This window comes from Periplaneta americana, chromosome 3 (assembly GCF_040183065.1).
Source record: "Periplaneta americana isolate PAMFEO1 chromosome 3, P.americana_PAMFEO1_priV1, whole genome shotgun sequence".
Lineage (NCBI taxonomy): Eukaryota > Metazoa > Arthropoda > Insecta > Blattodea > Blattidae > Periplaneta > Periplaneta americana.
Window position 1 is genome coordinate 117,515,232 of NC_091119.1, and position 144,179 is coordinate 117,659,410.

The window sequence follows — 144,179 nt, forward strand, 5'->3', positions numbered from 1 at the left end:
TAATGTCATTCAAATGCGTGCCATCATTTTGAATACACAATCACTTCATCATTTGCAGTATTTCTGCGATTTCATTATGGATATTGTTTTTGAGTTCCTTGATTGTGGTCTGTTGTCAAATAGTTTCGCCTCCAAGTATTCCCAAAGGAATTAATTGCAAACTGACTTCTCAAGTGCACAAGAAGGCCATGCATGATCACAAAGCTGTGAGATGACACATCCAGGAAACATTTCACACAAGAATTCCATGGAAGCTTAAGTGGCATGGACAGTAGCACCATCTTCCTGGAACCATATTGTAAGTTGGTCAGTTCTATGTTCGTTGTTTTGAATCTAGAAAGTTTCGCAGCATGTGCACATAGCAAACAAAATTCGCTATTACAGCACTTCCATTTCCTAGGATACAGCTATGGACCCACCATAACAAATGTTGCCACACTGCACAAGTCACACACTGACAATGAAGAGATCGTTTGTGGAGCTATTGAAGATTTTCTTCCGATCAGTAGCATAGGCCCTATTTATTGACGCAGCCAGATAGGTGGAAGTGTGTCTCATCAATACTAGTCATAAGAATAATCACGCCATTATTAAAAAATCTCTAAGATGGACTTCCAAAATTCTGAGCAGTTTTCTCAGTCAAATTCATGTAAATCCTGTACCATCGTCATTTTATAGAAGTGAAAATGCAAATTCCAGTACAGAATTCTTTGTACACTACGATCAGAAATTCCTAATGCAATAGCATGCTTGGTGACAGAATGATGTGGATTTCTCATAGATGTCTGCTGGATGCTGAACATTCTAAATATTTTCTGGTGTGCCAACATTGCACACTGTAACCAACAGTTTATTTTTCAATGTCAAACTCGTCGCTCTAAAATTATTTACCCGCAACAATATCGTAATTCGACTACGAACTCTGCCATGGCGACCTGTATTTAAGAGTTGACGAAATATTGTTGAGTTTTGATTACACACTTGCACTTTTAAAAAATGTCTCGACGACGAATGCACGGATGTCCAGCCACTGCTCCATAGTTACTGAAATGGCATACAACTAGTTTGATCACTCTCAGCTCGTGCTGCCTCCATCAACAGTCGAACTACAAGAAGTATAAAATTACCAGATTTTCCTGCCGAACCCTGTATTTACAATCCTTGTATGTAGATATTTACCTGGTATATATTCATTAAATTTGTTGAGTGTAGAATTTTTCAAAATGAATGTACATATTGGTATCCTGTCAACTGTGAAATTTGATCAGTTATTCATTGGCCTATTCATAACCGCTACACAGGCATGCTCTCATGTGTCGTTCTTCATGACAATGCTCGCCCACACATTGTCAGGAAGACAAATGATTTTCTGCGTGATGAATTTCATTACTAAACTTATAAGCATCCACCCTACAGTCCGGACTTGGAACTATCGTATTTTTATGTTTCCGGGGAAGGAGCACCTTACTGAGAAAAGACTATCTTCTAGTCTCTCAGCCAGTGGACCAGTCAGTCGGTCAATTAATTGGTTGGTCAGACAGTAAATCATTCAGTCAATAGTCAGGCAATCGGCCAGTTGATCAGTCAGTTTGTCTGTAGTCTGTTCAATTGGTCTGTCAATCAATCATTCAGTCAATAGGTCAGTCGGTCAGTTGTTCCATCTGCTGACTAACTGAATGACTGACCAAAAGATTACGGGCAGACACAATTGACAGCCCAGCTGATATACCAACCATTTGGATGCTCAAATAACACACTGACCGAAAATTATTTAAAAGAAGCTGTCAAGGACTGGATGAATCAACAGGCAGCCACTTTTTGCAACGAAGAAATACTTAAACTGGTCTCGAGGTATAAGAAGTGCCTAAATGTCCAGTGTGACTCTGTAGAAGTAGGTTAAGGTGTGAGGAAAACATTGTATCGGTATATTTAGTTTCTTTAAGATTATAATAAATATTTTTATGATTTAACATCCTCCTCTTTGTGAACTGCCTTAGTAGCACAATAACACGCAGCCAAGAACATAAATGTTTCATGCAATTACAGGGATCCTATAAATCTGTCACTTTTTTTTTGTCTTTTTTTTTTTTTTTTTTTTGCATTGCAATTTGCTAACTCAATGTGATGAAATTTTACTTTGAAAAGGATGGTTACCAAGGCCAGATTGCAAAGGCCATTTAATTAACAAATAACACTGCATCATAAGTGTCCAATTTTTGTAAGGGGAATCTCAAGGAGATTACTGTGTTTTCTGTAACAACAGAGGAAATGGTTCGAGTCCGAAATGATCACAATGAACAGATTGAAAATGCAAAAAACCATCCCTGGGACGTACTGCATGCACCAATTTGTATCTCTGTCTACATATGGAATTGGAGCAAAATAATTAAGTTCTGATATGGATTACAATGTGATATTTGACATATTTAAACCTGTTGTGAATCCAGATTTCAAGGCAATTTCTTATGCTGGTTGTGTGTCTGAATCTTTGTGGTATGTGGGTTTTACTGAAAAAGTTAATTATGAAGAAAGTGATGCTGCAATAAAAACGTGTGTGTCCAGTGACTATCCACTTCACTTACCGGTACGTGATACGGGTTTCACATATTGCAGATAGATGGCAGGAGTGTGACTTATTTTTAAGCTGCACACCACTTTAGTATGCCACACTATGTATGATGTGTATCTGTGGAGAGTTATGTCGTGTATTAGGGTGAGTGTATGTGTAAGTGTAGTGCAGGGAATGGGTGAGGATGATGAGGAAGGGAGAAGGTGAAACCCAATGCTGGCACGTAGCCTACTCCTGTCAAATAGCACTAAGGGGGCCAGGCTTAAGGTCCCCATCCAATGAATGAGTCACTATCAACAGTGACATATGCCTTCTCTTCATATGCACTACAGAGAGATTTGGGATTTAACCCAGGCATATCAATGCACTAGTAAAAACATTAAATAAACAATAATTCATGTAGATTTGAGCTATTGTTGTGGACAAGTTTTAGTACACTATCTCCTTCGCAAGTAATTTTATTTAAATGTTTTATGAAAAAAAAATAAGCATATGAACCATACCTTATTCAGCAGTGCGTTTTTCTCAAGGACATGCTTCAGCTTACTTGTCACCATTTTTCCAATTTCATCTAATTCACTGTTCATATCTAGTTCTATTTTCTTCACAAGAGCCATCCCTTTTTTCTGAAGTTGCGCTATAGCTGGTGATACAGACCCAAAATGTGACTTGATGTATGCTTATTTACCCTTCAGTTCACTGTATGAATTCAATCCTTGAGCATTTTGAATAGACTTCGCATCCTTCAATTTAAGAGTATCGACAACTGTTTTAACAATACAGTTCTCTCTCTCATATGTGGGAAAGGAATGATGTAAAGTTATGCAGTGCGGCTGATTGCACTTCCTGCCTGTCATGTCAGAACTGTGTAGCTGACATGAACTCGTAAATTGGAATCATACGGACTTTTTGACTACACAAATATAATAATAACAATAATAATTATTATTATTCTTATAAAAGTAATAAAGGAGTGTATGTGAATATGATACAGTGTGCAAATGATATGTGGTATAAAGGGTAACCAAGATTTCATGCTATAAATTTGAAGTTATAAAGGAAAGATACAGTTTTTAACTCCATGGACTACCTTATATCAGCTAATAATATCTCGTGGAGAAGTGTCAGGCCTAAATAAATCTGAGTGTCACAATATGGTAAAGAGTACAGAAAACAGTAGGGTGTGTGGTTTATCTGAGCCAGGCATTTCAGATATCAGTATCAGTAATAATGACACGAATCAATTAGGACTATTTCATTTCATCCCGATGACTTAAATAGGGCGAAAGGTGATTGTGATCCTATTTCTAACAATCCTAGAAGGTAGATAAGTGGATTACGTTACTCAAAATATGGACAGTGATTTTAAAAATTCACGCAGGAATTATATACTGATTTTCCGAGGTATACTTAAGTAAAAGTTTGTTTTACAGAACTATGAGGAATGATGAGAAACAACAAAGACAGTGTCAGTTATCTCCATTAATATATTGCGGCCACTGATTTTTGTATATTTAAAACCTAAATCTTTACCACAGTGTGCAGAGAAGAAACACTGCCATGGAAGATTCCACATCTCGTAGTGAAATTCGCATCTTCTTTAACGTAGTCAGTAATATAAAAATACATGCTGACAGAATAACTATGAAAACAATGGCCATGACAGAACACCAATACTTTCTGTGACACAGTAAGGAAGATTAAACTCACTCGAACAAAACAGCTGGCTATCACATGCTCGCTGTGAAACAACCATGGACCCTGGTTGGCTGATTTGAGCAGTTACCATGGTGATGCCTTAAAGCAGCTGAACTGCCAATACCTCTCTAGTTTTGTATAGACTATAGAAGAAATCGCCAGAAAAGATGGGCAAAAATCCTGACCTATCTTGGCAAAACTCTTAAGAGCCCTAACCAAACTCTCACAAAGTCTTTCCTGCATCTGAGAGAAGCAGGGGCGTATTTTGCGGATTACCGGGGCTACCGGTGGTAGCCCAAGGAAATTACAAAAGAAAAAGTTTATAATATAACATAATGTAATAATTTTGTATTATTAGTTTTACCACAGTAATTAAAATTAAGGTAATCGTTAGATTAATTTGCGCTCTCTGCTCTCGAAAAGAAACAAGTTGTCAAGGCGGCATCGCTGGAGAAACCGCTGTTACGAGGGGTAGCCTGTGACCGTTCCGCTAACGCTGTTCTGTCGCACAACTGCCCATCCCCCTCTCCCTTCTGTTTCTATCGTGCACTGTAGGCCGGGTGAGTTGCCGCTCTCGTGATCGGTTTCTTCACAGGCACAAAGCAACAATATGCTTAGTACGCTAGCTCATCAATGTGATTGCGTTCTTGCAGTGCAGTATTTTAAATTTTTGATTTGTTCGAATGTCTAAGAGTTATATTAATTGTTAATTATTAAGTTTTTAATTTCCCAATTAAGTGATATTGTGAAAAATATGGCAGAACAAGTTTCTGGAGAGGTTTGTGTTGAAAATGACTGTGTAATAGAAGGTTTATTAAAAGTGCCTTTTAACCGTCGTACATACAATGAGAAAGTTGAAATTGTGAAAATGGAAAGACCAACTCCTGAGTTAAATTTGTTCATGGACGTAAAAGAAAAACAGCGTGAATACACACGCCATTTCACTTCAACATCATATGGTAAGTGGAATTGGTTGTGTGGTACTTCTAAACTGTCTAAACTATTTTGCTGGCCATGTTTGTTATTTAGCCCGCGAAACTAATGTGTGGTCAAAAGAGGGGTTTTCTAATATGAACTCCCTTCGAACGGCAGTCCTAAAACACGACAAATCAAAAGCTCATATTTGTAGTAGCATGAACTTTGCAAACTTTGGGAAGACAAGAATTGATTTACAGCTAGATAAGCAAAAAGCTCTACACATCAATCAACACAATGATCTTGTGAAAAAAAAATCGGGAGATTTTACTGCGTCATATTAACGCAGTCTGCTTTCTAGGAAAACAAGAATTGGCTTTTCGGGGTCATAATGAGAGTGTGGAATCAGACAATAGAGGAAATTATATTGAATATTTAAGTTCCTTAAGTGAATTTGACCATTTACTGGCCAATCATCTTGAGAGTTCAACAGTATTTCGTGGTACTTCTCCTGCAATTCAGAATGACTTAATATTTGCTATAAGTGCGGTTATGATAAAGAACATAAAATCTGAAATAGAAGAAACACCTTTTGTGGCCATTGTTGTTGATGAAACAAGTGACTGCTCTAATCAGAGTCAATTGTCCACTGTTTTAAGATAAGTCGATAGTACTGCCAATGTTCAAGAACGGTTTATAGGATTCACAAATGTCAGTTCGGACAAAATTGCTGCTGCTTTGTTTCAGCATGTGGAAGGTGTTATAGCAGAATACAATGTCGCCAATAACTTAATTGCACAGACATATGATGGTGCTTCAGTTATGGCGGGAAATATTAATGGCTTAAAAACAAAAGTTCAAGAAAAGTATCCTCAAGCACTATTTGTCCATTGTTCCAGCCATGTTCTCAATTTAGTTTTGCAACAAACTACTTCATCCATTCCAGAATGCCGCATTTTTTCAAAACACTGTCGGGTTTAGCTGCATTTTTCTCATCATCTCCTAAAAGATCAGAAAAACTCAGGAATTTATGAAACAGAAACTCCCAAAAGTAGCACCAACTAGATGGGATTTTACATCTCGGCTTGTAAATACAGTGAAGGAATACAGAGAACAACTGACTGCTTTTTTGAAAATATCATTTGTAATGACTCTGAAGAAAACTGGGATGATGATGTAATTGTGCAGGCTCAAGGATATTTGTATTTTTTCACACAGTTTCAGAATATATTTCTTCTTGAAATCTATGCTAGAGTGTTCGCACATACAGATGTGCTCTACAATATTCTTCAGACAAAAAGTCTAGACATAGCATACTGCTTGCAAGAGGTATCGAAGTTAAAAAATACTATATCCGAGTTCAGACGTAGTGGGTTTCCGTCCATATGTAGTAATATGGAAAATGAAAATTCTTCAGCCAATACAATGGAACCACCATTAAAGCGAAGAAAAGGAGATGATGAATTGAAATACAGGCAGCTGTACTACAGCATACTAGATCATATGCACATGGAAATTACTGACAGATTTTCTGATTATGGAAAGCTTCAGTTCACACATCTTCTAAATTCTCAAAAATTTTCTGCTTATAGAGAAAACTTCCTGAATGAGGCACTAAACAAATTATTTCAGTCCTATAACAGTCACTTTGATCAAGTGTGTTTGAAAAATGAATTAAGTGTAATATATTCAGCAGAAATCTTTGATTTTTCGAACAAACCTATCCATGAAATATTATCTGCCATATATGAAAACCAGCTGAACCAAGTTATTCCTGAAGTCCTTAAATTGGCAACATTAATTGTGACAATACCAGCTACGTCAGCAACGGTAGAAAGAACATTTTCTGCGTTGAAGAGAATAAAATCTTACTGTAGATCAACTCATACACAAGAACGTTTATCCGGCTTGGCACTGATGTCCATTGAAAAGTCATTTCTACAGAAACTTCGCAAGCGGCCCAACTGTAATTTCAGTGACGAAGTCATCAAAGTATTTTCGTCCCAATCAAGACGTCTGGAATTCATATATAAATAGGTAAGGAATTTTATTATAGGGATTTTAAAATATATTTTGCGTAATAATAGGGTCAGTGGTAGCCCAGACCCTTAAACCAGTATACGCCACTGGACAGAAGAACACTTAAGAGAACAGTGTGGTTAATTATTGGATATGAACACAGAGCTATAACTCATATGATGAAGGCTGATGTGCAAGAATGCAAAAATTCTCTAAAATCCCCCTTTTTACTACCACTACTACTCTATTTTCTCTTATCACTGGCAAATAGAGCTGCATTCGAAAACAAAAAATATACCAAACTCCACTACTGGTATTCAAACATCAATTTACAGGAATTAATAAAATTGGTATGGAGTAACAGACTAGAATATTTTCGGCATAAAAATAAATTTTGGGCTCCCCAACTTTTCTTTGTCCTATATGTACAAGAAATTTCTACTGTTAATAAGTTTTACAGACGCTAGAAGACATTTCAGAAAAAGCAAAATATTGATAATTCTAAGATAAATAAATGTTTAAAATAGTCAAGGCTCATGATACTTTTGTACGAAAAAGTGTAAATAAAAAATTAATTAATTAAAAATTATGAAATAAGTCTTCATGAAAAGAAGATCTTTACTGGGTAATTATATCTTTCAATTAATTAACATTTCTGTGCTGGCTGAATGGTTAATATATTGTAAAATATACAACTACAGACACAGAATACTGATAGCATAAATCAATGACACTGGTCCTTAACTCTGAACATTACACACTGATTATTATTTTGTATCACAACAAATGCTTCAGGACTAGATGGAATGTATTACAAATTGAACACTGGACATTTTACACTAGCTTTGTTTCTCTTTGGCTTCTGCTGACCTCTTTAATTTGGCTTTCAACCAACTAAGAAGATGGTTCTGTCCTTCATTATCTTTCAGTCGTAACCTGTAAAAAATAAATAATCTATATCACATTTTCTTTTACTAATGGGAAGTAATCGACATATCATAATCAAATATATTGCTACAAGTTTTCTCGTGTAATTAATAAACAACGAAATCTAATGTTAAGCTGGCACAAATCACTATGTACACATACGAACTGAAAGTTTTGTTTTCCAGTAAACCTGTAGAAGCAGATTCTGTATGACCCACATATATGCAACACAATAAAACAACAAATCTGCAGAGGCAGCTATTCATATTTTACTCTAACTATAAGTAAGTATCAATGCTCTGTGTTATAACCACCAAAGAGTATTCAATTCAAACATCATAGTATATACTGAACAATTAGAATTTTTCTGTGACTCTATATTATGTTCTGTGCTGTGTGTCGTGTTTCAGGGTGTCATGCCATTGGACTAGCATTAATGAATGAAAAAAGGTTAGGTTATGTTTTATTAAAGACACTCGCAACTGCCGAGGTTATATCAGCGCCACTGGTGTGCCGGAATTTTGTCCCGCAGGAGTTCTTTTACATGCCAGTAAATCTACCGACATGAGCCTGTCGCATTTAACCACATTTAAATGCCATCGACCTGGCCCGGGATCGAACCTGCAACCTCAGGCATAGAAAGCCAGCGCTATACCAACTGTGCCAACCAGGCCGACTTTAGTTTAGTGAATGAATGCTGGTTCAGATTTTCATGGGGGAAGAAATTTTATCATTAAATTTAGGTCAGTATATCAGACCAGTGCCCACATAGCATCGTGATGAATTTGAAAAGCTACAGTAGGTAGTATCTAGTTTCACAAGTCAGCTGGCTGCTAATACGGTAAATTATCCTTCATACCTAAACATGGATGAGAATTATTTTCATATTTAAAATCTATTTTAAAATTGGTAGAACAAAACCATAATGTAAATGCTGACATGTTTGGTCTATTTTATAGGCTTTCCTTTTTTTTCCAAGACTGTAATTTCAAGGCCCAAGTCATTATGACATATGAGAAGTGCTATATAATGTAGTATTTTTGACTTTGAATTACCAGTAGTAGAAGAACCAGGAGGGAAGTGTTTTTCTTACAGAGAGGGATGAAAGTCGGTGGTACTTGAGAAATAGAATAGTTGAAAGGGACTGACTTGGCCTCTTAAGGAACTAATTTTAGCGTATATATCATAATGCACTAGAAGAAGTGCTAAGAAAATGTAATATTTAATGTATCATCATTATTATTATTATTATTATTATTATACATTTATTGCTAATTATGAAATTCTACAATTTTTTCTTTAAATATTTTACAAATACAACATTTCATCACCACCACCACCATCATCATGTAGCTTCCAAGGAGTTAGGCCACAGACTGATCTTAGAGATCGAGTCTCTTCAGTGGTCTTCCAGAGTTTCTTGTATCTGCAGAGGTGTAATTTTTTAGTAATCTAGAATATTTGTTGCGGGGTACCCTGTTGACATGTTCTGTTCACTTTGGCTTATAATTTAAAATATGTTCATAGACTAATGTCACTCTCAATTCTTCCAAAATTTCTATATTTGTTTTGTAGCTAGGTTTGCCAACTGTTTTTGAAGAAAATATGGGAGACTCAGCGATCTGCAATATTTCACTTAGAAAATTGACAAATTATTCAATTCATTTAGGCTTAAATTACGAGTATTTTGAGACATTTTGCCTCGCATAATATTTTCAAATAAATTGTAACTTTCCCTGCATAAGTAGTGCAGTTTTGATTTGATTAGAGGTTTCGAACATCTATTCACTTACTGTTCATAAAAGAAAACACTCTCCGTATGAGCTTTGCTGCCTGGTATGCTTACAACAGAACTCACTAGTTTTTTTTTCTGAATTTCTAATACTAACACTGTTTGATTTTAAACTGTGAGCCCTAAAACTATTTCTGGTAAGTATTACCTCCTACAGAGATTGCACATTTCAGTGCATCTCTGGAATAACTGAATCCATAATATAAATCACATTCGATCATGAAAAAATTAAAAGTTGCAAATAGATTTTTGCATTATGTACAAATCAGGAAGAAAAATGCTCGAAGAGAAGAAAAATGCGGGAATTAGGAGACTGTTACAAGTTAGGGCTCAATACAGGAGATCCTGAAAAATAGGGAGGGTTGGCAACCCTATTTGTAGTCATTTCATTTATAACCTGCTGTTCTCCTCAAATATTTAGTTTCTGCTGCAGTTATCCTTCATTTATCTTTTGCCTTGGTTGTCCAGTTCTCACAACCATATTGTAGAGTTGGAAGAGCCAATATGTTATATAAACTTATCTAGATTTTAACTGAAGTTTGTTTCGATTTAAATACATTATTATCGACACCAGTAACCTTTATGAAATTAATTTATGATTAATATCAAATTCAGTTTCATATGAAACAATTTTACCTAAATATTTATTAAACTGATTTCCCTCTTCGATAATTTGGTTATTTATGACAATTTTGCTTCTTATTGGTGACTGACCTTTAAATGCCATACTTAGTTTTTTGTATAGATATTGTTAAATTATATTCTTGTATTTTTTTGTATGTGCAAAGGTTGTGTGAACTTAAAAAAAAAAAAAAAAAAAAAAAAAACACACGCACGCACGCACGCACGCACACACGCACACACACACACACACACACACACACACACACACACCCCCCGCGCGCCATTAATTTTAGGGGGTTATCCTTTGAGATATTTCAAACAAAAAAGTTACATACAATTTTGCTCGTTTTTGCTTCCTTTTCGAGATAAAAAATGTTTATAAGAAAAATTTCATAGTGTGTTTTAGGAAAGTCACTGATTTAATTCCCAATATTCTCAGTCAACATTATGTCTCAGGCCAGCAGTTGTATTACATCTAGGTTCACCTATGTAAATGATTTAATAATTCTATTACACAATTTTACAATTAAATTCTGGTTTTCCGTTAAGTCGGTTACAAGATTACAAAAATATATTCATTTCAATTTTCAATCATATGATTTATCATTCTTATTACAAATTAACATTTGTTAATACATGTTAATTATGAAGAAATGTATGAACGTTTTCACCTATATGGCATCATCAGATACATGTTTATTTCAATCGAATGAGTTATTCTTATTACAAATTAACATTTGTTAATACATGTTATAATTATGAAGAATTGTATGAACGTTTTTGCCTGTACTGCATCATGTATCTAAATACATGTTTGTTTCAATCATATGACTTATCATTCTTATTACAAATTAACATTTGTTGTTGTTTTCTAATGCCAGGCATTTGACAATAAAGTCATTTGACCTCTTGCACTCCAATATTTTTCAAAGATATTATGACCAGCCAATGAAGCACAGATTTTGAGGTGTTCCGAATTCATTTTTTGGTTTGAGTTGCACAATGGGCAGTTAGGGGACTGATATATTACAATTCTATGCAGGTGTATAGCCAAACAAGCATGGCCTGTTGCCAATCTAAATGCAGCTACAGACGATTTTCGTGGTAAATCGGGAATTAACTGTGGATTTTGATGCAGAGAGTTCCATTTTTTCCCTTGGGATTGTGTTATCAAATTTTGTTTGTTGAAGTCTAAGTATGTAGATTTAATAAATCTCTTCACAGAGTAATATGTAGATTTAGTAACAGGTCTGTAAGTAGCAGTGCTGCCCTTCTTTGCTAAAGCATCCGCATTCTCGTTTCCCAGGATTCCACAATGGGATGGTATCCATTGGAATACAATTCTTTTATTGAGTGATATTAATTGAGAGAGGATTTTAGTTATTTCTGCAGTTTGAGATGAAGGTGTGTGTGTTTAGAGACGATTGATAGAATAGCTGCTTTGGAGTCTGACAATATAACTGCATTCCTAAATTTATTGATGTGGCATAGAAGATTCCTGAGACATTCACTTATTGCAAAGATTTCACCATCAAAACTTGTTGTTCCATATCCAAGTGATCTATAAAGTGAGAAGAGACAGCAAGTAACACCTGCACCGCACCTTGTTCTCTGGAGATCAAGGATCCGTCGGTGTGTAAATGAAGCCAGTTTTGTGAAGGGTACCTAATATTAATTGTCTGTAAAGACAATTGTTTCAGTATTTCAGTGTTTACTTCTGATTTCAGTATTTCTTCTGTCAAATTTAGATTATATTCTATATTTAATAGAGTTAAAGGGTTTGGTTTAATTTGTAAGTTTTCTTTTAAATTCAGGATACTGATTTTTTGTTTTAATTCTTGAATAATGGATATGAAACTTTTTTGAGTTTTCAATCTACAGAGAGGACTGTATGAATGCCAATTGTTTCCTGGTAATCTGATAAGTTTTTCAAATTGAATCAGTGCTTTTTCTTCTATTGTCATTTTGATACTGTTAATATTAGTGAGGAACCTCATAGAATCTATTGGAGTTGTTTTGATTCCACCAGTAATGAGTCTGAGAGCTTGGTTTTGAACATATTCTATGTCGTTTATGAAAGGTGAAGTAATTAAAATTTCTCCGCAGTATGTCAGCACTGGCTGTATAAACATTTTGTATGTAGTGTTCAAAGTATTCCTAGAGCATTCCCATTTCTTTCCTGCTAGTCTTTTTAGAAGGGAGAATCTTTTACGAGCTTTTTCAGAAATGTATTTCAAATGGTTGCTCCGTGTTAACTTACTATCGAAAATAACTCCAAGATATTTGGATCCATAAGTCCTAGGAAGGTGTTGGCCATTGTATTGGATATTGAATTCTCTTTCTTTTTTACCGAGTGAAAATAACATGTAACATTTGTTAATATATGTTAATTATGAAGAAATGTATGAACGTTTTTGCCTATATGGCATCATCAGAGACATATGCTGTATAGGCGAAAACGTTCATACATTACTTCATAATTAACATGTATTAACAAATGCTAATTTGTAATAAGAATGATAAGTCATATGATTGAAAATTTAAATAAATATATTTTTGTAATCTATTATATAGGGCGTGACAGTGGGATATGACGGTTTTTGTAGCCCTGTTGTGGAATGCTCAGGACGAAGTGAAAGAAAACACATATACTGGAAGTAATCCAGTACAATGCAATTTATTAATGTCTGATTACTTTTTAGAAATTACATTTCACAAGTAGCCTCCACGGCAACGAATACATTCCTGCAATCTGCTATGAAAGTTATGCATAACTCGCCCCAATAAAACAGTTTTTTTCAGCTGGATGATGGTGCGAGGATTGTTGTGATACACCCTACTTTCGAGATAACCCCATAGAAAGTAATCAGCTGCAGTCAGGTCAGGAGATCTTGGTGGCCAGGCAATGTCTCCAAATCGTGAAATTATTCATCCTGGAAACATGTTTCGCAGACAGTTCATTGAACCATGAGCAGTGTGTGCTGATTACTTCCTACGGGGTTATCTCAAAAGTAGGATGTATCGCAACAAGCCTCGCACCATCATTCAGCTGAAATGAAACATAAGGAACAAAATTAATGCCACTGAACCTGTTTTGTTGGGGCAAGTTATGCAGAACTTTCATAGAGACTGCAGGAATGTATTCGTTGCAGTGGAAGCTACTTACGAAATGTAGTTTCTAAAAAGTAATCAGACATTAATAAATTGCATTGTACGAGAATACTTCCTATATACGTGTTTTCTTTTAATTCGTCCCGAGTGTCCCATAAGAGGGCTATAAAAACCGTCATATTCCACTGCCACACCCTATGCAACCTTGGATGAAAATTAGCATTATGTCTCAAGCCAGCAGTTGTATTACATTTGGGTTCAGTGATTTAATAACTCTATTATACAACCTTGGACCAAAATTAGCATGTCTCAGGCCAGCAGTTGTATTGCATTTAGGTTCAGCTATGCAAATGATTTAATAAATCTATTATACAACCTTGGATCAATATTAGCACTGTGTCTCAGGCCAGCAGTTGTATTATATTTGGGTTCAGCTAAGTTAATTCAATTGTTTCTCCTGGTGTGTGTTTTTTTTTTTTGGCAGGTACTTGACTGATAGTCATTCAGCCATATGAAGCAGTTGTGTAGACCAGAGTGCACCATAGGAGGCTGGTTTACTCTATATCTATAATGAGGTAAGATGATGGAGATTTGTTGGAATGCTACATGGGAACCAGAGCTCCCAGAGAAAACCTGAGGCTTGCCCAAACACAAATTATAAATGTAGGTTGTAATGGAAAATTAGGTTCACTCATTAGTTAGGTTATTTTAACTATTATTAATTATATTATTGTGTGTAATTAAGTTATCATTACCACTGTTTCCCTACATACAGTATGCGCCAAAATATACAGTACTGGATTTCATGCAGCCCGCATGCGCATGCCTGTGCGTCTGCGTGTTGTTGCATCACCATTATGTATTGCTAGTTGTGTAACGAACATTGTGCTGTGTGGTTGGAATTGATAATGGGTCTCGCGACGGAGGAAAAAGCATTCATAGTGGAGTATTATTTTCACTCGTACGGAAATGGTTATCAAGGCGGACCGAGTTTAAAGTTAGTGGCGCAACAATATCGTGAACACTTTAATCAGCCGTCACCAAGCAACACAGTTATGCTGTCTATCGTTACAAAATTTCGTCGTGTGGGTAGTGTATTGTGTCAACAGAAGGGAAGGTCTGTTAGGCCAGTAACTGTGTCCACAAATGACAATCATGGACGTGTCCTCAATCAGGTGTTGCAGTCACCAAAGCGAAGTCTTCGACGAACATCCCTGAAATTAAACATCAACAATACGTCACTTCGACGATTGTTTAAAGACTTAGGTAGATTTCCGTACTGAATACAGGTTGGACAATGATTGACGGAGCAAGATAGGCATGTCAGGATTGAATACTGTGCAAGATTTTTGGCCATGGTGTACGAGAATCCAGATTTCTTGCTCAACGTGTTGTTCTCCGACGAAAGTCACGTTCACTTGGACGGTTTCATCAATTGCCAACAACTCGCTTTCTTGGTTTAGAGAGGCCAGATGTTATCGTTCAGAAACCGCTACATAGTGTGCGTATGATGATTTGATGTGCAGTGTCAGGAAACGGTGTGCTAAGCCCGTATTTCATTGAGGATGATGATGGTATACCTCTTACTGTTACCCAGGAACGTTACAGAAACATGGTGGTCAGGCCATTTATTCAGGATCTAAGAAGGTTTTGTCGTGCCAGGAACATTCAAATGAATAGACAGTGGTTCAAACAAGACGGGGTGACCTGCCACAGCGCTCGACAGTCTCTGGCTATGCTGCAAGAAACCTTTCCAGGACGAATCATTTCCCGTGGGACTGAGTTCCCCTACCCATCACATTCTCCCGATCTTACACCACCTGATACTTACGTGTGGGGAATGTTAAAGGAGAACATTTTCAACTGTAATGATCCACCCACAACTGTGCCTGCATTACGTCATAAGATCGTCTCGTTTTTCAGACTCTGCAGCAACCTATGTTCCAGAATATGTTTCAAAATCTGCGTGATCATTATGAACACTGTCTACAGTGCAATGGAGCACATTTTGAACATTTACATTATCATCCCGATAACTAACAACAACAAATAACAGTAATATATTGTTCCAGTACTGTATATTTTGGCTCATACTGTAAATAAATAAATACATACATACATATCGGGGGTTTGCTGGGGATCAAAATTGGGTTCACAGGATTGTAAGTCTAGGGCTCAAACCATTACACCACTATGATGGCTCATCTACTCCTGGTATTATAATCATAAAATTAAATTTATTCCAATGTTTATGTACGTAAGTCAGTAAGGTATTATAATAAATTTGTTCAATTTTGAATTCTACAAAGAGAAGTTCTGATGGGTATTCAATAGGTTTTTAAAGCGAATTTTTAATTATATACTTTTGAAGTAAAAGTAAAGGAGTAAATGTAGTTTTAAAAATGCTTCCCAGGCAATTTATACCACAGTGAATCACTGATTCAATTAGAGTTAAATATACATATTGCAATACACTAGTTGGCAAATAAGAACAAGGGATTGCAAATTTGTGAATTGTTTTATGCAATCTGGCACACAGGTAAGTAGTGTGCTTATCCCAACTTGGTATTATAATTTTACTGACATGAATTGGAGCATGTACAATTAAAGAACTATATATCTTTATAGACATAATCTTAACCATTAAGTCTTATACATCTCGCACATGCAGTGTCCAATTCTGATTTTTATCACCTAGAAAAGTCATGCAAAAAAGGAGCATTATGTCAAGCCCGTTGATAGACAGGCAACACATAATCAGATATTATTGTATTTATCAAAGGAAGCTTTAAATATAAAAAGGAGCATCTTCTGCGGACCTCTGGAGAAAGAACTAAAGAAGAGACTAGTGAAGTGCTTTGTGTGGAGTGTAGCACTGTATGAGGCAGAAACATGGACATTACGACTAAGTGAAGAGAAGCAAAAAAGGGGTAGTATGTGGCCTCGAGGGTTCACAATTTGCTGATGGTTGTGAACTATTAAAACTCGAGAAACGCCATTTAATCCTACCAAGTCCTACATATCCATGTCCACGTCATGGTCCCTGGGTAACGCTAAGCCATGTGAGGGCGCAAAGCGAGTCCTTGACGCTATAATTGAGACTTATCAGCTAAGGGAGTAAACCCTGACAGAAAATCATCGTCCCCTCAGGATTGCTGGGAGGTTAGGCGTAGGGTTAGCGACTCTACCCTGTAAAAAAAACTATTGCTATGAAACCCAAAGAATTAGTAAACAGACGGATTAATCGTTGGGAACTTGGCTTGAAAAAGGTAAATGAGTTACTGATTGGTACTTGGAACGTCCTAACATTATACAAACCAGGAGCATTGAAAACGCTGATTGAACAATTGAAAATATGTACTGCGGACATAACAGCAATACAGAAAGTGAGATGGTTAGGTGAAGGAGTCATTGAGAAGAAAGAATGTACGGTCTTCTATAGTTGTAACAAGCATATACATCAATTTGGTACAGGATTTGTAGTCAAGCATATTATCATGGACTTTAAACCCTTAAGTGATAGAATATGCATCCTTAGAACTAGAGGTAAATTCTTCAATTGTAGCCTAATTAATGTCCACGCTCCGACAGAAGACAAGCGAGATAACGAAAAAGAAAGTTTTTATTATCAATTAGATAAAGCTTACGACTCCTGTCCCAAGAACGACATTAAAATTATACTAGGTGATCTGAACGCACAAGTTGGTAAAGAAAGTGTATACCAAACCACCATTGGGAAACATAGTCTCCACAATGTCAGTAATGACAATGGATGTAGGCTAATAAATTTTGCAGCCTCTAGAGGAATGGTCATAGAAAGTACAATATTTTGTCATAAGAAGATCCACAAAGGTACCTGGAAACACCCTGACGGAGTAACTGTGAACCAGATTGACCACATTCTAATAGATAAGAGACATATATCCAGCTTGATGGATGTTAGATCTTACAGAGGAGTTAATATGGACTCAGATCATTTTATGGTTATATCCAAATTTCGACAAAGAATATCAAATCATAAAAATGTAAATACACACCAAGTTAATAGCAGGAAAATCGTAAAATTCAACATTGAAGAGCTAAAAAATGAGAAAACTGAAACGTTATACAAGCAGCAAATGGAGGAGCAACTAAGAAATAGGAAGAATAACACGACAGCAAATAATGTGACAATAAATGAACAATGGAATGGAATAAAGAATATAATTACTAGAACAGCTGTAAGTGTATTAGGAGAAATTGATAAACCAGAAAGAAATCACTGGTTTGATGAGGAATGTGAATTGGTTACACAAGAGAAGAATTTAGCTTATACTGTAATGCTACAAAGAGGATGCACAAGACAATCTAAAGAAGAATATAGAATTAAAAGGAGAGAGGAGAAAAGAGTTCATAGGACAAAGAAGAGGATATATGAGAACCAGCATATGGAAAACTTAGAAGACTTCAGAAGGACAAACAATAGTAAGCACTTTTATAAAATTGTCAACTCCGATAGGAAAAACTTTAAACCTAGAATCACTATGTGTAAGGATAATGAAGGGATGATTTTAACAAAAAGGAATGAAATTCTAAAACGATGGACCGAACATTTTAAGGAACTTTTAAACAAGGAACATAATGATCTACAATGTATTATAAATAATAACGATTATAGGAATGATGATCATGATGATATTGATGAACCCACCGAAGAAGAGATAAGAGATGTAATAATTGGATTAAAGAAAAACAAAGCACCAGGAATGGATAGTATCCAATCAGAACTCCTTCAGAGTAGCAGTAATGAATTAATACAAGACATACAGAAATTGATTAAGGACATATGGACACAAGAAATGATTCCTGATGATTGGAGAATTGGAGTTATATGCCCATTACACAAGAAGGGTGGGCAGATGATTTGCTCTAATTATAGAGGAATAACGTTATTAAATACCACTTATAAGATATTCTCCAGAATCTTACACAACAGGCTATTACCATACACAGAAAGGGCCATAGGAAAATATCAAGCTGGCTTCAAAAGCAGAAAGTCGACAATTGATCAAATTTTTTACTTTAAGACAAATTATTGAGAAAACATATGAACAAAATATTGAAACTCATCACTTGTTTGTTGATTTTTCAACGGCATATGACAGCATCAATAGAGCTGAACTTTATAAGGCGATGGTAGAGCTGAACATTCCGAAGAAGCTGGTGAGACTAGTTAAAACATGCATGGATGACAGTCAGTGTCAAATAAAGATCCAATCTGAACTATCAGATTTATTTCAAACAACTAAGGGTCTAAGACAGGGTGACTCACTAGCGTGTCTTTTATTTAATATTGCCCTTGAAAAAGTGATAAGGGATGCAGATATACAAACTAGAAGTACAATACTCTACAAATCATCCCAAATACTGGCCTATGCTGATGATATAGATATCATTGGGATCTGTGGAGAATGTTAAGAGAACATTTACTGCTTTAGAAACAGCAGCCCAAAAAATGGGGCTGAAAATTAACGAACAGAAGACTAAGTACACGATTGTTGGATGTAAAAAACAAAAAAGGGACTTGACAACAACAACCCATTTAAAAATTAATCAATATAAATTTCAGAGGGTCTCTAGTTTTATATATCTGGGCTCCTTAATCAATGACACTAATGATATTAGTGAAGAAATTGATAGAAGAATTCAAAATGCCAATAAAGCATATTTTGGATTATTGAGGCACTTTAAGTCAAGACTTCTTACAAGGGAAACAAAATGCAATATTTATAATGTTTTGGTAAAACCTGTATTAACATATGGCAGTGAAACGTGGACCCTCTCAAAGACTCATATGTCAAGATTGAGATCCTTTGAAACCAAAATTCTAAGGAAGATATATGGCCCAATATGTGATAATGGAGAATAAGATACAACTTTGAACTTTACCAACTATATAAGTCCCCTGATGTGGTTACAGTCATTAAAATATCAAGATTAAGATGGGCAGGACATGTGCAAAGGATGGCAGATCATGAGATACCCAAGAAAGTTATGGGGAATAAATTTGAAGGAAAAAGGAGTTTAGGACGACCAAGACTGCGATGGATGGATGGAGTGTCAGACGATCTAAAGAAAGTGGGAATTAAAGGATGGTGGTTGGTTGCCAGGGACAGAGATGCATGGAAGAGAGTTCTAAGGGAGGCCGAGGCTCAAATTGGGCTGTAGCGTCGATGATGATGATAATGAAGAGAAGCAAATAGAAGCATTGAAATGTGGATATGGAGAAGGATGGAGCATATGAAATGGACAAAGTAAGAAACAAAGCTGTGTTGGAAAGAGTGGATGAAGAAAGAATGATGCTGAAACTGATCAGAAAGAGGAAAAGGAATTGGCTGGGTCACTGGTTGAGAAGAAACTGCCTTTTGAAGGATGCACTGGAAGGAATGGTGTATGGGAGAAGAGTTCGGGGCAGAAGAAGATATCAGATGATAGACAACATTAAGATATATGGATCATATGCGGACACAAAAAGGTAGAAAATAGGAAAGACTGGAGAATGCTGGGTTTGCAATGAACGACCTGCCCTTGGGAAAAACATTATAAATAAATGAAATGTATTTATGTGGACGTGATCATAAGGGAAAAAAAAACGGAAGTCAGTCCACTTCCATAAGAACAATGTGTGACTCCTGCAGGAGCTGCATGATTTCAACAAGACCCACAACTGACTCTGAAACAGCCTGTCTGATACTTCTGGCCTAGTTCATTCATTCATCCATAGTTTTCTCCCCAAAAGCACTGGAAACCCAGCATTCTCCAATCTTTCTGGCGGACAACCAAAATAAAATCCATAAGTAATTTTGAAATGTTTGGATATTTGTCTTCTTTGAGATTTTGGGGTAAATTCACCACATATAAAATATAATATACCTGGAGAGTTTTCATATCTATGATTTTGTTTCTTATTTCAAATGGGACAGCACAGATTATTACTAGATCTCTAAACCCAGGTCAGTATTTATGCATGGGCTGCATGAGATCGGGACCAGGGTAGGGGTGGCAAAATTTTGAGAAAAGAAAAAAATCAAGCTGATAATCAATTTTCGATACTTCCCTACTTGCTGATGCCTACTTTAGATGGTTAAATTGTTGTTACATGTTAGTTTTATTGCTGAATTGCGTAAGTTAGTTGGTGGGAGGCGTAACATTTTTTTGGGCATATGGGCATAGCACTACCTAAATACATGGCTGTTTATACCCCAATACAACAAAATATAGACTGTCTCCCTTTCACTAGTAGATATTGTAACTCTCTTTCTAAACATCAACAGACTATAAATAAGGTAAGATAAATGAAGGGAAAGTAGGTATAATGCATGAAAACCTGAGAGACACTGTACATATTTATGTATGAGATCACTCAAGCACTCAGAAACACGACGTGATGGACAAAATCTGATTGCATTTTCGTGTTTAGCATATCAGATTTGGTGAAAGTCAACATTCAGATTGTCTGTACAAAATTGTATGTTGACTATCATCATCATCATCATCATCATCATCATCATCATTTTGTAATAAACAAATATTACTATTATCATCGTCATCATCATCACCATCAACTCCACTTTTACATGTACAGCAGGGAGTTTACACTACTTACCTTTTCGTCGTGATATTGTGAAGTGGGCCAAATGCAAGAGCAACCACAGTACAAGCAAGGCAGATCACGTTGTAAGGCATGCTGAAGTCTGGTGTAGGCAGAGTAATTATCAACGTCTCTGTACGCAACTGCACCAAGTAACCATCTCTCGAGGCATTAAAACTGTGAGTCAAATGTCAAAATACAAAAATCATAACAGCAATCTATAGAGATGTTTGATTAATAAATGGCAATGAAAAGTTAGCTACTCTGAATTACAAGAATTGTACGGAAATTTGTAAACAACTTATTTGAATAATAAATAAAATATAAGGGTCTATGCTTATTTATACAGGAACAAAACAAAATAACTAAAAGTTATTGTACACATTTTAATTAAATATGAAGTTTTCGAGACACGATTGAGTCATCTTCAGATATACATGCCAAATGAATACATTAATGAAACTGTTGTAGTGTAAGTGTATATGTGTATAAGCAAATGCAATGTGAACCACTATAAAACAAGGTGCATGCATATGTCATCAGTTAATGTAAGTTTAAAACATATCGATAAAGTAATAATATTATATATGTATAGACTATTATACAAGTTAAAATGTTAAAATATACGAACTGTAATGTACTATGAGCAGGTTGAAACAGAGTGTGTAAGTCTGTAGGAAGGAACAAGCTAATCTCGTTGTAGATGTAGATGTTACGTAGCCACAATAGTACAAATATTACATGATTGCTGTACATCCACCACTTTGCACTACTGTGGCTTCCTAACATCTAGATCTACGCACTTTGACTTGTTGAGAAGACATTAACTACATGAGATTTGCTTGTTCCTGTGGCAACCATACATATTCTCACGCAATTTTGTGTTTACTTCCTTGCAGCTGTGCTTAACCTTCCTCTGAGTTGCCACATTGGGTGTCCTACGAACTTACACACTCTGTTTCAACCTGCTCATAGTACATTACAGTTTGTATATTTTAACATTTTAACTTGTATAATAGTCTACACATGTATAATATTGTAACTTTTGATTCAACAATAATGTTACTTTTATTTACAACAACAACCACACACCCGTCAACAATGGGTATTCCACTCAACACAGCAACACAGTAGTCATTATTGCACTCCACAGAACGACAATGACTATTTACGTTTACTATTGAGAAGAACAACAATGTACTCCTAATTTCAACTAATGTTCACAAAGCACTATTTACAAAACAAAACTGTCAGTTCTCAGTTCATTCGCCTTGGCTAGTTCTTTTAGCTCACTCACTCAAGTTCATGGTACGTCGAACCCAAGACTTCCAGATAACAGTCCACTCCACCTCGAACCCAAGACTTCCAGTCAGTTCACTGCATTTCGAACCCAAGACTTCCGGACGCGTTGCCCTCCCCTGAACACTGCCACAGTACTCACTTACGTTCACTGTATTTCGAACCCAAGACTTCCACTGGATACATCTAGCTTTGTCGCAGATGACTGTCTAACTAGACTGGCTCAACTGAAACTGACTTGACCGACTCGAAGGCTGCTCACTTTTATTTGTTAGATTACACTTTCTCGAATGTACTACTTCGCGTAGCTTCTACAGCAATCAGCTCGCGTGGCTCTGAGAAACTTCCAGATTACCCCCCCCCCCCCGCTTCGCGCCACACCGCACCTTCCCTTGCACTAGATGCTTGCGCAACTTCCTTTGCCATGCCCAGCGCCCACCCTCCTTCTGCCGGATGTGCGCTCAACTCCCGATGCGACCAGGTCTTCCAACATGGCGCCATATTATTGTTATTTTATTCATATGTTTTAAACTTATATTAACTCATGGCATATGCATGCACTTTGTTTTATAGTGGTTCACATTGCATTTGCTTATACACATGTACACCTACATTCCAACAGTTTCATTAATATACTCATTTGGCATGTATATCTGAAGATGACTCAATCGTGTCAAAAACATTCATATTTAATTAAAATGTGTACAAATAACTTTTAATTATTTTGTTCCTATACAGATAAGCATAGATGGACCCTTATATTTTATTTATTAAGATTATAGCTTATCGGACATCCACTATGGCTTTTAAATTAACTTATTGGAAGGTTGCCTGCTAATATCTGGAAATTGATTTTTCCATTAACCACGTGTTCTGGCAACCTAATAGTAAAAAATTCAATTTCTGGGCAAGGACACATAGGAAGAGTAATTCATTATACTTGACAAGATAATAAAGAGGAAAATAACCAATACAGATACATATATAACACAAACTACAATTACTGATTGCGTGGGTTATGTTTGTTTGGGTATGTGTGTGTGCTCCATGGGCTATATGAAAAATGGGACAAGTATTGTATGCTTCAGTTGTATGAAAAATGGAACGCTGCAATGAATTAATTTCATGCATGAGGAAGGATAATTATAAAATACTTCCTAACATGCATTTACATTATTTGGACTATGCTGTAGGTATCTTAGTCACGTCGAATGATTTGCAATCTTTCCTTGGAGAAATGTTGTTAAATGTTATGTTTTATTTAACGATGCTCGCAACTGCAGAGGTTATATCACCATCGCCGGTGTGCCAGAATTTTGTCCTGCACGAGTTCTTTTACAAGCCAGTAAATCTACTGATATGAGCCTGTCGCATTTAAGCACACTTAAATGCCATATACCCGGCCCGGGATCGAACCAGCAACCTCGAGCATAGAAGGCCAGCGCTATACCAACTCTGCCAACCAGGCCGACCCCTTGAAGATATCTGAAACAGAATGATTGAGTGCACTGCCTTGTACAACGATACTACTGGGTGGTAAGTTCGGTATTAGGCATTCTTTCAACCATGTTGTATGGTTCAAGCTGTTCATTTCACTGTAGTAGTCCTGGGACAGCAATGTGGAATCATAGAGGAGTTCTTCCAGCATATACAACAATTGTTCTTTGTCCAGAACTTTCATTTTTCTGCATACATGGTACTATGTATTTCTGCACACTTGGTACTGTATCATGCTGCCAGTACTGTAGTGTATGTGTGCACCCATTTTTCATCTGTGTAAACCACAAGTTTCTGTGCACCTTTTTATTCTTTATTAGAGCTCTGAGAAATGTTACATGACGTGCAACAATATCATTGAGATCTTCTGCTTTTAGATCTCTGAATCTCATGACTATTGCAATCCTCCAAAATATACTTATTTTTCCTGTAAAATGTACTATATTACCATTGCCATGTGTCCAACAGGGGTATAGGGCTTTTGAGGGGTCAAGTTGAATGCTCATGGATGGGCTTTATAGCCAAAGTCGGCATGTTACCTAGTATTAAGTTTGTATTGTAATACTTGTATATATATTACCTTGTGTAATTCATCCTTGATACTGCGCTTCACTTTCAATATATAATTAAATGAATTGTAGCTTTACATGCTACTTAGAATTAAGCTTGCATTGTATTGCATATTAAATTATGTAATTTTTCTTGTGTACTGAAGACACCATGAATGTTTGTAATACCTATGGCTAATAAAAATCGAATCAAATCAAACAGTGCTGTCTTCTTTCACAGCGTTGTACAGTTTCGAAGTATAAGAAATTTCCCTTTTACCTTAATAATATTCAAGAAATTTTCGGCACAGTACACAGTGATAAAATTCGTCCAAACTCTTTTTCTTGAGTGTTGCGAGTTCCTGACTACACTCTGCTGCTTTCTTACAGTCATTCACTATACTTTGTACTGTCCTTACACTTTTCTCTGTAGCTGTAGCCACTTTTTCAAGTCTCTCTCCAATGCTACTGCTAGACCCTTTTACTTTTCCCCCTTGCAGAATTGCACTATGTTCTATATTATCTCTTTTCCATCTAATCACACTCACAATGGAATGGTAGTTTGCATTAGTGTGTTCATATTGCAGCACTTCACTACTTCACTTCACTTCAGATAGAAGTTCTCGAAGATTCAGAGCAATAACAGTCGCTCATCTACGACCATGTCTACTGTTTAATTTCTTCATCAACAATTTTATTGTAGTTGGATAGATTTACCACAATGACACATTTCTAACAGAAAATAATATGATATAATGCTACTGAATAGCAAAATGCGAATGACAATTGTCTAATGACTTCACATTGGCAACAAACTACTATTTATGACTCAAGATATGCGATTTTATTTTCTTACCTGAAGCAGTCAATCTACAGATACGAGGATCACTCCAAAAGTAATACGCATTTTTTAATACAATCAATTTTTAATTCACAGCTTTGCTACTTACACAGTGTATAGGTACAGTTACCCTTAAAAGGAATGAGACGACTCTTGGTCGTCGGAAGTTTAAGTTCTACAGCGCGGTTCACTCGATATCGACATAACGATACGTAACATGTCAAATACAGCAAGAATTGTTACGAGGACCACAACAAGGACAAGGACCAAAATAAGAATCACAATGAAGACAGCCATTTAAGGCCACGATTTCACAACATAGCTCGGGTCACAAACTATCATTGCTTCTCTGTACCGAATAGCAAATGCCTGCTATGGGATCTACATTCTAGACTGCTGTCACTGTCTTGTCTCGGTAGCTCATATAGTAGCGTGTCGGTTCCACTGCTTAACCGAAACGTCTCGTGTTCGATCCCAGGTAAAACTTTTTTTTTTATTGAGGTGTAATTAATTTCTTCAGAGTTCCTAGACTGTCTAATTTGTCGAAAAATATGAATAATTTATGCCCAATTTCTGGGTCTTACAAGTGGGCTGAACCTCGTCAAAAAAATAAATCTTACTTGGAAGTTAAGAGTATTCTTCCTGAAACAAAAATCATAAGAAACAAAAAGAGATCTGTCAACTTAAAATCTTGTCCACATGCCATCAACTTCTATTACAGCTCTAAGTCGGTCCGGCATGGATGTCACGAGATTGTGGAATAAATCCTAATCCCCGGCGAGATCTTCCCAGGTTTTAACAACTTGATCCCACAATTCGTCTCGATTTCGAGGGCGTCGGTGGGCATAGGTGGCTATCCTTCTCTTTTTCAATTCCGCCCATAAATTTTCGATGACATTCAAATCAGGTGACTTTGGAGGTCAATTAATGATTTCGATCTCGGGTCTCCTTTGAAACCATCTTTGAATGCTTGCGGCATAGTGCACGGGATGGTTATCCTGTTGGAACAGCAATATTCCTTTGGGAAAACGTTCTAGGAGCGAAAGGAAGGAATATATTTTCCAGAATGTGCTCGTAAGTTCCCACATTAAACCGGTCATCGATGCGTTCTATAACGCCAGGTCCATCGTAAGACATCCACCCCAACACAATATCACAGTCTACTATATACAGTCACGAAGCTTGAGTTTTCAGGGTGCTAGAAACAATAGACTGTGATGGTACTATTTTGCATTGCCTGTAATGAGGCGATATTAGCGATCCTAATGGTGAGCAACTATCTAATGTTTGCATATTTACTACGTATTGAGCTTTGCGAGTGTATATACTAGACTGTGACGATATGCTAAAGCGCCCCGATCTTTCACGTCGGTGCACATAGCGTTGATCATGTCGGAGACCTTCCTCACGATACACACGGACAGGACTTTTGTAATCACTCGAGATGGTTGTTTCGTCGGAGAAAATTACATTTCTCCAATCGAAATCCATTCGATTGGTAGCGAAGGCAAGACGGTCGACAGCTTGTGCTTCCCCCAATATTTCCATTTGCGCAGCCCTGCGGCTCCTAATACCGCGGTTCCTCAACCGGGAAAGTTAGATGCTGCTCTTATTTCGTTAGCAGTCCGAAAGGTGTCCTGTCAAACTGCCTCGAATAAGAGAGCATCCTCTTCCAATGAAGAAATCCGGGGACGCCCAGGAATAGGGCGATTTTCGACCTCCCCTGAATTTTGGTAACGATGAACCCACCTCTCGGCTGTACTTCCAGGAATACCGACCAAACGGCCAGCAGATCTAGCCCCATATCCAGCCTCAACTAGAGCTATAACTCTCATGTCACGTCGCTTAACTATTAAGATGAGAAATGAGGGATGATGATAATACTTTAGTGTAGACAATGACTATTTAACGTGATAAAGAATTATTGAAATAAGGGTCATCTTGTACAATAAGAGTTAATAAATCAACTCTAACTTAAATATTTAAATAACAGGATATAACAGGAAGTCCAATTGTTGCGAAGCTAATCAAATTAAATCTAATTACATTAAGTAAACAAACCCAAAGTTATGACACCACATTGCTACAGCTAAATTGTAGGTTATTAACATAAACATTGAATAGGTCCGTGCTTATGCGTTGGACGACAAAACCAAACATCGAAAAGTTCGAATCTTGCCAAGGAATGTAACTTCTTGCTTTTTATAATGTAAATCAGACTTCTAACTACAATCATTCATATTTCTTAATATTTATTAATATTTATAGCCAACATTGAATTTGTAAAGAAAATACTTTATAAATCTCATATGGAATTTGTGATCTGTAGTGACATAAACATAGATTATCTCACGGAACTTTTCCGTAAAAGTAAATTAAATTCACTCCTTGAAACTGGAAACCTTAGTCGTAGACTCATTTTCCCACCAGCATACAAGCTGAAGTAGCACAGCCATTGATAAAGGTTTTGTACACTGAATTAGACTGAATTCCTATTCGACAGCACCTATAATCAATGGCTTGTATGAACATGATAAACAAATCCTAAGTGTTTCCAATGTCACTGAACAATTTCAAAATATTAATTTAAAAACTAAAAAAGGGTCGTAAATGCTGTATATAGTGATTATTTACATTTATGTCTACAAAATGAATCTTGGAAAAACGTATATGTTACTGGTACTGCTGATATTAAGAGTAAATGTATTGTATTTTTCACTTCATTTCAGAATCACTTCAGTGGATGTTCTCCACTCAATGTTGTGAAAAAATTCAAAAATAAAAACATGTAGATAATGCAGGGACTTAAAAATCTCATGTATTAAAAAGAAGAATCTACATGTAATGAGCTGGAATGTAACTATCCTCATATTCTTAAATACTACAAGAAGTACAGTGCAATTTATCAAAATTAATGAAAGAGGGAAATAGAACACATTTGAATAGAAAAGCACAAAATCCAGATAATGCAATTAAAGCTATTCGGAATATTATTGAAGTTAAACTTGTAGATATCCTAAGAAAGAAAATATTTTTTCATTAAAATTAGTGATTATAAAGTAGAGGATCCCAACTCTATTGCAAATTCTTTTAACGTCTTATAGTATATAGTACAGAAATATTATTGACAACTTAAACATTCAAGATTTTGCAAAAGATACTGCAATTAGTTACTTAACACATGCATTTAATAGTTAGTATTAATGTATGTAATTAATCAATAACTGCAACAGTGCTTATTCATTCAATCATAACATGAATAGAATTGAATGCACATTAAATTAAACACTATTGAAAACACATAGATAAATTAGTTAAAATCAACTGAAGGGGTGAGAATGAAATAATCCAAAGCCACACTTTTAACAAAAATTGTTTTGTGCGAGTGCATTTATTACACATATGAAGGGTACATGGGAAAAACGATCAAGGTCCATCAAAAATCGAAATTGAGTTAATAATGCTATCTTATAGTGGAAAGGAAGTAGGCCCTACTATCATGTGGTCTAGCTAGTAATAAGAAATCATCGTTCTTGACATTCCACTACGTCAATTTCTATTAAATACACACATAACAAAGTATTAAGAGCTTAAACTTTAAAATTCGTTTTTCTCGCAACTTTCTAAAATGGACCTTGATCGTTATTTCCGTGTACCCTTCATATGGGAAAGCTACTAATAAAATATTGTAATAATTACTCAACAAATGACATAGCCTAAGGACTCTAAACCTTTGTAAACGTTTGTCTGTGTGGCTTAGGAATATTTTTTTAATTTCATTTTAATTGTTAGTTTTTAATATACATAATATATGCATTTACATTGTGTGTGTGTGTGTGTGTGTGTGTATAAATGCATTCATTAGATTAACGTTTATAATATTATAACTTGTAATTTTATAATTTCTGTGATCATAACACTTAATCTGAGGACTTTGTAAAAGTCTATTTGAACGTTATTTAGAAAAGAAAATCGTTGATATAGACTAAGAATCGAACTCGCTCTCTTCTACACAACATGCAGAGATCTTAGCATCTGAGCTATTGCAACGATACAAAAGCTTTACTTTCTGTGCGGAGTGTCAATCTAGTCATGAAGGTCCAGTGTCGATTTAACTACACGATTTACGTATATATTTATCTTTTATTTACGTAATATTATCATATTTTTTGCAGTTTTTGAAGTGAATTCCGGAACGATGCTAGTAACAAACCAAATAGCTTGAATATAAGTAACTCAATATTCGTTATCTTGTGTATCAGTGCTCTGGTCTCTGATCATGCACAGTGTTTTACATCTGAGACTTAGGAATATTCAATTGTCTCATTCCTTTTCAGGGAAACTGTACATCTTTTAGGAAGAAACTGTTTTCTAAAATAGCTGTATGCCATCTCTGAATAAGAGCATGTATGCCTGCTCGGTAAAAGTCACCACCAGCACATTTCAGGAACTTTTTCACAATGACAAGCAAAACATCGTCCTCAAACTTTGTGCCTTGAATGGAGTTTTTCAGTTTTCCAAAGAAATGGTAATCTGAAGAAGCCAGATCAAGGCTGTACAGTGGATGGGATGGAACTTTACACCCAACTTTTGAAATTTCTTCCTTAGTGTGCTGACTGTGGGACCTAGTATTGTTGTGAAGCAGAAGGTCTTCCAGTCACTGATCTGGTCGAACACAGCACAATTGAGAACGAAGCTTCTTCAGTATGTTCACATACGACTTAGAATTTAAAGCAGCATCTTTTGGCATTATGTATACTAGTAAGAGTTCTTCAGAGTCCCAAAAATATTTACAATGACCCTCCCTGTTGAAGATGCAGATCTGAATTTTTTCTTCCTTCCTTCGAGACTCTCCACTCCACTGTCTGTCTCTTGTTCTCCAACAAAATGCTGAACTTACATTTCATTTCCTGTCACACTTTTTTAAAGAAATTTGTTGTCTTCATTCTTATACTGTAGAATGCAGTTTCACGCATATGGTTTTAAAACTTTCCTTTTGTGTCACTCAGATGCTTTGAAACCCACACCTTGCACAGAAATTGAAATATCTCAGTTCTTCTAACATGTGATATCCACTTGCTTCCCCAATACCCAGAATAAGAGACATTTCTTTTACAGTGATGCACCTTTCTACCAAGACCATGTTGTTAATGCATTCAACAACTGTCTCAGTTTGCAAGACTGTGGTCTTCTGTTGCAAGACAAGTCGTAAATATCAACATGTCTATTTTGTCCTGATATTCTCTGTATCCAACAACTAACTGCACTGTGATTGAAAGCATTTTCCCCATACACTTGCTATAATTTTTTGTGGATGTTCCCTGCAAACAAGAATTTCAATTACAGCACTTGCTTCTCAAAGACAGCAGCCATTTTGAACTAGTTCTGCAGTTGCACCCCTCGTGAAAATAGGATAAAGTAAATTGAAAAAGAAGTGGGAAGTATATTTCTATACATTGTATAAGTCACAAAGCTGTATATTAAAAATTATGTCAAAAAATGTGATGCATTACTTTTAGATCGGCCTTCGTAATAATCACTCTGAAAAATGTACTGCCCTGTTGTAGGTGTGAACCCATGAACCTCAGAATTAATAATAAGTATTGTAATCATTCAATTGCCAATGATGATGTAGCCACAAGAGATGACAATAAAACGAAGGTAAGAAATTATGTAGGACAGATTGTAAGAAAGAATTAGAAAAAAGCAGTAAAAAAATATTTGGTAATAGTATTAGAAAAAAAAGAGCAAGAAAATCGATAGTGATGTGACTACTATATTTTGGAATGGCATCCAAACATGAAAATAAAATTTAGTAACTAAAATATGTACAGGCAGAACTTAGTTATTGGTACTTAAATTGTGAACTGGGTTATAGTTTCTAAAAAATTCCATGAGTAAAAAATTGTACTATTTCTTCTCCATACATAAAGCTTCGAGGCAAGACACTGTGTATGGATGGACAGATGGAGATACATCAGGAAATGCATACTCCTGTCAAAGTATAAGAGATTCTTTTACCGTATACAATACTTTCGTCACATTTCAAATATTTATTAAGAAATAAATACTTTCAGCTTTTCCAACTATGTGACTACCTCATCAGACAAAGAATAAAACACAGAACAAAAAAAGTGAAATTAAATAAAAGAAAACAAGAAAGATCACAAAAGAGAAACCTAGTAAACAAACAAAAACTGAAATAAAGAACAGGAAAGAGAATAAAAAGACTAGAAAAAATTAAAAAAAAAAACAGATTGAATGTTCAAACAAATGTTGTTCTCATTATGACACAAAGTACAGATATTTTAAAATGGGAAATGATCTGAGAAACCCTACACCTAATTTCTACATTGCTGTTCACCGATTACAGCTGTGTCATCAGAGATGTAGAATAGCAGATCTAATATTTATACATATGTCATAATAATGTTTAACATCTTGAAAAATTTATAAAACAATTCTACTTCACTTTTCTATTTGCATCATCCACTTAAGATGCATAACAGTGATTCTATTCTGTAGCTATCTTTATGTGCATATTACTTTCTTTACTTCACACAGTAATGAATACAAGCAGTGGCCCTCACACAAGAATTTACTCAAAGATAAAATTAACTTCTCCCTGAATAATTATAATGAACTTTTCAAATATCCGTTATTCCCATACCTAGAAAATGTTTATTATTTGTAGTAACCAATATCATCTACGCAGTTCTAACATATTTAAATTAAAGTACTTGTAATATTTTACTGCATGCTTTTTTTTTTACGGAGGAGAGTCCAAAGGCTTGCACCATGGACCGAGGCTTACTGTGCTTATAACTAATTCCTGTTTCTGTGAAAGATTGTTTTTGCCAAATGGCCGTGTTCAAATAAAAGGGGGAAATAATACTGTAAGGGTATGTCTTGTAGCATTATTCATTAAGACGAAATGAGTGCTGACATAATTTTCTTTAATAGCATTCATTCATGTAAGCTCTTCAAGATCTGCTCAACAAAGCATCACAATGTACTACTCTAATAAACAAAACGTTCAAAAGCATAATAAAAACTGAATTCACAGTGGTTGAAGAAGATGTGCTATTTGACAACTTGATGGTATGATTACTCAGTACAGTAAAGGTGATTTATAATTATTTTAATTAGATATAAACATTACAGGTGCCCTGGGAGAGTGAGGTAATAGGTCAGTTAACTGTTCCACTCTCTCCACCTCTCAGGGCAAACAAATGTAGCAAAGATCACTCATTCTGTTGTCAGTGTTCAGCAGAATAAACTATATGTTACAAGCATCGACTAAAATGTACACAAATGACGAAAAGGTGGAAATGCTGCTCATCTATGAAGAATGTAAGTTGGCAGATAAGATTAATTAGTTTTTATTATTTTCAGTGTACTGTACTGTACTGTATTTTTAAATGACTTTGATTTTATTACATTTATTATTAGCTTCTTTGGCTGAAGGAAGAAATGAGAAGAAACAGAGTGGATGTGATGAGAATATCAGAAGTGAGGTGGGAAAATAGTGGTGAGTTGGTGAGTGATGAATTTAGGTTGTTTCATTCAAATGGTGAGTGCAAAGGAAGTCATGATGTTGGTGTATTACTGGGACCACGTGTGAAAGATAAAGTGTTATCAGTGTGTTATGTAGATGATCGGATGATAATGGCTAGGGAAGAAAATGGACTTAGTGCTAGTGCAAATTTACATGCCACAAAGTGGCAGTAATTTTCTTGTTTTTTCGAGAATGATTTAAGTTCTTTCTTGTTTAAAGCTCGTACTTCATTTTGGCGGTCTCCTTAATATATTTTGCATAATTTAGGCCAGTAAACATGTTCTACTTATTAAATATTTGAGTAATACAGTGAATTAAACATTCTTAATAAACTGATAGCAATATTGGATTTTATTTCAAATTTTTTAATATAAACTTGAAATATATAAATACGAAGTTATTTTACGTTATATCATGACTTGGCTTACCATAAGATTGTCAATGGATTGTTGATGTTGCCTTGCAATTGTCAGATTTCCAAAATCTGGCTAGTTGTAAATACTTTTAAGTCGCAAGTCTGGTTCAACATTAAGTTTACTTCCATATTTGTTCTTCAAGAATATTAGACCAGAAAAGGAAATGTACACTCATATTAACATGTTCATGCAAGTGACATTAAGTGTTTTACTGCAATTCAGGAAACATCAAGATTCATGATTGTTCATGCAACAAAAACTGCAACTGTAGGAAACACATTTTTGAGCTCGAATCAGAAGATAATTTTTACAGCTGCTCTTCTTCTTTGATGAGAAAAATATTTTTGTCACCAAGAAGGGCTTTTCATCCAACTGTTTTTTTATTCCATTACAGGAAAAAAAATATTTCCTTAAATTTTAATGCTAATGAATAAAATTGTTATTTCATATTTCCAACTATATTGGACAAGAGTTCATCATCATTTATTTGTAGAAAGTCACTGAGAATAGGAAATGAATCGAATTCTCCATCGTCAACTTGGCGACTAACTTCTTATTGTTGCTGCAATCTTATTCTGAATGACAAACACTTTTCAAATTCGATCCTGAAGACTGAAATTTAGAGAATTTAAAAAGCTAAGAAGGGTAGATAAGTAAGTAAAACACGCAAGCCAAGAGAAATCTCTCAGGCGACCTTATTCCTCTTAAACTAAAGGACCCAAGAGTCTCAGATAAAAAAAATTGTAACAAGCTCACAAATATCAGAAAACATGACAAAGTTAAGCTTAATTAAAAACCATTTGAAAACACATCTTGGTTCCATAAACCCCTTTCGAAACACTAGTAGACTCCCGACCACAGTTGGGAACTGCTGATCTAGAGGAGTATCAACACATTCCCAAGCTGCAACATACAGCACACATGCATTTTCTCTTTTGGCTAGGAACTCCTCTTTCCCACCACTCCATTCTACATGACAGTCACTGTATTGTCATAAATCGAAAGCACAGTTTACATGGATTTACACACAACCACTCTTCAACATTCTCATTGTCCACATTTTCAAATTCAATACGGAAAATCAACGTGATAATATCTTCTTCTACTTCTTAGTCACAATTGCTACAGTTTAGTTCATTCAGCCATATAACAAAATGTGCCACCTGGGCGTCCTACTAGTCTTCTAATAACAAGCTAACCTTCATACAGTTAATATTTTCCTTTCATGGGTCACAGGTCAAACATACTCATTATTGAAGGACAACACAGATTACTGTGACCAATTTCAACAGGTAATCAATCAATCAATCAATAATCGTTTTCTCTATTTCGTCTGGTCATCAGCTAAGAAATATACATAATTATAAGCCTTATAAACTATGTTACAATCAGATTTGTGTCAAGAAAGAAAATGGGGGGGGGGAAGGTAGCTTGTTACAGACAATTTTTATAGCAAGCTCATTTTGAGACACACACACACACACAAATTTCAAGCTCTGTTCACATGTATTCAAAATTTCATGACAAAAATTAAATAAACTTCGTAACCTACAAACCGGATAATCAAGAGTTTGCTTATTACCTGCTTTATTTTTCAACAAATTCATTTTATTTCATAAGTCACACTAAATTTCTCCCAGTAAATTCATTTCTCCTCTCCAAAACCACAAAACTCGAGCAAAATCAGTGATCACAACTTATAATAATACTGTGTAATGATAATTTCTTATAAAATGTATATTTAACATGATGCACTAAATACCTGAATGTAAACTATAAAAAATCGAATAAAATAAATGTACACGCAGATAATGTAACTATTCACAATGTACTCCATATGAAATTAATCTTATTTTATTACTGTGAAACATTACCTTGATGTTATAGTGCTTCCATCCTGTGGCAGTCCTGTATAGTTTCTTCCAACTGGCAACATAGCAGTAATTACAGCAGCACCAATATAGAAGCCATGGTTGGCATCTGGAGGATATTCCTGCCACTTGAGGAATACATAATCGAAATCAATGGAGATCTCTGTCATAGACCTGGGAGGTAGTCTCAGCACAACTTCCAAATAGTAAGGACGGGTTCGTGCCTTGCCTGGGATGTACCTCTTCAAAACTGTTTACATAAAGATAACGTAAATGACAAACGCAATAGTTTAGTGAAAAGATGGAATATATGGTTCAGTATTTACGTATTGTTGACAAAGGCCTTCTGGCAGTGTGAAGAATTCTACACCATGTCCCATTTGAAATTTTAATTTTGATGATCCATGCCAGGTAAGGCAGAGTGGAAATGGCATACATTAGAAAAGACACAGGTTGTTTGGTGGTATGCGAAAGTTGCCTTGATTGTGGCTGTGCAATAACATAGCCATCAGGAATACCTGATGGGAAGAAAGAACATTAGCGCATGAAAACAGACATTTCTGGAGATTTGTTCAGCAGTTAAAAAGCATGGACGTGACCAACCAAGAAGCCTCATGGGAACTGAATGTACGGAAATAAACTATCCACAAATTTGTGCATAAGTATCTTAAGTTGTACGTCTATGCACTAAAACCCGAAGAGAGCAGCTTTTTCAGAAGACATGTTGAAAAGCATCAATAATGGTCCCATGTTCACGTCGTGCATTACGTTTTATGTGTCAGGACACATCGATCTGGAGTCAAACCTCTTCGTGAGATAAAGCAGTTCAAGAAAGACAGCCTTAATTTAATATGTGGTATGGTCTCCTGCAAGAAACAGTCATAGAACCCCCTTCTTCTTTACTGAGGCTACTGTACGCGACATTGCATATCTCAACTTGCTGGAACATTTTGTGTTCCCACGAATTCAACATAGACATCCACATTTCATCTTCAGCAAGATGGGCAACCGCACTGGCTCAAAGAAGTGAGGAGTTCCCCAATTTCATGGCCAGCAAGGTTGTATGCCACACGAGTAACAAATATCCAGCAGCTGTGTGAGTGCATTCACAATGTAATCACAACTGTCACTCAGTGCACATGTGAAGAAATCAACTATCAGCTGGACATCTTTCGTATAACTAGTGGGGCACCTGTGGAGGTGTGTTCATTTTTACACAAACGTGATGAGTCAGACTTTAATTACTGTTTAATGTTAACTAACGGAGTTGAGTTTTAACATTCAGCAAAATGGCAAGTAAATTTTTCCTGGAGCCCTCTCACTCAGGAATAGATTCTTTTATGCAAAAATGTAAGATTTGGGTCTTCCAAGTTAAACTGGATTTTTAAAACTTCACTGTTCTTAACCAGCTTTGAGTTTGCTATCTATGTATCTCTGCAAACATGGTAACTATTCGAAAATGGGGATGATTATAGATACAACTGTGCACTTTTGGAAAGAAAAAAAAATTACCGTCATTGATATCTGAATAACCCATCAGGGCGTGCAGTTACAAAGTTGTTGTTTAGTGCCTTGCATTTGGCAATGAAGCCATTAGCAGTACAAAGTACATTTCACACATTTTTATATACTCTTACAACTTACTTCTCTGCGTTGAAACACATATATATGGTGTGTTCCAAGCAATACAGCGAAATATTTCGTAATGTGAGATTAGAAAACTGTCACTTTAAATAATACTTGAGGCGAGTAATATGACAGATTACTTTCTAAGTGAACACCGTCAAGCAGAACTATACCCAAGCCATTTAAATATGCACCTGATAGCTTTGCATAATGTTGGTAGCCAGAGATCCAATGTTGCCATGAAGACCACTACACAATAGCTGACAAGCTCTATGCACAAATTCTGACTCCTGACTAATGCTACACCTTTATGCAAAGGATTATTACTCCATGAGTTAAAATTTTCCAAACGAAGTCTTTTTTGCGACATTTCACAGCAGTGCTACAAAGTATTTAGAAAATTAACACAAAAATGACGCACGTGATAGTAATATCATGTAACAGAGCATGTAGCAAACTGACAAAATATCACAGGATGTACACTTTAATTTGCAAAAAAAAAAAAAAAAAAAAAAAAAAAAAAAAAAAAAAAAAAAAAAATCCCTGACTTCCCCGGACCAAAATGTTAGGTTTCCTTGACCAACTAATGACCAGAATGAAGAATGTTAAGCTCTCTACTCTGGATGATTTTTTTTTTCCGCAAAAAAAAGAAAGCAAGGAAATCCAACCTCCACCATCTACATAGCTGGCCAAGCTCTCTCCACTTCCTGGGTTTCATTTTTCGTTTCAATTTGTTTTTACATTTATTTTACAGATTTCGTGCAACTTACAAAACAATTTTTTAATTAAAAAGCAACACAGCGAAAGTTGAATAGTGCTAAGAATAACACTGTAAATAACTTTTTGCAGGAAAGTGTTAAAACATGATAGAAAACAAATGATACTTACTATGTCATCCCAAAAGTTTTGACTCCGATTTTAGGAGTAGTCATTACTAAAGAGATTAGAAATAAGATAATTCAGAGGTAAAAAGTGACTCAACACTAATCTCGGCAATTATTCGATCTAAAACAACCACCTTACTTAACAATTTCGTGTCTTATTACAGTTTAGGCCTAGTTTAGTCCAGTATAGTAAGTCTAGAAGTGTATGTCTAGTGTCGTGTGAATAACAGAAGATAAGCAAAGTGAAAACATGCATTATGTCAGATAAGTGTGATGCATGTCAAAGAGATATAAGTCAAGGTGTTGATTCTAAGTAGTGTAACATATGATTTCATTGGGACTGTGCGAATACTAATACTGAAAATTTAAATAGTCAATGGAGGTGTAAATACTGTAAACAATTAGATATTATAAAGGAACAAGCAGAAACCAATTACGCAAACAATTAGAGCTTGCTAATGAAGAAATTTCAGCCTTGAAATCTACAATGCTTAATGTTAGAAGTAAATCACCAGGATTTTAAGATGGTCTCTAATATGAAGCGTAAAGAAAAGAGTTCCAGTATCCCTAGTACTGCCACTGCTACCACTAACACTGAAGTGGAACTGAGCAACAGATTTTCTGTTCTGGATTCTCTACAACCTGAAACTGATGCTACTTTCAAGTCAGTATCGGAGTCCAAGCATAGCAGAAAGATATTTTTGTTAGGTAGCAGTCATGGCAGAGGAATAAGTCAACAGCTCCAGGCTTCATTGGGTGAGAAATATTCTGTTACCAGCTTTATCAAACCCAATGCTTCTCTGTATAATGTTGTAAGGCATCTTTCTGCACTTACTAAATATCTTGATAAAAAAGATAATGTAATTATGGGGGGGGGGGGGTTGCAGGCAACAGCCTGGACAGGAACTTCAATTATTCAATTGATGGAGATATACACAACACTGTACAGAGGAATGGCCATATCAATGGGAGAGAGAGAGAGTGTGTGTGCGTGCGTGTTGCGTACCTCATATTCACAAAAATAAATCAAGACAATATGTAATATTTTTTCCAGCCTCATTCACAAAACTTTGTTTCTTCATTTTAAAAAAGTGGGGGTTAACTGGTTTTTCTGGGCATGTTTTTATAATTATAAAGATAGTGTAATACAAAATTTCAGTACAGCTGCACCACATGGGCACCAGTGATTTTTTTCTTTCCACAAATGTACATATATTAAGTCTGCTTTTATTTATTTTAATATGACATTTTTTAAACTTACGTGGTTTAATTTCCATTCCATTGGAAACAATCTTGAGTGTATGGAGGTAGATTGGAATAAACCATGGAATATTTTCCAGATATATAATATCCAATGCCTTCCAATGTCCATTGTGAAGCTTTGTAACAATTCCTCCATGTTCCTGACCATAGCCTGTTAGTAACAAATTTCATGCATCAATGCGACCATTGCAGTGTAGTTTCTAAGCCTCCAAACAATTCTGCATGATTCTATTTACATTAATATAGTTGATTTGATGACACTTCAGATAAAAGATGTAGTTCAGGATAGATGAGTTTATGGAACAATGGAGAAATGAAATGGTAGGGAAAATAAAACTCAGCCATTCTGGTCAAGTACAAATATCACACAATTTGACACAGGTCGAACTTCAATCTATCAAGTGAGAAACTATCATGTGACAAAATGAGAGAGTGAGTGAGTTTGTAACAAAATTACAAGCCAAAACTCTAAGCACAATGGTTATTAAGTTCGAAAACAGTGAAGTTGTTAAATAAAATTTCTAACAGTCTCTATATCCATTTACCAGTTTCAATGCCCAAGAAATTAATGAGAATTTGTTATAACATGTTCGGGCAGTCTCTGTCAGGGCTGATTCTCTTCTCCGTCATCAGTCCATTATTTCTCCATAACTATCATGTACATTACTATTACAAATAGCATAATGCAGTGGTCAGCAGATTGTGCATTTGTGACGTCAGAGCAAGGTCAGACTGGACAAGCACCACAAGAGGAGCACAGCCATTGAGCAGCGGCAACCTAATATGTACAGTTGTAATAATAGGTAGTTAGGAAAATTCGTTAAGTTCTGACTTTATTCATATGTGGCAATTTATCTATATATTGAAGTGAGTGTAAACGATTTGGCAGAGAAAGTACTAGTGAAAGACCATTCACATATAAACATTGTTATCAGTGTGAAAACATTTATATTTATGGAATATAGAGACGACAAATTTTTCAATTTGTTGTAAGGTACTCCAGCATGTAAAAGGGTTAAATTTAAAGCATAATTTTTCAGAATGTTATTCCGATGAACATGACAAACGTGAGCAAGATGATTGGCAGTGTAATACAACAATTGAAAGACAAGCTGTTAAGTGTTTCTTTGCATTGCAGTTGCTACAGTAATTTCATTTTGTGTCCATAGGAATTCTACTGTCAATATGTAATAATTTTGAAGAATTAAAATATCTATCTTAATTTATCATGCTGTCAGTACTATCAGGAATGTATATGTATATCATATGCATGAAATCAGATGTATAGGACATCAATTTAGAGTTCAATTGAAGCTTATCAGCTATTCTTCGCCATTCAGAGCTCTGACGATGTTCTTAAAGAAGAGCACAATTGCTCTGAGGGATTACATCACAGAGCACTGACGCTGCCGATCACTGGCATAATGAAACAGCTGCATCATCATTTTCCTATGTATTCATTATTCGGTGTTACCACTGTGACATATCTACTATAGGGAAGTAGTTTTTGTTATTAGCAGTATACCTAAATAAGGCAGCATGCTTAATAGAAATAAGATGGCTACTTTGAAAATATTACTAATTTATTCTTGATCAAGAGAATTTTAGAGAATGAAAATTCATCTCTGTCTCTATGTCATAATTATATCCCTCCATGAACAAGCAAATTGAGATTCAAACACTCACCAGTTCATAATTATACCCTGCCATCATGGAGAAATAAAACTGTAATTCAAAGATGACCAAGCCATAATCATATTCCTATCTGCAGAAATAAACTCCATAGAGAAATAAATTGTAATTCAAATATTGACACTATGTCATAATTAGAGCCCGGAAGATCAGGCATTTATTTTGGCTAAAATAGGCAGGCAAATAGGCACTTAATATTCAGGAAATAGGCAGTAAAACAATAAAAATAGGCATTTAAAAACTACGAAAATACACAGTAAAATAATCAAAATAATAATTTAATATTGGTTATTTAATAAACATGTGTATTATGCTTCAGTACTTATTCTTAATTTGCTTGGTCAAATGCCACAACAAGATGTTCTCTACTGTTATAGTCAGCAGTCTGTCAGAGAAAATGTTTTCCATCATGAAAAAAGATCGTTATACTTCCTCTGAAGTAAACATGCTATTGTAGATGGACTCATACCAGCAACAACAGCAGAAAACTAATGTGTCAATCCTGCTATCACTTTCAATATGATTCAATTTGTCAGAAAATTTATTTATTTTTTCTCTCTGTAGAAACTGAAGCTCTCAGACGAGACAACCAACTGCCTCAGGATGTGACATGAAATAATAGCAACTGGTCCCATTAACACTTTCAGTCGACTGATCAGTTTAGGGTTGGTTTGTAGGCATGCCACCACAAATAATTTAAATGTAGTTATGTGGAGTGAGATTCTCAATAGAGATCCCCATTATGCAAAAATAACGTTTAATTTTTGTAATTTAGGTGCCGTGGAACCATCTAGAGTCGACCTGGGGGTCTAGATTCGACCACTGTGTACACTTTCTAATTTCACGTGTTTATTCCAATAGAATTGCCTACTAGCCGCCACTGCTTGCTTCCAGCAGACTGATAACACTTCCCCTTTCAATCTCGCAAGGTAGTGCCAAACGTATTTTGCGTCCTTGATTATGTAAAATTCATTGTTGCCAATAGCAAAAATAGTAACAAAAAAGTACTCTGTCTAACTTTTAACAATTTAGCCTTGTTTAACTGTAATGCAATACAAAATAACTGTATTTCTGTAATCAGAATTTTAAGCTTAACAACATATTACAACAAAAAATATTTTTCCATATTATTGAGAGATGTCAGAAGTTGAAGTTGTATTCCAGTACAGAGTCGACCATGCAGGCCTGTGGAATTAATCCATTCCAGCCACAAAGAGTCCTTAATAAACTACCACAATCAGGTTTGACATAGTCTCCAGAATCTCAGTCCACACCGGCAATGGTGGGAGAAGCGGTCATCAAAGTGCTCCAGGGCATGAGATATGAAAAATAATTAGCTGCCAAGAAAAGAAAAAGGAAAATTGAAATTGAACCAGGAAAAAATATTGTATCAGTAGGCCTACTGAAGGCGGAACATCTCAGTCAAATGAAAAATCTCTCATCCTGTCTCAACTGAGGAGACCAGAAAAAGAGAAGCCAAGAAAACCACCAAGAAAAGAAAACAGAGAGGATACCAGGAGTCCAGTGATAGTGATGAAGACAGACGACATTCCACTGAAGATTCGTCAGATGAGTGAGTTGAAGAGGAAGATAACAATGATAATGACAATTTCGATCACCCTAAATCAGGGATCAGCTTTTAGTGAAGTTCCCAACTAAAAAGACAATTAAATTTTATATCGGTTGCATTGAGGAAGTGGTTCCAGGAGAAGGACTTGAACTTCGTTTTGTTAGAAATTGTGATGGATTCCAGTTCAAATATCCTGAGGTGGAGGATGTGAGTCTTATTGACTATGTTCAGGTAGAAAGAAAACTAAGTGCTTCTGTTCCTATGGAGGAAAAAGGAATTCGTAAAATTTGGTGTTGATTTTCAGAGTTATGATATTAATTAGGACATGGAAACTGTATTTTCTGTATTTTTCAGGGCTATTTTATTAATTAGTACATTAATAATGTGATAATGTTGTGTGTAGTTTGACGTAATTTTGTCTGCTAATTAATTAAATATTTGCTCTTAAATTTAACCTATTTAATGTATGCACATTAAAATAACAGTATTAAAGTTCGCATTTTTCTATACCAAATAAAGGAAAAATAAAAAATAGAAAAGTAAATAATAATAAAAACATCCAAATGGAGGTCGATATTGACCGGAATGAGAGTACACGTTCATTTACATGTATTTTTAATATGGTGGTCGACATAACACCATGTATAGGGTTGAGTCCACCGGCGTTTAAAATTTGTTTTCCTCAGTGACCGTGGAAGTTCATAAAATGAATATAACAGAAAACAATCCCTGAGTTGTGCGCTATAACAACATTTTCAGTGAAATAGTAGATCACATTGTCTGTGAAGTAGCGTTAAAAATACGAAAAAAAGCGGTTGACTCTAGACGGTGTTTCATTTATAAAATAAAAAAATCTTTTCACTTATATTTTTAATATATTCGGAATTCATACAATTTTTTCCTTGTACTGATTTTATATATATATATATATATACACCGTGTTCCGCTTATAAGTATAATAAAAGAAATAGTTATAATTTCATAACAATGCATGCAAATGGGTTAAGATTGGTACCATTGTAAAGAGGAAATTGGGAAGTTTTAATCCATTGTTGTTACTTATTTTTAGAAGACTCACGCATGCGCAGATCATTAAATAAGAGAATTCGTATCGTATCTTTAGTCAGCATGTGGACGCCACAGCAGAAAGCCTTTTGTGTGCTGTCATTATCAGAACATAGATCCATAATTCGTGTACAGCGCTTGTTTCGCCGTCAGTACAATCTTAGACCGAGGGAAGCTGTACCGACGTACGTCTCAATAATGAAATGGGATAGGCAGCTCAGAGAAACAGGAAGTTTGTTGTCTAATGCAGGTAAACATTCCAAGCGTAAAGTGTCTGACGAAAATGTCGAACGCATTCGCGAGGCATTTCAGAGAAGCCCGCGGAAATCCATTCGACAGGCTAGTGTGCAGTTGAACATCCCACCAACAACAGTGCATACAGTGCTCCATAAAAGATTGCGTTTGCGAGCGTACAAGCTGCAACTTCATCAGATGATTACGCCGAATGATAAACTGGAACGAAAACGCTTTGCAGAAACAATGTTGGATAAAGTGGACGATGACGACACATTTCTAACTCGAGTCTGTTTCTCAGATGAGGCAACCTTCCACGTCAGTGGAAAAGTAAACCGACACAATTGTCGCATCTGGGGGTCGGAAAATCCAAGTGTCGTAATTGAACACCAACGGGATTCCCCTAAATGGAATGTTTGGTGTGGGATCATGCGTGACAGAATCATTGGTCCCTATTTCTTTGCTGAAAAGACAGTCACTGCAAACACGTACCTGGATATGTTGCAACTGTATGCTGTGCCACAACTCCCAAATGGAGCAATTTTCCAGCAAGATGGGGCTCCACCACACTTTGCCAACATGGTTCGCACATTCTTAGACGAACAATTCCCTGCAAGATGGATCGGAAGAGGATCACCGTACATCACATGGCCTGCCAGATCACCAGATCTAACACCACCTGATTTTTTCCTGTGGGGGTTTGTTAAGGACCAGGTCTACAGGACGCCAGTACGTGATTTGGCAGACTTACAAGAAAGAATTTATGCTGCTGTCAACAATGTTACACCACAGATGCTTCATAACACTTGGGTCGAGGTTGAATACCGGTTGGATATTTCCCGTGCCACCAATGGAAGCCATGTTGAGGTTTATGGAACATAAGGTAACAAAAATTCCCAGTTTTCATTCTTTGTAGCAGTTGGTTTCAACTATATACTTGTATTAATTCAGAAGTTATAGCTATTTCTTTTGTTATACTTATAAGCGGAACACTCTGTATATATTAAATGCAAAAAAAAAAAAAAAGAAGGCAAAATAAAGCATTAAAACTCAAGAGACAGTGGGAGTAAAATAGAAAAAAAAAAAATTCAAAATAAAAACTGGTTCTACCATCTCGAAACGTACGGAAACATATATTTCTCTTTTAAACTCTTTGGCAAATGTACCCAATGAAAAAGGCATTTTGCCTAACTTCCAGGCTCTAGTCATAATTATATTCCATGGAGAAATGAACCATAATTAAAATACTATTTTACATCGTAATTATATTTCAATATGAAGAAAAAAATTGAAGGGTTGATAGGAAAAGCAACCCATGTCAGTTTTAGCCGAAAATGAGATATTGGTACTAATGGAAAGCTAAAATCATGTGGCGTCTGTGTATGCTTAAAATACAAGCAATATATTTATAAAGCATTGGGGTATTTATACCTATACTTTAAGTTTCTTATCCTTTTCACATAACAAGATATGTTTTTTCGCTCCCCTGAAAAAAGTTTTTTTTTTGACATGGGTTGTTTTTCCTATCAACCCTTCAATTGTAATTCAAATACTGATATTAACTAAAATTTTTTCTTCTGTTCATAAAACTTACCAACAATGTATCTATTTGCGTGTAATACAGGAGGCAGATTGACTCCATAAACACGTGGGGAACTGTAAAATGCTGCTATGTTGAACATTCCCTCAATGTCAAGTGCTTTTATATCATAAACAGCAAATTTACTCTCATAACCACCACGAATGCTTGTAATAACAGCAGGTGGAATCGGATTCAATTGGAAGGAAGCTCCTGTCTGTAACAATACAAGCTTCATCATTGTTACAATCATTATTTCACAGTAAAAAATATTATATATCGTGATTATGGTAGTAAATACGTTTGTACTAATATATGCATTGAATTGAACACATTTCTAAAATGCATTGTGCATATTTATTCATAACAGGCTACAACAAAACTAAACTGAAGGATAAGAAAGTGAAATTAGAACATATTCTTTATTAAATAACTGGTACTTTCCATACTCCATTCACAAATTTCTTCACTACACTGAAACGCAATTTTCACTTCTAACATTAACAAATTATACCAAATATAACCTACGCTATCTATGCAACATCATAATTTCCAAATCAATATGCGACTTACAATAATTAATTTTAATGTACTAAAATAATGCATAATGTAAGAAAATAGAAGACTGTACTGTACCTCGTTTAGGGTAGTATCTATATACACATTGCTCATTGTGGCAAGAGGGCAAGCACCACTCAAGCCAATTCCAAAAAGTTTCTTTATTGACCAATCCTGGTTGCCAGTACCCAGTATAACCATATCATAAACCAGGGAAACTGTCTGACGCAACTCCATTGACATCTGGGAGCAGTTTGTATTCTGAAATAATTTATATAATCTTAGTCAATAAAAATAAACTTATCTCAAAACCATGTGATCTCAAATGTGAAAAATGTTAAAGCATATATTTTCTCACAGCAATAATAACTGTTGTATATCTGATTGACATTTTAAAACTTTAGTTTGATAAATTTGAAGCTGACAGAACCAGCCCCTTTTTTCATTAGTTGATATCTTATACCTTCTGTATTTTTATTTTTGACTACCATGATGATGATATCAATTTGCTGAACCACTTCTTTTAATGTGAGGAACTCTCCTTCACTCATTCTGAAAACATATTTTAGTTTTTCATCAACAACAGAAAGGAGGAGAAACTTATATTTATATCAGTAAGGTAAAATTTTGCGGAAGAAAAAGAAGTTCCACCGATAACAAGAGTGTTGATGCAGTCACGCACGCTTTTGCACAATCCCCAAAGAAGTCAATGAGGCAATGTTCTCATGAGATTGGTATCAATAAACCCAGTGTTCATTGAATTTTGCGAGCTCAAAAATGGGAAGTCTTACATTCCGAGACTTATCCACACACTAAATGAGGATGACCCAGATAGGCAACTGAAATTTTGTGAATGGTTCTTGAACATGTGTGATGAAAAGAAGATTTTCAAGACTTAATTGTTTGGTCAGATGAAGCCACATCTAAATTTAATGGCATAATTAACCGGCACAATTGTGTGTACTGGGCTAACGAAAACCCACATATCTTCCAAGAAAAGGTCGTCAATTTTCCAGGATTAACAGTGTGGTGTGATCTGTCTTCCAGAAGAATAATTGGGCCGTACTTCTTTGAAGGGACTGTCACAGGTGAGAAATACCTGCAAATGTTGGAAACCACGATTCCACGTCTTAATGATCACTTTGAGTATGGAAATGGGCTTTACTTTCAACAAGACAGGGCTCCAGCTCATTTTCATGTCAATGTTAGGAATTTTCTCGATCGCACACTCAATCAAAGATGGATAGGATGAAGAGGAAGTGCTGCAGAGTTCCCACCTCGATCTCCGGATTTAACTCCTCAAGACTTGGGGAGCTCTAAAGGACACAGTGTACATCACAAAATCACAAACACTGGAGGAACTGAGAGTTCAGATTGAACATGCCTGTAATATTGCATTAGCAACAATCCAGTTGGTATGTCACTCTGTTGTACGTCGTTGTTAGGAGTGTACTGTGGCAGAAAGGGGCCATTTGAACATATATAGGCTTAAGGAATACAAAACCGCAAAAATCGTATTTCTGTCTCAGCTTGTTGCTGAGAAATAGTGTTTCAAAATGTGTAAACATCAATTTGGGACACTCTGTATAAGCAATTTAAATACACACACATACATACACACACTTACAAATGTTACTGATGAATATTTTTAAAACTTCTGTAATATAACACAAAGCAATTCATAATAAGCACCTGTTAGAGAATAAGCAAACGACTGACAAAGAGAAAAACATTTTTCAAGTGGATTTTACACCTGCCCACAAACAGATACCTGCCATTTACATCTCAATGGCGCAAGACTTTCAGATCTTTCACAGGAGCTGTACACTATACTTTACAACATTACTTACCCACATACTTAAATGTTCAGATAAATAAATAAATAAAAAGTAGCTTTAAATTACAACAGAATTAGAAAACCTGGAAAATGCTAGAAAGTTCAGTGAACTCAGAATAGGTAAGGGTGGTTAAACCTTTGTGTAAGCAGTAGCAGCAGTAGAAGATAAAGAAAAGAACTGTGATAGTTAAAAATGATTTCCCCAGCAGCCTTTCCTGGAACACTCAACCTGTTAATTATGAAGCTTCTTAATAGTTCCTGAGTTTGAAATAAGAATATTATGATACCCTACAATACGGAACTACAGTTTTATCTGTTTGGGAGGACAGAAAATAAAATCACTATAAAAATAATATCAGAAGTGATACAAAGGTTATTTTAGTTCTAATATGATCTTAAAACATGGGAGTTTTATAGCATTGTTTTTTTTTCACGCAAAACAAGGCAGACAGTCACTTAGCAATGACTGAATAAGCAAAATGCCATTTACTTCAAGACAACTAGCAAAATGTGTATTGCAGTTTGCAAAATTTTAAAGTGTAATGCAATAGGGTGTCATGAACCACTTTTGAGTAAACAACTGCCTATATCCTAGGTATATAGACAGTAAGAGTCAAACTACTGTCTAGATGTTGCATGGATACAGGAGGTGCTTACCTAAATGTGATGTCATCACATGCTACTGGTATAACATCAGTTCAACATTATTGTTAATGACTACGATGTTCAGAGAGCTCCGAATTATAAGTGTGTGTGTGTGTCTAATGCCTACCCACTTCACTTGCATGATTCGACTTCCGCATATTGCGGATAGATGGCAGAACTGTGACCCATTTTCAAGTTGCACATCACTTGGGCAGGCCACATTATGCATGATGTGTATCTGTGAAGAGTTTTGTCTGTAAGGTTATAGTATCACATACTGAAGTTCGAAGTGGATGTGTTAACATGACATACACTGGGGGCCATAGGCATGTTTTCAAAACTGACACTGCTGTTAGTATTGGTATGACAGCAAGTCCCATGAGGAGGAGTCTTAGACGACTGTCAGCAGAGATAGTTATGTCATACAACTTTTTTATTAATGGCTGGTACTTGACCGTTTGTCAATCACCCATGTGAAGCCAGCTGGGTAGACCAATTTACCAGCAGTCATTGGACAGGGTACCATAGGATGCTGGTCGAACTACACCCGCAATGAGATGAGATGATGGAAAACTGTTGGGCTGTCATAGGGAAACTGGAGCTTCTGGAGGAAATCTATATGTTACATGAACCATGGGCTTGCCCAACACAGGTCATGAATTATGGCTATGCTGGAGAACAAATCTGGGTCCACAGGATTATGAGTCCAACACACTAGCCACTGGACTACCGTGACTGAATGATCACCTGGTACATTTCTTCCCTTTCATTCACAAAATTCATAATTACAAGTAGGTTGAAGCATGTAACAGTGACCATTCAGAATTCAATTAAATCTACATTTACAAATATGTAATGTGTTCAGGCATTACACACTGTGATCTCCAGAAACAGATTAAATTTTTTTTTCATACCACAGCTGCAACAGGAAAGCAACATGGGCATGGTGTTCCAGCAGGATGACTCATCAACTCATTGAGGAAAAGAACATCATGAATAACATTCAACATTTGCCTGATAAAGTCGTGGTGACCTATTACGTGGCATCCAAATTCTCCACACCTGCTGCCACCAAATTCCTTTGTTCAGGGTTTTTTAAGAGTAATGCCTATGCACAGCAATCCACAGATATTGATGATCTCAACGTGACGATTGTCTCAACTTTGAGAAAACTATCCCTGAGATATTACATCAAACATGGGAGAAATAAGTCTCACAATATGAATTGTGTTGTGTACGCAATAGTGTCAAACTGAGGTCTAATTTGGGAAAAACTCCCATCCTTCTAGAATGCATTTATAGATTATGAAAAATAAATGGCAACAGTTTTCATGTTACACTGCCTTCATTTTGTCTTCCCAAACAGATTGCCTGGTAGATTTCTTCAATGGTATCTTCCTTTTCATTCACAAAATTCATAAATAGAAGCAAGATGAAGTACGAGGCGTGTCCGAGCGATTTAATAGTGATCATTTAGAATTCACTTAAACCTATATATTCTCTTACCCTGCATACTGGACGCATATGAAGTCCGAGTGAATGGTAATTGGTGTTGTGAATGTAGCCAGCATTCAATAAAGTTGAAAGACCTTTCTGAAAGAAACAAATTCGTGACAATTAAGGTTAATGCAGCAATCTCTTTTTGACTGTAATGTTTTGAATTAAGATTCATCCATCACCTTTGCATCACAAGGAAGAAGCTTCTTCCAAGGTGTCAAGTTCTCAGTGCACACAATTTCCCGTGGAAGAGTAGCATAACGCAGATATGAAGAATTCACAGATGTACTGGACACAACTCCAGTTGGTTGAAAAGTGAATTCAGGATTCAGGCTGTTAGATGTATCGATGAAATTCAAGGAAACACAAAGTAATCCTGATAAGGCACCTGTCAGCTCTTTCCATTTTTTATCAATGCTGAAGGAGAGACAAAGATAATACAGTCAGTGCTTCATAATATTACATGTCAATCTGAAAGGCACAGAGAAACGAACTATTTAGATAATTAATTAATGAACTTCATTACACTGAAAAATCTGCATAATAAAATTCCACAAGAAGAGGTGAATTTGGCTCTGTCTGAAGTACGTCATATAGCAAATAATTAGAGAAATACAGAATTATTTTAATCTAAGGTCTTCGTTTCTTAATTGTGGTGGTCATTTTGTGGTTTAAAAGTATTAATTACATGAGAAAATACATTATAGTATATTCGAACCCACTTAAAGTAAATTTGGCCACCTTTTATTTCATACTTAAAAATAAAGAATATCAATAGCTGAATAAACGTGTTATGGTTCTAAAGTTCACGTAAATAAAAATGTGCAGTCCCCCATGGCCTAATGGCTATCTTTACTAGTCTTTGGGTTCAAACCCACAAAAAAAAATGTATAGTATGACTTCCTTTCGAAGGGAAGTAAAGCTACAGGTCGCATGTTACTTATTTTGTAGCATATAAGAGATCCTAAAACATTAATCAAATGCAGGGAACATGGGAAAAACGAGCAATGTCAAATTTCTGTTAAGGATAATGTTTGTTCTTAAAAACTGGTAAAGGAGAATTACCACCATGGATACAGTCACCATTTTCTTCATTTTCAGTAGGAACAGCAATAAATTTTACAGTAATATATTGAATTAGATCAGTGTTTTTCAAACTGTAAGGCACACCTCCCTGGGGAGGCGCCAGTGTTCATCAAGGCAGGCGCGAGAATTTACTATATTTTTATACTGAAATTGTAAAATATGCATTATATTCGAAATAAAACAAAACTACTCAGTAATAACTTTTTTTCTTTTCATACTTCCTTAATAACAAGCAGATGCATGGGAAGTGCAGTCTGGCAACAGTGTCCATGACTCTGTGACTAGAGTAGACGAGCAGCATTAGTGACTAGTGTCACAAAGTGTGTAGTGAGGTTTAGAAGCTTGTTCCACTACGTCTGTGTTCCATTTGAAACTTAGTAGTTCGTGAGTGTGCTATCCCAATGGATAAGTTTTTAAATACCAGTAAGTATAAGAAACGTGAACTGGACAAGGCTGAACCTAGTGTTTTCGAGAAACCAAAATTGGGACATAGGACGAGTTTGTGTAGGGAAGATGAAGGGCTGTTCGCATAAGAATTGCACCAGAACTTTGTACTCGTATAAGTGGAAGAGTATTTTGGTGACACAGCCTGGTCAGTTGAAGCCAGTTAGGTATTTTATTACTTTGGTGGCTACATTATATTTCCTCCAGGTTTCTTTTGGTACTTTGGTCCAGGGGAGTTTGGAGGTTCAGAGCATTCCTAGATATATGAGATGTTGCCGGATAGAGAGTTGGATGTTCCCTACTGTGATTGGATTGTTGTTCAGGACCCAAGTTTGGAGTTTTGACTGGAAGACTCATATCTATGTTTTGTACATGTTGACTGTGATCTGCCACTTAGTGATCTAATTTAGATATTTCCGGAGTGTTGCATTTAGTAATTTTCTAGTGGTGACCTAATAGACGTCACCTGCATATTGTGCCAGTTCTACTAACAAATTATCAGGAAGGGGAAATCTGCCACATATTGTACAGAGTGGGGAATATAACAATAGCCTGGAGAACTCCAGTTTCTCTTTAGAAGACCCGAGAAAAGTCATTCCTTCCGAGTCTTACCTGCATGTTCAGTTGGTTATCAAGCTGGAACGCCAGCGTGTGATTTCGTGTGGCAGGTTGAGGGATATAAATTTACTGATACCTAACATCCATTTCCAGACCAAATCATACTTCTGTCTTTTTCACTTGTCTGTTGTGTGCCTTGATGCTACTTCAGACACATTCGTTTTTAGCCAGTGAGATTGTGTGGTGTGATATGGCTTGGATACAAAAAGACACAAGTAAATATTAGACTTACACTTTAGCTATACAGAATAGAAAATATTTGGTAAACTACCATTAACTGTCCCACAAATAGTCTGACTAGCTAGGGAAAGTCAACTAATTCTCATAAATAACTTTGAAATATTAAGTATAGGCCTAATTATTTTCTTCGTACATGTACTGAATGCCACCAATATTATGACAGCACATCCTCTGCGATTGTAACTAGACAGTATGTATAACTACCTCAGTAATGGACGTTTCTAATTAAAGGAATAACAAAATGTAGCAGTCTCGATTTATTTACATACTTTTCAGTGCCTTCTTTAAACCAGGTCCAGAGTTCAGCTCCTGGAGCAGCATCATGAACAGGATACCCCCATGTCTCATGCCTCCACAATCCCTCTGTAAGGCTAATATGAAGTTCCTGCACATTGTAACGGCTTATAATTTCTCCAAGTGCTCTTGGAAAAAGATGACAATGCTGAACTGAAACATAAATTTTCGTCTTGCAATCTTAATCAAGTTTTTAAGTCCTAGAATAACAATAATCAAGGAACTGTAATGTTATATCTTTCTCCTAAGGGAGAAAAAAAGAAATGGAAACGTCTACGATCCACGGGCCAGGTATCAAACGTCTTGACACAGTAAAACCTCCGTTAACAGAAACTCTGTCAACCAAAAACTGATTTAACCGAAACGTGTTGTCGTGTAACAGAATTTTTATAAAGAAATTAAAAAGTTATAGGGCTACTATGTAAAATCTTAGACAAAAAATGAATGGCTGCCATATGTTAAGTCCTGGTCAGAAGACTTCAGTTGATTCCGGGAGAGCTTATGTTTACATGTGAACAAATTTCTTATCTATAGCTTGGCTCTGGTTTTCCTTTTTTTGTCTGTTACTTTTTCTGTCTGTTCACAGATCAAGTGTTATAACTAATCACTTTCTCTTTTTCATTTTTCCACTGCTCTACTTCTGCAACTTCAATTATCTTCAAATAGCATTGTTTGTGTGTTGCTTGTTTTTACAATGAAATTACTAAGCTACGAGTAACTTACATTTTCTCTCCAGGTACTTTGTTCTGTTAGTTTTATGCAAGTAGCACAAAGACTATAAATTCAAGAGGTCTAAGAAATTTGATTACATTCAGTCTGTTGATCTGCTCAACAATCATTGTGAAATTCTCATATTTCACACATAAACATGTGTTCCGTTTTTAAATATTAGGTGCCACAACACACAAAAATGGGATGAGATATCTCATAGCCATGGCTCTCGAACTTTCTGTGTAACACTTTTAAACTGTTATTCTTGGTTTTATTTTATTTTTTTTAAGTTGGTTATTTAATGACGCTGTATCAACTACCGGTACTTGCTTATTTATAGTCGATGAGATTGGTGATAGCGAAATAGTATTTGGCAAGATGAGGCTGAGGATCCGCCATAGATTACCTGACATTCGCCTTATGGTTCGGGATAATATCGAAAAAAAAAACCCAACCAGGTAATCAACATAAGCGGAAATTGAACCCACGCCCAGGCATATTTGTCGACTTCAAACATTAAAGTGATGCATAAAACCATGATTCTTGCACACTTATTAGATTCTATTTGGCTTATCTGTTACATCTTCTTTATTCAGCAGTAAATGGTAATTCTCCAGAAAAGCTACAATGAAGCAAAAAAAATGGAATAAGTACGTTTCACAAGACGGATACCTTCCTTTCCCTCTCACTCCAAAATTTCAACCTTGTGCACACAAAATAAATTACTGGCACGGAAAAGTGTCTTTTCGTAGGATTGATGATGCGCATTCGACACAGACAGACAAATCTGCTCTTTTAGTATTTTAAGATAATTGTTGTCAGTGAGGTATCCGTATACTGAAAATTTTCCGCAGCCACAAACACTTTCAACATAAAAGATCATCAAATTTGATACCATCTATAGGTATATTCTAATGCATTGTTGTTGCCCCCACCACCCACTTGTTACCAATAGAACACTCGAGAGATCCTGAACGCAATACTGGGCAAACCGACCATTTCCCTAGTAATTCGCCCTGGACCTCTTGCATGATATCTTGGAAACTAGTAACAAGTAGGGTGAGGACTTACAACAGTGTCTTTTGCGGTGTAGTTTTCCGGAGAATTACCTCAACAAGTTAGACTACAACAGTTGTTTAATCGGATATGAAACACCGCTGTATCAATTGCGAGTTAACTAGCAACGGAAGTGATGAGACTGAGAAATCGCCATGAGTTAGGTCTACCCGAATCGTCTTACAGGTCAATATTTAGGGCGGATTGGATAGGCTTACAGCTCTTCCAGTGATCACATCAATGTCTACTAATCAATACTATAAATCAAAGGTATTTAATAAAGTTCCTATAGTGGCTGGGACATAAGTAATCGTATGTAACATAACCTCTATAAATGAAAACACAGTGAGGATGTCTATTATTCGTTAAGACAAAATGAAAAAGAACTTACATGAACTTGCTTCAAATTGAACATCCCACAAAGTTGTGAACTGAAAATATGCATAGACATGACCACTGGGTAAGGGCTTTAACAACAATTCCTCATCATAATAATCATGCTGCGGTGCACCTGTTACAGAATAATATATAAGCGAAAGAAATGAGTAAATGTATAAACACAGAAAGGTCCTATTATTCATTGTATTTTTCCCTTATCCACTTGCAGTTGGATAAAATACAATAGCTACTTCCATTCTTTACATTTTCTCCCATGTGCTGCGAACAAGTGCGAATAGTGATGCACAGTTGCCAGCAGAATTGCCAACTCATTAAATTTTTTCCCGCTAAAATGTTGATGAAATTCCGTTAAAAATCCGCTAAAATTTAAAAACAGGCTAAGTAAATACATGTTAATAGAATACTAATATAGTATCAACTCACCTGATGTTAAAACAAGAATAATTTGTCATCATCTCCCTCCAATTCAATGTCCTCTGAAGTAGATATAGTGGGTGCGGAATCTGTGGTTCGGTATGTACCTATTTTTTGCAAGACGTCTGTCGGAAATTCGTAATCGTGACAGCACTTGTTGAGACGTTTGTAGACCGGCTCTTACAGTCAGCACAGCGTTCGCCATAGTAGTTAATCTATTGCGTAAAGATGTTTTTAAAACATTTATTTGGCTGAAAGCCCTTTCCACCTTTGCATTAGACCAAGGCAATACCAAGAGCATAAGGGCTATATCTGCTACTTCCTGAAAGGGATTTAATTCACTCGCATATTTATATATACGAACTTCGTTGCAGAACTCCACAGTATTATGAATTTTTTTTTTTTTTCCATTCCACAGTTGTCAGTTTTGACTATTGGTAATCAATTTTAGTAACAATAGCAGCAGGCAACCCTATCTCCTCTGCCAATGGTATTATTGACTGTTTAAAAACACGAAGACATTCTTTCGGAGCTATTAAGGAAACTTTTTGCAATATTTTCACATTCTTTGGCAATCGGCGTTGTAGCTCTGAAGCAAGACAAACAAGGAACTTTTCACGCCTGTTTCGGAAAATATTTTCACTCTCATGATTTATTTTATTGGATTTTACCAACTCAGATAGCAGAATTTCAACCTCGAGACCTAGGTATATTCCAGGAAATTTATGTTGAAGAACATCTACCGTTAATAGATCCCCCCTATATCCAAGCACAATTTATTCTTATGTCAATCCACTAATTAGTAGGACAAGATCATTAAGGAGCTGTGATTGGTCTGCAGAATTGGATTGAAATGATTTATTCACTTTCTGACATTCATCCAGATATGGTTTCAAGAAAACAAGGTAAAGATTATTAATTGCATCTCTGTACATGACGTATAGGAGTTCGGCTGTGAATAATTTCTCATTAAGTCTTGCTATTTGAAAATGCGTTTCTAATTCTAGCCACTGGGAAAGGATACGATCGACTGCCTCCTGAACAGACAGCCATCGCGTGTTACATTTTTGCACAATTTTAAGGGAATCAGCTCCGTCATTAATTAAATTAAACAAATTCTGGCTCTACTGCAGTATTTGTCCCGCTATGCTGTAACATTTGAAGGAGTGCCAATATATTTCTAGCGCTTTTTGCGCTACCAACCTTAACTCATCTGCCTCCACTGTAACGAAAATTGTTACTTATGCCAATCTTCCTCTCGATAAAAACCTAATGCAGGTCGAGCAGAGAGTACAAGACGCGCAAAGAGTGTAAAATACTGTTGTCTTTTTACAAAGATTATGTTTGTAGTAGGTAGGAACGGTTCATCTATGGAACCGCCAACATGGGAACCAATTAGGCCGGTTACACACTATACCGAGAGATGTGTAATGTGAATTGCAAAGACGTTTTATAGTTTAACCTAGACTCACTACGAGCGCTGTTCCTCGACCAAAAATTGAACACTTTCGCGCTTCTCCATCTTGAGGGTGAGTGTCATGTGACTACAATATGTTTACATCACGATTCCGCCTAATTTGAAATAACATAGAAAGTTATTCAGTATTATTGAATGTGTTAGGAGTAAGTGCATATTAATTTAATCAATAGTGTGTGTGTATATAGTGTTTATATAGTTTAAATGAATCGTTCTCTTGTGATATACGTGAAATCACAATGTAGGCCTACTAGTAGTAGTAGTAGTAGTAGTAGTAGTAGTAGTATTTATTTAACCTGGTAGAGATAAGCCCGTCAGGCCTTCTCTGCCCCTCTACTGTGCTACATATGAGGCCTATACAAATAGTGTTTATGTAGTATTTTAATCATATTTCTTTGTTATAAGTGAAACCAACGTGTGCTCTTGTGCTGCATACAACTGTACAAATAGTGTTCTTTTATCATTTATTTTCATCGTATTCCTATATAAACTCCGTAAGTGGAATCATGGTGCATAGTTGTGCCGCATACAACTGTAGGAATCGACGTAAGAAGGATTCGCAAATTTCTTTTCACAAGTAAGTTAGTTACGTATATTGTATTAGGATATTGTAAAATGACTGAGAACATTAGTACATATTTATTGTGTTAATAGAAGAGAATGTTTTATAGAAGTAAGCGCAAACTTCCTTTTTAGGTTTCCATTGCGAAAGCCTGAGGTTCTCAGTAAATGGTTATCTGCTGTTAAACGCGATAAATTTATACCATCAATTCACCACCAGTATTGCTTTGCACAAGAAGATATTTAGACAGCATCTCTCTAAATCAATTTTATTTATGAATCAATAAGTGAGTACAAAATAAATCTGGTTAAGTATTTTCATACTATCTAAATATGGCCTAGTTACAATATTTTTACATTCTTGCACATATTCGATTTAATAATAACAGTTGGTGCATTTCCTTGTTTATTGAAATATTTATTATTAGGCCTAAGCAAAATGCACAAAGTGTGCAAGATTAAGTTACTGTCCTAACTCGATTAATTAAATAATACAGGAACTCCATCGGTACAGATTTGATGAATTGTGTAAATATGAATAGGCCTAATCACGAAGACAAGAATTTTTAATTGACTATTTTAGCATAACAGCTTAATATTTGTTGTTCACAAAGATGACGATTACTGACTGACAGTTCCAGTTTCTCCAATTATTTGCTATTGTAGACTACTACAGGAATGCAGGTGATTACGTTTCACTGTTTATATTAGTTTTTATCCTTGTTACTCTTTTAGCTTATATTTGGTTGTTTTTTTATGGTATACTAATAAATCTTAGTGTCTTTTGCGGTTGCGTTCTATCAGCATTACTTTTCGTCCGCTATTTTTCACGACCGCAAGATGCACACAATGTGCAAGATTAAGTTAATGTTCTCACTCTGTTATTGAAATATATTTCAGGAAGCCCATCTTACGAATATGATGAATTATGTAAATATAAATACCCCCAAGTCACAAAGACGACGACGACGATTTTATTGAATGACAGTTGCAGGATTAATATCTTTGATTATTTGATGTTATAACACAAGAATGCAGGTAATTACGTTTTACTATTTATATTTGTCTTTATCCTTGTTACTCTCAGGCTCATGTTTGGTTGTTTTTATGTTGTATAGTAATAAATCTTAGTTTGTTCCTAGATCATATATATAGTATATATGATCTAGGGTTTGTTTTACGATTGCGTTCCATCAGCATTGCTTTCCGTCCGCCTCAAGATGGCGGCGAGCGATCGCTTCAAATTTGGGTCCAGTCGTATCTTCTGCGCAGCTGGCAGTGTGGGGACTTGGTGAAATGTGTGCCTAGAAATGCGCGAGCGAGGCGAGACAGCATTGTCCACCCGTAAGCAACGGTCCACACACAGCGCCGAGAAATGTGTAATCGAACCAAAGAGTACAGAATAGAAAATAGTTGCCAGTGTCGCGCGGTAGCCATCTTAATTTAACCTATCATTGTATTTTCATGGTGTAGTCATGGACAGTTTTTTGAGTAATATTTTGATAAATTTAAATATGTCGATCCAGTGTGCTGTATGGCAGAGGAAATAAGGAGTCCAAGAACTTACCTGGAATAACTTATCATAGGTATGCATGAAAGAGTAATGACATTATATACGTAAATATCCGGAGTTGTTGTCGTCTGTAGTTTATTAATATTTAAATATAACTTGTGTTACAGCTTTCGAAAGGATCCTGAGGTTGAAGCTGTTCGGACACCTCGTGTTGTCGCAGCACAATTTGTTCCAGTCACTTCAGGGAGGAGGATATGGATCGCACGACCTCATCATAGCCTATGTGTATCAGAAAGGGGGCCGTGCTGTATATATTTGCACCCTGAAGAACCAAAGGTTAATTATATGAGCATTAGGAACAACTGGATAATACCCACGGCAGACGAATATCGATAGTGGACGTTACTCGCCGGCCACTAGTCACCAGGCCGTACCGAGCCGTGCCAAACAAAACACAATCGAAATGGTGGTAGTAAAATTCGCGACTATATTCTTAAATAATTCACTGCATTAGTCAAGAGCAAGGTTTTATGAGGTACAACGGCGGTGTTTTGAACGCATTAAAAGAAATGCAGATGTAGTAAGATCTTAAAGTGGGCTATCACAAGGAAATGAATATGAAAAAAGGCGTGTTTGATGGAATATCATTCAAATGACGGAAAGTAAATTTGCGGTTAATGTTCCCCAAAGCGTTAAGTACGTAATTATGACCGCGTTGCCGTTTTATTTCTGGCGTAGAGAAAAATAGCCTGCCTTTTACGAAAAAAAATTTAGGGTCCATGAAATTATTCACCGCTTTCATTATAGGCCTATTATTGTTTATCAATATTACGAAACAAAAACTGTCATAAAGGCCATGACCGAATACAAAACATCGATACGAAAGAGATAAACACATTCGGCCGTAATAAAACAAAAGAAAATTCGACAGATATTTTAGTTCGAGATAAAATGGACACTTTAGAAGACATTGTAAAACGTTTCCAGAAGGAAATGACAGAAAGGTACAATTCTTGCGTCGGATCTTACAACAGATCAACAATAGGCAATGAAGGTAAACCCAACAGAAAATTTTTCGTAATATTATTCACTGATATTCAAATGAGTGTCAAATTTCTTCAGGAAGTGGGTCTTATGAAAACTTCTGCCAAATGCAAAAAATGTGGAATCCAAATGAAACTCAACACGAAATGCGATAAATGGCGATGTAACAAAAAGAATTGCAATACGCAGTTGACTACAAGATACGAGTCATTGTTCAACAACAGCAACTTAACATATGAAGAAATCATGTTCCTGCTATATGAAATCCTCAATAATACGCGCGGGAATAACATAAAACAAGAGTACAATTTTGATGACCATACTCTCAGTAAGTGGAGATCCCTTGTAAGATCTGTGTTAATTTTCTATGTAGAAATGTCTTCCACCCAAATTGGCGGTACAGGGAAAGTCATCGAAATAGATGAGAGTAAATTTGGTAAACAAAAATACTACAAAGGTCGTTATGTACAGGTACAGTGGGTCTTTGGAGGTGTCGAACGTGGTACCGGACTGTGTTTTTTAGTGCCAATAGAGGACCGTAGTGAACAAACACTCCTAAAACTAATAAAAAAGTGGGTAAAACCAGGAACAACTATCATCTCAGACTGTTGGAAATCATATAACAACATAAGTGAACATGGTTTTAATCATCTAACAGTCAACCACTCCGTACAATTTGTGAACAAATTATCTGGTGCACACACAAATACGATTGAGTCAACTTGGCGCCATGTAAAAGCTTCGCTCCCCCAATACCACCGGCGCAAAAGTGAATTTACAGGCTACCTAGCAACTTACATATTCAACAAGGAATGCAGTGCAAAAGAAGAAAGCCGAATGCTAAAATTCATCCATCTAGCATCCTGTATCCAGTGGGACTAGAAATAAAAACTGATATTGCAACCACGCTCCTGTGAAATCCCTCCTAATTACGTCTTTATCTTAAAATTACTGTACAGCCCTCGGTTTTCTGTCACTTAGCTATCCCTCAAGAAACCCATTCTAACCTCATAGTAGTCCTCGGTCTCCTATCACGAATCTATTCTCTCATCAAACCCACTCTAACCTTGTCACATTCTTCGGTCTCCTGTAACATTATTATACTGTAATTTTTCATGAACTCAATCCAGTTTTACCTTACATCGGCAAGTTACAGAATTATAACACTAACAATACATTGTTTAATGAAAAGTTTGTTTAAAGTTCTATTTTTCCAAATAAGTAAAATTTTCTATAATTTTAACTACTACATGAACAATTGAAATCAAATTTTATGTTGAAATAAAAAAGGTTCGTCAAATACATGAAAACAATATTTATATTACATAATGTGTAAATAAACTTCATGTTAAAATCTTCTGTCACTTCCCCATCCCTAACCTAACCTATCCTAACCTAACTCAACCTAACCTACCCTAACCTAAACTATCCTAACCTATCCTAACCTAACCTATCCTAACCCAGCCTAATCTATCCTAAACTAACCTAACCCAACCTAACCTATCCTAACCCAACCTATCCTAACCTAACCTATCCTAACCTACCCTGACCTAATCTATCCTAAACTATCCTAACATATCCTAACCTAACCCATCCTAACCCAACCTAATCTATCCTTAACTAACCTAACCCAACCTAACCTAGCCTAACCTAACCCAACCTATCCTATCCCAACCTATCCTATCCTAACCTATCCTAACCTAACCTATCCTAACCCAACCTAATTTATTCTAAACTAACCTAACCCAACCTAACCTATCCTAACCTAACCTATCCTAACCTAACCTATCCTAATCTAACCCAACCTATCCTATCCTAACCTATCCTATCCTAACCTAATCTATCCTATCCTAACCTAACCTATCCTAACCCAACCTAACCTATCCTAACCCAACCTAACCTATCCTATCCTAACCCAACCTAACCTAACCTAACCTTACCCAACCTAACCTAACCTAACCTTCTCCCATTCCTCGACCTCATATCACTTATCACATGCGGCTCGCGACAGGATATTGCCTGTCTGCGCATGCGCGGACTTGGCTAATAAAAACCTAAACTAACCAAACCTAACCTTCGTATATCCAAGGTCTGTAACCGGAACAAGAAGGGATCTCAATCATTTAATCTTCAATGTACACGCGAAAATAATTTCAAGGATCACGCTTCCACTACATGAGAGGTCCGCGCATGCGCTACAGCAAAACTGTTTCTGTCGCGAGCCTCTCATCTAAGCCACTCGTCATAATTTACCCGCAATATTTGCGCAAATACACCTTGTACCTAACAGTGGTGCTTAACATTTAATAAAAAAAACAAATATAGCAAAACTGTTTTGTCTCGAAACTCTCATCTAAGTCATGTAATAAGTTTCAAACAATTATAAAATACGATAATTTGGTCCAGGGAGCATCCGTTTTTGATGCAAAGATAATTCGTTTGGCTTGTTTCTTAAATGAAATTACGAAATGGCGTTCCTGTGCTTAAGTCACGTAATCTACTTGCAATATATTTGCGCAAATATACCTTGTAGCTAACAGTGGTGCTATCTCTCAGTAATGTTCAGAACGAAGGAGGCACAGAAAGAAAATAAACACATTTCTCTCTCTAATGACGCCACACACCAACATCGTGTTCTTATGTTGGCGAGATTGTGTATTTAGTAAAATTTGGCGCTAAACGTAACGGCACGGTTCAATGATACCGTGGGAATTCTCCAGTATAGCGTAATTTTCTTTCTCCTAACACATATAACTTTGTTAAAGAATTTGATACAGCTCTTCCTAATCCTCGGACTCTATACAAATGGTACAGTATCGTAAATGCAGTTCATTGTACAATAAATGAGATATTCATATTCACAGCATAATATAAATAAAATGTTAATATACAAATAATTGTGTTTATTATGTTGTAGCCTATAGTTTGAACCTTATAAATCATCCAATTTCTTAATAAAAATATAGCAGTGGATCAAACCAAGAACGAACAGTTTAAAAATAGTAAAAAGGTAAGTAGTTTACATAATTTCGTGGTGCAAAACATGAATTAATGAAATATAACTTATTTTCTTTGGGACGTTTGTTACTCCATTACCATGAAAATAAAAATATTTATATTGCATAAAACTGCAATAAGTGTATTTGATAGACTCTTTAATGCGACAGTGGCTCTGGAACTATACGTTTTAAATTTTTTTTCGCGGCCTTCAGTAAAACTATGACAATGTGGTCATAATATAGGAGGTGATAGAGCTTCTTTCTTAACACCCTATTATATCAAATATTTTCCAATATTATCAACATAAGACGCAATAGTTCCTGCACTAATTACTAGGGAAATGACCAGTTTTCATAGTACTGCATCTTGGACCTAACGAGTGTTATATTTGTAACAAGTGAGGGGAGGGCTACAACAATGTATTAAAATACAGAAGAATCAAATTTGTATAATTTTAACAAGTGTGGGCTACAACATCGTATTAGAATACACAAGTATCAAAAGATTTTTTATCCTGAAAGTAAAATATTTGTGGCTGCAAACCAAAACCATGTTTTTACCACATTACACAACTTGCAGAAATCAGTGAAACGAAAGAAAATTGTGCCTTTCTTTGGTGTAATTTTTCTGGAGAAATACCATTATTCCCTCACTATATTAAACGGCGTGCAGGAAATTGTATTTCACTTTATCGCGAAACGGAATGATAGTGTTCACTTTTTCATGACCAGGAACAGCATTCTCTTCAGTCCAATAATGAAACCCCTGAATCACGAGTACAATGAAGAAAACTGAATCCTTAATAAATTATCGTGTTGACTAGCAAGTAATACTGTACATACAGTAATATCTAATATAAAATCATATCTTTTCATTGTTAAGTATTATGTGATCATGAAGTCATAATTTAATTCATAGCAAATATTATGTTGATTGGCATTGCAAATTAGAAACCTAACCTAATTAATGTCTGATTAAATCGGTTATCTGCTTCCTTATTTCTTCTTTTATTTGAAGACCTCCCGGGAATAAGGACATAACGAACAAAACTGTAAATTCATGTTTCAATAGAAAGGAAAATTATTTCAGGAGCATATTTCATGACTATCACAGTCATTTCATTAAACAGGGATAAAAATTTATTCAGCCATTGAGTGCAATGATTTGTTATAAATAAATGCTTTAAAATTTATTTTCCTACCTACATCACATATTTTAATAATTTGATGTTACATTCCTTTTACCGGAGAGGTCTTCAATTTAGAATTATTATAGTTATCGTCTCGTGTATCATACTTATTTGTATGACATCAAAAAATTTCAATGTCCGATCTGACATATTAGAACAATTTTGCTAAGTTTTCTGCATTTAAAACAGCTGAAAAATGTTTACCCGATATCTGTGTGTAATTGTAATCGTTGACAGAGGTCGAATGTGTCTTGAAAAATTCGCTGGGCTAGCGATCAGAGCGAGAAATGTATTTACCTCGCGCGAGGTGAGCGAGAAACTCGTCGTAGTGTGTGACGTTCCATTTAAACCAATGCTTTCGATTAAACGCATTTCTCGGCACACATTTCACATTACACATTTCTCGGTATAGTGTGTAACCGGCCTTAATGCCGAATTCGAGCCACGAAAATATATAATTCATCATTATAGGTATTAAAAATTACAGGAAAAGTCCAAAAAACATGTACACGCAATGCTCCACTTCCGCGAAATTACAGCCTGTAGTCTGAATTCAATGACTGCATTATATCCTGGGTTTGAGCTCCGAAAATTTATAATTCTGTATTAGAGACATAAAAAATTGCAAGAAAAATCTAAAAACTTGTATAAACAATGCACATCTTCCGCCAAATTACAGTCTCTTGTTTGGACAATGTGACGGCAATATTTTCTGAGTTCGAATACCGAAAGTGTAGGCTATAATTGTTTATTAGAGGCATAAAAATTTCCAGGAAAAATCTACAAACTTTTATACACACTGCTCGACTTCCGCCAAATTACAGTCTGTAGTTTGGACCCAGTGACGGCATTATTTCCTGGGTTTGAGCCCCGTAAACTTATAATTCTTCATTAAAGACATAAAAATTGCAGGAAAAATTTAAAACTTGTATACACAATGCACATCTTCCGCCAAATTACAGCCTGTAGTTTCAACCCAATGACGGTATTATTCTCTGAGTTCGAGCCTCGAAAATTTATAATTTTTTTATTAAAGGAATAAAACATTTCAGGAAAAACTAAAAACTTGTATACACAATGCAAATCTTCCGCCACATTACAGTCTGTAGTTTTAACCCAATGACGGGTCCTGAGTTCGAGCCCTGAAAATGTGTAATTGCTTATTGTAGGAATAAAGAATTGCAGGAAAAACCTAAACTTGTATACATAATGAACCCCCTCCGTTAAATATCGGACTGTAGTTAGAACCTAGTGAGCGTGTTATCTCCTTAGTTCGAGCCCCTTAAAATTAAAATTCATTAATATGGGTATGAAGGATTTGCTGGAAAATCTGAATCTAAAAAAACCTTACATACTGAACCCCTTCCACTAAATTTCAGTCATCACTGTCTTCTCAGTCATTGTTTTATTCTCAGTCTCCTCTTTCCTTCATGAACTGAACTTTGAGACAAGAGAGAGTGGACAGAGGGAAGGCAAAGGGCAGAGAAGGCACAAAAGTGACAGAGTGAACTGAGTGTACAGAGAGTGGACTAAAATACAGAGAGTGGACTGTGAGTAGGCCTACAGAGAGTGGAATGAAAGGACAGGCAGTGGACTGAAAGGACAGAGAGGAGACTGAGAGAATAGATGGAGCACTGTGGGGATAGCGAGTGAACTAAAAGAATAGAGAGGGACCAGAGAGTGAATTGAGAGAAGAGAGAGTGGACAGAGAGGATAGAGTTGACTGAGAGAACAGAGAGTGTACTGAGAGCACAGAGTGTGGACTCAGAGGACAGAGAATGGACTGAGAAGGCAAAGAGTGGACTGGTAGGACAGAGAGTGACTGAGACAACAGGGAAGGGACAGAGAGTAGACTGAGGTGACAGAGAGTGGACTGAGAGAACAGAGAGGAGACACAGTGTGGATCGAGAGGACAGAGAGTACAGAATATAGACTCAGGTGACAGAGAGGACAGAGTGGGGTGAAAAACTGAGAGTGGATTGAGTGTACAGAGAGTGAACTGAGAGGATAGAGAGTGGACTGAGAGTGAACTGGGGAAACTGCGATTCAGAATTCTTTCCTCTCAGTCCTCTCTGTGCTCACTCACTGTAATTTCAGTACTCTCTCTTTGATATCGGTCCACTCTGTTTCCTTTCCCTGTTCTACTACCTCAGTCCTCTCTCTCTCCTCTCAGTCCAATCTGCGTCTTCTCAGTTCACTCTTTTTCTCCTCAGCCCCCTCCATCCTCTCAGTTTTCTTTGTATCGCTTTCCGTCCTTTCAATCCACACAATGTACTCTCAATTCACTCTCTGTAAACTCTGCCCCTTCTCTGTCCTCTCAGTCCACTCTCTGTTCTCTCAATATACTCAACATTCTCTGTGTCCACTCTCTTTTCTCTCAGTTCACTCGCTGTTCTCTTAGCTCATTCCCACTCCTCTTGCTCATTCCCTATCCTCTCAGGCTACATACTGTTGTCTGAGTCCTCTCCCTGTTGTCTCCGTCCACTCTGTCCCTTCATTCCATTCTCTGCCCCTCAGTTTACTCTCTGTCCTCTCAGTCCATTTCCTTTCCTCTCAGTCTACTCTCTGTCCCCTCCGTCCACTCTCTGGTCTCTCAGTCTACTCACCATCCTCGCTCTCCACCTTCTTGCCATTCAGTTCAGTCTCTGTTCTCTTAGCTTAATCCATATCCCTCAGTGCTCTATCTATCCTCCCAGGCTCCTCTCTGTCCTCTCAGTCCACTCTCTGTACTCTCAAGTTCACTCTTTGTACTTTCAGTTCACTCTCTCTACTCTCAATCCACTCTCTGTACTCTAATTCCAGTCTCTGTTCTCTCAGTCCCTGCAAAAGTTTCTACAGCTATAGGACATTTGTCACAGCGTTATATCAACATGCCAACAACACCTAAAGGAACAGCAAGGGTTAAGCACGAAATTTATACGATTTCGCGTTTTCCTAACTATATAAGTGCAATTGACTGAACACATGTGAAAATACAATCACCAGTGGAGGAGATGCAGAAATCTTCAGAAATCGCAAGGAATTTTTTTCAATTAATGTGCAAATTGTCTGATTCTTCCTTGTTGATTCGAGACATTGTGGCTAGGTGGCCAGGCTCATCTGATGACTCACATATTTTTAATTCTTCAAGAATTAAGAGGCGATTTGAAGATGGAGAATTTGGTGCAGCCATTCTAGTTGGAGATAGTGGATATGCTGTACAAAATTATCTCATTACACCACTGACAATTACACACACGCCAGAGGAACAACTTTTTCAGGAGGCCATCATAAGGACTAGAAGTCGAGTAGAGAGGAGCTATGGGGTATAGAAAAGATTTCCTGTTTTAGCTACTGGAATCAGACTAAAATTGGACAGAATTCAAAGTGTAATTGTGGCAACAGCTATTTTACACAATATAGCTTGCAATGAGAATGAAAATATACCTCCTGTTACTGATGACCAGCTGGATGCCATTAACGCTGTGCGTAACTTCCCTCAAGCAGCTCACAATCACCCAAATGTAGCAGAAAATAATGTCAGGCGAAACCATCTTATCCATCAGTACTTCCATGATTTGTTGGTGAACCAGTGAAGGAAGAGATTAAATTAACATAAAATAAGTTTCATTCACTGCAGTATATGTAACATTGTTTATTACGGTATTCATGTTAAACTTGCATATTTTCAAAAGTATATTGTAACTTTACTTCACTGGAAATTAAGCATTACCAGCACCTTATCCATCAGTACGTTCATGACTAAAATTTGTTTTGAATCAGTGAAACAAAAGGACGAAATTAACATAAAGTAAGTTTCATTCACTGTAGTACATGTAACATTGTTTATTATTCATGTTAAACTTGGATATTTTCAAAAGTATTATAACTTTACTTCACTGAAAATTAAGCAGTACCCTGTACGAGTAACTTACACCATAAATTATTAAGCCTAAAATTGTTATTTTTTTAAATCTGACATATTATCTCGTGTGGTGTAGCTTTAGATGCAACACAACCGCCATAATATAGAATCTAATGATGACATGACTTAACTGTAACTGTGTTGTATAAAATATTACTACTGATACACAAATATTTTAACACATTATAGTGTAGTCACAATTTATGTAAAAATCCCACTTTATTTTAATTACGCAGTGATGTTACAAGTTGAAATAAATCTGCATTTGTATCAAAATTATATTAATGTCGGATTTCAATGAAAGAAAGTAACTAATTACTTGAAATATGCAGTGTGTTTATTTTATAACATATAAGAAATTAGCTGGAGGGAATATACTGTCACATTATGTTCATGTCTATTAAAATAATTAGAAATGAAACTAACAATTGATTTATGAACATTTTGATGTCATGTTATATTTAGGCCTAGCCTACTGTTTTTTTCTCATGTATTATTACTATATTATAAATAAGCCATATATAAATTATGTGATAGGTGATAACATGCAATAAATTTCGTTTTTCAATTGTAATTAAGTTAAACTACCTACTGATTAACTTGTTATTCAATTATTTAAGAAGCTACATAAATTTAAATATCTTCTGTTTTAAGTAGCATCATAACCTGATGTGATATGTTGAATATGGTATTATTAATACAGTGAATGATATAAACCGAATGACATTATGAAAATATCAAAATGACATCATAACATATTACAACCACTACAAAACTGAAGTTATCAATATATAAGTTACCTATGCCGAGTTTCATCAACCGATGTTAATTTTTAACACGTTGTTAAACTAGTTTAACATTTGATTTAACAAAAATTCTGTTCCATCAACAAATGTTAGCTCTAACAAAGAGTTAAACTCTGTGTTAAATTAACATCCCATCTCCCTTATGTTAAAGGCTTAACAATTGTTAAACAGTTGAAAATGGCGGACGTAAATAATGCTTTTGATGTGGAATTGCTGTATTTAGACCATCTGAATGCCGTTCCTAATAGGGGAAGAGCTTTAAGACGAAATGATTTTGAAAATTTGCGAGAAGAAGAATTTTTGAAGGGATATAGATTGTCCAAAACTGTCGTCGGTAAGGTTGTGGAAGAAATACAAGAGAGGTTAGAATACCCGACCAACAGAAACATACCTCTATCTCCAATGCAGCAGATACTGATAACTCTGAGGTTTTATGCCACTGGATCCTTTCATTTAATGGTTGGAGATAATGCTGGAATTTCAAAATCTACAGTAAGTAGAATTGTTAGTAAAGTTTCTGCAGCAATAGCATCAATGAGAAGAAGGTACGTAACATTCCCCTCAGTACAAGAACGCCCGAGTATTGTACAACAGTTTTATGATATGTACAATTTTCCTGGTATTGTGGGTGCAATAGACTGTACGCACATCAAGACTCAGTCACCTGGAGGCAATAGGGCAGAAATATATCGGAATCGAAAAGGTTACTTTTCTGTTAATGTCCAGGTCATCAGTGATGCCAACCTCCTAATTAGGGATATAGTAGCTAGATGGCCTGGATCAGTACACGACAGCACAATATTCAGCAACTCGCATATCAGAGCTCAATTTGAAATGGGAGCAATTGATGAGGGTATCCTTTTAGGTGACAGTGGATACCCTTTAAGAAAATATCTACTAACACCATACCTTCATCCCGAAACAAGACCCCAGCACAATTATAATGCAGCACATATTAGGACAAGAAACTGTGTAGAGAGGATGATAGGTGTGTGGAAGAGACGTTTTCCGGTTCTCAGCTTGGGGCTACGAACTAAACGACAAACAACCTTGACGATAATTGTGGCGACAGCAGTGTTGCACAACATTGCAGTGGAGACAAGGGATCAACTTCCTCCAGAAGATTTGACACTGCATCAGTACATCACAGAAAGAAGAAGGAATAGGCACATTAGAAACCAGAATCTTGTTCCTATTCACATGGAAAATGAACAAACTGCAGCAGCTTACAGGAACGCATTTGCACAACAACACTTCGCTTGTAAGTACTACAAACGTTTTATTTTTAAACTTGTTACCTATACTACATGAAACACGCTTAAACTATACATTTCTACCAAACTTCTACAAACAAAATACACTGCAACTAACTTATTCATCCTCAACACGCTTTCTTTTTTCTTTATAGTACATTAATTTTTCTCTAAATGCTTCTTGTTTTAGTTTCTCAGTTTCCATTTTCATTTTCAGCAGTTGTTGCTCCTGGTTATATTTCTGTTGGATTAAATACATTTCTTTTTCACAGAGAGTTGTCCTGCTCTCGGCAAGTGCAGCAATGTTGTTACGACAAAGGTTGGCCTGGAAACAAAAATCAGCAGTGAAAATTTTGGCACTCCTGGCGGACTTTTATTATAACCCTCAACGTGACCAGCTGTGATACTGACCTTGGTGACGCGAGTCTGCTGCTTGTTACAGTTTTCTGCTCCTGTTAAAGCTTCAGCCTGGAAGTACAAACCCCGTTTATTAAACTTTCATTCTTAATTTAAAAAATAACTAACCTAAAAACTTAATAGAAGTGTCGTACTCACAACTGGAGTGACAAGAAGAGATGTGTTAGACGCCGGGCCTGGTGTACCCATTTCAAGTGATGCTGTGTTGTCCTCAAGTGATAATTGTTTTCTGTTTACATTCTCCTACAACAACAATGATACAAATTATAGTTTACAGTTTGTCTTGATATAATATAAATTTAAAAGTATATATAGTTAATGAAAGTGATTTATCACCTCGTGTACTACTGCTATGACTTCAACAATATCGCAAGATCTTGCTTCCTGTTCGGTTGTAATTATTTCAGCGTCACCTAAAAATAAAATAAAATTGTTATTAAATACAAACGAATTTAATTTGAATGAATAGATAATGCTAATATAATGCAACTGGTACTTACCATAGTATTCTGAATCACAGTCGAAGGGGTTGCTGTTAGGTTCTATTTGGTCCTCTATGAGGGACAGAACACTTTCATCAACTTTAGTTGTACATTGACCACCACCTGTTTTATACCTTTCCACCCGTTCGTCACTCCTTGCTTTCTTAGCTGATCTTTTTAAGTTAACATAAAATTGTCGCAGTTGTTTTGTTGTTCTTGATGTCACACTCCCATTCGAATTATATTCGTCTCTTAGTTTGTCCCACGTTTCGTCCTTCTCTTTTATTTTCAACCCATCGGTTTTCTTGCACTCTATAATTTCTTTATACTTGTTTACTAGTTCTATCAACAACTCTTTCTCAAAAGAAGAAAAATTTGTGCCCCTCATCCTCTTCATGGTAACTTCGCGCGCCATTATTTCACAGATGTTCAAACAAAAGCGCAACGGAGTGCATTCAGAAATCGTATGAATCATACACCGCCTTCTCGATTCGTTGTGTTCGCTATTCTTGCGAGTATTAACAACATGTTAGTTAACATTTTGCAGGAAAATGTTGGTGAAATGCAAGAGTCTTAACAAATTGTTAAAAATTTTAACTCATGTTAAGAAACAACGTGTTAGCAGAGTTATAACATCTGTTGATGAAACCGGGCACTAATGTGATTTAATATGTTAGATTAAAATTTTTAATTGAAATAAAAAAGAACATATAGACTTGAACAAAATAAACACCATAACTACTTCAAAATCTTGTGATTTCAGTTAGCTGTTTGTTTTAAGGTCCAATTCCCTATTCCTAACATCAAGTTCAAGAATTCTTCTTTTCATCTCATGATCAAACTCCTCATTTTTTTATATGAAGTTCTGTGAGTTTCATCTTCACTCTATGTTCTTCTTTCATATTTATGTTACCGGTATTTGAAATTCATGCTCCATCCTTTGGAACTGAATTTGATCCTCTGTTGCTTGTTTTTGTAACTGCAGAACTTGTTTTTCTTGCCATAATGCCATAAGTTTCTTTCCTGTCAATGAAATGTCTAGTGATGGTCTTTTCTTCTTTACTAGGAGTGGAGTGGAAGTAGGTTTCCTCAGGTCCCTAATACTGAATTGACTGCTACATGGAATGGCTTCTACTTCATTAATTTGTATATTATCCTGAGATACTATTGGTATATATCTTCAATTACCTGATCAGTGGGATTTGAATCGTCACCTGCGACAAATGCTTGGGATTCAGAAGCTACAGACTTGTACAGATTCACAGATGAAAAGGGAATTACATTGGAATTTTGAATTGATTGGATTTGAGGAGGAAATTGTGCTTTTCCAATGTTTGCAGATGGATGCTCCACAGATGCGAGTAGTGATGACTGGCCAGGACAATCTGAGTCACATACAGATGGTAGCCCCTCAAGTTGTATTGTGCCAATAATCTCTTTTATTTTAATATAAGTTATTATTAAGTTCGGTTGATTCGGACCTCCACCTGCACCTGATGTGTATTTTTTTATCTTCGGAAAATCTCCTTTTACAGGTCTTTTTGAGGTTTTCATACTTTCCCCTTTAATCTCTTGCCAGTACTACAGTTCCACTAATTTCATTGAAACTTTCTGCTAGCTCTTGCCAAGCTTTTTCTTTGTCTTTTAAAGATACACTATCAGTTTTCTTACACTCTAATATATCTTTCTTTGTACTAAGTAAAGAGAGCAGTAAATCAATTTCTACTGGACTAAAATTCTTACTTTCTTCCCTGAATTCTCCATGTCTAAACACAGGACCTTACAGTGTACGTTAATCAGCTTATGATAATCTGATCAAAATTCATAATGGACGATGAAGCAATCATACAGTGCAACCAACCGTTTACTGAAATAAAAATAATACAAGAGGATGACACCTATTATGAATATTTAGGCCCTGGATTTAGGTCACTGGAAAACAGGACAGAGCAAATGTTGGCACCCTAACCTCTTTCTTTAACTTAATCCCTTCCATTACCAAACAAAAATTTGAAACAATAATTGTGCCAATTCACCACACAAAAGGCTGTTTTTATTACATTATTTATAAATATTCATTTTTATTGAGCATGTATTTAACAATTATTTCAACATCCTACTTTAAAATACTTTCTCTTGCTCCCTTGCTCTGGGTATTTGCCCATTCTAGCCAATTATAAATTAGGGCCTGTGAATATTACATAAATAGATAAGGTCACATACTACAATGTTAAAAATAAAAGCTATTTCCCTTAGAATTATCAAGATCCTGGGTACATCAGTTAGGCCTAATTTAGTGGGTTACCGAACACGTTAAAAAGCTGGAAGTTGTCTTCTTGAAATTATTTAAGATCGTGATTTTCGGAGGGAAAGGAATAAACTAAAGGAAATTAATTTTTATATTAAAATGGATCCACACATGCCACCAGATAATGCACTTTAACACAAGACACAAATTATTGTACGATCTTGCCTATCAGAGAAAAGTGGAATCGAGAACGCTTTCCAATAAATTCAAGAAAACAGCTGATTAAATGATACACAACACTTCACATGGGTATAAATGATTTATTTATTTGTGAAACTAGTAGATGCATTTCTTCTTTATTCGCGTTGATTTGATTATAGCATTAATTCTCTGTAAACAACTGACATCGTAATCTGTGGCTGACATATTGAAAATCTGACGCGCCATCAGTAATCTTGGCTCCGATTGGCTAGTTATTCAGTGTAGCCAACACATGCGAAGCCATGGGCATCTAGTGCCAACATTAATTTAAACGGGTGGGCTGTCAGATATTTATGGAGAAAATGGAAGCATGTTTAAACTGAATAGTAAAGTTGAACGGGTTTAATTTATCCCAAGTTTAACTATCTTTGGAGAAAACGGCCCTAAACGATGCAATATAACTGCCGCCATTTGTTATGTTGAGTCTCAGCTATTGTGAAACGTACCTGCTAAAACGGTTTAAGTACATGTTACTGTTGGAGTACCAGCTTTATCTATGGTGTGGTAGCTCCTTTACTTGTCTGTGTCTTGCGCATGCGCAGTGTCCCATCATTGGACTTAGAAAAATTTTTTGCGGGACACTAACTGCAGTTTCTCCCAAATTCTTGTATGAAATTTGACGTGAAGAAGATTACAAAACTACGAATAAGTTTCTGATAGCATAAATTCGACATTTCTTGGCAACGATTCAGCTGCGGCAGAAGATACCGCTAGCTGTACAGAATGACAGTCACAAGGTGAGGGACTTCTTTGAGTTTTCTGTAGACTTCATTGTTGATGCCTACCATCACTGAAGCGTTATCAGTACCAACTCCACACATTTTTTTTAGGATTTAAATCATATTCACCCAGCCATAACTTCAGCCCACCAACGATAGCATCGGCATTACCTGCTTCTAGTTATACCATGCCCAGAAAAGTAGAAACAATGCGACATTGCTCATAAGAAAAATACAGAACAGACACAGTTAACAGTTTGGTGACACTTATGTCAGTAGATTCGTCCAGTAACACACTAAAATATTCATGCACTATGTCCTGTTTTAATTTAGACTTCAAATGAGGGAAAAGAATATTCTTTATAATACCGCTACACTTTGTACGATGAATACGCATAGTGGAGGCGTGGTCCGCTCCTTTAAAACACTTTTTCGTTAGATCGCAAAGGTGATCTAGTGCGCCTAACTACGGGAAATTGCAATGTAGATTGTCTTTCACAAGAGAACGGCTTGGCAGTATTTAAATGTTTCTTACTTTTACGATGATTGAGAATATCTGACAATCTTGAATTAATATTAGACTGACAATATCTGCATCGCGCAATTGTTGGATCCACCGGTACTTCAAATAACCAGTCTTTTAATAATTCGTTCGAGAGCCAGTCGTTTCTAAATTGTTGTGTATATTTCTTAACAGTTTCTTTAGGCATTGTAACACTAATAACTTGTAATAATTTAAATTCACGACAACACTTTAGAATGATAGTAAAAATGCTAGTATAATGTATTAAATAATATTAACACTACGTGTATCACGCACACAGTACCATATAAGACTTTACATTCCCGGTTGAAAGATGAAACTCAGTACAGAAATGTTGATCAGAATTAAGACAGTATTGTTGATTTAGTTGATCACGAAATTGCTTCCTATGATTGGATGGTGCCAACATACTGTTTCGAATATCTGTGTTTTTATTTGTCAAAAATTTCTTGTAGGCGGGATTTAACTTAAGTTAATTCATTTCACATTTTCCACGGGAACAGCGAAATTTGTATTTCAGAAATTAATGCAAGAACAGTTCTCATTTTTAGCAACTAAAAGTGCAATTTAGCACGTTTTATTGCACTTGTACGTGACTCTCCAAGTGTACAGAGACCCAGACATAGTGTCTTCTAGCCACTCTCTTTCAGTGAAGTCAGCGAAATATCAAGGAAGGGTACCTTTATTATAAGAAGGTCTATGCTTTTTGTGGGTGGGGGAAGGTGTGTGCAGACATTGGTATAGCGTCAATATACTCGGACACAAACCTTAGAAAAACTTTTTTTAAGAAGTGAAAATTGCACCCACTTCTCTCAAACACTAGCCGACAAAGGAAATGCAATAAAGTCCTTATTTGCCTAACTGAGTTTGTTGTTATCGCCGCGCTCTCATGGTTAACATGTCGGTATCATACAATAACGTGCGGTGTTCTTTTAAAACATAATTTTGCCGACCGACTGTTGCTCTGTACGAGTATACGTATACGAGTGCGATGACATTCTTAACTCTTAATAATAATTTTTAATCACATAATGTTCGTCCTCAGCACAAGACAGTGCAACCTCGGTTTTAGTCCACGTGGATTAGACAAGTAGGTGTCATTTAATAATGGAAGCAGCTTATTGGTTGCAATATTGAAATTGAGGCGAGTGATTGGAGCGGCGACATAAGAAATTGAAAACAATAACACAATTAAATTTCAAAGACTTGCCGAATGTTATGCACGAGGCCGCTCAAAGACCTGCCGAATGTTAACCATGAGAGCGCGGCGATAATACCCACAATTAACTCCACCTTCATTCATTGTCTAGATTCTATAGTGAGTGTAACCTGCAAGATGTGTTTCTTCCGGCGGCTATGGTTTAGTAAAGAAGCTAAATGAACCAGGATCTTATTAACATCTAAGATAAACGTTCAATATAAAAAGTGTCTTTTAAAACTCTATTCATTTAAATTAGTCTACAAACAAAAATGTAGCCTATATGTTTTGTGGAAAATCCGTTGAAAACCTTTGACACACACTACAAAACCGTCAAAATATCCGCCTGTACAAGGTTTGCGCTCTCCGAGCCGGCTCACAGCTCATGAGCGGAATGCAGATATTAGCTGCGTTCTGTATAAGGGTGGACTGGACGAAGGAGTGATCTCGTACAAAATGTACACAAAAGTACTATTACGAGTGTTTATGAAATGAATTCACGTTCAGTGTTTACAAAACTATCTTGGACTATTATTAATTAATAAAGAAATATTTATTATACAGAAATAATAGGAATTCTATAGCTACTTAAATGCAGTGGCGGCTCGTACCTGAAAATAATAGCGTGCTAAAAATATTTTTAGACTCTCCTAATTTTTGAAGGTGAAATCCATCCGTCGACATTTTGAATCGACTTAGAATTGCCTTTAAACACTTTGTTATTTTCAATGTATTCTCTCACTACACTGTCCACTCTGCTTATCAGATTAGTAAGACCTTTGAACACACCGAGATTATCCGACGTTTCCGTCTCCCCGTGGCCACGTAGCGCTAGTTCAAATTTCCCACAAAATTTAATACAATCAATTATTTTCTATAAAATATATCGATTTTTTTTCGACTTTCTCATTATGTTTCTGAGCTGATTCTTGATAAGCTCTATTAGCTGCGCTGCAATATTTGCGGTGCCAAGCGTACAAAGATCAAACGAGTTTATGTTTCTTGCTGTGTGAATGTTTCTTTACATATTCATTCAGAGACCAAGACCTCTGACACTTGTCGTAGACATGAATCACCGCTACTGAATAGGAGGCAAAGGAAGCAGAACAGAGCATTTCGTATTTCGCATCCACATATCCAGTCACTGTTGTCATAAAATGTTCTATTACATTTACTAGTGTACACATAGTTTTTACCATCCTTTACTTTCTGCACAATATTGGTGTTGGCCGCTCTAGATTTTTAATTCTAATTTAATCTTCTATGGCTGTTTGGAGAAAGCAGTATTGAGTAATGAATCGATGGAGTTCATCATGATATAACTACAGTATATTTTTGAAACTGTTTATAATCCCAATATTAAAACCTGTCTCTGGATTAACATACACATTAAACTTATATTATATATTTGAATTGCACTAGGCACAAAATATAGACGGACACACAGCAGAATATACATTTAAAATGACCACAGTATAAAAGATAATGAATCCCATAAACCTGCACACACTGTTTTGAAAGTGGAAAATAATCCCTATTTTAACGGACTCCCGCGAAAAGGCATGCCAACATAGACCCGTAACACGTAGATAATAAACTCAAAACTATCTGCTGAGATTATATAAAAGTAACATTGTTTACATAAACGTTCAAAAATGTATTTAAATATGATTATATTTATGAAAAACAGAAAAAGTAAAAATAAGCTACATATATAAAACCCTAGATCATATATAAAACAGATTGACCAAGCTTATATTAAATTTAGACGCAACTGGAAAATAACGGACGCTATGCGTCGCTAGTGTCGAGAAATGAGCTTGCAATAACAAACACTAGATGGCAGAGTACCTGAACAGTACAGAGAGTAATACGACTGTGGGATGACTTTTTTACGTCATGCCACCTCCAAATTTCTTTCTCATTGTAATGTGAGGTTATGTTACAAAAAGACTTTGATGTGTCGCTAAATTGTAGTATACAGAAGCTTGTTTTACCCAAATTCATCAACACACATAGATGACATTTTGGTACATGGCTGATATAATGTTGTTTGCATTCAATATATAATCTGTCATCATTTGATGTACGAAATCTAATTGTTTTTAATTTTCAGTATACAATACCTCCCTAGCAACAATTATCACAAAATACTAAAAAGAGCAGATTTGTCTGCGTTTGTTGAATGCACATCATGATGCTCACGAAAAGGCACTAATTTATTTTGTGTGAACAAGATTACAATTTTTGAATATGAAGGAAAAGCAGGTATCCCTCTTCTGAAATTTATCCGAAAGGGGAAGAATTACAACTCCCTCCCCCCAAACATGTTTCCTCTTTTCTAGGCCTATATGTTTTCATTTTACAGGTGTATTATATGATGCGATATGGAAGCAGATAAATAATAACTGTACGTTTCTCGTCCACATTAAATTCAACGTGTTCATAACGTAGACCTGATATATTGCTTCATGTAGGCTACACAGCTGGCAGTGTTCTTTTTACGAATAAGCGGTCGTACTAATCATTTTCTTTTCATCTGAACTATTGCTAGAATATGCGTTTGTGTTTTTATTTGCTCTGTATGTTGTTAAATAACTACTGAACATCGTCTTTGGTTAACAAATTGTTCTAGTATTCGTTTTATATCAGTCTTACGGTATTGAATTATGTCCATAACGTGGGCGAGATATTATCAGGCTGGAAAATTCGCTCTGAATGCATTTTTTTACACAATTTTCTAATTTTCAGCAGATTTACGATACCCTGTGCGGTTTCTCTGCCAATGCAGAGTTAATTGCAATATACGGTAATTCTGTTATTTTCCTGACACTTTTATATCCGTTCTCAAACGTACTGATTTAGATTCTTTACCCTACTGTAGGTATTTTGCTCTCTACAAATCATCGTTAGTCAAATGAAATAGCCTATAATAGTTGTTTGCAACGAATTAGTAGACAACCTCAATCCCTCCTGACCGCCTCCCTTACGAATTTCTTTCTCACTTTAATCAAATTTACTTTATATTGGTCCTTAAATTACTGAAACTAGTGCTGAGGTAGTTACGGTGATTTCTGAAGTGAAAATCCTTCAATTTATAAGGGTGAAATCAAAAATAACTTTTGTAGCCTTTCCTTGTCCTTAATTGGAAATTTGAGTAACTTCATATGACGACAATATTTCTTCCTTCTTCTACAGTTAACATAATCGCAGATGGGCATTTCTAAATTAAGTTTGTTACACAGAAACCTTTGAGACAATATTGACACTTGAAGTTCTTTATATAGTTCATCTATAAGAGTTAAATTAGCGCTGAGGTAGTTTCCTTCATACTCAGCTTATTCACCTTACATACATGAGTCTGTAACAGGTTAGGTTTGGTCAGTGCTGTCATGGTAATTTTTTTCTTGGCCATACACCCCACCCCTTGTTTTCTCCCTTGAAATATATTTTACTCTCCTCTCTCTATTTCTCCAATTGTCATTTAATTATTTTTTTTAATATTAAAGAAGAAGTAAAGAAATTGTTTTGCTTTACAATTTAATTGTACAAGTTTGATTTAAAGAATACACCATGTAGCACCGCCATAGATGCACACTTGTCTCGATGAATCTTGGAGTGTATATTTGCAGCACTTCTTGTTTTTCAACCATTATTTTATATAATTCTGGATTCCAGTGCTGAAGAGGTGGATAATTTTTGTTTATGAACATCAAACAAAATAGGCGGTAGGTACAGTAGGAACAGGAAGAGATGATCTAAGATCTGTATAGATCTCCACGTACAAAACTTAGGCACCCATATGCCGTATGGCTCCTTACAGACAAAATTTTCATTTCCCCATACGATTAATTAAAAAAAATTGTAGGTTCCATACGATATATGCCTCGTGTGGCCTCCATGACAGCACTGGGGTCAGTTAGTTTAGGCACTTTTACACCTTGCATATACAATCAAATGCATCTCCACAAAAAAATTCCTTATAAATTGAACGGTTTTCACTTCAGAAATCACAGGAACCGCTTCACCCAGGTAAGTAGTTAGCAGTTAATCATTTCAAAGCTCTTGTTATATTATGAAATAGCATCACACAATGCTGCCAAAATAAATGTTCCCAGTGTTAAAATTACAGAGTGTAAATTTCGCTTAGGACAGTTTTTCCTCTGGAAAATTAAAGGAAACAAACAGTATATCAAACCAGCAGCTGAGACACAAAGCACCTGAAATTCGAAAGTGGTTAAAAATTTTTATATTTCGTTCTTTCTTATTTACCAGCAACAGAAGTACCGATATCAGATTTTTTGCAGAGCTAATATCAGAGGCCCCTCCTATTACAGAATGTTTTGAATATTATTATATTCTGGAAAACTACATTGGCACATCAACCTCCCCTCCCCCCGCCTGAATTCTGGGCTGAAGCACGAAAATTTCGAAATGTACAAACTACAGATGCGGCAGAATATTACCACATTGGTCTTCAGCAAGAATTTTGTAAGACATATCCAAATATCTTCATGGTCATTATATGTATTAAAATAAAACATATACTACATGTGAAGTACCTACTAAAAATGAGAGAAATAGAAATGGGAAGGACAATAAAAAAAGTGGAATGGACAAACACTAAGAAACTATTCATCTTGAATCAGTATGAACAATAGGACACTTTTTTTTAGTGTTAGTGGTATAGAATATGAAATTAAGTTGCATCAATAAGTTTTTCGAGTTTAGCATTACTTTAAGTATTTATTGTCCCCCTGTTGGAAAGATGGAATTACTTTGTTTGAAACTTGATGAAATTTTATTGTACCTTAACTCAATTTATTAAGGTACAATAAAATTCAAAATAATAACTGCAGGCCATTTTAAAATAAATCTGTTGGATGTAAATTATTTCTTAATTTATTAGGACCATAAAGGTATTGTTACAAGCGATAGATTGAATCATTTTTATCTTAATAATTTAATGTAAGATGATTATTTCGGGAATTGTTATGCTCTAAATTGTGAGGATATTTTAAAACTTTTTTAAAATATAAATTTGGAATATGTTTCCAGTTAGTAAAGAGTAATTCAGAGAGACAGAGGTCTCAAGCATATTTATTGACACATGCCAGAATTATTAAATATGAAAAAAAGAGTTCTTGCACTAACATACTGTTTATAAAGTAACCAAATCTTAAGAAATACAGTATATGTACTGGTATTCTATATAAAGGCATAGGAGTGAATATAAATCTGTTTTAAAGAATTCCTATTTAATATTCCTGCTATAGGAACATGACAAAATAAATACAACCCAGCATGGAAGCTAATTCAACTCTTATCGAGTATTGTTGATGAGATGTGTTATGAAGGTAGACCGAATCATTCAATATAAATGTATAAATAGGACGAATAATAATAGATTAATTTCAGTGTATGTAGTATCAAAACTGAAAGCGGTAACTAGTCTATGAATGATGTCTTAACAAGTATAAATAAAATGGACTCTTGACAAGAGACACACATTTGGCTTCAGTAATAACTAGGACTTCAAGGAATTTATGGTAGCTCACCTGTCAGGCAAAACTCTGAATAGTCAGCATTGTCGAACTATAGAAGCGCGATTAAAAAGTATTTTTTTCCCCACCCATTACATATGATTGATTTTTTCAAGTCCCGGTAATAACATTATTAAATTAATTATCCCACATATTTGGGTGGTGCCTTTCTTTGTTTCTGACATAATTTATGAGAGTTTCTCTTTTACACTTCAATAGAGAAATACAACTTTCAGTGGACAATGAACGTGTAACTCTAATGGAACTCTAAGAACCACAGCATTAATGTTTTCTTCTTTTCTTCATTGCCCTTTAGTTTTTGTTGCAGATAATATCATGCTATTGGATAATTATACATGCACCTTCCTAATAAAATTGGCATATATTTCACTGGTCTCAGAAGTAAAATTAAATGTATAATAGCTTCTCGGTGCAAAATATTTACTGAAAATTATTGTAGGATTTGAATAGAAATGTCACTTCTCAGGCAAGGTTATTCGTGGATGACTGTATAATATACAGAAAAAATTAGTGATAAATCTTATATCACCGCCTTGCAAAACTAGCTTGACGTTATTGAAAACTGGACTACAACAAATAAAATTAAAATCAATGTGAGCAAAAGTAAATCAATATGTATCCGTCTGTAAAACACAAAATTAAATTCGTCTCATATACCAATTAAATGGATCACCAGTGTCACAAGTAAACACTTAGGTACTGTATATATTTTAGTAACAAACTGGTTGAAATAAGTCAAGGATAGCCTGGAAAACACTACATTTCTTTATGCGTATTCTTAAGAAAGCTAACCGAAAGTCAAAAGAATTAATGTACATAACCCATGTTCGGTCCACTGCTGTGGAGTAATGGTAGGCACATCTGACCGTGAAATGAGTGGGCCAGGGTTCAAATCCTGATTGGGGCAAGTTACCTGGTTGAGGTTTTTCCCGAGGTTTTCCCCAATTGTAAGGCGAATGTCATGTAATCTATGGCGAATCCTCAACCTCATCTCGCCAAATATCATTTCACTATCATCAATTCCATCGAGGCTAAATAACCTAGTAGTTGATACAACATCGTTAAATAATCAATTTAAAAAAAGACGTCAGATAAGCAGAGGAAGTTACAAAAGCTTGTAGTGGCGAAGAATATAAAGCGTCTGTGTTGTTAAAAAAAGGGAAGTACTATAAATGGCAGAAAAAGTGGATAGCCTATATTGATGTATTTGTTACGTGACATTACACAGGAGATATCACCACATATAGTTGTAAACAACCGTGGATATTTTAAATCTGAAAGTGTACTTTAGTGTAATTTTTTTATTGGGTTATTTTACGACACTGTATCAACATCTAAATTATTTAGCGTCTGAATGATATGAAGGTGATAATGCTGGTGAAATGAGTCCGGGGTCCAGCACCGAAAGTTACCCAGCATTTGCTCGTATTGGGTTGAGGGAAAACCCCGGAAAAACCTCAACCAGGTAACTTGCCCCGACCAGGATTCGAACCCGGGCCACCTGGTTTCGCAGTCAGACGCGCTGACCGTTACTCCACAGGTGTGGACACTTTAGTGTAATCAAGTGTTGCTTTGTATAATAAGAACTGTAGGCACAGTGTATACGGTAAATCTCTATATGCATTTGAAAAGATTATTAATCAACTTGACAGAAATGTTCGTGTGTCACAATATAATTTGTAATATTTTATTTGTTAATGGCACTGTTATTTTTATTAAAGTATGCGATTTAGCAGTTACATGTACTTCACAAATGTCTTAATTGTTTCAAAAACAACTAAATGCATTTATGACATTTGGCACAATAATATGAACATTTTCCATTTTGGTAATAAATTAAGTGGCAAGAAAATGTTCATGTGTCACACCATATAATATTTAATATTTTTTACATTATTAATTATTCCTTTTCATTATGATTTTCTGTTTATATTTTGGAATGCTTACGTTAAAAAACAGTGATGTGTCTTTCATGAACTCCTAAGTATTTGATTAAGTATCCTGTGAAGATCATAGTTACTTCGAAAATGTTACGTGTGTGACTATGGAATGACCCATCAGTATTGTTAGTATTGTTACAAATTACAAAACCTGAAACTGTTAGAATGGGATCAGGAGTAGTGACAAAAAATGTAATGTTGTAGGCCTACATCAACATGACTATTTTAATCCAGTTTCTAATAGTTTTTAAGGTTTGAAGGCCTTTTGAGGTAAACAGTATTGAACATGTGAGGGAAGGGCTATTTCTTGGTAATGGATTAGGCCTGTATATTTTATAATATTATTAACTATATATTGTTAAAGTACCTAGTAAATATCGTAATATGTATATTATATAATACTGTAAACGAGACAATATCACAGGCTGCAAACTAGATTATTCTTGTTTTTGTATAATTATACGAACATGTCTGAAATAAACAAGACTACCATTTGTTAGGTTAGGATAGGATTACTTATATATTGTAATCAGGCTATATGCACAAATTTTCCAATATACTACTATCATAACTAAATAGGTAATGTTAACATTAATTTTCATAAGTTTTTGTGGTGCAAATTAAAATAATTCAAAGTAAAGTATAACAAAACTCCGACAACATTATAATTATGAACGTCAAATTCTCTTATTTTATTTATTTTTCAGTGTTTAGTCCCTTATTTCCCATTGTTCTTTGGATTTATCATTAGTGAAATATCAATTAACGGATAAATTATGTTATACACTCAGTTGATAATATAAATAATATTCACGACAAATATATAAAAACAGAAGAGATAACGAATCATAATTTAGCCCACCGATAACTTTATAACATGGTCTAAAAATTCTAGGTAGATTGGCTTTGCGCGAGACTCTGCATTGTATTCTATTCAATACAAAGGCGAACTTTATCTTATCTCTCCGCTTCGCCCACGTGACAACTATAATTAGAACTCCCTCGTTCCGAACTTGCCTAGGTCATATAGGCCAATAATATTTATCCATGGTCATCAATTGTCGACAGTACATACCGTTGCTTACGAGAATATCTCGTAAGCAAGAAATAATCGATTTAGACCGACCAGACCGGTTCAGAGTTCGTGTCTCGTGATGGTGTTGGTCATTGTGCCATCTGTTGACGATTATTGAACTACATCAAGCCGGCCTCGACTGCAAACCCTAAAGCCTATATAAAAGAGCTATCTGTTAGTATATATGATCTAGGATAAAACGTATTTTCTTTATTTAAAAGTTATATCTTTAGCGGTGTCTAGGCAGCACTGTTCCGTCGACTGCTACGAACCAAAGAATATAGAAAGGAAGAGAGAAAGTTTCACCAAAACAAAGTGAAGAAGAGCGTATGCTACACAATAGTGAGCACGGTGTTGTGTGAAAAAGCAGGACAAAATATCATGGAGGGGCGAGGTGAAGTCACAGAGTACTATATACAGTCGCGAAGCTCAATATGTAGTAAAAATGCAAACATGGGTAGTTGCCCACCACTAGGATCGCTACTATCGCCTCATCATCGCAGATCTCTCTCCTAGTAGACGACAAAATATGTTACATTTTCGTTGTGTTCTTTTGGAAAAATTAACATCTTCCTTCCATTATTGAAATATTAAATGCATAAAGTTAATTTATTATTTTAATGAAGTATATTAAATTCCACCATAAACTCGAAGATACCTGCAAGAAATAGGTTAATATTATTTTTGTTTGTGCAAAACGAACTGAAATTTACTATAATCGCTTCACTCATTCAAGATTATAGCGATAATTAACTATGAAACCAATAAATATTAATTTTCATTTCCCTTTACAACAATAATAATGGAAATATGAATTAATGGAGTAACTTACGTGTACCGGTACTTGTAGTGTAGGCTTACGTAGTTAACAAAGTGGGATGAGCTTAAGCAATAATAATCACACCAGAATTGGAAATAAAACGTGATCAATAAATTTTATTGTAACAGACTTTTTCTACGTCTCTAGTAGAGCAACAAATAAAAATAATAAAAAAATTAACAGTTATAATTAAAAACATATCCTTTGAAAAAATAGGCCTAAGCAATAATAATCCCAACAGAATTGAAAATAAAACGGGATCAATAAATTTCATTAAAACAAACTTAATTTTTCTACGTCTTTAGTAAAATAACACATAAAAATAATAACAAAATTAATAGCTACAATTAGAAATATATCCTCTGAAAAAAAAGTAGACCTGACCTTTATTTTTCTGGAAATTTAGCAGCCTAAGTGACAGAACTTTAACCGGTATCTAATGTCCTTTCGGTTAGACTGAAACATTTCATTGTGAAATTTAAGGATATAATGTATTCTAACTGTCACAAAGAACTTCAAAATTAAGAGTTTTGTTTCTGCACAGCATTCTTGTGGAAACCCAGGAACCTTTCTGAATCTTTCGGAAATCGGATAAAGGATAACTCTGGTCTCTTTCTCTTACTGTTGCTACAATTTATAGCACTACAAACGTCTCCTCATTGTCCCATATTATTATTCCAATTATTATATTTTAGCCATTAACATTTTCATTACAACCAATAACGAACATTTCACAAGCATCAATGTGAAAATACGCAACGAGCTAGCACTCGATAGAAATACGACCAGTCCAAAGTCGACCATGGACAGTCTATTGTTTCTAGTTGCTAACCGCTTGGAGCGCTTTATCACGAGATTTGCAAAAAAAACCTCAAGCTTCGCGACTGTATATAGTAGACTGGGGTTATGCGTAGGCTACATCACTTTATAAGTTTTTAATATGAATGCAGTCTATTAGTTACAGTCCTAATATAATAAATTAGGATAATATTTATAGTAATTCTGTAACGCTAAAATAACATCATAGAAATTGTAATTAAATTATTTTTCTTTGGAATGTGATTCATTATAAATAAAGTGTTGCAACTAGAATGCCAGATTTAATAATATGATTAAATGCAACAAAACAGATAACAGAATAGCTAACAGTGCCGCCAGCGAATAGGGATTATAAAGAATGGACACTGAGCGAATTTTCCTGTGTTTTGTTTCTCTGTGCGCCAGCGTATAGTGCCACTTTCAAGCGCTAGAAGTTAGTGTAATCGAGCATATGCTAAGATAATATAATTGAGAATAGAGTTGAGACACAGGATCCAAACATCGCCTACCTTATTGCATAATCCAGTAACGCTTTGCTTCAAATAAATTCAAGTTAACAGCTTTTCCTTATTTCTCAGTGACAAACTAGTTATAATAATAATATTTTATATTTCAGATATCATAAATTATATTATAAAATAATATAATACATTATAAAATTAAGTATCGAATTCGTTTAATATTTGTATATAATATAATATAATATAATATAATATAATATAATATAATATAATATAATATAATATAATATAATATAATATAGGTATATGGTTTTACTTCTCGTAAGAGTTTTGTTTTTCCATTTTCAGCTCTATCAAATCATTACATATTTTAATTGTTGTTGGGTTCAACGTCTCAACTCTCATTATAAAGGACTCTGGAGTCTAGACATTACAGTTAATGACGGATTTATTATTTTATTGATCCAATTTATTTTATTTGAGTACATAATGTGCCTAGATATATTAATTATATGTGTTATATTTCCGCTGTGTCGACTGCTATTAGCTGGTGTGATGTCAGCGCCAACTTTAGGGAGAAAGCAGAATCTCACGCTTTAGCTGGCTTGAAGCTGTTAACTTGAATTTATTTGAAATAGTGATGGGCGAAGTTGTTCTTTTCCCGGAACAGTTCCGACGGTTCCGGTTCCGAAAAAATACTATGTTCCAAATAACAGTCCCGAAATAACAGTCACCAGTGGTGATGTGTCGGAGTCGTTGAGTCGTTCAAACGAACGGTACAGTACCCTCCCTCTTCACCATAGACAAATAACACCATGCAGCTCACACTGGAGCACTCATAGGCATGACATAGTACACATTCTTATCTATAGATGGCACTGCAATGCACATTCGAATCGATTTTGGAAAATTGCTGTGCATGCGGACAGGACTCAAAATCTTAATGTTAGTAATTACACAGCTGTTGACTACAAGGACAAAATACAACACTTTGTTTTCGTACATAAAGTTATAAAGACATGGTAGCCAACTAAAAAAAAAATAACATAACATTTAAAACATATGGTATGCAATTTCTGTTCTCTCTATTACATAATAAAAAAAAAACAAATCATTAATTTTTATTTTTACTTTTCTTAATGCACAGTTATAATAATAATAATAATAATAATAATAATAATAATAATAAATATTACAATTTCATAAATAAAAAAGATATATATTGGCAGTACTGAAACCTGGAAACCCCGCAGTGGGTTAGTAAAATGTTGGAATCGCATCTTTACCAAAGTGTAATTTAAACTTCGCATTAAACCTCGCTCTCCAAATCAGTACTTAATATGGGTAGTTTCCAACAAATAATGCTACAACATTTTTGTCGTTCTTTGATAACAGAGAAGATAGCACAAAAACTTGTGTTTGTCAGACTTAACCTAAACAAACGACATACAGACATTGTAACTAAACCACTCATTACCATTTACGACTTTAACCTTTGTATAGAATCAGCTGATCAATGAATTAATAATGGTGTGCGTACTTTATGACTTTGTAGAATGTTTATAAAACAGAATTAGTCAACTAATGGTGAAATAAACCATAAAGCGGGAATGAATATTACAGATTATTAAATACTTACTATAACATTACAGATGATTGGCCAGTCTTACAAATTTTGATATTAAAGTTCGCGCCACCGCAAGGATTTCAATTTCCATGCGCCCCCCTCCAACACGTGAGAGTTTCAAGTACCAACTTCATCCAACGAAGTTCCAAGTACAACATTAAGAACAAAGAGAACAGTGTAACTGCTGCAGTTACACTGTTCTCTTTGTTCGTTGGTTCATCGGAACAAGCTCCGACGTTCCGACTGTTATCTCGGAGTCGGAACATACCTTGTGCAACGCGGTACTGCGAGCCCGTAACAGCTGGGCAAGTGAGCAGCTCGGAGTCGGAACACTGTTATTTCGGAACAGGAGGTTCCGACCTACTGTTCATTTTTGCAACAGTTCCGAGGGAGTCGGAACATACCCTGTGCAACGCGGTACTGCGAGCCCGCAACAGCTGGGCAAGTGAGCAGCTCGGAGTCGGAACACTGTTATTTCGGAACAGGAGGTTCCGACCTACTGTTCATTTTTGCAACAGTTCCGAGACCGGAACAGTTCCAAAATAACTGTTGTGTTATTTTTTTACCCATCTCTAATTTGAAATCAGTCCGGCTACATCAAAGGTACCGACGCGAAGTGTTCATTCTTTATAATCCCTATTCGCTGGTGCCGCCAAACCAACAAGACAATGGCGCAATGTCGCAACAGTTAAAACTATGTATGTATTTATTTATAGTTAAAACTATGAAACTTCTTTGGTCCCAACAATATCTTCTACTATCTTGTTATTGTTGGGATATTGTTAGGTTGGTGGCACTATATGCTTTGTTACCTGTTTTGCATTTATTCACATTATTAAATCCAGCGTTCTTGTTGGGTCATCCTTCAGGTACAGAACTATAATACACAGGTCTAAATACTATAGATTTTCACATTATAACACAAACTTGTACATATAATTACGTACAAATTTATATAGTGTTGTCTGTGCTCGTAAATAGACCTAATCGATGTGGTTTAAGTTCCAATAGCTGTAAAAAAAAATGAAGTTACAATGAATGGTTATATTATAAAGAGAAATTTAATAAATTTAGTGACAGATGAAGGTAAATATACATTCTAATATTTTACAAGTTCGGAAGGTCAATAGTAATTGTTAGTTTAAGTGTTGTATTTCTTTTACTGACTTGATATTTTCTTCTCGTGTATTTACTGCATTAATTTATTATATTGTAATGTCATCGGGTCTGAAAACAGAGAAGTCCCAGGAATTTACATCATTTGTTGATAGTGTGTTTTTATCAATGAGATTTCCGCAGAAGTTATGGAAAATTGTAAATGAATGTGACACAGGGGCAATTCAGTGGAGTAACAAGGGCAGAACTATATTGCTGGATTACAAAAAATTTCAAGAACAGTACCTCAATTGCAAAATCTCTATGTTTAAAACAAAGAATATAAATAGTTTCATTAGACAACTTAATCTTTATGGATTTCGTAAAGTTACATCACATAACAGAGACCCACTTTGTAATTTACAAAATCCAGACGTACATGAATTTTTGCATGACAATTTTCGAAGTGGAAGAAGAGATTTGTTGAGTCGTGTTTCTCGAAAGGCAGACAGTTCAAAAATAAAGTCACACAGCAAACTCAAAACGGATATACTGGTAATAAAAGGTGTATGGGATGAAAAGAAAACGCCTAGATCCCGATTAATTATGTGTCAGGTACAATTATCACATCAATAATATTAGAGAAAGAGAGAGAATTTAATATATATAATTATTACATCAATAATATTAGAGAGAGAAAATTTAATATAATCTTGTATTTTCGTAGTTGGCTCTCAAAGAAGCTCTTGAGAAAGCAGCACGTCAGTATCGTAGAGAGAGATGCTGTTGGGAAAGTGAAGATCCTCTTGCTGATATTGCCAATTCCAATTCCCAGGAAGCCGGTAAATACCTTAGAAACTCGGAATGTTAGTCAAGTGGCATAAACTTTAGGCCTGGATGTTCTATGATGGTTTTTGCACATAGAATCATTCAGGGATAATAATAATAATAATTTGTCAGAGACCAGTATGCAAGGCTGGATATGACATCGTCAAACTTACAAGCTAATTAGGATTACAGTTCCACAAGTTACATTTCACCCTAGATTACCTTTTATATTATTTTTCTGAGTTACAAATTGTTGGGTTGCAACTTAACTATGATTATGATTGATTCCATTAACGTATTTAAAATATTAGACCTTAGTTATTGCTTTCTATGAATTTGTTACAGATACACGATGCCTTACTCTTTAGCCATTTTCAATAGATTTCAATATCTGATTAGAGACTCACTTGCTCGTAAAGGTACAGTAACATGTTAAAGAATTTGATACTTAAATATCAATAGATATTGCTGGGTTTACGTAACTCTCTCCAAAGAAACAAAAGGAAAAGAAAAAGATTTAACGTATTGATGCGTCTATCTATTATTATGAAGTGTGTAATTTTTTAAACATTTATTTGAAAATGTCTGTATGTGAATGAGCTTTCTACAACATATTAAAAAAAAAAAGCTTGAATTTGCGATAATGTGTCTTGCAGCTCCAACCGTCAGTTACATCTCAATGATGCACTATATTTTTCTCAAATCATCCACAGCTAGTCCACTGCTGTGGAATAATGGTTAGCACATTTGACTGTGAAACACGAGGCCCAGGTTCAAATCCTAGCAAGGATAAGTTACCTTGTAGGAGTTTTTCAGAGGTTTTCCCGCAACCAATTGCAGCAGAATTGCTGGGTAACTTTCGATGTTTGACCTCGAACTCATTTCGCACTCAGAGCGTATGGGTGGGGGAGGAATTATCGAGCCCAATAGAAATTACTTCTGGGGTGCCGCAAGGGAATGTCTTGGGGCCCCTTCTATTCCTTGCTTTTGTAAATGATCTGCCAGTTAACATCTTTTCCAGGGTTCGATTATTCGCGGATGACTGTATCGTATATAGGGAAATAAAAAGTTATGATACTACTCTTCTTCAGAATGACCTCAATAGAATAAACGGTTGGGTGATGGCCAACAAAATGAAAATAAATTCTCTAAAGAGCAAAGCCATTAGCTTAACAAGAAAAAAGAAATAAAATAATCGGATTGTATATGTTAGGGGGTGAAACCATTCTGGAAGTTAACAAATGTAAATACCTAGGAATAACATATAGCAGTGATCTCGGCTGGGGGGAACACGTTACTGACACAGCAGGAAAGGCATGGAGGGCATTACACTTTGTGATGAGGGTACTAAGGAAAGGCTCTGATAAATCCAAAGAGATTGCATATAAATCACTAGTACGTCCAGTAATGGAATATGGTGCTGCATGTTGGGGTCCTTACAGATTAGAACATATAAAGACACTGGAAAAGATTAAAAAACGGGCTCTCAAGTGTTGTCGTAATAATTCACCATTAAAATGGGACACACTCGCGGACTGGAGAACGTGAATTCGATTATGCGCAATGTTCAAAACATACAGAGGTGAGCCTGCCTGGAAAGAAATAAAAAAATAGGTTGCAAGCCGTCAAATTATTCTTCAAGGAACGACCACTCATATAAATTGAGGGAAAGAATACAGAGGACGGACACTGGAAAGTTTTCTTTTCTCAATTGTACTATCAGGGACTGGAATGCTTTACCTGCAGACTTACTAAAGGCTTTACCAATAACCAAAAATGTATTTAAAAATAGGCTTAAGGACTTTACTAATAGACGGTAGTATATTATACACACTACTTAAAGGGTGTAATTGATATCTTGTTATTTGAATGTTCTATGAGTGAGGAAGTGTGTAGTGTCAGTGAAGTCTATTGTGTAAGTGAAGTGTGTTGGTGTCAGTGAAGTGGCTGTGCAATGTATTTGGACAGTGAAATGTTTAGAAGTGTTAGTGAAATCAGTTAGAATCAGTGCAGTGAGTGAGTTGACAGTGAAATAAGTGTAGTGCCGAAAGGTACTTGTGCAGGTATGAACCTATCACACTCGTGGGTCTTAGTTCGAACTTAGGGTTAAGATACAAATTAGATTTACTTTAAATGTTATTTTAAGTAATCATGCTTCATTTAATTTAGGATGCTCCTTTTTATTATTATTATTATTATTATTATTATTATTATTATTTATTGTTTTTTATTAATTGTGTTTATTACTAATTGTCATTTATTGAGTGTAATTAGTTACCACTGCTACCGGGTATATACCCATTTGCAGTGTGAATAAATACACATACACATACATACATTAATTCTCATGTCATCATCAACCTTACCTATAGCCAGGTTTAAGTTCATGGTGCAGTATACTGTACTTGTACAAGAGTGTGGTCGTTAGGCTACCCAAACATTCATCAGAATAGGAGTGGTAAGCACAATAAGCCTCAGGCTGCAGTGTAAGACCTCAGGTCCGTCCTCCATAAATGAGAGAAAAAAAGGATATCGCTACATACAAGGTTGCCAGATGATGAGTGATATTATGGTAACATGATAATGAAATTGGGCCAAGTGAATAAAAATCGAGTTACAAATTTAAGTGTTAAGTATTAGTACTAACTCTAGCTATCAAGTGTTAAGATAAAGCACTAACTTTAGCTTGAAAAATTGTGAATAAAACTGAAGTTAATGCTAGAAAATTTAAAACTTTAGCTGTTGCTGAACTGAACACCTGCAAAAATGCGTATAAATTGATTTAATTATGGCATTGTTGAATACACATCTGATTTTATTAATGAGTATTAAAGGATTGTGTGTGTGTGTATGTATGTATGTATATATGTGTATATATATATATATATATATTACTTGGTTATTTAACAATGCTGTATCAACTACAAGGTTATTTAGCCTCGATGGAAATTATGATAGTGAGATGATATTTGGCAAGATGAAGCCGAGGATTCGCCAGAGATTGCTTGACATTTGCCTTACAACTGGGGAAAACCTCGGAAAAACCAAACCAGGTGATCAGCCCAAGCAGGAATCGAACCAATGCCCGAGCGCAACTCCAGATCGGCAGGCAAACGCCTTAGCTGACAGTGCTACGCCGGTGGCTAAAGGATTGTTGTTGAGGAAATATAAAGCAGTAGTTTGCAAGAAAATGAACAGTGCTATAGGATGTCAAAGTCAGAGACAGAAATAGAAACAAACCAAGAATCAAATAATGATTCACAATTTAAATTTGTCATGTTGTTGGCAGAACATAAGGTACTCTTTAGCAAGTGTCAACTGTCCAAAATTAGATATGAAAAAGAAAGCTCAGTGTCTGTATTGAGGAATGAATTCTTAAAATAATTTTGGTAAAGATATCACAGAAAAGCAACTTAAGATGAAGATACAAAATATGAAGACCGAAGTGAAAAAGAGGACGGATAAAAATACTGCAGAAAATAGGAAAGTGGTTCTAAAGGACTGGGAAAAAAATATTATTGGATTTCTGTACTCTGGTGAAAATCTCGTTTTCAAGAAAATACCAGGTAAGTATAACCTATTAATATTTCTGCTACACTGTATTGTTAATAAAATTTACTCTGACTGTTATAACATTCATAATAATAAATTATTAATAATTATAATTTTATAATGTATATTTATAATATAATATTAGTAATATTGTAATAATATTGATTTTTAATTATTGTTAACAAAAGGTATCTATTTTATTATTATTATTTCAATCATCATAATTGATGAATTTTTTATATTGACAAACATAGATATTAAATGCAATAGTGACAACAGTTACAGCTCTGGTATTAAATAAATTATTACATTTATTTATATTTGAGCATTATTAGCACATAATATATCACATTTTCTCTTGTCTGCAGGTACTACTACAGATTTAAACTTGCATGAATTATTATCATCACCATCATTACCCCGACCTTCAAAGAGAATGAAATCAGCATTGCCAGAGACAACTGATTTGACAACTTCTGAACTTCAAAGACTTTTATTGTTAGAGCAACTGAAATTAACTAGACTGTAACTACATAAAGAGGAACTTATACTTAAACCTTTGCATCTAACAATGAAGAAGATGGAGAAATTAACCCAATAAATTATGTAACGTTTGTAACCCTCAGTTTTGCATGTAAACTTTTTCAAATAAATAGTGTTTCATTGTGAAAATAATTTACACGTTGTTTGTTACATTAATAATATTTTTTATCTCCTCCCTTCTTAACATTCCTCAGCATCGCATTCTTGCTTCATCCTCATCGTCATCTTCCACTTCCTCTTCATGTTCATATTGACCACCTTCTTCTAGTGGATCAGTTAAGTACTTAGCAATGTTATGAAGCACTGCACAACTGATAACCACAGATGGCACTCTATCTAGTTTCACACATATTAAATTGAGAATAGGGAATCTTCGCTTTAATTATCCAAAATGCCTTTCTATAATGACATGCTCTATTCTGGAGTGCGTGGATTTGCATACTATCACCAAGTAATAGAACATTACTGTTGTCTTGATTCATCACCCGATAAATATCAGATCTCCTCAGTACTCTATTATTGTGGACTGATCCTGGCCACTGGAAATCGATACTAGTAACTTCCTCTTTCACATTACACTGTACATTTAACCCTAGAGAGCTCGCGCCTGTAAACTTTACGTCATGGCTCGCGCACAGTCGATTCGACCATGCGTGGAAATGAAGCGGAATCTATAGTTTTTGCTAATATCTGTTAGCACAAAAGTTACAAAAACATTATTTAACTGCATTTTATTCATTAACATCACTGTTATTATGTATTAAAAAGAAGATGAACATGCCAATATCCAAGTAACCTTGAGTGTTCTTTATACTGTGAAAAATATATAAATCACATTATATGTTAAATATTTTCATCAACGTCATGGCCTGGTATAGGAGTAACACTTGTCCTATTCATTATAGTTATTATCAGTGTGAAATAGGCCTAAATTCAACAAACACGGAAGAAAATAATATTAGAAGATGAACTCACTTAGTCACATGACCTCACACGTATTACATATCTTCATCACTATCACCATCGGCACTTTCTTCAGGATTAGCACAAAAAGTGCAAGTTGACTGTGTATGTTCTTTGCAGATGAAGTGGCGGCATACATTACACCTCGTCTTAGACTTACGATTTTTCTTCCAATCGCAGAGATGGCACCTTCCTGGACCCTCATCTTCTCAAGATGGAGGTGGATTTCTTTCTTCAGCAGTTCCAGTAATTTCTCTGATGTTTCTCTTCAGTTGACGCGGCAGATTTTCTAGTTGCAGTCTTTCAAGTAGATAATTTCTAGACAACTCCTTGCTGAGTGTTTGTAGGAATTTTCTTCGAAACATGTCAAATTGGCGAATATTGTGTTTCAGTATAATGAAACTATTGATGCCTGCTATGTTCAGTAGTGTAAAGAACAGAGGCCAGCTGGTTCTTGCAACTGAATACCTAGCCTTGTACTCGTCCACCATGTCCACCCCTCCTTTCGTTGAATTATAAAACGTCAACATGTAAGGTTTTCTAGATTCTTCAGAGTCTGGTTCAATTTCATCGGTATGATGCATGGTGGATAACAGCAACACCACCTTCTTCTTTTTCGGACAGTAGGACAGAAGGGTCTTGTCCTTGGTGAACCCGAAAACACTGCTATTTTCCATTGAATGACTTCGCAAAAATAAAGGGGGCACCTCCCTCTTATTTTTTCTCAGCGTTCCAACTAATGTTAACTTGTGAGTTGTTATCAGCAAGCGGCACTGAAGTGAACCAGTTGTCAGTGGTGACATTTCTCCTGGATCCACTGATTGGCTGCACCATCCTGTTCACAACACATTTAGCAGAGTTATCAACTTGGTAGGGCCCTTCAGGCTGCTTACTAGCGTAGACTTCCATATTCAGTGTATAAAAGGTTTTTGCACATGCCAGAGAGAATACCTTTATTCCATATCTTGCCGGTTTTGTTTTTATGAATTGTTTCAAACTGCACCTTCCCCTAAAAGATTCCAACATCTCGTCGATAGTGACGTATTCGCTAACAGTAAAATTCTCGGAGCATTTTTGAACAATTTGCTCAAAGAGAGATCGAATAGGAGCAAGTTTATCAACACTTCTGCGCTTTTGTCGAGTATTTGAATCATCAAATCTTAAAACTGTTACCAGGAACTTGAATCGTATCCGGTTCATACAAGTTCTGAAATAAGGAACATCTGTCCCATCAGCAGACCAAAGGTCGAACAGGTTCAGATGAGATGCTCTCAAAACTCCAGCCATATAAAGAAGTCCTATAAAAGCTTCCATTTCAGTTCTCGTTGTATTGTGTGCATCTCTTGGGCGGCTGTAATTTGGACGCACTTTTTCAATTTTTTCATTTGTATGTCTAACAATTTCATCAATGATAGTGTTAGTAAAAAATAACTTCCAACAGTGGAATGGAGTCGATGCGCTCCTTGCTACCTGTTTTACACCAGGTATAAACCTTACTATATTACGTTCGCCAACACGTCTGTTACGTGGTGGACAGTGCATTTCCCATGTTGTTATTCCATCTTTCCCTGTATAAATTGGACCTGGAACAAGGTCTACTTCCTCATCTGCTGATTGAGCAGAGTCTGTGTTATGATCGATTTCTTCAACCATATCTTCTTCTTCAATGTCCGATTCAATGCTATCAATTGGTCTGATAATTTCTTCTTCACGGAACAACTGTCTTCTCACTGCACCAGCTTCCCTTCTTGTTTCTTCTTCCCAGGCCATTTCCTTTTCTACACTATCAATAAGGTTCCTTATCCTATCTCCCTCTTCATCCATATTTCTACACCGCAGTAGTGAAAATAAAGTATTACACTGACAAAAACGTGTGTATATGTGAAAAGTTATAAATACAAGAAAAAAACTACATTATTCGAAATTTTCTCGGGCTTCCAGCCAGGTCAAAAGTTGGTGATCCACCGACGTTTCGAGGATGTTCATCTTCCTCATTTTCAGGGTTAAATGATATCTGAGGGTACCTAGCTCCTTAAACTATAGTGCCAGAGGGAGTCAGCCGAGGAGCTGTGCACCGATTGGCTGTTATTAGTGTGGACCGTGGCGAGAAGGCTGCCGACGTGTCGTCTTGCTTTGTGCTTTCCGGCTGAATGACCTTGGGTCTCACGGTGGACGAGTTCTCATGTGTCCTCCGCTGATGACGGCCCGTCGTCCGGGCGGTGAGAAATTTAATAGCCGGTGACCATGCCGCTCTTAGTTGGAGATCCGAGTCCCGGTTCAGGTTACCGCGTTCCGCCGCTATGGCCAGGGTTTCTTTTACTCTTCTATCCCAATAGCCCGCACACTTTACCAGGACCTCGGTGTTATTGAAATTAGACCTATGGCTTTTTTCAATGCAATGTTCAGCCAATCCGGATTTTTCGGGCTGCATTAAACTGATGCTTCTTTGATGTTCCGAAAAACTCGTCGCTATTGTGCGTCCAGTCTGTCCAGTGTAAGCTGCATCACATTCACACGGGATGCGGTAGATCCCTGGTACTCTGAGGCCTAGATCGTCTTTTACTGATCTGACCTTGTTCCTGATTTTTGGCGGAGGTTTGTGGATTGTTTTTATTCCATGCTTGTGGAGCAGTCTGCTTATCTTTCCCGACAACTTCCCTGTGAATGGTAGACAGGCTGTGGCTGGTTTTTCCGCTTCTAGTGAGTCCATGATGGGCTGCTGCTTCTTGTGTCTTGCTCTATTCAAAGAGGCCGTGATGTCTTTAGCCAAATATCCATTCTGCTGGAGGGTGAGCTTCAGGTGTTGAAATTCAGTGTCTAATTGCTCCGGGTCCGATATAGAGACTGCTCTATGGGCCAATGTGTTAAGTATGCCCATCCGCTGAGCTTTGTGATGGAAACTATTCGCGTTCAGGTACAAGTTGGTGTGTGTGGGTTTACGGTATACCGCATGGCCAAGAGATCCGTTGTTATTTCTGGAGATAAGGATGCCCAAAAATGGGAGTTTACCACTCGTTTCAACCTCCATAGTGAACTGGATCTGGGGTCGTAGACTGTTTATATGCCTGAGAAAATCTGGCAATGTGTCTTGTCCACGAGGCCAGATGACGAACGTATCGTCTACGTACCTAAAGAAATGTGTAGGCTTTAATGGCGCTGTAGCTAGTATTTCATGCTCCAGATGCTCCATATAGTAGTTGGCAATGGCTGGTGAAAGCGGAGAACCCATGGCGACTCCGTCTATCTGTTCATAGTAGGTGTTGTTCTGTAGAAAATATGTGGAGGTGAGCGTGTGGCGGAACAATTCCGTGATGTCAGGTGGAAATTGATCGGAAAGCAGTAGCATGGCTTCCGAGAGTGGAACCCTGGTGAAGAGGGACACTACATCGAAGCTGACTAGAAGGTCGGACGGTTTCACTTTGATGTTGTCGAGGATCTGTACAAATTGTGTAGAGTTCTTCACATAATGTACGCACCCACCCACCAGTGGTTGCAGCAGGTTGGTGAGATAGCGGGCCAAACGATACGTAGGGCTGCCAATCGCATCCACTATAGGCCTTAGTGGTACCTCCGGGTTATGTATCTTGGGTAGACCATATAACCTGGGTGGTATACTGCATACTGCCTGACGGTGAAACTAACCGCTTACTCTTGGCGCGGAGACTGGATTTCTTGATTAGCTGGTAAGAAATCCAGTCTCCGCACCGAGAGTAAGCGGTTAGTTTCACCGTCAGTTAGTATACCACCCAGGTTATATGGTCTACCCAAGATACATAACCCGGAGGTACCACTAAGGCCTATAGTGGATGCGATTGGCAGCCCTATGTATCGCTTGGCCCGCTATCTCACCAACCTGCTGCAACCACTAGTGGGTGGGTGCGTACATCATGTGAAGAACTCTACACAATTTGTACAGATCCTCGACAACATCAAAGTGAAACCGTCCGACCTTCTAGTCAGCTTCGATGTAGTGTCCCTTTTCACCAGGGTTCCACTCTCAGAAGCCATGCTACTGCTTTCCGATCAATTTCCACCTGACATCACGGAATTGTTCCGCCACACGCTCACCTCCACATATTTTCTACAGAACAACACCTACTATGAACAGATAGACGGAGTCGCCATGGGTTCTCCGCTTTCACCAGCCATCGCCAACTATTATATGGAGCATCTGGAGCATGAAATACTAGCTACAGCACCATTAAAGCCTACACATTTCTTTAGGTATGTAGACGATACGTTCGTCATCTGGCCTCATGGACAAGACACATTGCCAGATTTTCTCAGGCATATAAACAGTCTACGACCCCAGATCCAGTTCACTATGGAGGTTGAAACGAGTGGTAAACTCCCATTTTTGGGCATCCTTATCTCCAGAAATAACAACGGATCTCTTGGCCATGCGGTATACCGTAAACCCACACACACCAACTAGTACCTGAATGCGAATAGTTTCCATCACAAAGCTCAGCGGATGGGCATACTTAACACACTGGCCCATAGAGCAGTCTCTATATCGGACCCGGAGCAATTAGACACTGAATTTCAACACCTGAAGCTCACCCTCCAGCAGAATGGATATTTGGCTAAAGACATCACGGCCTCTTTGAATAGAGCAAGACACAAGAAGCAGCAGCCCATCATGGACTCACTAGAAGCGGAAAAACCAGCCACAGCCTGTCTACCATTCACAGGGAAGTTGTCGGGAAAGATAAGCAGACTGCTCCACAAGCATGGAATAAAAACAATCCACAAACCTCCGCCAAAAATCAGGAACAAGGTCAGATCAGTAAAAGACGATCTAGGTCTCAGAGTACCAGGGATCTACCGCATCCCGTGTGAATGTGATGCGGCTTACATTGGACAGACTGGACGCACAATAGCGACGCGTCTTTTGGAACATCAAAGAAGCATCAGATTAATGCAGCCCGAAAAATCCGTATTGGCTGAACATTGCATTGAAAAAAGCCATAGGGCTAATTTCAATAACACCGAGGTCCTGGTAAAGTGTGCGGGCTATTGGGATAGAAGAGTAAAAGAAACCCTGGCCATAGCGGCGGAACGCGGTAACCTGAACCGGGACTCGGGTCTCCAACTAAGCGCGGCATGGTCACCGGCTATTAAATTTCTCACCGCCCGGATGACGGGCCGTCATCAGCAGAGGACACATGAGAACTCGTCTGCCGAGCCCACCGTGAGACCCAAGGTCATTCAGCCGGAAAGCACAAAGCAAGACGACACGTCGGCAGCGTTCTCACCGCGGTCCACACTAATAACAGCCAATCAGCGCACAGCTCCTCGGCTGACTCCTTCTGGCACTATAAATTAAGGAGCTAGGTACCCTCAGATATCATTTAACCCTGAAGATGAGGAAGATGAATATCCTCGAAACGTCGGTGGATCACCAACTTATGACCTGGCTGGAAGCCCGAGAAAATTTCGAATTATCACGTCGCCAGGGAAGCTTCAGTAGTTATTTCAAACTACATTATACTTATACACCAAGTGAAACAATACGAAGTTACGTAATGACTCGCACACGGTTGAAACGACCAGGTCTGTATAACAGTTTCAAATCAAATTGACCAATAGCAATAGCAAAATGCATGATAACAATCACATCTTATTCTGGAAGAGTCGAATGAAAGGTACTGAAGGGGTGAGCGGCAGAACTCAAGTGATCTTGAAGCAGAAGCTAAATGTTTATATCACACCCGGTCGAAAAGACCGTGCGCGAGCTCTCAAGGGTTAAGCTGCAAAAACCTTTCAGATTCACATATTCATCACCATTATTTCATGGTTTAAGAATTCGAATATACGTGCAATCTGTAGGAAAGTCGTATCGTTCAGTCCACTGTGCTTTTGCTTCATGTTTTTCAAGATCTGTGCGAGGGAATTTAATCCACAGAGGTGCCTTTTCCATTATCTTTCCTGACACTGTTTTCAGTGTCTCACACACCATTGTGCGATGCACTCCTATATCTTGTGCGACCCCTGATTAGAATCCTGGATCACTTAGAAATCGTAGATATGTTTCCATTCTTAAAGCACCTCCTATTGTTTCAGAAATATCACCCAGAAAATACTCAGCCAACCATTCAATGTTCTCTTCTTCGAATATGAATAGACCATGGTAATCTGCTGTGTGTGTTGACATACATTCTCTGTATAATTTAGGAGTCCGAATATTCATGAAAGCAACTATTCTTTGTGATGTATTCTCACAAACTGACTAAGTCTCGTCAGAAGGCACACTTGAAAATTCGTAAGACTGAATTTGTAGTTAAATAGTTTTAACCGGGTTATATTCACACTTTTTAAAGCACTTGTTGGAAATTTTAAGTTTTATCTGGATAACTTACCTAAGTATAAACTTTATTCAATAATATTCAGCTCAGTTATCACCTATAAGTTTAAGAATAAACTTGACTTTATTCACAGAATCGGTAGTATAAACTTAAAATTAGCTAGATTAAGCAATAAGTAGTTCTTATTCACTTGGCCCAATGATTTTCCTAGAATTAGAATGATTTCTTTGTCAAGTGCGGTAATTTTATTTCTAAACATCCTTTATTACCTTTTTCGTATGTTTACTATGAACAAATTTTTTGCCAAAAAAAAAAAAGATTGTAATTAACTACTTTTTTTTTTCATGGTAGTTACATAAGGTTCTTAAATCATTTTTACACAATCTTAGCATTAGTAACTTCTGCTCATCTAAATTGAGCCGGTTTATTGTAATGATTTCTTTACCAGTTTTTTCATAACTTTCCTTATAGCAGTTCTCTTGAATACATAAATCAAACACAGCAATCAATTATTTTTAATAACCATTAAAAAATTAGCAACACATATGGAACACTTCTACTCATCAACACAACTAAAGAGACTAGGGTTGCCAGATCTCCAGCCGCCGCCTGGAGTGGCCGGTTTTATGAATCCATCTCCAGCCGGCAGGAAATTCTTGCCCGGGGAAAATACTTTTGCAATATCAATTAGTAACTTAATATAATGAAAATTAACTCTTGTCATTAGATGTAATAACAATGACGTCGGTTCATAAAATTATTTTAAAAGTGAGTGTCTGTGTCAGGGTTTTAAAGACGCAAACAAGGCTGCTGGAGAAGTGAACAGCAACAGTGCACATCTCGCCAACCGGCTTACCAGCCAAGCAGACAGTCAGACACTATCTCATGCTGTGCAACAAAGAAAAATTATGTAGAGCATGCCAGGCCATTACTACTGAGTCTAGTGCAAATCAAATACTGAGTCTAGTATTTTCAAGTTTCATGTCTATGTTGGTATGAAATATAGGTGCCAAAATGCACTTCTCGTAAGGCGTATTTTTCTTCTGCATATCATCAGATACCTGAGATAACAAATGTACGTAAATATAACTTATCTTCAGCAATTCGAAGATAATTTTGAAATACCAGCGTGAAAGTTTGATATGTTGAAAATGTGTGTTAGAAATACATTAAATCTACCATTTTCAATGTAGTTTTATCATAATAAAGCCTTGTAGCATTATTTTAACGAAATCAGAATGCATAACAATGGAACAATTTAAGATTCAAAACAAGCTCATCGCTTCCTTCACGCTCAGCTCAGTTCTCATAGTTTTGCAGTGCAATGCAGTGCAGTGCAGTCCAAAGTGCGGGAATTTGTTCAATATAAATCCGGCAAAAAGATATTGAAGTTCTTTTCGTGATGAGTGGTTGGCAAATGATACAAGGACTGGCTAGTGAAAGGAGTGGATGAATTTTCTTGTCGGTGTAAAGTGTGAAATTCATTTACAGTTAAGTCTGAGGGTGTTAAAGCTGTTAATAGGCACTTGGATCAGAGAATCACAAACAAAATAAAATTACAGTATAAAAAGTAGGAATAATTCTATTCTGAAATTTATGCCACCACGAAATTCAACTCAACATGATAAAGTTACAGCAACTGAGTTGACTTGTGTGAAACGTCACCATTCCTACAATTCACAAGATTGTGGCAACAAACTTCAGGCTACTCGTATGTTTTAATGACTCTTCAATAGCGACAAAAATAAGTTGTGGGCGAACAAAAATTGAAGCGCTTGTTACAGGCATTCTTTTACCATTCACGCAGGCGAGGCTTATGAACGACTTAAAAATGTCTCATTCTCAATTGGCTTAGATGTCTCATATAAGGATAACAAGAAACATTTCCCATTAATGGCGACAAATTTTTCCGCAAAAGATGGCAAAATAGTGATGTTCTATACTTTTATGAATATAGTAATGAGAGTGCAGAGAGCATTTCAAATGAAATAAAATCAATTGTTGCAGAAAATAGACTTAGTTTAAATAACACTAACTTAATTGACTGACAATACTGTAGCAAATATAATTCAGTGTTCACAAAAATGTAAGAAGAAAATCCTAATACTGTATAGTACAGGCTAAAATTGTTGTTGCCACATAGTACATAATTGTGCCAAATTTGGTTTTAAATTGCTTAAGTATGATGCTAAGGCAATAAGATATTGATAGTTCAGCGGCTTCAAGGCATCATCAAGGTGAATGGTCAAACCAGCCGTCACATCGAGCACGTCTGTTTTGTTTGTTACTGTCACAGAAAGTATTGGTGTTCTGTCATGGCTATTGTTTTCGTAGTTATTCTGGTGGATTGTCTGTATTTCGAGTAACATAACTTCATTTAGCGATAATCATTGTGAAGGGTTTAATTTATTATCTACCTTGTAGGATCGTCAGAAATAGCCCTATTTAAGTCATCGGGATAAAATGAAATAGGCCTAATTGATTCTGCGTCATTATTAATGATACTAATATCTGAAACGCCTGGCCCAGATAAAGCACACGCTCCACTATTTTCTATACTGTTCGCCACATTACGACATTCAGATTTATATGGGCCTGACACTTCTTCAGTAGACATTATTAGCTGATGTAAAGCAGTCCATGGAGCTAAAAGCTGTATCTTTCCTTTATAACTTCAAATTTATAGCATGAAATCTTGATTACAGTTTAGAGGCTATTACTTATCATTTGCACACTGTATACCATGTTCACATTCACTCACTTTTAATAATAATAATAATAATAATAATAATAATAATAATAATAAAAAAAAATCTCCGGTTTTCGCCATATTCACATCTGGTAATCCTAAAAGAGATTGAGGAAGCAGCAACAAGATGCCTGTTCTGACTTGTCTGGACCTGCAAGCAAGGCATGTTGAAACATGTTCAAAGAAATGTGCATCATGAACCTTTATGTTTCTACATGCACTTCTCATATGGAAATTCAAGCAGCATATAATGTAAAAATATTTTAATCACAATTTCCATCACCCACCTCCCCCGAAACTTCCAACTTCATCTAGGAAAGTTAATGCAATATTTATTACAATCTGATTAATAATATAATCATAGTACTATGAATAATTTACAATTTAACATGCACTAAACAAATCGTTATTTAGTTTAGATAATTGTAAACGTCTTACTACCTAACAATTAAATATCAGATTTTCATAACAGTCAATGCATTAATATTAATGCCTGTAAATTCCACTAATTTCTTCTCCAATTTTATAAATATTAAACAAATTAAATCTAGAATTTCAAATTTTTACTGTCAATAGGGATCATAGAGACTTTCAGTTCTTGTAAGTTTCAGAATTTTTAGCACCTCTCACACCAGAATTATTACTAGGTCCCAAATATTGGAAGTTTTGAAAAAATTGAACTATTTAATTCCTTGCAAGAAGACAAGAGTGCTTTTCTAGAGGATGATTTTGTATTTACATACAGCGAGAAACTAGATGTACAGTGACTCAACTTAATATTACGCCAATCCCTATTTTTTTTTTATTTTCGGAATTTTCAGCATCTTTAATATGAAAATAATGAAAGGACTGTTTAAATATCTTAAATATCAAATATATTTATACGATTGAAAGGCGAATGACGAACTATAAGTCAGTACAGACTACATAATTTGCCACTTTGAACATAAAATGATAGAATACACATCCACATTAATATTCGGTCAGGTCACATAGGCCTCACTTCTGTTACGTTGACCTTGTATGCAGGTATGTAATTAACTATAATGGAGGATGGGGAGGTATGATTCAGTTACTACCCTACTGCAATTCTGCTCAGACATGCTGTGGACTGCTAGAAGTTGTTTCTAAGTGAATGGGGTGCAAAAGAAAGAATTCTATTCTTCAACAATAACAACTTGTCATATTTCATCATGCTAAGGGGCGCACATACAGGGAAATTACCGAATTATTGAACATGAAGTCAGTAGCCCATCAGTAAGAACTGGTTCAGATGGCAGAGGAATATCTGGGAGCTCTTCTCTGAAAGCCTGTATCCTTGATGGTGCCTTACCAAAAACCATATTTACTGTAGAGATTAATTTATTGGCCCTAAGAAATTCTACCTTTACTTGTTCTGCTACGTGGTTCATACCATAGGCAAGATATGTCACATGTAACATAAACAAGAAACAGGTGCAGACAGCTGTCACACACTGGTTCCGATCCTAGGCGGCAGACTTCTATGACACAGGGATACAAAAGTTGATCTCATGGTGTGACAAAAGTGTCTCAATTCTGGTGGCGAATATGTTGAAAAATAGCTCAACAATTGCTATATCTGTTCCAATAAATCTTTCCACGAAATTATGGCCCTCGTGAGTGCGCTGAAGTGGCCAAAATTTGCATAAGCACTTGTTTTGACATTAACATGATGGAAGAAAAAAAATAACTTTTTTATCTGCCCTCATGAGACTGTTTGTTTGTGAGTAGTAAAATATTAACATACTGTTAAATTACACACATGTAAAAATATTATAATCAGGGAAAGGATTTATATGTAAATACATATTTACTTATAAAGCTAATATAATTTATATTTTGCATTATCTTTATGTTTCACAATGTGTAGGGTTGAAAAATCCTACTTTTATTTTCCATATTTTTCCATATTTTAGAGTTTAGTACATATTTTCGTTAATTTCCATATATTTTCCATATTTCATATAAAACAGTCCATATTATATTAGGTTTAACAATAAAACAAAACAAAATTCCATTAACTTTTAAAAATACATTTCAACAATAGAGATTTAAACACATGTTCAGTAATCCCTTTAACATCAGAGTTATTTGAAAATTAGCAGTCCTATCAACAATGGGAAAGTAAGTTACAAAACTGTATTAATTTAATTTAAAATTTTTAACAGACTTCAGTTGTGCAGCTCAACAGTTAAATGCCAGTCAGAGTACACATAGGTTCAGTTTTGTAAATCATACTATAAAGACGGTAAATATGCCAAAAGTACGTCATTCAGTCAATTTAAAATCAAAACTAACAAGTTACATTTCAGAATTTAAAGAAGATGGTTTATCAACTGACAATAAAATATTATTTTGTAATTTGTGTCAGTGTGCAGTATCATCTACACAAAAGTTCCTGGTGCAACAACACATTACAACTAGTAAACATCAGGCCAACAAACAACTAAATTCCAAGCAGAGACAATTGTTTTTAACACAACCAACAACATCGAATGTAAGATCTGAGTTTAACATCGACCTGTGCCGTTCTCTCATCTCTGCTGATATTCCTCTCTACAAACTAAAGAATAAGGTCTTCAGGGAATTCCTTGAAAAATATACTCAACATACAATCCCGGATGAGTCAACACTTAGGAAGACGTATGCTCCATCCATCTACGATGAGACAATACAGAAGATAAGAGATGAAATTAAAGATAGTTCAATTTGGGTTTCCATTGATGAGACTCCCGACAAAGAAGGTAGACTTGTTGGTAATGTAGTTATCGGTTTGTTAAGTGAACAATATTCTGAACGAATTCTTTTACATTGTGATGTTCTAGAAAAGTGCAATAACAAAACTATAGTTAAACTGTTCAACGAAGCTATGGGTATCCTGTGGCCAAAGGGTATTATGTACGATAATGTGTTATTCTTTATTAGCGATGCTGCCCCTTATATGGTCAAAGCTGGACAAGCATTATCTGTTGTATATCCTAAATTGACTCATTTTACTTGTGTGGCGCATGCATTTCATCGTGTGGCAGAAGTGGTCAGAGACAATTTCCCTAAAGTAGATTTGTTGATTTCATCAGTGAAAAAAGTATTTCTCAAAGCTCCCAGTAGAGTTAACGTGTTGAAAGAAATGTACCCTGAAATTCCATTGCCACCAAAGCCAATTTTAACTAGATGGGGTACATGGCTAGAAGCAGTTGAATATTATGCCGAACATATAGACTCTATTAACAATGTTCTCCTTGCATTGGACTCTGAAGATGCAGTCTCAATTGATACTGCGAAAACAGTTACCTGTGACATAAGTGTGAAGAATGACTTAGCTCACATTCAGCATACATTTTCATGCATCATAAAAACGCTCAAAAGTCTCCAAAATAGGCACCTTTCACTATCTGAAAGTTTTGAAATTATAAATAGTACTGTGGAACAACTGAATCGTGGTAGAGGTAAAGTTGCAGATGCAGTAAGAGCTAAGGTGGACACTGTACTTTCAAAAAACCCTGGATATGAAGAACTACAAAAGGTTGTTGCTGTGATGAGTGGTGAATCAACAGTGAAGATTAACTTGGACTTATCCCCAGCAGACATTGTGAAATTGAATTATGTACCAGTTACTTCTTGTGACGTCGAACACTCTTTTAGTCAGTATAAATCTATCCTCAGAGACAATAGAAGAAGATTCACTTTTCAGCACTTGAAAGAAATGTTTGTAACCTATTGTTATGGTAACAGACAATAAAAATTGTGTTTTGTTGAAACTACATTGGAAGATAAGGTACGTCCATTATATTTTTTGTTTAGTTTGATTAAAATGTACCAATATTTAACGTACATAGTCATTTTTTTATAATTTTAAGTCCATATTTAATTCCATATTTTGGTAAAAATCCATATTTAATTCCATATTTTGGTAAAAATAACTACATATATATTTACATATTTCATATATTTTTAGTCCATATAAATCCGTTCCCTGATTATAATTTACTTTGGGGAGTTAACAAATACCACAGTCTGACTGCATGCAACATTATTTTTCACCAATTTTTCTTTCGTATTGCAACATTCTATTCACTTTTCTATTGACTTATTATTTTAAGTGCAAAATAACATTTGTTTATTATATCATCACACATCCAAGATAGGACGTTTTCTCTTATTTAGCATATTGTGCTGTCCTGTGCAGTCACTTCAGTGCCTTCTATATAATCATTTAAATTAGTGGCGGAATTCCTAACAGAAGCCAGAAATCTCGTAAATAGCAAACTAATTTCTACATATCTAAAGTTTTAAAGATAGTGTGTTCATTTATTATAGTCAGTCATTTATTGTGGAAAAAAATATTTCAAATTATCCAGCATATTTTTGGATGTTCAAAATATAGTTTTAAATTATGTTAAAACTGCAGACAACATACAAATATTTTAAGTATTTTGCTTCACTATTTCAAGTATGTATTCATAATGATATAGGCTACACTTTTTGAAGTTACTGTACTCGGTACATATACAGAATGTTTCAAAAATACGGGGCATAATTTCAGGTATGTATTTCCCACATGTAGACAATCAAAATAGTTCATTACAACATGTGTCCAGAAATGCTTCACTTCCGAGTTATGGCCTTCACAACATTGAAATTCACAGGAACGTTTTTCTTTCCGCAGGTCATTGTCATTACAGAAGATGTTCAAAATGTCCACCTCCTGCTTGAATACAGACCTCACATCGATGTCTCATTGACCTGCGAACACGATCCCAAACTCCAGGAGTATTGCGTATGTCCTCAGAACATGCCACAATTCGATTCCGAAGGGATTCCAAATCAGGCACCGGAGACGAATAGCCTAAACCAATGATTTTAAATGGCCCCACAAGTAGAAATCGAGAGGGTTCAGATCAGGTGAGCGTGGAGGCCAAGCAATTGGGCCACCTCTACCTATCCATCGATCAGGAAACCTTCGATCCAGGTACCGGCGAGCCGTACGACTGAAGTGTGCAGGAGCGCCATCATGCAAGAAGTGAATGTGCTTCGTGTGCTGATAGGAGGAGTCATGTTCACAGCCTCCAGAATCTCCTCCTGTACTTCTGGAGTTGTAGATCTTGGTCGTCCCCTTCCCAAACTAGGAGAGTTAAATTTTCCATACTCGCACAGACGGTAATGGAGACATACAAATGTCTTCCGATCTGGACATTGTCGCTGTGGGTACCTCTCCTGGTACAAACGACGAGCCAGCATAGCATTGCCGTCCGCCTTACCGTACATGAAGTGTATCTCTGCCAGCTCTTGATTTGAATACATGTCGCACAGTCTAACGCCTACATAACACTGAATGTAACCTTCGCCTCGGAATGAACTGTCAGAGTGCCCTCTTAATGTCTCCTTTGATGGCAACAACCTGCGGAAAGAAAAAATGTTCCGGTGAATTTCAATGTTGTGAAGGCCATAACTCGGAAATAAAGCATTTCTGGACACATGTTGTAATGAACTATTTTGATTGTCTACATGTGGGAAATACATACCTGAAATTATGCCCCGTATTTTTGAAACACCCTGTATTTCGCAATATGGAACTTGCATTTAAAACTATCCACATACATATGAATATATGTGTAAACAGAAATATATGTACATACATATTCTTTTCTGTCACACTTTTTTTTTTATTTTCTTTTTCCTTCCTCAGTGTCTGAACTGTTTGGTTTTGATTTCAACTCAATTCCAAATGCAGAGGCGAATATGGAATGGATCAATAGGAACTCTTCTCTTCTCTCTCCAACCTTCAAAGCATCTGATGAGAACTCTACACAGCTTCCCAATGAAGTTAAAGGTACAAATAACTGTGTTATGCAGGACGCAAAGACTTCTCCAACACAGTAAAAACCATTACATTTTACAAAATCACATTTTCATGTTTTCAGTAATTATTATTGCTGCTTCAGATCTGTATTTTGTTAGCATTCTCCTAGTGCACAATTTTAGTGTAGGTAGTTACTACGAATTTCAAGGCAATCACAACAGAAATTTGATTTTTCATTGAATTAAAAAATACAGTACAACCAAAATAGGTCTAAATGATCTATGCAATATGGAACTGTTTACCGTAAGACATTGTGTAAGACAGATTTTTTAAAGTACAGGTTAGGAATAATAAAATGCAGTTTTTGTGTGTTTAATGTGTAATTATTTTTCCATAATGAAACTACAATCTCCTATTCATTTCTGACTGTAGTAACTCTTGATTTGTAAATGTTCTGACGTTGTTTGAATTATGTATTTTTAACTTCATATCTGTTTATGAAATCTGATATGTCTTGTTGTGTAAAATGTATTTTTAACTCAATTGGCAAATGTGTTATATTTAAGTTATGGATGAATAACTGTACATTGACTATTTACATTTCGTTGTTTAATATTTGGCAGCCTCATTCATAAAATAAATGTTTAAAATGTAATTAATAAAGTTAAATGTGCAATATATAAACGACCAATCATTCTTTCAAAACAAATTGTTACAGGTTATAACTGCTAATAAATGAATTGGGAATCTGTCCTCGAAATTACTGAAAATTATTTTAATTAATTTCGTTTTCACCACCACATTAATTTTCATATGAAACTCCTGTTTTTTGGTATTAAATATATTTATCCATGACTGGTATCTGAACTGGTTTTTATTTCACCGTCCTTAGCAACCTAAACAATGGCTATATTCACAGCAGTGAATTAAAATTTTTTAAACCATTCTCTCCAAGACAACTAACACATTAGCAACAATAAAATCCATTCATTCATTTATAACTTCTTCAAAAACAACACATTGCAAAAAAAATGCCTACAATTTAAAATTAAATTTAGAGACCAGTAATGGATAAAATATTGTATAGCGCATGACAGTAGATAGATTTTATGCGCTCATGGAAATTATCACTCGAGGCCGATACTTCGCCTTGCGTGTTAAACATTCCACTCGCAGATGAAATCTAATTTTCATCTCTTATACTATAAATTCCTATTTTTTTTTAGCTTCAGAATAAGACTAACATTAATAGTAACATCCTTTGCTGTGAAAGCTTTTCCTGCAAGACTTTCCATGAAGATGTTAATGAAGGGGAAACATTACAATTCATTTCATAAATCATTCAAAAGGCTTCTTATTGCATACACTGTTTCTCTCTGCTATATTCTAGCAGAGGTTTCAATGTATATTCTGTACAAGAGTACATGAGAACACGTACTTTTCATTTAATGATAATGTACACAATTTCCCTTATGTTATAATCAACCATATATTTAATTTTATGTTAGAATACTATTACTCTCTGCTTCTGTCAGTGTGTGCATTTACTGTGTGAACAGATCGTAAACTACATAACACTTTGTGAATTCAAATAGGCAGTAGTGCACTCAAGATTGCTTATTATACATAAAGTTTAGATATCTGTCATAAAGAATGTAGAAAAACATTACTGTGTCTAATGAGCAGCAGACCTTGATGGACTGAACTGAAAACTGAGTCTTCACCACATCTTGATTTAAAATTAGGATCACCTTCAATGATCACTTATCTAGTGGAGATTGCTGATATACAGTATATCAACTAAAGATCATCAAAGTAATATCCCTGTAAAAATATAGTTCCCCTCCCTCCAAAAGTGATAAATGACTTACGAAATGTTATCTATTTCCCATCAATAACATACACATATGTATATTCACGGGCAAAAATTGAGTGTTGTAGGATGACACACCTCTGATCCTCCCTCAAAGTTAATTTTTGTATTTACTTATTTATAAAGAAGTTCCAATTAGGTCTCAGTATATACACTATCTATCTATTGTAGGACTTTATACAGTGCTGTAGTTTTCTTCAACAAACAAAATCTCAAGTTGTTCATTTAATTCATTTCCTCCACTGTTCCTTATCTATTATATCTGGATCTTGCAGTCCTTTCATTTGCATATTCTTACTCCATCATTCCAATTTTCATTAGGTCTTTCTTTTCTATTCCTTCCTTCTAATATATTATAAAAACTCAATAAAGAAAACTGGTTTTATTTGAAAGGAAGATCTTAAGAAGAATATTTGGTCCAACATGTGAAAATGGACACTGGCAAACATGACATAACAAAGAATTATTATATGATGAATCAGATATTATTAATACAATAAAAGTAGCCAAATTAAATGTGCATCGAGAGAATCAGATAAGGCAATTTATAATTTTAATAAATAAAGTAACCAATTATGAACCAGTCATATAACTTATCATAACAAATGTAATACTAAAATAGTTTACTGTACATTACATACATTTATTGTGTATCATATTACCCAATACACAATAAATGTATGTAATGTAAATTATTTTAGTATTACATATTTTGTTATGATAAGTCATATGACTGGTTTATAATTGATTAGGCCTACTTTATTCATTTATTTTTATTTTAGTTGGTTCTTTAATGACGCTGTATCAACTACCAGGTTATTTAGCATCGATGAGGTTGGTGATAGCGAGATTATATTTGGCGAGATGAGGCCGAGAATTCGCCATAGATCACCTTGCATTCACATTACGGTTGGGGAAAACCTCGGAAAAAAACCCAACCAGGTAATCGGCCCAAGCGGGGATCGAACCCGCGCCCGAACACAACTTCAGACCACCAGGCAAGTGCCTTAACCAACTGAGCCACGGCGGTGGCCTTACTTTATTTATTAAAATTAGCCAAATTAAGATGGGTAAGGTATGTAGCTCGTATAAGTAAAACTATGGAGAACACAGAGGACACAAACATCCAAACTGAAGATGGACTGAAGGTATCTAAGAAGCTGTGAGGCCTCTGGGATATAAAAACTGAACACGACTGACTAAAGGTAGAAAAAGATGGCAAGACTTAATTTAGGAGGCCAGGGTCTACACTGGACTGTACACTGATGATGATACACACAAATTACACAAAATTTTAAACAAAAATTATGTAGTTTTGATTTTGATCATACTAAAATTAATTTAACATTAACACAAGAAATATAAGCAGAGATGTCCGAGACTAGTTTATGTTAATGTTATTTCTTTATTGCATGGCTGTACTATCAATGAAAACAACAATGCCTGACCTCATAAGTCACGACAGATACTTGCAAATTGAATGAGTAACACTGTAATACTTTATATGTTTCTGCAAAGATATGAGGTGGTATCACTGTATATATAGTCACGAAGCTTGAGTTGTGAGGGTGCTAGGAACAATAGACTGTGCCAGTACTATTTTGCATTGTCTGTAATGGGGCGATAATAGCGATCCTAATGGTTAGCAACTATCTATGGATGCATATTTACTACGTATTGAGCTTCGTGACTGTATATACTAGACTGTGGTAGTACCCAAAGTATTCGGGACTGGTGCTACCATCTGGTCAAAATCTTACTTTGGGCCTAATGACTGCCATCACCCTCGAAGTAGTCATCTTCCATACATACACACCAGTCCCAGCAATGCTGCCACTTTCCAAATGCATCCTGGAAGTCGTGTTTTTTGACGGTGTTCAGCACTGACTGCATTTCTTGGATCATCTCAATCGTGTCGAACTGATGGCCTTTGAATTTGATTTTCAATCGAGAGAATAGAGCAAAGTTGCAGTGTGCCAAATCACATGAGTAGAGTGGATGGGCCACAACAATCATCTACAGTCATCTTCTTTTTGGTCAAAAAGTTCCTGGTAAACAAGGAAGTGTAACAGGGTGCTTTGTCGTGATGCAACAGCCAGTTCCCTTATCGCCAAAGTTCAGGGCGACGTCTTCGCACATTTTCACAAAGCCATTGCAAAATGTCATAGTACTATGTGAAGTTGACCAGTTTGGTGGGACGAATTCTTTATGCACAATCCGTTTAGTATCAAAGGAAACGAGGAACATGCGCTTCACTTGTCTCGCCTTTTTTGGTCTTGGTGAGGTTGGGCTCTATCACTGAGAGGATTGCTGCTTTGTCTCAGGGCTGACCCATAACTTTAATCCAGTTCTCATTGCCAGGGTCTCTGTAGCACTTTTCCCTAGATTCGCACAAAATTTGATGCATACTCAGTGTTCCTTTCTGGAATCCATTGTGAAATCGCAATACACCACAGACAGGATATCACAAAAAAATTGTAAAATCTCAACACATCCACTCAGCTGTATGAAATTCTGCACACTGATTCATAAGATATGCTAGTGCTACAATCTATCGTTGCAGAACCTTCTGCAATTGCTGTACAGATGGCAGTACTAGTCCTAAATATTTTAGATACAATCTCGTATTAATCTGCCAACTTTTATCATTGTCATGTATTTTAGTACAATAAATAACGATTAAATAAAAAGTCAACATTTTACACAAATTGTAACATATGCCACTGTATTCATATTGCTAAGCACACCACTGGGTGACTACAGGCATACCTCCTACGCTTGCTAAAACATGCCAACTTCTACTATTGGACATCAAGTCAGATAGCAAATGACAATTTTCTGGTGTTTTATAATAAAACTGTGACAAAAGTTTATTCATACTAAATTATTTCAAAATGACCTCATTTGTAAGAAAAGAAGTCATTCTCGTTTGCATTAATTCTTTAGCATCTTCTGTATACAACAATCAGAATTTCGCAATTATTATTTCATAACAAGTTCAAGCATCTGATATATTAAGGGAGTATTGGTATACAGTTAGCCTTTGACCTTTCTTATAAACAAAGGCAAAAGTGATTAAAATGGAAAGAGTAGCTTATATCGTTTGATAAATAGTTACTCCATGTTTGGTGACAAAAGAATTTGGTTGCGGAATTTAAGAGAAGAAGAAGAAAGGAAATCAAAGATGAACACTGTATTGGAAGACCTGTTTCTGTGACCACTCCAGAAAAAATGAATGCCATACATGACGTGATTTAGCAAAATGGGCTCACATGTATACTACAGATTTTGAAAATTTCCTAAAAATATGTCTTCCACATCATACATCATGATCTGGGTATGAGAAAATCATCCGCTACCTGAATCTCTAAAAATGCCTCAATGCTGATTAGAAACAACTCAGAACAGCAAGTTCTAAGTTACTTTACCACTCTTTTCAAGATTCTTCTAACTTTTTGGATCATTATTATAACTATGGACGAAACATGGATCCATCATTATGATCCAGAAACAAAAGAACAATGAAAAGAATGGAAACACATAATTCTCTCCACGCAAAGAAATTTCGTGTTAAATATCAGCAGGAAAGGTCCCTGCATCATGTTTTTGGGACAAAGACGGAATAATTATGAGAGACTACTCAGAACAAGGTAAAACTGTGACAGGATAGTATTATTCATTATTTACTAAATTCGGGAAAAGGTATTGCAGAACCATCATGATAAAATACTCAAAGATATTCTGTTCTTACAAGACAGTATACTCACCCACAAGTCTTTTATTTCATTATAGAAAACTGACGAAGTTGGCTTGGAATTGATTAATCATACCCTATATTTTTTTAGATTTAGAAATGTTAGACTACAACTTGTTTCTGGATAGGGGGCAGGGAAAGAAAAATAAACAAGTTTTCATCGAATGAAGGAGTAGTAAATATTTTGGAAGAATAGTTCGAATGTCAGGATAAACTTTTTTTAAGAGGTTTAGAATAATTGCTTTATGACCATTGTATTAGGTGTACAGAATTGAAAGGTGGTTAATCTGATTATGTTGAATAAATAAAAATTTGTTTCGAAAAACAGTCACTTTCTCCATGTTAGACTAAGAACTTATCAATACTGCCTCATAAATTATATCATTAGATAACTATTAATATTTTGCATTCATCATTAGACTTTTCTCTTTCCTAGTATACTATCCTTCTAAATATTTCTACATATGTACAATATATTATGCTATATTTTGTATGTAGAAAGTGAGAAGCACTAGTTTTTAAATTAACACATAACCCATATGAAGGGTATAGGGAAAGAACGTCCTTTGTCCAATAGAAAAAAAAAAAAAAGACGCTTGTTGTGTGGTGTAGGATTCCAAGTAGTTTAATTCTATGAATGAAACACTGTGACAATGTGAACAGTCTTAGGTGCTATGACAGATTTAAGATTTGGCATATAAGGAAAGAATATGCTAAAGGCAGACTTTAAGTTGCTCTCCTGAACAATTTGCTAAAGTGGACAAAACTCGTTCTTCTCTGTACTCTTCATACATAATGTAATATCACAAAATCCGTATTTTGAGATAAGGCGAAACTTTATTTGATCCTTATTAAAAAAAATCATATCTGACACTCAAAACTCAGCACAGTTTTAATGTAAATGCAATACTTATTTCTTTTGTTTCTTTTTCTCTGCTTCTTCTTCCTTTTCTTTCTCTATTTCTACAACATACTCCTCTATCTTTTCTGCATCCAGCATCTGCAACATAAAGAGTGAATCTGAGAATGGAAAGTTCTAAGTGCTGTTTATTCGCAAAAATCGTAAAAGTGATACAGTCATTACATTCTCAAACGTTTTTCGATAACCAGTATGATGAACAAATACCAATAAGGAAAGTGCTAGTACTATCAAAGGATTTCCTATATGTGACAAAATGGAAGATCAGCTTTTAGTTCACAATTCGTTATTATAAAAAAAAAATGTTTCAAGCACCACATTAGACAGAGTTAAACTGCGAAAACACGAGATTAGAATAATAATTTTATTACTGGGAAAAAAAAAAAAAGAACACTAATAATTTTATCAAATATTAAACTTATAAAATAATATTTTTAAAATAATTATAATTTTGCAAGAGTTACAATCATTAGATTTTGGATTTTATGTAAATGCCTATTCCCGCCCTCCCCGAAGAATAAGTGAAACATTTTAAATTATATTCATATTTCATATAAAAATATGTAAATTGGTGTGGTGGTTTTATGTCCTGCACTGTAGCTGCGTGGTCTAGAGCATAATACCTTATACTAGCATTACAGAACAAGCACTTGTTAAAGTTCTCATGAGGGAAGAAATTTTCTCATGAAATTTCGGCCGATATATGGGACAGGTGCCACTCAAAATTGTGGTTAATTTGGGGAGCTACAGCGACAAATGTGAATTTGCAAGCTAGCTATAAATGGTTGGGGGAATCGTGCTAACCACACATTTCCCCATACTGGCTGATCAATCAACTCTGCCGTGATATGTGGAGCAGTCGGTTGATAGATTTTGACCATCCGAGAACTGTTTACACAATGGGTTTTTTGTTTCAGGTGGTTTTATACTTCTTAACCTAAAATGTCTATTTTATTATAATGTTCAACTTTTGTGAAGTATATTGGCTAGTTCAGTCTTCTTGGCTGATGTTATACCACCAGCATTCCATTGTAAGATGTTTAGTTGATTCTGTACCATTAAAGTAGTCCCTGCCCAGAGATCCGATTGGGGGACTATTTTACCTCCGGATAATTTTACCTTAATGGTACTCATTTCATATTGGAGCGGTTAAATGGCAAGTTGTAGCCGATTTAAGTGAACACCATATTTTAAAATTTTGGTGGCTACTTCATTCACACACAACCCCCAGAATGTCTGGAGGACCACACCTGCTGTTGGCCGACGGGTCCATTGGACCTAGCTGGGAGATCTTGTTGATCACCAGCTTTCCCTCCTTAAGCCACTGGAGGATGATTTTAGTGCCATAGCAGGTCAGCACTAGGAACAGAAAAGTAGAAAGAGGAGGAAGGAAAGGGAAATGAACCCCTAGGCCTCGAATGCTCTAATGCCGTCGGGATCGAAGAAAGTAAGAGTTCAGTCAGAGGACTGGATAGGAAAGGGTAAAGAGGGAATTAGGTATTGGATAGAGGAAAATTATACCAAATTCAGTCATTAACTCATCAAGCTGACCTGTGCTAATGGATGAGTAGCCCCTCCCTTTAGTTCAGATCGTAAAATTATGCTTACTAACAGCTGCACCATGGGAAGGTAGGGATGGGGACATTGGGTATTTGTCCAGGTTGGTTCCTTAAAGCCTTCAATGGGAAGGATTAATGGCTCTCCCCCCTGTATCCGACAGATACCCTTTTGCAGCCATGATAATATCTTTGCATGGCACGACAATTTACTTAAAACACACTTAGAATACTCCACTGTGTTTCGTGGCATTTTACTTTCAATTAGGAATTCAGTGGTGTCAACGTTTGGAAAACATTGTGTGGGTTCAAACATTTGAGTTGTAAGTTAAGTAAATCTCATACATAATAATTATAATAATAACACAAATTATTGTTTGGGCTCAGGTCCCACGGGCCCATGTAAGTTGGCGCCACTGTGCAGAATCACTTGATATTTCCAGTGGGCGAAGTCATGGATGACAATATTACGAAAGAGTATGAAATCGCAGTTATCTCCAATTCTGCAATATGTAACAGAAGATGGCGACATTGAAGAAGGAGTTTTAAAATGCATAGATTTGAGCAAGAATAGTCTGCAAATGCTCTTCTTGAACATGCTCTCAAAGTCATCTCTTTGAAAAATATTGGAGTGCAAGAGGTCAAATGACTTTATTGTCAAACGCCTGGCATTAGAAAACAACAACAACTACTTTTGTGAAGTTTGTATGTTTTTAAAATAGCTTGTTTTACAATTAATCATGAAGGATTTGTTACAAGTACATTGTTGTCCCAATGCCACTCATTCGTTTCAGATCAAACAGGTTAGTTTTGTACAGTGGTGTTGCGTGACATTTTGATATAGAGATGAAAATTTTTTAAATGCTTAAAATACAGTAGTCTGCTTTCGTTAAATGCGCGAACTGCGTTCATGAAAACAGCCGCATATTGATGAATGTTTCAGTTGAATTTTCAACTTATCTTTATAATATTCTTGTATTCTTCTGAACAATTGCCTATATACAATTTTCTTATTCTGTCCAGGAATTGGCTCCAGCCATGATCTTTCAGATTGAGGATAATTTTCAGCAGTAAAATCATCCATGCGCTCTAAAATTTCTCAAAGTAATTTCTCAGTCCTTGTTTGTACATCTCCAAATTATTAATTTTTATATTACAAAAAAAAAAAAAAAAAAAAAAAAAAAAAAAAAAAAAAAAAAAAAAAACTTTTTTTTTAAATACAATATCAGAGTGTGGGAATGCTGCAGAGAATACTATTAGCAGAAAATAAAATCGAAGTCCTTCAGTAAACTTAACAGCCCTCATACACAAACGACAGTTTTGTGGTCCCATTCACATTCTTCATTATCTATTATTGATTCAAATAAATATTCCTACTTTGATGATTTAGAGAAAAAAGTAGAAAATCCAGCAATAAGTCAAGATCACTTTTACTTGTTTAATAAATTGGGCAGACTGAGGTATGACTAAGGTTTAGTTTGTGCACGTAGCATGCACAAAAATCGCTGACTTACAGAGGCTGTAAAATTTTGCATGTAAACCATTATGTTCTCCCGCTGACAGCTGCTCCATCATAAGTTTGAGCAATAAGTTAATGACTTTGAGAGCATGTTCAAGAAGAGCATTTGCAGACTATTCTTGCTCACATCTATGCATTTTAAAACTCCTTCTTCAATGTCGCCATCTTCTGTTACATATTGCAGAATTGGAGATAACTGCGATTTCATACTCTTTCGTAATATTGTCATCCATGACTTCGCCCACTGAAAATATCAAGTGATTCTGCACAGTGGCGCCAACTTACATGGGCCCGTGGGACCTGAGCCCAAACAATAATTTGTGTTATTATTATAATTATTATGTATGAGATTTACTTAACTTACAACTCAAATGTTTGAACCCACACAATGTTTTCCAAACGTTGACACCACTGAATTCCTAATTGAAAGTAAAATGCCACGAAACACAGTGTGTTTTCAGTAAATTGTCGTGCCATGCAATCTCATTAAAATGTTCTATAAAATTGCCTTTATTTTTTAAGAATTTACTCTCGTCATCCCCTCCAAATGCAAGGCCTAATTTTCCAAGACCCTTATAGGATCGCCAAGAATTTTCCTGTTCTATCTAACACTATGCTTATCAATAGAAAGTCTATACTGATCACTTAAAGCAAATTCAATACGCTGGGTTTTTCCAAGAAATGCAGTTGTTTTTCCACACTTATTGTGACTTGCAGACACTTGAAGTCGTTTCCTGAATCTGTAAATATTATTTAAACCACTATAATCTCCTATAATCTCCTTATTTAAATCACTATAATCTCAATCATTCCACACAGATTTTTCACGAGAAAATAATACACAAGACTAGCAGAAAAATTTTACTCAGTCTACACATCTACAGCCAGTTTTAACATCAACACTACTTGTGCCTGGCACAGACTTTCCCGGTTCGGTAATCTTCAGAAGAGTTCGGGGCAGAAGAATATATCAGATGATAGACGACATTAAGATATATGCATTATATGAGGAGACAAAGAGGAAAGCAGAAACTAGGAAAGATTGAAGAAAGCTGGGTTTGCAGTGAAAGACCTGCTCTTGGGCAGAATATTGAAAGAATGAATGAATGAACCTGCAGATGTGACTCTCAAATCATATACAGTAGGCTATTCTATCACTTGAAAGTTGTGGTACAGTTATACATTTAGGGTCTACAGTTAACACAGAATGTTGTAGGTAACTTAAAATACACTACTAATAAAGCACAGCTCTCTCTCAAATATTTCTTAAAAGTATTACTATTAATATTAACAAAATGTCATGTGGTGGAGATATAAAAAAACACACAAAAGTTTAATATAGGGACACGTGCATCACCAAATGTGGAACCTAAATCACATTCCTTGCACACTGGTACAAGTGATGTTCTTCCACTCAGCAGTTGTCTGTTTTCATACAGCTCAACTGATGCGAGAGATACCATCACATTTAGCCATGCAAGTGCAGCACGAGGTTATGCATAAGCTAAATCGTATCCTCTGCACACTAGTAAATGACGTTCTTCCACTCAGCAGTTGAACATTGCCTTGCTCTCACATAGCCCTACCGATGCGACATACACAGCCACATTTCTTGGGAGTAAGAACTCGGCATTTATAAACTGGCGCAAATGTGCGGCTTTGTTTTGTTGTGTAATATATTTCCATTGTTGTACAGTGACATTTATAATTTGAAGTAATCTTCAAATAATAATTATTAAGTATAACAGGTATAACACGATATACACAAAATAAAATAAATAATGATAAAATATATTTTTGTTTAGAAAAATTCAGGGGATGCGACACATCACCCGCATCCATGCACGTTACATCTCTGGTTTTGTAGTTAAGGCTGGTATTCATAGTCGGCACTTTCGATTAAAGTGTCCTTTGGAAGACGCAAAGTATCACTTTTCCGTTGCACAGTCGACACTTTGGTGCAAAGGAACACTTTGGATGAAAGTGTACTTCCGACCACACTTTGAGCCGAAAGTGTCACTTTGTAGAAAAATGGCGGACGTCTTGAAGGTTGTCGAATTATTTATTAGAATGTGTGGAAGAGATGGCACAATTAGTGGACAATATATCAAAGCGCTACATTAGGGATAGGCCTAAAGACAATCCCGTGGAATTTTATAATGATATAAAATTTAAAAAAATGGTTCCGATTTGATATAAAAAAACTGTTTTTGAGATTGCTAATCTTTTCGATGACCTGTTGACAAAAACGAATAACAGAGTTTTGCCAGTGCCTCCAATAATAGTTATTGACTGCATTAAAATTCTATGCTATAGATATGACCATACATTAATATCTGTAATATTATAGTTCAAGTATTTCTGTAGTAACATTCGTATATTTATAACCTCAATTCGATGAAGTGATATGTAGGTTGATATTCCTATATAACCTATTTTTTATTACTGAAACGAATTTTTTTAACTTAAATAATATTAAACTGACTTCAATCTAATGTAGGCGTAACTATCTTAAATTAGCATTGAGAGACCTCATGTGCCTGCCTTCTAAGCAGATTCCATAATTATATTGGGTTTAAAACGATTTTGATTTTTGTTGACTACCTTTATTTTGAGATAAGATTTATCTTGATGTTCATATAATCATTATTTTGATAATATATGTTTTCATGCCAGTAAGCAATACATCTGATATGGCTGCTTTTGCTGAGATACTGTCTCTAGTTCATGTGCAGTCATAACTTCACCATGAAAAGAGGTCTCATACCATTAGACCTATTTTGTTTTGCATTGTAGAAAAATTTGGCATTAATAATATTTCTGAAGAGGAGTCAATAATGGAAACGAGAGATGATAATAATAATAATAATAATAATAATAATAATAATAATAATAATAATAGCAGCAGCAATAGATCTAATGTGTTTATTTCATTCTTTTGACTTCTATTCACTATTCACGAAAAAGACAAAAATGAAAATAAGGGAATAAAACGATATATTATCAATGAAGCAGGTACGTATAAAAACTAACCTAACAATATAAATACAAAACTTAACCTACTCAGTCCAACTTAACCTAACTACATAAACCAATAAAAGATATGTACAAAATCTAACTATATAAATCAGTGGAACTGATACATACAAAACCTAACTTAATGCTATAAATCAATGAAAAAGGTAGGTATAAAACCTAATCTAACTATATAAATCAATGGATTAGCTATGTACTGTACAAAACCTAACCTAATTTCACCAGGAGTATCACTACCTATTTATTAAAATAATATATATATATCTGAACTGACTGAAATAATCTAAACTATCGGCAGTGAAAACTAGAAACTGAAATAAAACAACTTTAAATATATATTTTCTTTCTCGTGCGATTAATTAGGCTCCCAACTCAAATCACAAGCATTATAATCTGTGGGTTACACATTAATTTGTTATTGTTTGTTCACTTGTTTTGAAAGGCATTGTGGGACTTCTGTTACCAACCAAATTGTAATTCTACACTTTGCTGGTGTAAAGTAACACTTTGTAAAGTGCACTTCTTCAATCGTCTATGAATACCACTAATATGAAAGAGTCACTTTCGTCAAAAGTGTCACTTTGCATAGTGATATAAAGTGTCGACTATGAATACCAGCCTAAGTGAAAATTGTCCATTGTTGGAAAACAATTTTGTTCCACAGTATTCTTGTTCTCTATATTAAAGGATTGGAAACACAAGGATGATCGTTGAATCATTCTGTGAGCAATTCAGTGAACCAGCCAACCTAATCACTAGAGACCGGATTTATAGGTTGTTACCTATTTTTTTCCTTACTTCTAAACTCATAGTTTCTCAGACAATTTTCCGAATCATGGTCATAAAAGTTGTTGTTGTTGTTGTTGTCTAGTGCCTTGCATCTGGCAATGAAGCCATGAGCAGTCGTGCTTTCCAATACTTTTGAACTGTAGTTTCTTCTGATCTTAATGCTTCACAGGTCTTCAAGTGATCTTCATTCATTTCTGCTGGATCGTTACACAGGACACATATTGGTGAAGCTGAGATACCTATTCTGTAGAGATGACTTGCTAGACAGTCATGATTTGTCAATAGTCTGAAGGCTGCAACTGCTGTTTTCCATGGTCTCTGGGGGATTATATCTGGGTTGGAAAGTAGTGTAATCCATTTTTTGTCTTTAGCATTTGATTCTATTTCTTGTAGGTGTGAATGAGAAAATTTTGTAGTGATCAAGCGTTTTATTGAGGAATATGAGAAATTAAATTTAGACTTTTGTTTTATTGTTGTGCCTTTCTTTGCAAGTGTGTCTGCGGTTTCATTCCCCATGACTCCACAGTGTGCTGGAATCCATTGGAGATGGACAATCTTATTAACTTTTTGGAGTTGTGTTAACATTTTGTAGCATTCTCTTATTTTTGTTGACTTCTTTGTAGTATTTGAACATATTCCCTGAATTGCAGCTTTAGAATCTGAAAGAATTACTGTCTTGTTATATTTATTTAAGGGAAGATTTAATAATTGTCGGAGAGCAATGTGTATAGCCTCTATTTCACCATCATAATTTGTTGTGTCTCTGCCAACAGAATGATAAAAGGAAAAATGTGTACATGTAACTCCAGCTCCAGTAAGGTTTTCTGTGGTGGATCCATCGGTATATATGTGTAGCCATTCTTCTGTAGGGTATCTAGTATTGATCATTTCCAGTGCTAGAAGTTATAAAAGTCATATATGTAAATTCTGATGAACCCAAAAAAAAAACCTAAATTGGACCTTAAAAACTAAAAAAACCTAAATCATAATTAATATATATTTTTATACATTTACTATATTTTATATAAATATATTTAGAGATTTTAATAGACTACAACTTATGATGTTTATTCTCTTCTGCACTGGAGTAAGCGACCCAATCTGCGGTCTTTATCCCTTCAGTCTTTTGTTGTTTTGTATAAAATGGTTAACGGGAATTCCATCTTTCTTTGTATAGCAGGCCATCTTTCAGAGACTTCACCCTCTCACGGGCACAGATTGGGACTGTATGTATTTTGGAATTTCCACTGGTCGCAGATATGACATTCCACTAGGATATGAAATGACTGAACTTTCTCTTGAGATGAATGAACTGTGAAAAAGTCGCATTGTTGAAATTCATAAAGTTGTCAGGCATATTCTCTCATAGAAGCCTGATCTTGTGTGTGTGGGTATAAGCTGTGAACTTTTCTGAGGTCTCTTTGAGTCTGACTTATTCTGGTGTTTCTGATGTTAACATAGAATTTTTATATTTTGTGTTTTGTTAAGCTATGCCAAAACAAGTGAAATCTCATTTATTACAATAGTGGATTGCAAATGAATCCAATTTTACCACCGAGAGATAAGTTACGTTATTTAAAATTGTAAACGTACATTTTTTACACAGGCAAATTTTGCAATTTCTTCCACATTTTGGACAAAAAATCTTAAAAAAAAAAAAAAAACCTATTTCACATATTCCAATAACCTAAAAATCCGATCCCTACTAATCACCATCTAATTAGTCAGTAACATTCATGTTTGGAAGAAGCTCTGTTTTGGATGAAGTCAGAGAGGCCAATGTAGCTGCTGCTGTGAAAAGAGAGATTATGCATAACAATTATTTTCTCATCTTGTAATAGAAAACAGATACAAAGTGAAAGTCTTTGTAACTAGCTTCATGTTGTAAGGAAAACACATATATGGGATTAAAAGAATGCCAATACAGTTAAACTCAGAGTTTTCACATTGAATATTTTGCCTCATGACATAAATGAAAAACATTTATATCTTCTGCAGCTGTCAAATTATTCAATGTATAGGGAAGACCAGGTAACTTGATACCCTAAGGGTGAAACCTAACCATTTTTCCCCCATTACTACAAATGCTAGTGGATTATGGTGATTTTCTAGTTTGAAGGTTGAATTTTCTTTTGCCAACTTCGTTTCGAATTTCGATACTGACAAATACTATAAATGGTAGTGATTTTGTAACTGGTATGTTGGCAGCTGAGGCAAATATCGACAATATTTGCCGGTACTGGAGTTCCATGAAATTAAAATTGTACTAGATTTCTCAGCCGGTTACTGGAAGATAGTGAAATTCGAACTTATTAATAATTAATTAATATTAGTATTAATATTAATACATAATAGTTATTTTATGTGTTACGTTGTGGTTATAATTCAAGAATAGTCAGATAAGTACGAATAAATATAATATACTTGGGCGTGATAATGCACGTGGGTAATGGATAGAAATATTATTTCAAATTTTAATGAATTTCTTTCGTGTTTAGATTTTTATTACTATGTCAAAAAAATGAAATAGTGTTGCAGTGACTCCTCCAAGGAAGAAAATGTGTGGCATTCAGAGTACGCTTCAGAAATCTGTAGTTCACGTGTATAATGAGTTGAAGAAAGAAGGAATTATGCTAACGGAGACAGCAATTACAACCAGAATAGGAAAATTATTAGGAGTAAGTATTCTTAAGCATACATTTCAAAGTGGTATTCAGTTTTAGGAGTTTGCACTAATAATTTCATGATTGTGGTCAAACAAAACAAATTTTTAAGTTAGGCCTAGATGTTTAATCAAGTCAGTGATTTTCATATTGCCAAACTAAATACATTTAAGATACTGTAATACTGCAGTAGGTGATAGCTTAAATACATTTACAAATTAGACGAACAAATAATCAAACAGCACGAAAGTAAATTTCCAGTTTTCTCTTTTAGTATTAAATTAACCGTTCAGATCACAATTTACATGCCACATCGGCCGAAGAAAATACAAGTCATATTGTAATTATTAACTTGATATTGCAGCAAATATTACATGAATGTTGGCCTGTTATGGTGCTTAAAAATAATTCAGTTTTATATAATAACTATATAACATACTCTATAAAGCATAGGAACGTTGACTCTGGCTGAATAATTTATTCATGACTGGTCTAAGTAATATTAAATATGGTGTTTCTTCAGAAAAGCTACCCCACCCAAAGTACTTGTTAAGATATAACACTCGAGAGGACGAGGACGCACTACTGGGAAACTAACCATTTCTCTTCGTCATGGACCTCTTGCATGTTATATTGGTAATTAGTAACAAGTTTGAGGGAGGGACTACAACAATGCATTAGAATATACAGGTAAGTGTCAAAGGATTTTTGTGCTGAAAGTATTTGTGGCTGTGCACTAAAACCACGTGTTCATCACTATGTAAATATCACAGAAATCAATTAAACAAAATAAAATTATGCCTTCTTTGATGTAGCTTTTCTGGAGAATTACCTAAATATTAGCCTACTTAAACCTATCGTAGACCCAACCTAACATATTGATCATTTTCTATTCATATAGCTGCAAATGTTGGTATCATGCATGAATTTTATGATATAACAATTTTTAGAAGTGTTATGTTATTGTTTGTTATTACAGCTTGGCTTTACTACAGCCACGAATGTGAGAAATTCACAGAAGGGGACCCCACTTGTGACACCAGGAAAACATAGACTACGTAAACATCCAGTGACTGATGCTGATGATTTTACGAAAGATGCAATTGCGAGATTTATTTATGACAAGTTACATAAAGGAAGGGAAGTTACAGGAATTATTGTGTTGATTTATGCAATGTAATTCTGATATTAGTCATATGTATAAAAATATGGCATAATTTTCATTTACTGTTACAGGGGAAGTACTAACAGCAGCAAAAGTTCTGGAACATATGATGATTATGAAACATATTTATTCAGAGTATCCTTATCATCGGTGAAAAAAATTTTGAAAGAGATGAAATTTCTATGGAGCAAAGGGGATCCTTATACACATGTACGAGAAAGTGATGTTATTCGTTTTTAAGAGAATATATAAGAAATGTGGAGCGTGAGAACCCTAAACCCGTAGTATTCTTGGATGAGACTTGGATTTTTATGAATGGTAAATTTCAATGTATTGTGAGACATTGAGTGATTGAATTTTTTACTAACAAATAGGTTAACACTTATGTGGAATATGAAATTGCAATTAATATAGGCTACTAGTAATGAATTCAAGTGGGAACAACATGTTTTGCAATTAATAGTTTCATATTATAACTAGAGGTTAGTTATAAAATTCTTGAACAGTTTTCCTGTCTTTAAAATTTTTGTGTCTCTTAGAGTGTCAATGTGAATTGCTTGTCTCTCTCTGTTTTTTTAAGTAGGATCACCCACTTATTCATGAAATAAACCAGGTGAAGTTTCCAGTGACATGAATGGTGTTATTCATAGACCAACAAATGAGGGTGGAAGATTAGATGCCGGAACGAAAGGTGGATTTATACTCGGTAAGTTATATTGATTTATATTTTACATAAATTTGGCAAGAGTAATTTTTTAAATCAGGGTACAAAAATATAAAAATTGGTGACTAAATAAAAACGTGGGAAAGCCTTTCACCAAAGAGGATCTCATGTCATGTTATGTTATGTTATGTTTTATTTTCTTTATTTAAATGCTGTGAATTCATGTGACGTAATTATATGCCCAGGTATAATTTTTATTGCAGGTGCTGATTTAATTTTTTCATGCAATTGAAAGAAAAGTCAGGACTACCATAGTGCTATGAATAGCCCTGTAGTTGAGAAGTGGGTGCAAACACAATTGTTGACCTGAGAACATTAGGGCAATGCGTTATTGTCATGGATAGTGCTGCATATCATAGCAGACTTGTGAAAAATCAGCCAACAACAAAATGGAGGAAAGAACAGCTACTGGTGATTGCAACTGAATATAATAGATTTGTTGTACTAAATGATAAGAGTTGATGGTGTGAAATCACCTTTTGATATTATATTTCAATATTAATTTCCATACTTTGCAGTTATTATTATTATTATTATTATTATTATCATTACTACTACTACTACTACTACTACTATTGCAACCGTTTCTCTTATTTCTCATAATTAGGCATACTTATAGATGCTACTTTTTTCTTTCAGGTGAAATTGAATCTACATAAGAATCCTAAAACAACAGAGCCTTGCCAATTACTGTTCTGAAGCGGCCTTGTCTTATGTGTTGTGTCTATATACAATTAATTCTTTCAGTTTTTTTTTCCCCCCTTTAATCTAATGAAGTTGTTGGTTGATTGATACCAAGTGTTCAGCAGTTGATGTCATTTGTTATCTTGCACTCCAATATTTAACCAGATGATTGAAAGCTGTGTAAAGTTAAACAGTCAAGACAATGATCCATATCTTCATTGAGATTTCAGAAATGGCATGGGGAGATTCTGAAATATCAGTTCTTTGTAAATATTTGAGACAATCATGGCCTGTGATAATATGAGTACTGCCACTGTAGATTTTCATAGAAGTTCAGTTATTAAATTAGGTGTATTATTTTTACTATGTATTGTACTATATTTTTGTTTCGCTTAATTGATGAATTATATATGCTGTAAATTCAATAGTAGACTGTAGGCCTATAGCTTAACTGATGAATTGTATGTGCTATAAATTAAATAGTAGGCTGTATACCACAAGTGATGAATTGTTTATGCTTGTAATGTGAAGTAATTTGCATGATATTTATTATCAATTTCTGTATATTTCAACTAATTGAATTGTTTATACTTTTAAATTGAATTAACTTGCTTGCTATGTATTATATTTTATAGCTTAACTGATGAATAACTGTTTAGGTTTGTCAATTTAATAATCTGAGTGCCATGTACTTCATATTTTTAGTGGAGCCACCAATGTAGCTTAGTCGGTAGACTCGTTGGCCTGCAAATTCAGAGCTGCACTCGAGGGTAGTTTGGATCCCCCATTTGGTCTAATTAGTTGGTTTCTTCTGAGGATTTTCCTCCATCGTGGAGCGGATGCCGGATGGCCTATTGCAATTTTTTCATTTGCTTTAGAATCATTCCGATTTTTGTTACCACATTGTCATGTTCTGATCTTGTTATTCTTTTAACAGTGTGGTAAGATGCAGGTATAGATAACCTTACAGTAATTTTGCTACCTTTCAACTACCTCATTACCTCCCACTCCATAAAGTTCATGGATCCACAGAAGTACCAGTCGTCGATGTAATTCGACCATTTTGCTTAAAATATTAAAACACTGTAAAATATTGAGATTTCATGCTGTTACGTCCAATACTGCAGCAAGAATATCTGATTTTGAGTCTGATAGTATGACAGCCTTCTCAGATTTATGAAGTTGATACTGGAGATTTTGTAAGCTTAAAAGTGTATCTAAATTTTCACTATCAAAATTAGTCAGTGTTTGAAGTTAGTTAGTTAGTTAGTGGCGTTTAAAAAGGGCGCGTCAGCTACTATGGCTATTTGCACCCTTATCTAAAATCTTTCACTAAACACAAACACAATACAATAACCAGAAAGTTTAAAAAACTAAAAAGCATTGTCACGGTTAAAATGGGGCAAACAAGTGTTTGAATATAATTCCCTGTAAAAGGGAATATACTGATATTGTACTACAACACCACTACATCTATGGCTTGGTAAACAGGATCCATCTATAAAAAATACTGTATGTAGTCACTCACTGACCAGATCATTTATCGTTTCTAATGATTTTTAAAATGTCTGGAGAAGTATCACATTTCTTAACATCATCTGTTAAAGTTAACTTATATACTATTCATTTTGAAATAACTTGGGATTGTGTTTTATTAGTAAAGTTTCCCTTGATTGAGCAAGTTTGAGTTCTCCAAGTAGAGTCAAAAAGTCTGTTGGGATTTTGGCTCAGTTTATTAATATTTGTGGACTGTGATTTTTTGTTCTAGACAACCATATTATCTGCAAATGATGAGATTATCATAAGACCTATTTCTTTAGTTAGACCATCGACATTAATATTGGAAAATGTATTCCTGAAAACAACAATGTGGGAAGCCCATATGAATCTGTCTCTATTTACATATTTGTGACAATGAATCAAATAATCAAGTCACTGATCCAATGTAACACTTTATCATGGACACCCTAAGTTTGCAATTTCTTAAGTGATTTATATTTACAGAGCCATATGATCCTTGAAAATAAATTAAAATTGCTAAGGTGTTTTGTTTTCTGTTTAAAATATCTTTAATATCTTGACTAAAATTTAAAATCTGTCCATTTGTTGAATGTAATTTTCTAAAGTCAACTCAATAAGATGAAAGTTAGTTACTAGATTCCAGGAACCAATTCAATCTATGAAATCATCTCTTCCATAATTTTGGCTATCATACTGGTAAGTGGTATCTGTCGATAACTCGAAAAGATATTAGTTGAATAATTGCTTTTCAAAATTGATGTTATGATAGATTTTCTCCAGATAGATATTGTATTATAGTTGAGATTACAAGATAAAAGTAGTGAGTTTGCTTGTTTGCCAACATATTTAAGAAAATCAGCATGTGTATTGTCTGGACTTGGAGATGTTTTGGGTCTTATGTTATTAAATGAATAGTAATATTCAGTTCTTGATTAAATATTGTTATATAAAGTAGATTGTAGATTTAATATTTCTTTCAGTTTTTCCTTAATAGTCTGACGTACACAGATAAAACTAACACCCACACCACCAACTAATCTAATAGAAATTAAAATATAATTAAATGTAGAAAAAGTAATTAAAATTATAAATACACGTAATAAACCATACCCCCTAATTTCAACAATATACTATTTTATTCCCTTTTACAGCTTGTAGATAATTATTAATTATAGTTATTACTTATTAGCATAATATTTATTGAACTTATTGGCTATTTCACTTCGTTTGAAAGATGTTATTGTGTACAAAAAGCATTTTTTGATGATCGTTTCATGCTGTATGTTGTGTATAAATCTATGATTTCTGGCCATCTGTTCTGTGTAATCCATCTTTTGTATAGAATTAATAAAATACTCTTTTGGTAGTAATTATTTTATTAATTGAGTATTTAATTTTCACCAGCTCACATTTCTTGAATCATTTGTTTTTTCTTATTTAAATTTAGGACACAAGAGCCAAAAAGAGACTTCACAGTTATGTATCATACATTTTTTCAATGACAGACGTGGAGTTCCAGAAATAATAAGTGTAAGTGTAACATTATTAAGCAATTTACAAACAAATGAAATCTTTAAAAAGGTATCTAGAAGTGAAATTACTTATGGCTTTTAAGGACCAAAATTATTTTTGTAAGTTGATTTATTATTATTTCAGTTTTAGCCTAGTTGTATTATCCATTTCCTTACTAATTTCAAAAGATAATCAGAAGTTCATTCGAATTCCAACCAAAAGTCAATTGGTTATTAATTTATCTACCTTTAGGAAGTACAGTATATGTACGCTGGAATCTTTGAAGTGAAGTGACAATAATTTAATTGGTCTTGGAACAGATTTGATTCTTGAATATTATATACTATACTTTGTTGTATATTTACGTCTAGTAACCTATTAATGCTAATACTAATAATAATGTAAAGGAATAAAAGAATAGAACATAGCAATACATTTCTCATTATTATTGAAACTATTTAGAATAACCTTCCAACATTAAGGTAAAGTACGGTGAGTAAAGAAGTCATTCAGTACATAGGATCGTGATTTTACTACATGTGGTGATATCTGGTAACAGTTGGCAACACTGACAAGGCGGAAATATTTGCTGTTTGGGAACTGAACTTACGTGATCCTCACTATAACCAGTTTCAAATACACTTCAATGGCATCCTATGGAAATATAATTTTCTGCATACAAAATAAGTCATAATGAAGAACAGGTAAATCTCCACAAGAGAAAACTGGGTTCCAGAATCAGTTATATCAATCAGATTAGTTTTTAAACATAGAAATTATTTCCAATTTTACTAGCACAAGTTCAATGGTTAATTTAAAGCAGACATTCCATCTGTGAGGTAATGTAACATAAATGTATTTCTAAAGGTCGTATACTTTAAATCCTATTTAAATGATTATGGGGCTCATATCAGAAGTCTTAAAAGTATTTTTAAGGGTCTGAAAGCTAAAGAATAAATAGTTCTACGATGGTAATTAGACAACATACAAATTTAGTGGAAATGAGTAAAAAATTATTACCCCAAAAGAAATTATAAAAGTAATGAATTGCATCAAATTATAAAAAGAATGAATTGCAACCAGTCACATTTCAAATTTGACAACACATTACTGTCCCGTACTGGCGATCCTAGATGTATCAATTTCCTTCGTCAACGCATTGGAATAGCGGTTCAGCGAGGGAATGCTGCCTCCATCCTGGGATAATTTCCTAACTCTGTTTCGTTAGAAGAGATCTTTCTCATTTAATGTGTAGCGTACCTGCTTGAGTTATCTTAAAAAAAAAAAATTAAAAAATTTATAGAGGAATATTTTTTTTAATACAAAAAAAAAGCTGGGGGAATGGTACATGTTTGTTATCATGACGAAAAATATTACATCATCTGATAGGGAACTTGCTAAGAAAAGTAGTCTATTGAAAGAAATATTACCTGCATTGGCTCGCCTCGCCGCATCACTGCTATCTCCAGATTCTTCCGACCAGACTGAACTACTTCCAATAATGCTCTTATGGCCAATTTCACTGTACCTTTCTCTGTAGATACAAGCTCTTCATTGTAATATTTTTCCAAAAATTCTCTAACAGTTTTCGCACTACGGCCTGTAGCATTAGCCTGAAATATGTTGAACATATTGTGTAAAAAATCCCAGTATTTTGCTTCTTTTTTTTTACAATGAGAACTGCATATGTGCGTCATATCAAGCATCAACATATTTCATGTTTCACCTACTTTTATAAATTAAAAAGTGATTAGGGAGAAAGGGTGAAGAGGAATCCCAACTCTTGTTTTCAAAAAAAGTTCCTTTGTAAACTATGTATTTTTTAATGATACTGTATCAACTACAACCTCATCTAGTGTCAGTGAGATTGGTAATAGTGAAATGTTATTTGGAGAAATGAGTTCCAGGATTCGCCATGTGACAGCGTAACATTCATATTAAAATTGAGGAAAATCTCAGGAAAAAAAGCCAATCAGGTAATAGGCCCAAGCAGGATTCGAACTCACATCCGAGAGCAACCTTGGATCTTAAGTCACGCTCTCTGTCCAAGATTACGTCAGTGACCTTTGTGAACTAATAAGAATAATTGTAAATATATTTTAAAAAATATATACTAAAATCACGAACATGAAGAAATGGAGTTTGAACATGAAAATTCTTAAATCATCTAGTTGAATAAACACACTTTCCTTACTTATTTTTTAAATTTAATTAATTTTATTGTGTACAAAGAGAAAAAAAAAAATCTCAACCTACAACAATTATTTTCAATAAAAAATAAGTTAGTAGTATTTTAAATTTCATGTATCATTTTGACGTGCAAATTTGAGATAATTTGTTTTGGAGAGTATTTTAAAAGTAATATGTAGTATCTGAACACTGAATTTGTTTTCTATTTAGATACAGAGCAACTACCTATACAAAACTTACAAGTCATTCAAGGTTTCAAGGAATACAATATTGATAGTTCTCGTAAGACAAAACAAAACTGTAACAAATGGTGAAACTGTAACATAAGCTATGTAGATGTATTTTAAGTAGAATTCCATTGCAATACCTTCCATTCATAGTAAATTCCCGAAGGTTCTGTCTGGTAGAGATGTGGTACTCCATCATAATCAAAACCAGCCAGTAGGCAGCTTATACCAAAAGGTCTTCGTCCATTACTTTGAGTGTATTTCTGTTTCAGACCTTAAAGTTAATAAATTATGTTTTATACAGTGAAACAGAGCTACATATAATAATAAAATTCAATAAAAAGACAAATTCTATAGTCACAAATCTACCTGCAATGTATCTGGTGATATACTCTAATGTAACAGGATCTTCAACAGTTAGTTTATGAGACTGACATTCTATCTGTGCACGGTTGATTAGGATTCTTGCATCAGCAGTCAATCCTGTAACATGGTGAATAAAACAAAAAACAATATAAACATAAATTGCAAACGCACATTTATCATATAAAACATTACTGAAACTTATTACACAAATTACCTGCAAAAGCCATAACAACATGGTCATCCAGTAAACAAATCTTTCTCACAGTACGTTCTTCTTGCAATTTTGCTACTGATTTCTTTTCTACTCCAAGAACGACTACATCTTTACCACGTACACCCACCTGTTATGCAACAGATAAATGATAAATACAGTATCCAGTATAGGAAAACTTTCCTGATAATTGTGTCTTAATTTTGGCCAGCCTAGAAAATTATGATGAAAGATGAGCTTCTTTATGCAAGTTTCAGTTATTATAATCTTATTTCCTATAGACTGCCAAATTACACGTATGCAAATAAATTACCTTTCAAAACACTTGAAATGAATGACTCAGTTATACAGCAAGACACAGACCAACTGTTACTTAATGTTAAATGCTAATAAGTAGACTGCGGAATTTAAGGTTCTAAAAAGTGTCATTTTAGGCGCCTAAAATAGGCTCTTAAACTATTCTATTTAGGCACAATAAAATATAAAAGAGACAGTAGGCCTAATTATTTGTTACAGAATGACACTAATATTACCACATTTATTTAATACACAACCCTAGACTAAAAAGAAACTTGCAGACATTTCACATTTTGTAAGAGTACCCACACGTACATACACAAAAAATGAAGACATTTTTGTCTTTAAGTTACTGTTTTCAGTCACTACAACACTACTGAAGTTCACTCTGCCACGTTTCGCCTGGCGCCCATGTGCTCCGTGTTCCAAGCAGAACTATTTTCCATCTTGCAAGCAGTGAAATGGTGCATTACCAACGGGATTGATTCATGTATTCATAGCGACTCTCAATCTGCCTTACAAACCATTGATGATAAATACAACTTGCATTCCATAGCGGCCGAAATTAGATCCCTACTACTTAAATTTGAAGGTCGTATTTGCTTAATGTGGGTGCGCAGCCACACAGCCTGATAAAAAACAATATAAACGAAAGAGCAGATACATTAGCGAAGTAAGCAGCCTCAACCAACTCAGAATATAAATATTCCACCTGTCCTATTTCACACATTAAGCAGAGGATCAAGCACACAACTACACTCAAGTGGAATACATACTGGAACTCTAGTGTTGAAGGCTCTGTGACCAAGAATTATTCTTTCCCAATGTACAAGACAGACTATGTTGCAGTCAGTTCTCACCCGACTTCTTTTTCACTCAATTTATGACCGGCCATGGAAAATTCGGTTCCTACTTTGAAAGATTTAGGATCAAAAGTGCAGAAGAATGAATCTCTGTGCATATGCAAAGACAATCAGACTGTTGAACATTTGATTTTTCACTGTCCAGTGTTCGAAAGAAAAAGACACTTTTTAAGATATCATATCTCGGACTGCAATTTAAATTACTGCACACCTCTTTACCATTTACTTAAGAAAAAATGTTGTTATAAACAATTCACAGAGTTTATACACCACATCCACGCAAGACTGTAGCTATTAAGTGTATGTAAATTAATGATGATATAAAATCCTAATGCACTATCTAAAACAAGTTGTCTCTCTTTGGGACATAATAATAGTAATAACAACAATAATTATGTTTGTATTATAGATTTTACTATTGTTCAGTATTTGATGACAGGTATATAGTTTGTAACCGTAAGTAATTTTGTTTTTATTTCTTTACTATCGCAAACCACCTATATATTAGGTGTTTAATTTGTAACTAAGTCAATTTTGTGCATTATCTCTTCACTATTGCTTAAAATTATGCATATTATGTATATATGCAAATTTATGTCATATTCTAGCAATCTCTCTACACCTTCGATTATAATTTCTAATTTTATTTAATTCTGTTTTACTGAATGTAATTATTGCATAACGTATTTAGTATTGTTTACTGTCTATTAATTAGTGTATTTATATTGTAACTATGACTCATGCCTACTACTACTTCTTTAAAATTGTGTATTATCTCTACATAATGTATTTCACATGTAACAAACTACAACCCTAATATACCAAAGGGTAAAATAGGGTTTCAATATTTGGATAATAATAATAATAATAATAATAATAATAATAATAATAATAATGTTTTCAGTCATCAATTACACTTCCATAGTAGAAGATAGGAACATTTCCTGAATTATCCATTCAGAAGTTATAGCGTTTGTCACTCAGGATTAATTTATAAACCGAAAAAAAGCATTCTACATTGACAGAAAAAAGTGACAATATTTTAGATTTGGAATCAGACAAATTGATAATTCAATTTCAGCTTCTTTATTTTTTTGCAATAAAATGCTAGTGGCAGTGAATAAGTCCTAAGTCTAGTGTCTTTCCGCAGCACCATGTGCAACTTATATTTCAATATTTCTTCAGTAGTTCCAGCTGCTTCAGAAAGCTTCTGTTTTGCTATATTCAGTAGCTCAAGTTGTACATAAAGGGTTTTCCATTACTTTCAAGATCAGTGATCAAGTTTGCAACGAATGTAAAATGGGATTTAATATGCACCAAGTCATTATGAACACTGTAATAATTACAATACTATTGACTAGACACATGAAAGAAAATATTCAATGTTTAAATATTAGTTAAATTTTATTTTATTTTAGAAATCTTAATAATCATTTCAATAGTTTGCAACTAACAGAAGACATTTTAACATATCAAATTTAAAAGTATGTTTTGCTCACCTACTTTTGCAGACTAGGAAAATAATAATCTTGTCTCACCTGTCAGATAATGAGGGAATTTATTTAACTACTGACGAATTAACAATGCTTTACATTTCATTGTCGGCATTATACAGTACACTTAGTTAAAGGATGAACTGTTTTGTAATAGAGTAGATGTGCAGTTGCCATTTCGATTGAAGTTGAAATTTTAAGATTGAATAAAAAGGAGTGGCCTTCAGGTATTTCTGTATTGTGTCGCTCATTGCTGGACTTTACAATTATTGTGGAAAAAAGAGGTTGTTATTTGTATTGGGATGTAAGCAGTATATTACTGTTAAGAAAAATAGTAGACTATTGCGAAAAATTAAGAAATAGGCTACTTAAGAATAGTTACAAAAAATAATGCAAAAATAAATAAAAGAAAAACTTAAAAAAAGGCACTGATGTCGAAATAGACATTTTAGGTGCTATAAAGCTCCTTTATTTAGACCTATATAGGCTATGAGGCATTTGACATCAAATCGAACAGACTTGTAACTTTGAAGTTTCAAAACAGTACCAGTACCAACATTTTTGTGTGTTTAGGGAATTAAAAAAGAAACCTCGCATAAGCCTATTTTTATTTCAGCTAAATTTTTTTTTTTGGAATATAAGTTAAATCAAAATTGAAAAAATTAAAAATGGGCCTACATTGACAGACTTATAATTTTGGTTCTGTGTTTGCACAGTGATGTGAAGATGGAACTGCTGAAACTGTATTGTAAAGAAATATTTTAAAAAGTGTGTGTGCTGCCTGCACTCGTAGGATGCATAGCTTCGCTTGCAATAGGCTAAGGATCAGACAGGAGATATAATCGACCATGGAGTAAAGCCACAAAGAAGAAAACACTTGAGGAGGGGGATTCGATCCGGTGCTGTGGATTGAACTTCGGCGTAGCTCAGTGGTTAGAGCGCTTGATATGTAGAAGCAAGGACCCGGATTGAATCCCCAGCGCCGAAGGGAATTTTACTCCTCTAATAACCATTGCTAAACCAAACTAACCTAACTTGTCACAGATTCGTAAATACAAGGCACACGAAAAGTCTAAATAATCTAATCCAATCTAATCTAACCTGAACCTGTCACAAATTCCCGCACCGGAGTACTTAGAAAAATTCAAGTTGGAAGTTTGTGTCACTTGCTATAGAAAAGTCCAATTTCCTTTCCTTTAAATATTTAACGATAAAATCCTGAACTTTTCAAATCCAATTCATTCCCACACAAAAATCCATTATAAATTCAATCATTTTCAATCTAAAAAACACCGGAAAATTCCTCATCGCTAGTTTCTCGGGAAAATGTCGGTATACGGATAACTCACTGGCAACAATGATTTTAAAATACTAAAAAGAGCAGATTTGTCTGTGTTTGTCGAATGCTCATCATCATGATTACGAAAAGGCACTTTTCAGTGCCATTAATTTATTTTGTGTGCACAGGGTTGGAATTTTGGAATAGGAAGGAAAGAGGTATCCGTGTACGGAAATTTATCCCTAACCAGTGAGGTTAGGTTTGTTTCTGTGTACAAAGTTAAGACAGCGACCTCCCATCCACCGCTAGTGGGTTTGCTAAATAACTATTTATCTTCTAATACTTCACACGTATACAAATTCGACATATTAACGTACGTTAATTGGGGGATATAATGAATAAATGAACCTAAGATTTTCTTAACTAATTTATCCACTCCACCTTGGCGATTACTACATAACTGAACATCCAACCTATGATTTTAAATACTCACTGCAGTGGATCCTTTTCGTACGGCTTCTTGGGCATATTCCACTTGTAATAAATGACCGTCCGGTGAAAATACAGTAATTGCTCTGTCATATCTCGAACCCATCTTTCTTGTTAAATTAACGCTTTGTAACTATTTGAAACAAATGAATACACATTTGGGAAAAAAAGAATAATCATTGATAAAACAGTTATCTACATTTTATGACAAAATTGTGAGAACTTACAACTTACAAATATTGCCACTAGGGTCGCGAAAGAGCAAATTTTGTGATGTATGTATGTATGTATATATGTATGAGTGATCTCAACCACAGGTGTAGCTCAGTCGGCTAAGGCGCTTGCCTGCCGATCCGGAGTTGCGTTCGGGTGCTTGGGCTAATTACCTGGTTGGGTTTTTCCACAGTTTTCCCCAACCATAAGGCAAATGACAGGTAATATAAAGATGCGTACACACTTAGCGAACGAACGACAAACGATTGCATTCGTTGATTGAAATCGATACGTTACGTCGCAGGAAAAGCAAACCGATCGTTTGATTTCCCTTCGGAAGTGATCCGTCGCTTGTCGGTACATCAAAGGAAGTTGGTATTCGTTGTAGACGGGATTTGCCACTAGCTTGTAGTTCGTAGCAGAACGCAGCGCTTAGTTCAATTTCACTATGGGTACGTACAAGAGCCTTCTTTAGTTACAAGCCGGGGCCATACGTCGGCAACACTGTAATTATCTGTCACCCGGAGGCTGACCGTACAGTACACGTGTTTGTGCTAATGCCGATTTCCAATGTAAATTAATGTTACAATATAAGTGTGTGTCGATGGAATTATGTTTGCGGCCGTGCCAAACGTTAATTGTTGATGTATTATAAACTAAATGCGTGTTGGTGATAAAAAAAAACAACACAATAAATGGAAATAAAATGGTTGCAGTCTTTGAGAATTTTTACGGTTATGAATGACAAAGTAATTGACTATTCTATTAAATATTGTATAACCACATTTTTATATTCTTATTTGTGATTTGTGTGTATCAGAATTCTAGTCAAATTGTTGGGTCTCGCCTGCTATATCAATAAAGTTACGCCGTTGGTTTTCAAAGTCATTGTAAACAGCTGTTTTGTGATCCCATAAATGTAGCAGTTTTGTTGAAGATTCGGAATGCCTGCTATACGTCAGAACTATCTATAATTTGTACATGCATATAATCACTTTGTTGGTTTGGTCAATATCACTTATGTCCCGTCCACTATAGAGACATAGGCCAATTTTACACATATTTAGTATAACTTGTTGTTTCTTTGACAGGTTAGGTTTGGTTAGTTTAGGTTTTTGTTATAGCCTACCTTGCATATACGATTATAGCGCAACATTGGCAGTGATAAAAGTGAAATATTCGTTCAGTGGGCGTTGGATACTCTACATTCACCCACTTGGTATTTACAGGATTTAAATTCCACTGAGTTTACGCTAATTGATACATACATGTACTTAATAGATAATGTTGCGTTTTGTTACGTATTATGTTGAAGGGATGTGTTTTCATTTTTTCATAGATTGTTTTACTTGGCTTAACTGTATTTACATCCTCATACTTTTATTATAATAGGAATGTCAATAGTTTCTTCTGTTTACATTTTATTTTAGGCCTATTTGCATAATTCACATTCTTAGCTTGTTTTCTGTAGTTATATTTATTTAAAATTATATTTTAAAAAGTTTATAACAAATAATTTAGGATAACAGTATTGTTATGGTGACTGGCCAGGTTCAAACTAAAACTGGCTTCCTGGACATCTGAAATATTTATAGAAAAGCACGACATAATCACATGAAATTAAAATGCATATGATATCCTACACCTTTCATGTCAGAGGTGAAACAACATTAAGCGGCAAAACATTGTCAATTTATTGGCCACATAATGGTTAATTGATTGGAATAGGGTATTGCGAAAGTACGTCATTATTTTATTTATTTTTGGTACAAGTAACATTTCTCTAAGTATTTATTTATTTTCCCTTGTACCATCAATAAAAAAACAAGTATGTTTTTATTTTTTTTTTTATTATAAGTGTAGTTGCTACGTGTTGCTAGTGTTTTTTCAAAATGGCGGCCAGTCAGATTGCGTGTACTTGTGCTTACAGGAATAATCGTAATATTGAAGGTAATCAAGATCATCAGTGTACGTCTTGTGCATTCTTACAATTGGAATTGTGTAAAGTTTCCGCTGAATTGAAGACTGCGTGGGAAATTATACGGATTCTCCAAGAAAATGCAAACCAAATAGCTACCAACCAAGCCCACACAATGGCGCCTAGGCATAATGTTTCCACTGTTGAAACTTGGTCTCAACCTGATCGAAAAAGAGGTAGAAATATTCGCACCAGCCTTGTGGAAAATATACCCACAAGTAATAGATTTACTCCTCTACAATACGAAGAACGGCATCAGATGAGTGAAGAAGGGAAAAAAGTTGATGGAGAAGGAAGTAGGCCAATAGCAGCGACAGCAGTGAAGCAAACCAGTTCCAGTAGGCCTAATTTTAGCACACGTAAAAAACATAAAATACTGGTAATAGGTGATAGTCATGCCAGAGGGTGTGCATCTGAGCTAAGGTTACATGTGAATAAATATACGGAAGTGAGTGGTTTAGTAAAGCCTGGTATGTGCCTGGACGTTATAACAACTTCTGCAAAAGAAGAGATGAAGAAAATGACCAAAAAAGACACGGTAGTGATCTGGGGAGGTTCCAATGATATAGCCAGGAACAACACAGACAATGGACTACGTCATCTACAACAATTTGTGGAAAGAAATGACCAAACCAATATCATAGTAATGAACGCTCTACATAGACATGACCTTCCTACAACATCATGTGTCAACAGTGAGGTTGTAAATTTCAATAGGAAACTGAAAAAGAGACTAAAAGTGTACAATCATGTAAAGGTAAATGAAATAGACTTAAATAGAGACAATTTCACTAGACATGGCTTACATTTGAACGGTAAAGGAAAGGAGGCAGCAGTGAGAAAAATAGCAGCGATATTACATAGCAAGTTAATACTCCCGAGTACCCCCATTGCTCTTCAGTGGAATGACGATCAGTCCCAGGGATTGGATCAGCCAAATGATGAGACCTGCACGAGAGCTTCTTCGCGATCTAGTAAAGCACCTGCTCGTCTTCAGGATTCTTTATGTCCAAGTTTATCCCGGAAGAAGAGACAAAGGAGTCTGTCAGAGGAGAAGCTGTCGTCACCTGGACTGGATTTGAATTTGGGGGAATTGGAACTACCTCTTCAATGGAAGTCCGACTCGATGGTAGATAATGAAGAAAATCGATGCCTCCAAGAAAGTCTTCAGAGCCCGGAAGCGGCAACTAGATCCTCGGCTCGACTTGTGAAGACGCCTGCCCATCTACGTGATTTTTTATACCAGGGCCACTCACGGAGATTGGAACCACAGACCTAAATAGTGCATGTAAACTTAGCTCTTTCTCATTTGCTGATAAAAAGACTTCTTATAATGCTAACAAAATTGGCCTCTGTCACATTAATGCATCAAAATTTTCAGTGCATTAGAAATAAGCTGTATCAATTAGAAATAATCATAAACCATGATTTAAAGAAGTTAGATATCTTATGCTGTACAGAGCACTGGCTAAACACAAAGGAAATAACATACTGTCATATTCCAGATTTCCACCTTTCAAGTTACTTCTGTCGGGACACTTACAAAAATGGAGGAACAGCTATTTTTGTGAGACAACATTTATCACATATAGAAAAAAAGAATACGTATTATCTAAACCAAGACAAAGTATTCGAACATGCTGTGACTGAAATTAGCGGTCAGGATTATAATTTAACTGTAGTGTGTGTCTATAGGTCCCCAGATGGCTGTATAAAAACCTTTTTAGAAAAGTTTGAACTTCTTTTAAATCACCTAAAAAGCAAAAAGAAACAATTAATTTTGTGCGGTGACTTCAACATAGATTTTTTAAATAGTGATGCTACCATAACAGAATTCAGATCGCTAATTCGATCATATAATCTGATAGAAACAATAGACACTCCAACTAGAATAGCCTCTAATTCTAAAACATGCCTAGACCAAATAATTATTGACCATGATTCTTATCCATTCTCAGTAGGAAATATTGATATGGGTATCGCAGACCACAATGCTATATTCTTAAATATTTATGCATTTGAAAACCCTAAACCAAATAGCATTAAGCCAATTATGTATAAAAGATCTTTTAATGATGAAAACGTTGAATATTTTAAACGTTTGCTAAGCAAAGAAAATTGGATTGAAGTAACCAACTTAACAGATGTGGATGCGAAAACAAACGAATTTATAAACTCAATAACTCATTATTTTGATGTTGCTTTTCCACTAAAAAAATGTACACTTACAAATAAGCAGTTCAACAATTCAAAAAATTGGATAACGAAGGGGATTGTAACTTCTTGTAGGAGGAAAAAGGAGTTATATAAATTGTGCCAAATTACAAATAGCCTAGATCTTAAATTACATTATAAACGATATACCAGCATATTAAAGAAAGTTATACATGCAGCTAAACTGAAATTCAATGGAGAATTCATTATGAAAGCACAGAACAGAGGTAAAGCTATATGGGAAGTTGTAAAGAAAGAAACTTGTAAAAATACCAAAGTCTCAAATCAAGACTTTTCAATAATACATAATGGTCAAACAATTCAAAATTCCTTCGAAATAGCTGAAATTTTTAATAAATTTTTTGCAAATGTAGCAGACAATCCTAATAACCAGGTAACAGGTAGTCAGGAAACAACCTTACATGGAACAGGAAATGTAAACACCATATTTCTATCTCCCGTGACTGCAGATGAAATTCTCGATATAATAAAAAAACTAAAAAATAATCTTTCCTGTGGACCTGATGACATTCCGGATGGTATTGTAAAGAAATGTGCCGTACTACTAGTAGCTCCACTAGTAAACATCTGCAATTCATCTTTAATTAGTGGTAAATTTCCTGAACAATTCAAACTCGCAAAAGTATGTCCTATATTTAAGAAGGGAGATAAACAAAATATTAACAACTATAGGCCGATATCTCTATTATCTACATTCTCCAAAATCCTTGAAAAAGTTATGTATAATAGATTAGTTCGGTTTTTAGATTGCAATGGTGCACTATCTAATGCTCAATTTGGATTTCAAAAAGGCAAAGGAATTAATAACGCCATAT

The 144,179-nt window shown here is 35.3% G+C and overlaps 3 protein-coding genes and 3 long non-coding RNA genes across 7 annotated transcripts; 3 read left to right on the forward strand and 3 right to left on the reverse strand.

Moving 5' to 3' along the window:
• Window positions 1-7,801: 7,801 nt before the first annotated feature.
• PIG-T (phosphatidylinositol glycan anchor biosynthesis class T) lies at window positions 7,802-54,906 on the reverse strand. 2 transcript variants are annotated; one of them, XM_069821387.1, is made up of 10 exons: window positions 54,606-54,904; window positions 52,423-52,600; window positions 49,948-50,182; window positions 49,775-49,861; window positions 45,865-46,047; window positions 45,244-45,445; window positions 39,087-39,239; window positions 35,319-35,565; window positions 21,301-21,462; window positions 7,802-8,137 (listed from the first exon to the last, which is right to left on the reverse strand). In XM_069821387.1, the coding sequence occupies exons 1-10, from the start codon at window positions 54,793-54,795 to the stop codon at window positions 8,041-8,043; spliced, it is 1,734 nt and encodes a 577-aa protein (XP_069677488.1). In that variant the 5' UTR covers window positions 54,796-54,904; the 3' UTR covers window positions 7,802-8,040. The 2 variants fall into 2 exon arrangements, with proteins under 2 accessions (XP_069677488.1, XP_069677490.1); XM_069821389.1 differs by lacking the exon at window positions 39,087-39,239 and having other exon boundaries at window positions 54,606-54,906.
• A 14,039-nt stretch (window positions 54,907-68,945) lies between these two features.
• On the forward strand, window positions 68,946-70,501 carry LOC138696421 (uncharacterized). Its single transcript, XR_011331375.1, has 2 exons — window positions 68,946-69,782; window positions 70,047-70,501. It is a non-coding gene; the product is annotated as an uncharacterized lncRNA (long non-coding RNA).
• On the reverse strand, window positions 69,787-71,322 carry LOC138696420 (myb/SANT-like DNA-binding domain-containing protein 3). The gene is made up of 5 exons (XM_069821390.1): window positions 70,692-71,322; window positions 70,528-70,604; window positions 70,330-70,434; window positions 70,186-70,242; window positions 69,787-70,099 (listed from the first exon to the last, which is right to left on the reverse strand). Exons 1-5 carry the CDS (start codon window positions 71,146-71,148, stop codon window positions 69,893-69,895), a joined length of 903 nt encoding a protein of 300 aa, XP_069677491.1. The 5' UTR covers window positions 71,149-71,322; the 3' UTR covers window positions 69,787-69,892.
• Window positions 71,323-88,181: 16,859 nt separating this feature from the next.
• Window positions 88,182-110,676, forward strand: LOC138696424 (uncharacterized). The gene is made up of 3 exons (XR_011331377.1): window positions 88,182-88,647; window positions 89,772-89,886; window positions 109,695-110,676. It is a non-coding gene; the product is annotated as an uncharacterized lncRNA (long non-coding RNA).
• A 5,574-nt stretch (window positions 110,677-116,250) lies between these two features.
• LOC138696422 (proteasome subunit alpha type-7-like) lies at window positions 116,251-139,101 on the reverse strand. Its single transcript, XM_069821391.1, has 6 exons — window positions 138,943-139,101; window positions 134,521-134,647; window positions 134,310-134,423; window positions 134,081-134,214; window positions 132,954-133,136; window positions 116,251-116,435 (listed from the first exon to the last, which is right to left on the reverse strand). The coding sequence occupies exons 1-6, from the start codon at window positions 139,042-139,044 to the stop codon at window positions 116,346-116,348; spliced, it is 750 nt and encodes a 249-aa protein (XP_069677492.1). The 5' UTR covers window positions 139,045-139,101; the 3' UTR covers window positions 116,251-116,345.
• LOC138696423 (uncharacterized) lies at window positions 127,188-131,025 on the forward strand. Its single transcript, XR_011331376.1, has 4 exons — window positions 127,188-127,400; window positions 127,663-127,788; window positions 128,010-128,217; window positions 128,446-131,025. It is a non-coding gene; the product is annotated as an uncharacterized lncRNA (long non-coding RNA).
• Window positions 139,102-144,179: the final 5,078 nt, after the last annotated feature.

Coding starts and splice junctions, on each gene's coding strand:
- LOC138696420 (XM_069821390.1), bottom strand. CDS start 71,148: ATGATTCATACGATTTCTGAATGCACTCCGTTGCGCTTTTGTTTGAAC. Junction 70,605..70,691: donor CTGTGATTCAGAATACTATG/GTAAGTACCAGT, acceptor TTTTATTTTTAG/GTGACGCTGAAATAATTACA. Junction 70,100..70,185: donor AGCAGACTCGCGTCACCAAG/GTCAGTATCACA, acceptor TTTTGTTTCCAG/GCCAACCTTTGTCGTAACAA.
- LOC138696422 (XM_069821391.1), bottom strand. CDS start 139,044: ATGGGTTCGAGATATGACAGAGCAATTACTGTATTTTCACCGGACGGT. Junction 134,424..134,520: donor TGTTGTTATGGCTTTTGCAG/GTAATTTGTGTA, acceptor ACCATGTTACAG/GATTGACTGCTGATGCAAGA. Junction 133,137..134,080: donor GAATTTACTATGAATGGAAG/GTATTGCAATGG, acceptor AACATATTTCAG/GCTAATGCTACAGGCCGTAG.
- PIG-T (XM_069821387.1), bottom strand. CDS start 54,795: ATGAATAATAGGACCTTTCTGTGTTTATACATTTACTCATTTCTTTCG. Junction 49,862..49,947: donor TTCTTCCTTGTGATGCAAAG/GTGATGGATGAA, acceptor TGTTTCTTTCAG/AAAGGTCTTTCAACTTTATT. Junction 46,048..49,774: donor ATATGCGTCCAGTATGCAGG/GTAAGAGAATAT, acceptor AAATTATTTCAG/AATACAAACTGCTCCCAGAT.